The 144179-nt window shown below is 38.4% G+C and overlaps 5 protein-coding genes across 14 annotated transcripts; 4 read left to right on the forward strand and 1 right to left on the reverse strand.

Annotated features, from left to right (window-relative positions):
* The first annotated feature begins 12416 nt into the window (after positions 1-12416).
* Positions 12417-30438, forward strand: zdhhc1 (zDHHC palmitoyltransferase 1). Of its 4 annotated transcripts, none has more exons than XM_079867324.1 (11): positions 12417-13047; positions 13617-13861; positions 14045-14220; positions 15226-15327; positions 17366-17493; positions 17647-17802; positions 19002-19123; positions 21882-21973; positions 24518-24632; positions 24797-24899; positions 27911-30438. In XM_079867324.1, the coding sequence occupies exons 2-11, from the start codon at positions 13643-13645 to the stop codon at positions 28456-28458; spliced, it is 1761 nt and encodes a 586-aa protein (XP_079723450.1). In that variant the 5' UTR covers positions 12417-13047; positions 13617-13642; the 3' UTR covers positions 28459-30438. The 4 variants fall into 4 exon arrangements, with proteins under 4 accessions (XP_079723450.1, XP_079723451.1, XP_079723452.1 ...); XM_079867325.1 differs by having other exon boundaries at positions 21885-21973; XM_079867326.1 differs by having other exon boundaries at positions 12455-13064.
* Positions 30439-37526: 7088 nt separating this feature from the next.
* Positions 37527-46102, forward strand: tppp3 (tubulin polymerization-promoting protein family member 3). 5 transcript variants are annotated; one of them, XM_079865365.1, is made up of 4 exons: positions 37527-37784; positions 41392-41592; positions 41804-41957; positions 43254-46101. In XM_079865365.1, the coding sequence occupies exons 2-4, from the start codon at positions 41405-41407 to the stop codon at positions 43443-43445; spliced, it is 534 nt and encodes a 177-aa protein (XP_079721491.1). In that variant the 5' UTR covers positions 37527-37784; positions 41392-41404; the 3' UTR covers positions 43446-46101. The 5 variants fall into 5 exon arrangements, with proteins under 5 accessions (XP_079721491.1, XP_079721492.1, XP_079721488.1 ...); XM_079865366.1 differs by having other exon boundaries at positions 37673-37784; positions 41395-41592; XM_079865362.1 differs by lacking the exon at positions 37527-37784 and adding an exon at positions 38425-38819 and having other exon boundaries at positions 43254-46102.
* A 4894-nt stretch (positions 46103-50996) lies between these two features.
* On the forward strand, positions 50997-68642 carry amfrb (autocrine motility factor receptor b). Of its 2 annotated transcripts, XM_079866478.1 has the most exons (12): positions 50997-51376; positions 61548-61640; positions 61811-61975; positions 62360-62512; positions 62642-62682; positions 66511-66643; positions 66774-66907; positions 67328-67438; positions 67638-67828; positions 68137-68225; positions 68317-68346; positions 68443-68642. In XM_079866478.1, the coding sequence occupies exons 1-12, from the start codon at positions 51137-51139 to the stop codon at positions 68446-68448; spliced, it is 1386 nt and encodes a 461-aa protein (XP_079722604.1). In that variant the 5' UTR covers positions 50997-51136; the 3' UTR covers positions 68449-68642. The 2 variants fall into 2 exon arrangements, with proteins under 2 accessions (XP_079722604.1, XP_079722603.1); XM_079866477.1 differs by having other exon boundaries at positions 68317-68510.
* Positions 68643-68987: 345 nt separating this feature from the next.
* dpep2 (dipeptidase 2) lies at positions 68988-90791 on the forward strand. Its single transcript, XM_079866579.1, has 11 exons — positions 68988-69517; positions 70449-70597; positions 80688-80814; positions 81834-81963; positions 84039-84180; positions 84389-84458; positions 85209-85385; positions 86832-86916; positions 87004-87079; positions 87458-87593; positions 88984-90791. The coding sequence occupies exons 2-11, from the start codon at positions 70458-70460 to the stop codon at positions 89170-89172; spliced, it is 1272 nt and encodes a 423-aa protein (XP_079722705.1). The 5' UTR covers positions 68988-69517; positions 70449-70457; the 3' UTR covers positions 89173-90791.
* A 52-nt stretch (positions 90792-90843) lies between these two features.
* On the reverse strand, positions 90844-113429 carry slc12a4 (solute carrier family 12 member 4). 2 transcript variants are annotated; one of them, XM_079866577.1, is made up of 24 exons: positions 113149-113429; positions 106377-106474; positions 106062-106193; positions 105819-105965; positions 104153-104207; positions 103929-104059; positions 103586-103827; positions 103259-103473; positions 102903-103067; positions 101983-102081; positions 101763-101820; positions 101499-101673; positions 100997-101115; positions 100033-100131; positions 99654-99773; positions 99436-99540; positions 98731-98899; positions 98142-98337; positions 97868-98037; positions 97055-97186; positions 96852-96959; positions 94828-95015; positions 94387-94520; positions 90844-91292 (listed from the first exon to the last, which is right to left on the reverse strand). In XM_079866577.1, exons 1-24 carry the CDS (start codon positions 113285-113287, stop codon positions 91201-91203), a joined length of 3288 nt encoding a protein of 1095 aa, XP_079722703.1. In that variant the 5' UTR covers positions 113288-113429; the 3' UTR covers positions 90844-91200. The 2 variants fall into 2 exon arrangements, with proteins under 2 accessions (XP_079722703.1, XP_079722704.1); XM_079866578.1 differs by lacking the exons at positions 103929-104059; positions 104153-104207 and having other exon boundaries at positions 113149-113416.
* Between the last annotated feature and the right edge of the window lie 30750 nt (positions 113430-144179).

A 144179-nucleotide genomic window follows, 5' to 3' on the forward strand; every position in this document is an offset into this window, starting at 1 on the left:
AAGGAGTAAAACAACTGGCAATGGGATGAGTCCGGAGAGGCAAACAGATCTATGTGTGCGGCCCCGAAGTGGTCCCAAATCAGCTGGATCCCCTGGGGATGGAGTCTCCACTCTCCCTGGGCTACAGGCTGTCGTGAGAGCTCGTCGGCGGCACGATTGAGCAGGCCAGGGATATAAGTGGCACGAAGTGATCAAAGTGCAGTGAACGCCCATGTACCTGGACGGGTGCCGGGGCTGAATCGTATAGCCGAGTCTGATAGTACGGAGGAGCCAGCTGGACAGACTGGGAAGCGCTTTCCAGGCTTCCAGAAACTGAGCCAGGGGGACCACAGGCACCACAGATGTACCCAGGGTGGGGCACCGAGGTGGAAGACAGGGACCCAACTCAGAAAGCCCAGGGGCAGCCCGAAGTAGGGTCTGAGTGTGCGGTGCAGCACTTACCTGTCTCCACAGGTCAGCAGGGGGTGGTGTGTGAGAAGGTGTAGTCGGGTCCTCGAACCACACCTGGCTGCTGGCTGGCAATACTAGAGGGGGCTGAGGGTGGCAAGGCTTTGCAGGGTTGCACACCGCCAGTCTGGCCCTCTTGGGACCCAGAGATAGAGAAGCTGCTCTTACTGAGAATTTGGGTACCAGCGGCGGAACAGAATAGATGCAACAAAGGTTTTGAGGCTCAACATCACAGTAGAGCTGGCTGTGGCAGAGTTTTTTGTTTTTTTATTTATTTTTTTTTGCAGGGGACTGACACCCTTGGCGACGAATAGACTGAGGGGCAGCCCCCAAGTGACTCAGGTAGCACATCTGGGAAAGCTCTTGGTTACCTCAGCCTGCTTCTGAACTGCAGAGAAGCGCTGGGCACAGTCTCCAACAGTGTCGCCGAAAAAGGCCACCTTGTGAGATGGGAGCATCGAGATAGCAAACTTTGGCGATGTCTCACACCTCTGCAAGATTTATCCAGGAGGTGCTCCTGGACCACCAGGGTGGACATCGTCTGGCCGAGGGCCAGCGCTGTGACTTTGAACATGGTTAGTCACCATGCGCAGCTCAACCCAAACTCAGAACTACCCTTGTGCATTATGAGTGTTTTAGCCTTCCACTGTACTAGCAGGGTGGCCATCACATGCAGGGAAGAGGCGGTCTGCACCCGCCCCATCATTGAGGGTAGTGAGAGAGGAAAAACTTTTTCTGCAGATTTAGGCATGTTTGGCTTGCCATATTGGCACCAATATGCTTCCATAAAGCCAAAGTTTTTCACACACATCCGGGAAGCCCTCATGCTCTTTTGAGAAAGGCAAGACGAACTACGTGTCGATGTGGTCATACTCTCGTGAGAGAACATGAACCACCCACGAACACAGTCTCAGCATGTTTGCGATGCGATAGAGGAGTGAGGGGCCCACAGGGATTGGTTACCGGGTGGGGAAGCCCTCACTGTAATCCTCAGGTCACCCTGTCTATTTGGCGAAATAGCCCTTTTCTGGTGCACCAGAAGAGGAACTAGATCGGGGTATAGATGAGGGGACTCCACCTCATTTGAGGCACTTGAGTCTAGACCGTGCATCTGTAGCGGTTTAATAGACACACCACAGGATCAACCCCAAATAAAGAATAACACTAGTAGTGCCTTTCCTTGGGTGTTTATGGGACAGTGTTACAGCATTTCACAATGTGTTCTTGTTTTACAATCTCTCTTCAGAATGCTTCCCGCAGACTGAACAGTGAAACACTTATGGAATATACCATTAATCAAAGAGAGAGAGGGGTATACCAATTCGTTAAAACGAAAGAACATAAAAAATCCCTCTAAACAAACATGCAGTACAGGGCTGTGGTGCAGTTTTAATGTTCTATAAGCACCCAGAATAAATGCTGTGTAAAATACTCACAATATTGTGTCAATTTTATATATACTCCCAAACTCAATGAAATCATTGATCATCCCTTGCTCCGTCTCTCTGCATCTGGTTAAGAACCAACTGATCAATTGATTAAAGTTTGATGAATTATAACGCTTTTACACTATTACACATCTAGAGCGCCGAACGACAAGCGCTGGGTTGCCGTGACAACCCGCGCTGTCAGCCGGCACACGGCACGCTGAGTGGCTCAAGCCTTTATGAGAAAGGTGAGACGAACAACGTGCCGACGTGGTCATGCTCTCATGAGAGAACATGAACCACCCACGAACACAGTCTCAGCATGATTTAAGCCCAGGCATGTGAAACAGTGATCGTGGCACACGGTTTGAATGATATCTTGAAAAAGACGCAGTGTCAAACCATGCTCTCTCTCTTGCTCTCTTCCTCAAACCATGCTCAAGCTCTTTCAGGAAACTGCTCTCTCTGGTGCCGGGCGTACAGGGTTTTGGTCGCGGCTACACAAACAGGACGATAGTGCAAGCCTGATGTGACCACTCAAATTCTCATTGAAGGCACAACGTTCGAGCTGTGAAAATAGCTGTTTTGCTCTCTGTAAGATCGTGGCCAGCGCTGTCTTTTGCTGTTTAATCCAACACCAGCTTTTAAGAGACGTTCTCCCGAAGAAGCAGACTCGTTTTCTTCTTTTAGAAGTTAAAACACTCTCAGATAAGATTGCAGAGCAGGAACAGTACAACCGCTCGGCTCCGAAGCGAAAAGCAAAGATGTGACGCACCTGCTTTATGTTTTATGTTGCTGATGTGAAGTTAACTATCTTCAAGTCTTTGATTAGCATATTCTGTCATGATAAACTATAAAAGTGACATGCTATTGCATTTGTGTTACGTACTGTATTGCTTGTGAAAAGACGGATGCAACAGCTTGAGCAGACTCAGACAAATGTGCTCTACTACAACAACTCTTCCTCTTCTCAACATGAACTGCATGTAAATTTTAGGGTTAGTGATGTCACTAACCCGGGAGGAATGTCGTGTAGTCCCTACCAGCCGTTTGTTGTAGTCCTTAAAAAACGATTTCTTTAAAAGCAAATATCTTCTTTTGCTTTGAATTTGAGTGTTGTTACTTTGCAGATATTGTTTATGTTCAAACAGTAAAATTACACACTAACCAAAGTTAGAAAAGTGAAATCATAATCAACCACCCCTTTAAAAGCATTTTCACATAAAGGGCCCTATTTTAACGATCTAAGCGCATAGTCTAAAGCGCACGGCGCACGGCGCAAGTTCACTTAGGTTGTGTCCAAATCCACTTTTGCTAGTTTAACAACAGGAAAAATGGTCGGTGCGCCAGGCGCATGGTCTAAAAGGTTTGTCCCTATTCTCATAATGAGTAATGGGTGTGTTTTGGGATTTACGTGCGTTAAACCAATCAGAGTCTCATCTACCATTCCCTTTAAATGCCAGTTGCACTCGTGCCATGGCAGATTCGCTATTTACATGACGGAATTTGATAGTGGAAAGGCCGAAGCCGTCTCCAGAGCGCAAACGGAGCTGCTCGTGTGTGAGGTAAAAGTGCGCAAGCAGACCATCTACGGGACAAGCCGGATTCCACCATATATTTATGGACACAATAATAATCTTTTACATTGTTATCCTTTTATTTTAAATATTTGGCATGTTTGTGTGCTGCTGTGTGTCCCTGTGTGTTTAATAAGCAGAGTGTATGCGCGTTGTGGACCCGCCTATAGGCGCACATTACTAACGTGCTCATTAAATAAAAAAAATATTGCGCCATTTACTTTAGACCAGGTTTCAGTTGGTCAATGGCACAGTCTATTTCTGTTGCCTCAAAATTGCAACTCGCCAACAATGCGCCAGAACACACCTCATTTTCAGACCAGAACGCCCATGGGCGCACAAATGGGCGCAAATGCATTTGCTATTTAAACAACGTAGCGCAGGATGTGAAAATGATAACTGCGTCAGACTGAAACTAGCAAAAAACCATTGCGTCGCGCTTGGCTCTGCATTGCGCCGGGTGTAAGATAGGGCCCAAAGAGTGACATTTGATTTCATGCAAAGTTGAGAACACAAAGGGAACAGATTTATACAGAGATTAGAAATCAAATTGGGAGTTAGTACATAATGAAATTGAGGTGTAACAGGCATCTCTTTAATCTACTGTAAGATTGGGATTAGGCGCCTTCCTTGTCTTTATGTGCTCCTTATGGGATAATTAAAGGAGAACTCCGGTCAATTTTAACATTGAGCTCATTTTATTGTACATTTGGAGTGCTGTCAATACAGAGAACAACGACAAAAATCGGTGTTGCCTACACCGAGTTATTCTATTTTTAAAATTTGCACCCTGTTGACTTCAATGGGGCAAGTACTAAACCTGCTTTTAGCCTCTTAACATCCTTGATGTGTCATTACAAGTGCACAGAAAATGTGAGTGATTCCTTCTGAGTGAACACGAGTGGATCTGACTGCAGTAGATGTAAAAGATATGTATAAAAATGATGTTATTTAAGCCAGCGCAAATACCTGTTTACATCCTGTTTTTCGGTTGAAGTCCAAAGTAGTCGATTGCCGAGTTCACGCGCGTGATAAACCTATGCGCGTGAACTCGGCAATCGATTACTTTGGACTTCAACCGAAAAACAGGATGTAAACAGGTATTTGCGCTGGCTTAAATAACATCATTTTTATACATATCTTTTACATCTACTGCAGTCAGATCCACTCGTGTTCACTCAGAAGGAATCACTCACATTTTCTGTGCACTTGTAATGACACATCAAGGATGTTAAGAGGCTAAAAGCAGGTTTAGTACTTGCCCCATTGAAGTCAACAGGGTGCAAATTTTAAAAATAGAATAACTCGGTGTAGGCAACACCGATTTTTGTCGTTGTTCTCTGTATTGACAGCACTCCAAATGTACAATAAAATGAGCTCAATGTTAAAATTGACCGGAGTTCTCCTTTAATTGATTGACAGCTAATACTCCATGCGCATTTTTTTTCTCTTCTCTTTATTAATTGAAAACATAAAGTGGGAGTTGTTGGTTTTTCTTGTTATGGTATGTCCCCATTAAGCAGGATTTAAGGGGGGTGTATGTAACAAGATAAATATTATAGTTTGAGGGTTCTTTAAATAAATCCTGCAATAATGGGATTGCGCTTCTTATTGGCTGCGCTGGCGGCGCTATTAGCCCACTGTGTTCGAACGATCTGCAGCAGAGCTAGAGAGAACGGCTGTGGGTGAGTAGCTTCTGTAGTACCTCCAAGCTAAAAGCTAAAAATATATCTTTTCATATCAAAGTTATACACTGTATGAAAAGGATTGCTCACAGACACTGGTTGATTTATAGAAGAGTGTTTTCTGTTGATATATATGGGTATTTTGATAGCTTTATGTCCGTTTGGATGCACTCTACGATCTTTCAATGTCCTTTCTAAAGAAGTGAAATGTATTTTGAATAGGTGGAGCAGTAACGTCATTACTATGACTTACTATCTTCTCTTTCACTGCTCTGTGTGCAGGTAAATGTTTTTATCATATAGTGTTTAAGAATTTACTCTTTTCACGCAGTTGTATTTTCTGTATTGTTAATACATGTTTGGTACGAACTGTGTTTTATAAAGCACTTAATTCATGGTTTTACTAAAAATACCAGATGTTATTTCTGTGTAATCTGTTTTATACGATCACAAACCAAGAAGTTTAAGAAGGAAAAGACAACATTGAATTGTTTAAAAAATCTGTAATTTTCCTGGAGATATTATTACATTTAAGATTTGTTTTATTTTTGTTTACTGTTTTAAGTACAATATAATGTGAATGAGTAATGTTACATTGAGAGCAGCAGAGCTAGAGAGAACTGCTGTGGGTGGAGCTGTAACATCATTACTACAACTTACTATCTTCTATTTCACTGCCCTGTGTGCAGGCAAAATACATTCTGATATCATCCCCGTTCCTAGTGTGTGTGCTGAAGAAGGGTGGGACAAACCAGGTCAGATAAAAGCAAAGGTCACATTAGTGCCGTGACCCGGGTGGGAGTGAGGTTTAGGGGGGTGAGTGTAATGGAGGCCAGCTAGTAGTTGCTGTGCGAGTGAACCTCACTCCTCTGATCTCAATAGGTGCTCTAGAGATAGATGCTAGAGGCTGCAGTCTTTAGCCTCCATGTTAGAGTGCCTGACTCACACGCCGGAGTCCCGGGTTCGAGGTCCGTGCAGAGCGGGGCGAGTAGGATCTGGGTGAGGGGTTACACTTGTACTTCTCCAAGTTGATTATTAAATATTGTTCCAATTTATTCTTCCTCGTCGTGCACTCTCTTGAAGGACGAAACAACCAAAATGAACTGGGCTGAAGACAAACTCCTCACAATCCAGCAGAACGGACTGCCTTTGGAGCGGTATGTGGAGGAGTTCCTGTATGTTTCCCATCTAGTGAGCTGGTGATACTATGATTAATGCCTGCTTCCGGATGGGACTGGATGGTAATCATTTATTTAGATTCCTTTCTCCCGGCGATTGTTATTGGTCCGTAACGGATTTTATTAACAATGTCCTCGATTTAAATGGTTCGTATTTCTTTGTTGATATAGCTAATGAGGACAATCAAAATCATCATTCAGTCCCTATCCGGAAGCATGTAGGCGCCCCAGTTTACCCCAAGCCAGCACCCTCCACATGCCTCTCCAAGGGTTCCATACCTGCCTGTCTACCCATGTTTCCCAGAGCCCGGAAGAAGATATCCAACAGTGCTGACCTGGCATCCAAAGTAGTGGATCCTCCTATCATGTCCGTCAGAGGGGCTCTGAAGAAATCTTTCCCTTGACAGCCCCCACATCACAAGCCCGTTCCAGTGTTTGTAATCGCCAAGTCCATTCCTGAGTCTCATCCCAAGTTGGCCGCCATTCCAGAGTCTCAACCCGTCATGGTCCCAAAATGGCAGCCACCACGCCTGAGTCTTCAATCCCCATCCTCGTCCAGAGGTGACTCCCGTCCCCGTCCAGAGTCCCAAGATGGCTCCAGCCCCCGACCAGCGTCCAGTCAATCAACGCCTAGCTCCCCCCAAGAAGGGGGGGGGGGCACATACCCATAACCATGGTGGAAGATGTCATCATCAAGGCCACGTAGGCCGATCCGCCATGGTCTCCCGAGTTGCCGGCTCCACCCTGGTCTCCCGAACTGCCGGCTTTGCGCTGGTCTCCCGAGTTGCCAGCTCCGCCCTGGCCGCCCGAACTGCCGGATCCGTCAAGGTCCCCTGAACTGAATCCCATATTCAAAACAATAACAAGGCGTAGATTGATGACACTGTGAAGGAGCGTGGAATGATGGGAGTTGGCGTCTTCACATCCACAGCCAATGGAAATCAATTTGATGGGGTAATGAAATACATTTTTATAATCGTTAATCGTTCAATCACATGATTTTATTTCATTCTAATGAATTAGCTGCAAGTAATGTAATGTTTAATGCTAAATTATTACTCATACATGTCACTTTATCTGCCGAATTAAATGGTGGAGTACCACAGCACAGTTGTACGTGTTAAAAAAAAACAAAAAAAAAACAATCATACTTATAGTACATTTGAACATTTTTATTTCTCTGCTTTTCCAAAACTCTTCTTAGGTAATTTGATTCACCGGTACATTTACATTTCTTGGAGTTATCTTTGGCAACAGAACCTGCTGCAAACAATAACGAATAACTGTGTTCCATGATGACTGTACGAAACAGTGGTGTGCTACAACTACTACTTCCGCATTTTTTCATGAGACTCCTCTGCTGAAAAATCCAGCATGGATTCCATGTTGATCCAGGTTGGGTTATGCTGGTTAGAGCTAGTATAGAGCTGGTCAAGCTGGTGGACTAGCATACAGTAGTCATGCTGTTCTCATGCAAAACTGAGCTGGTTTGCTGGTCCACCAGCTCTCCCGCTTCCCATGCTGGTCCCAGCATGCAAAACATACCTTATGCTGGTGACCAGGAATGCTGGATTCTGGAGGGTCACTCTGTTGCCATGGTTTTTATGGTAGTAAAAGCAGAAACTAAGGATAATGTGGACATGATGCCATTGACAAGTGATGCAATGAAGAGGGATATTACACTGGTTAAAATTGTTTAAACACAATTGAAACATTGTTGGAAACATTTAGGATAATGTAAGTAAACAAGTGAACAAAATATATAACACTGTGCTAGTGGGTTTTGGATATTTTAATGCAAAAATTGTAAATATTATATTTTTAAATCCAGCAATATTCAATAAAAATAAATAAATAAGTAAATAAACACTTTTCTTTGTAGGTAAGTATTAGACACTGGCTTCATAACAAAAAATGCTGCCGCTTCTGATATGTTGTTCTATACTCCCAGTATGTCAACAAATGTCATAGTTCTGGGTGGGCAGGCACACACAATTCTGAAAATTCTTGAGGGCTGGGGGGTTGCAAGGAGCTTTCTGCAAACATTAAACATTAGGCTGTGACTGTTCTTTTTTGTGATGCTATTGTTTCTTTGCTCTAGATTCCTTTTTCTGGTGCACCACCTCCCTCTGAGTCCACTTCCCTAAACACAGCAAGGGCTAAATATCCCTTTGTGGAGAAGAGGAAGAGCGTGCTACACCAACAGCAATCCCAGGAGATTCATGTTGAGGGCCTGGCAACAGAATTAAGGATCCCCCTGACTGTCCCCATGTACCCCAAAAAAAAAAAAAAATCCACTACGCTCAACCCCTGCTGCCATAATCATTGTTTCTGGCATGCGAGGTACAGAGGGAGCCAGGAAGTGGCAAGAGGTGGAATGAAGAGGCACAATCACCCTTTATGTATGGAAACTGTTGTTACAGAGAGGATGAGGGGGGGAGGGGGGAGGGGGGGGACACCAATTATCAAGATAAACTGATAATTGCTTGTCAAAGCACAGACAGAGAAGATTTCAAGGTCAGATTCCAAGAGAGCATGCCTCTGAGCTTTTTAGTAAGTCCAAGCGCAGACGTTGCCAAGATATCCCAATTTCTCTCTATATATATGGCCACCATTGGAGAAATTAGAGCAAATGCTCCAACAAAGAGACCGGAAAAAGTGGGAGTCAAACTTTGGGAAAATAATGAAGGTGTGACTCATTCTGTGTGATAATAAGGACCAAACGAACACAGCAAATGATTGCAGAATAGGTTTCAGCTTCATTCATAACAGCAGTTAGGTCTATATTCTGAGGTATCTGACATCTGTAGCATTATACACATTTGATTTTAATAAACAACATTTACACATTTTTACAGAATGTGTGATTCATGGGAACCAAACCCATGAGCTTGGTGTTCAGCACCATGCTTTCCTAGCTGAGCTACAGGCGCCAATGATGGGAATTATGCTACTAAACTGGCATACACAAGCATTAACCTCTCACTCAAAGGAAGATTAGCACAAATGCTACACATTGGCTCAATTCAAGATGAGCAGCCAAAGTCAGGCCGGTCTTCACATTAACCCCTGAAAACCAATCTCCAGGTGAGGCTCAAACTAACATACTCGGCACTGCCCTGCTGTGTACTGCCTTGTAAGCACCATATACAAACCACTGGAGCTGCTTAATGAAAATAATATTAGCATAATGGAGCATCACACTTCTACGACTGCATCAAGTCTTCTAAATAAATGTAAAATGTTGATTCAAAGTGTTAGGGGTATCTTTTCTACACATTATTAAAAAATAAAACGCTTCAATATGAGTTAGAAAAATAGACCAAAAAATCATGTGTAATTAAATTCATGATTCAAAAGAAAATCTCTGTTCCTTTAATTGATTCTGTTGTCTCTATAGATGAAATAATTTACTCTCCCTAAAAACAGCTTTATACAGAGAAGAATATGCAATTACATAAACCATCATGTGAACTGAAAGAGACCATGTGTCATGAGCAGTGAGGCAGACTAAATGCTTAAAAAGGTGGCCCTCAAGCTACTCTATCAAAGAGCTCAGTAAATTCACATGGTGTGCGATTACAGGCCAAACACAGTCAGTCAAAGTTCAGGGGTCCCCTTTTCTTTTGATTAACAAGACCATAAACCTGTCTGTCACATTCAATTTCTGAGAAACTTAATATGTTCTTGTGTAGAGCACTTAACTTTTATTCTGCTTTCGGATTCTAATTTTATCAGGCAAGGGGTGCAGTGTGCCAAGGCCAGAGCATGATGGGGGAGGGGGCTTCACACACACACACACACACAGAGAGAGATGGCGATGCAAATTACTTATTAATTGTCATTTAAGTGTAATACCCCCCCCCCCCCCCCATTTATTTATGATTCATTTATCATAAATAAATTTAATTTGTGATTTTATTTTTGAAAGCATTCTCATTTCACAGCATTTATATATATATAAACATATATATTTCTCTGACTCTGCATCCTACTACATTTCCCACATGAGCACCTGTACAACAATTTATAGATGATCATGACACAACATGCTAATTCAAAATCTGAATAAAGTTAACTCCATAAAAACTACATAAATTCAGCAACTAAACATTCAGAAACGTCCTGTTGTATTCTAAAAGTTACTTCTTCTTGAGTCTCTCCATCAGTGTCCGCCTCTGGTTCGATCATATAAGGCTGAACACTGCTACTAACAATTTCTGACATTTTGGCTATGTGAGATTCTCCAGTTTTTTTGTTGCTGGAGTATCTGAAGCAGGAGCTGTAAAGGCCCCTCCCTCTTCTAAGAAAGGGGGCAGTGAGCAGCAGCTCATTTGCATTTAAAGGTACACACACACACACACACACACACACACACACACACACACACACACACACACAAAAACAGTGTGTTTTAGCTCACACCCAAATATTGGGCAAATTGGACATGCCATAATAAATTATCTGAGGGGTATTTTGAGCTGAAACTTCACAGACACATTCTGGGGACAGCCAGACATTGTGCATGAACAGTATGTGGTCTGTGTTAAAGCGAAAGCGAATCTTTCTCACCTGCCGACATTTTGATCGCAAAAATGAAAATCACAAAAAAATATTGCAGAATCCTGGAGAGACTGACATACATCTTGTAAAAAGGGGCGTTTATATTTAAGTTTTTTATTTGGGAAAGTGTGTGACAGGGTCATCCCCACCCCAACTAAACTCACTGGCCCCTACGGACACACACTGCCAAGAGAGAGAGACCACCCACACTTTCTCTTCAAAAGCATTTTAGCTTTTACAGCCTGGGCCACATCAGCTCCATGCTCAGCCAAAACTATAGCTAAACCTTGTGATGTGCACCATGTCCCCTTGAATGGTGGACTGGGACAGAAATAGAGCTCATTGTTCAACATATCGCACAAGGGAAGTTCAAATTATCATGGAGCGTGCTCCTTGCAGCATTCCAATGTTAGAATATTATGGCTATTAGACGTGCTTAGAATGCCGTCACCCTTCCAGTCTCATCTTGTTTGACCCCCTCTGGGGGACCATGGGGGTTGGAACAGGTGCATCACTAAAATGCAGTAGACCCATTGCATTGAATGCAGACACACCAAAAAATGTTCCTTGAGGAATTGAATTGCTTAGCCAGAATTTTCCAGAGCTCCAGATGTGCTCATTCCCTTACAGGAGCCATCCCACCACAGGTCAAGCTGGGGGTGTTTATTGGTTAGTCTTTGCACACACCACACAGTATGGTATTTCACTGTAAGGAGAAGTAATACTTTTGGACTCTTGCACAGTAAAATCAACTATTAAGGCAATTTTAAGCAAACCATGTAATTCAAATAAAAGTCTATGTTGGAAAGCCAGCTGGCATGCATCAGTTAAAACATGTTATGATTTGTGCCGGCTAAGACATTTTATCTGGAATATCTTTAGAAATTTGTCATGAATATTACTGTTATGAAATGGCAGAATTTATTTTCTTTTTTTTCATACAACAATTTTTTGTAAAATTTTTTATGTCCAGTAGAGTTGTTTGAACTGTGTAAGTAGCACTAACCAAAACTTCTCCAGGAAATAATAATATTTAAATGAATAATTCTGTCATCATTTACCCTGATACTATTCTAAAACTGTATGCCTTTCTTTCTTCTGTGGAACACAAAAGAAGATTTTGGAAGAAAATAAGTTATATATAATATTAGACAGAAGAAAGAATACATGTTTTGAATGACACGAATGACAAAATCATTTTTTGCATGAACTAGTTTTGAGATATAATGGTAATAAAAAAAAAATACTTGTGAAAATAAAAAATAAAAGATTTCATTTTGTTTTAAAGCATGGTATTGCTGCCATCTAGTGTAAAACTGCCTACAGTGCAGCACTGAAAAGCTTGTGACGCTATAAAAACAGACAAATTAATTATAATATATATCAGCACAAAGTAAACTGCATCTAACGAAATAACTATAAAAAAGAGCTTAGTATTTTCCTCTCTCTATTTAATTTTATGAATAAAAAATCAATGTATAATCATAATAGTACTTTACAATACAAGTAAATAATATTTACATTTACCTTAGTGGTAAGGACTTTTAATTTGAAATAAAACGTGTAACGGTTTTCCCGGATGTAGGTGCGTCGGGCCAGCTATTAAACACACAAAACTGTCATTATATGTCGACTGTATTGGATTCAGTGCTTCTTCTCTATTTTAAAACCTTTAGCTGCTACTTGTTGGTATTTGTGCAGTCTTTTAAGCAGCCTGGATTGATTCGATGGATAAAATTCTCTGGATATTTATCGAGATGTGTGCGTTTCTGTAAAATGTGATTTGTTTGCAGAATGATTAGTTAACGGTACAGTTAACGTTAGTCGTGCTCTCCACTCACAACAAGCGGTTAACATTAGGTCAGTTTAAGTCTCTTATTGGTTTGGTGCACTATTGCAAGTTAATTACTACATCTAGACGAGATTAGTTTACCCACAGCACGAGAGCGTGATGAGAGATTTGGTTACTGAGACTCCGCTCAGGCTACAGATACAGTAAATGAGTAAAGATAGAGCTAGCCGTCACTCAAAGCTGTTGTGTTGCTGTGGATGAGTAACGTTAAGGCTCAAAGATGTGTCAGGTTAGTGGTAGTTTCCGTGTAAAGAAAAAACAGTGCAGGTAATGCTGGCTGATTCAGATGTGGTGGAGCAGCTCAGAGTCCTGTCACCAGTAAGTTAACTGAGCAAGTGAGTTTTATGGTTTACTTGAGCTATAAAAGGTCAATGACCAGTACAGATATCCAAGTTAATAAAAAAAGGACTCGCGTTTCTTTAAATATATTTTTGCATTCATGCATGTGGTCAAACATTTTTGAAAAGTGTTATTGCAATTTTCTACAAAAACTTTGTTTGGATGTCTCTAAAAATGACAAGTCTTGTAGTCATAAAATCATTAGTCGTCATTAAAAATTAGTTTTAAATTAGATAAGATAATTAGATATTAAGACAGATCATTTTCAATAAATTCTGGGTGAATTTGATAAATTAGCATAAATTGTGATCACTGTTTTAAACGTCATTTTGATATTCTTTTAAAGGGATAGTTCACCCAAAAATGAAAATTCTGTCTTCATCTACTCATCCTCATGTCGTTTCAAGCCTGTATGACTGACTTTCTTCTGTGAAGCATAAAAGAAGATAAAAATGCTCCAATATTCCATAAATAATAAGAATTGTGTCAATCAATTTTGATTTCATTTTGACTTTAAAGTAAAACCTACTGCAATATTTTAATGACAGGAGTGAAAGAAGCAGGCTCCCCTCTCATGGATGTCTGCAGCAAGAACTCCAATCGCACTGCCCCAGTGAGTGAGGGGGGACCCAGGAGAGCTGATGTGCCCCTATGCTCTCGGACCAATGGTTGGAGTTGGCCCCCACACCCTTTCCAGCTCCTGGCTTGGCTGCTTTATCTCTACTTTGCTGTCACTGGCTTTGGCGTATTTGTGCCTCTGCTCCCCACACACTGGATCCCAGCCGGATATATTGTATCCTTGTTTTAGCCTAGTGTTTATTATGTGGTCTGCAAAGAAGCTCTTCCTGTTCACATCTGTGTGTTGTTGTTATTACACAGGTCTGTAAACCTGTACCCTCCCTTATAAGTTGGAACCTTGTACAGCTCTATGTACATTACAGTCTTATCAAGTTATCAGTCTTAACGTAGAGCTCAGTGTACAGGGATTACATTTGTCTGTCACCTCTTCATGCACCTGATGGCTGTCTCCATCGACCCAGCAGATTATAATGTCCGAGCTAAGAGTTATAAAGGACCCATGCCGGTGTTTGACCACACCAAACATGCACACGTCATTGAGAACTGTCACTGCTACCTCTGTGAAGTAGATGTGTAAGTACAGACAAGCTGCTGTCTATTTCTCTGTTGTTATGCGGGTATGTATGTGTACAGACAATGAGAAAAAAGCTTCCTAGATCAGATTCAGTGCATTTTTGTATTCCTTTCATGCATATTTCACTGCATCAACAAGCTACAATGGGCTGTATTGCTTACCACAGGATGTCGTTTGGCATAATAAAGCCCTCTTAACCGTAGTAAAATGATTGTAGTGTACACCCTCTGTTTTATTCAACCTTATTTCTTTAATACCGGTAATATGGCTGCAATAGGAATATGATAAGAACAAGACTGAAAATAATAATCCTTGACGTCTTGTAAGTTTTAAATTGGAAATGACTAAACTACTGATTGTAGCACTTTCTAATGCTGACTAATATACAAAAAGTGGTTAATTTGACAACTGCGGTTTCTTTAAGTTTCAAGTGCATCTTGATGATAACTGACAGATGGCCTAACTACTTTGGAACTGACAGACTGTCTGAGTAATGGTTCTTTTTAGGGATGTAGATATACTGGCCACCATATCGTTATCGGCCGATATATAATCATTTATAATGTTATCGTTATCGGCCCGATAAGAAAATTTGGCTGATATATTAAAAATAAAATAATGGATTATTTCCTTCAGCTGAGACACTTCAGATGCGTACTGTTTGCCATTATGCTTTTGAATTGCTTGAAATATGATTGGAATCACTTCCAAAAAGGAAAATACAGTTAAGTGCAACGTGCAGCGCAAGTCTGTCATATAGGCTACATAAAATTATAATGAGAACACATTATAATTGTGTGCTTGGGACATGGATTTTAATGATGAGACTTTTGTTTTTGAAATCAGGCTCTCAAAAAATGTATTAAAGTTGGATTTAGATTTATCGGTCAATATATCGGTTATCTGTATCTGCCAAAATGCAACAATGAATTTTGTTCAAGTGTGCAACTTTTTCAAGTAAGTCTTCTATTCTGTCCCACAACCTGTAAATTTGTACTTTCCAGGGGCCCTAAATCAAAACACTGTAGTGCGTGTAATAAGTGTGTGGCAAGCTTTGACCACCACTGTCGATGGTTGAATAATTGTGTGGGCAGCAGAAACTACTGGTGAGTCCTTTTCACTTCCTCTTCTTGTGGATTGTTTTCCACATTCTGCCGTTTCCATGGATAGATATTTTAACTGTGTGAGTCTTCAAGGCAGATCCTGTGTCAAACTATTCAGAAAAATGTAACATTCAGATATAGCATTTTATAGTGTATGTCACTATATCCAATATGCTGACACTAAAAGTTTCATGATTTTGTGACATACAGTGCTGGTCAGAATTATTTGCCCCCTTGGTAAATATGATCAAAGATGGCTGTAAAAATAAATCTGCGTTGTTTATCCTTTTGATATATATATTTTTTTTTAAAAAAAAGCAAAAATCTAACCTTTTATTGAAGTAAAATAATTGAAAGTGGGGGGAAAATCACATTATGAAATAAATGTTTTTCTCCAAAACACATTGGGAACAATTATTTGCCCCCTTTTATTAAATACTTTTTGCAACCTCCTTTTTCCAAGATAACAGCTCTGAGTCTTCAATGGTCAATGGTTTCATGGTCAGATGAAACAAAGAAATTAGCTTTTTTTTGGCAGTAAACACTTAAGATGGGTTTGGTGCACACAGGGATAAAAAAATTACCCCATGTGTAAAATGAAATACTCTGCTGTATCTTTAATGCTGTGGGCCTAATTTTCTGCCTGAGGTCCTGGACATCTTGTTCAGATACATGGCATCACGGATTCGATTAAATACCAACAGATAAAAAATCTAAACCTGACAACCTCTGCTAGAAATCTTATAATGGGCCATGCTTGGATCTTCCAACAGGACAGTGATCCAAAAACAAACATCAAAATCAAAACAAAAATGGGTCACTGAGCACAAAACCAAGCAACTGCAATGGCCATCCCAGTCCCTGACCTGAACCCTATAGAAAATGAGTGGGCTGAACTGAAGAGAAGAAGCTGGGAATCTGAAGGATCTAGAGAGATTCTGTATGGAGGAATGGTCTCTGATCTCTTGTCAGATGTTCTCCAAACTCATCAGGCATTATAGGAGAAGACTCAGAGCTGTTATCTTGGAAAAAGGAGGTTGCAAAAAGTATTTCATAAAAGGGGGCAAATAATTGTTCCCAACTTGTTTTGGAGAAAAACATTTGTTTCATAATGTGATTTCCCCCCCACTTTCAATTATTTTACTTCAATGAAAGGTTATATTTTTGCTAATTTTTTAAATAAAATATCAAAAGGATTAACAATGCAGATTTATTTTTTACAGCCATCTTTGATCATATTTACCAAGGGGGTAAATAATTCTGACCAGCACTGTATGTAATGTTTTCTCAAATGGAAGTCATAAGGTACCGTATTTTCCGGACTATAAGTCGCTCCGGGAGTATAAGTCGCATCAGTCAAAAAATGCGTCATGAAGAGGAAAAAAACATATATAAGTCGCACTGGACTATAAGTCGCATTTATTTAGAAATTTATTTCACAAAATCCAAGACCAAGAACAGACATTTAATCTGGAAAGGCAAGTTATTCAACTACACAGAACAACAGGCTGAATAACGTTAGGTGTCCGGTATGTTAACGCAACACATTAACAGTTATTCAGCTACACGATAACATTAAGAACATATACCTGGGAGGCTGAATAGGCTAAATTAACATAAGCCAGCGAGCCCAACAAGCAAGTTACCAATAAACAAGTTCACCAAGCTCCCGCAATCTCATTACACATCATTTTCTTCATCCTTGGTGTCGCTTTTGAACAACTCCGCCAACTAGAGCGCCCTCTCACGGCTGTAGACGGTAATGTTTTCTCTTGGTTCATCTCAGTCTGAATTAATTTTGATATATAAGTCGCACCTGAATATAAGTCGCAGGACCAGCCAAACTATGAAAAAAAGTGCGACTTATAGTCCGGAAAATACGGTAATCATGAGATCAAGTGCTGTTGCTTAGCATCACATACAAACATTCTTTTCGTTTGTGAGTTTTATTTGCAGTGGCAGACCTTTGGGATGCTTACGGCCCTGAAGATTAATGTATTTGTTAATTATTTCTCTTTCTTTCTTTTTCTATTCGCGACAGGCTTTTTCTCAATAGTGTGATTTCTGCTCTCCTGGGAATTGTTTTAGTTGTAGTTATTGCTAGTTATGTATTTATAGAGTTCTTTTTGGACCCATCAAAACTTCGATCTGACAAGCACTTTCAACAGGGTAAGAAGTGTTTTGTGTGTTTGAATGTACTAAAGTTGGTCCCATTACACACCACAACACATAATACACTACGTTTTCTCAGATAATGTGATATTTCTGTCCATGCGTCAATGTTGTCATCCTCTTTATTTCTCTTTGTCTTTTTGTCTGTAGTAAGGAATGAATCTGTGGTGTGGTTTGTGTTTCTGCCGGTGGCTCCAGTCACTACAGCAGGTCCAGCCATTCCCGCTCTTGCAGGAGTCACCATTGCTCTGGGCCTACTGTCTGCACTTTTACTGGGCCACTTACTCTGCTTCCACATATACCTCAGTGAGTACACTCATCTATCTAACCTACCATTCAAAAGTTTGAGGTTTTTATGTTTTTTGAAAGAAGGCCTTTTAAAACGATAATATTGTGAAATATTAATGACCGAAAACGAAAATACAGTTAATCGCCAAAGTGGCGTTTCCATTCTAATTGTGCTTTTACACGAATGTTTGACTCGGGTAGATTAACAAAAATAGCCTAGGTTGCAATTTGGTGAGAGTTACCCTTTAAATTGAAATAGATTTTTTTTGTAACAATGTAAAAGTCATTACTGTCACTTTTGATCAACAATCAATTCATCCTTGCTAAATAAAAGCATTCATTTCTCTAAAAACAAATCTTACTGACCCCAAACTTTTGAAGAGTAGTGTGAGAGATCACTCCCAGCAGTGCACACTTCTTTCCTCAATATTAACCAAAGATTAAACTGCTACTAGACTTAGTGCACTTACATTCTTAATAAGCAACTGAATGCATTAAAAGTCAATGCAGCACACTTTAAAAGAAATATGCATATAATTGCATATGTCATTACAAATATATCTTTAAAGTGTTGTTTACTGCAACCAAATAATAACTACCTGCAGCCTTTGAAATGCGCCAAGAGGTGCAGGTGTATTCCCCTGATGTCTGGAATAAGCAGGTTGATATCTGCCCCATGCCAACGGTTTGGTTTGGGCTCAGGCTTTGGTGTCTCAAGTCTTAATCCACAAAACAGTTTGGGCTACTCACTGCCTTATGTTGCCTACCTTCATCGCAGACCTATGTAGCTTAGTGCCAGCCTTGGTAACCATAAAATCAAAACACCACAGGCAAGATCAGTTATTTTTCTGAAGCCTCACCGACAAAGACAGTCACCCTGTAGTCAGTCTTTGGTTTTGAGGTTATTTGATGTCTTGTTGCTGTGATTGTTATTCTAATTAAACATTTTCCTCTGTGGGTTTGCCACAAGGGGGCATTCCTAGGAAATCCAGTGGCAGTAGAACTTGGTTCATATCTTTCTATCCAACTTATTTGTGAGATCAAATCAGAAATAAACATCCACATCTGCACTTAGTAAATTTCAGTTTTTGCCTAACTATATGATAAAAATGTAGATATAGTTCCTATCCTGAATGATAATATGAATGATGTGATATGACAGTAGACATTTTGTGTCACATTCTGTCTCTTTCTCTCCATCTCATTCTCTTCTTCAGTGTGGAACAGACTTAGCACATATGAGTATATTGTGCGACAGCGGCATCGGCAAGAGGCCAAAGATTCTAGAAAGCCTCCTCCAGAAAATGAATCTGGGATTCCCAAGATTAATCTGATCAAGGTACAACACAGACAAAGATAAGCATATTTTTTAGCACAGCTAACGGTGGTTATTTACATTTTGATGTACTAGCCTACATCATGTTTTATTTTTGTGTAAAATAAATAAATGTGATCAATTAATATTTGTTTCCACCCACATAAAACCAAGTGTATCAATTTCCTTCTCTATTTAGCTGATTAATTAATAATCAGATGTCACCATTTTGTTGCTAGGCCACTGAAAACAATGCTGGCTCTAAACAAATCTGTATTATAATTGTGATTCTAGGGAACAGAATTATTATTCTAAAGCATTTTCTGGGTACACCTGTTAGTTTTATTGTTTTATTTTTTAACATAAATTATACATTCAAAAGTTTAAGGTCAGTTAGTACGTTTATTCAGGAAGGATGCATTAAATTGTCATTTTAATAGACATGTAATTTGTTACAAAAAGAAATCCTTTTGTTAGAAAAATTGTTTTTGAAACAGCACAACTGCTTTAAACATTGATAATAATAAGAAATGTTTCTTGAGCACCAAATCAGCATACTAATATAACAGTAGTTCACTATTGCATTTAAAAATATATTAAACTAGAAAACAGTGCAATAATAATTATTTTTTACTTGTATTTTTGATCAAATAAAGCATTCTTGGTGAGTATAAGAGACTTCTTTCTAAAACATTAAAAATCTTACTGACCCCAAACTTTTGAACAGTAGTTTATGTATTAAGTTATTGCCTCGACTCCACACTTCCTAAACAACATTCCATAGTGGTTCAGTTTTTTTGAGCCTTTGAATTAACAAATATCTGTTCTCAAATCTGTCAGAATCCCTATGTAGGCTTGTGTACTGTATTTGAATTCTGAAAACAGAGCTGCGTTGTCCACATATGTAATCATCAGGGTGGATAGCTCATGGCAACCTAATTGTTGTAACAACCAGGTTGTTAAAACAACCTAGTGTGGGGACGAAATCATCTGCACAGTTGCTTCTCAGAGCAATTAACACATTCCCAGGAAAACTACTCCACCATGCTACTGCCAAATCCTCACAGGGGCGGCACATTGAGCTCACACTGAACTATAGGAAATGAGCGCACACCATGAGTTCACTTCCTGCCACAGATTGCATGATGTGTGTTCTGAGGACAGTTTGACTCTGCCTTGATAGACATTAGCACTGTAGCACTTTGAATATAACGCTGTAAGCAGGCATGACAGGAACATGGTGCTATTATGGAATTTATGTATTGCTCCAGGGGCTTGATTAATTGTGATTATTTTTTACAATACTTTATAAATAATTTGGTAACACTTTACAATAGGTTTAACTAACATTAACTGACCATGAGCAATACATTTGTTACTGTATTTGTTAATCTTGTTAACATTAATAAATAAAAACAGCGGTTCATTGTTTGTTCATGTTACTTCAGTGCAATAACTAGTGTTAACAAATACGACTTGATTTTAATAATGCATTATTACATGTTAAAATTACACATTAACAAAGATGAATAAATGCTTTAGAAGTATTGTTAATTAGTTCATGTTAACTAATGCAGTTAACTAATATTAACTAATGAAACCTTATTGTAAAGTTTTACCAATAATTTTATTTTATGCATGTACATTACCATTCAAAAGTTAGATTTTTTTTTTAATTAAGACTTTTATTCAATAAGGATGCATTAAACGTATTAAAAGTGACAGTAAATATGTCACTTTTGATAAATGTTTACAAAAAAAATCTATTTTAAATAAATGTTCTTTTGAACTTTTTATTCTTATTTATAATAATTTATAATGAGAAGAAATGTTACTTGAACACTGAATGAGCAAATTAGAATGATTTCTGAAGGATGATGTGACACTGAAGACTGGAGTAATGATACTGAAAATACGGCTTTGCATTACAGGAATAAATTACATTTTTAAATATATTCAAATAGAAACAGTTATTTGTAATTGTGATAATATTTCACTGTATTACTGTTTTTACTGTAATTCTGATTAAAAAAATGAAACTTGCCAACCCCAAACTTTTGATTAGTACTCAGTATATTAAAATTAAGTAGACTATGTAACAAACACTATTAGCTTTTTACAATTCTGTATGCCATTTTGCAAAAATCTCGTACCTACAGTAAACAGGCTGGGTTTGTCGTATGTGTGCTTTTCCAGAAGGGTTATGTAAGTTGACCCCAGCCTAAACTGAGAAGTGTGCATGTGACTTCACTGTTCCTTAAGAACTGTTTGCTTTGGCTCCTTATGTAAATTGTTGTGTTGGGCAGGGCCGCCAGTTCTGTAATCATATACATGTTGCCACATACACTAGCACACATGTGCTATCGGTATCCCATACCCATAAGGCACACAAACTTGCACACACATATTCTTAGATTCTACACTCCTGTTCTCAAAATAAAAAAAAAAAAAAAAAAAAATCATCCGAATGCATACTTCTGCAAATGTACCTATTGTTGTGGATTTTTATTGGACGAGAGGTTGTGTTGCTTTAATAAAATAGGTGGCATTAGATTCAGCTAGTTTGAGCAAATATGGGTAAATGGGGTTCTTTTTTCCCCCTCAAGGTTGTGCATCACATTCATTATAATGTGGATCTTAATCATATGATGCTTTTTCAGTTGACCAACTAATGTTGTATGTGTGACAACTGCTCATTTTCAAAGCAATAGTAATATATCTCTGTCTCTATGCCTGTTTTCTCTCTCATCATGATTTTATTTCCATCATTGTTTTGCTGCAGCAGCAGGTCAGTTATAGTGGGATGCTCGGCTACACCAACCCTGAGATGGAGGTACAGGATCCAACCGCCATGGGCTCTCAAGAAGGAACAGCGTAAGTTTTACCAGCTAGATTAATAAAATGTGATAACCTACTTAAAAATATCACCTAAAAGTTTAACCTAAAAATCTAGCTTTGTGAAATACTCTTGACTTCAGATTAACATTAATTGCATTTAATAGTACACCAAAATAAAATTAATGACATGGCCAGTGGCAGTGACTAAGAGCTAATGTTTTGTACACTATCATTCGAAAGTTTAGGATCATTTTTAGTTTATGTAGTTTTTAAAGTGCTTCCATATGGTGTTTAATTAAAGTATTTATTTGCTTAAATTAATACTTTTATTCAGAAAGGACACATTCAGTTGATCAAAAGTGACAGTAAAGACTTTAACAACAGTAAAGTTTACATTTACAAAAAAAATGATCTTCCAAATAAATGCTGTTCTTTTGAACTTTCTAATCAGCAGAGAATCATGAAAAAATGTATCACGGTTTCGACAAAAATTAAACCGCACAATCACAACTATGATAATAAGATTAAATGTTACTTGATCACTGAATCAGTATATTAGAATGAGTAAGTTACATTTTAAAATCTATTAAAATTGAAAACAGTTATTGTATTGTAATTATTGTAATACTATTTCACAACATTACTGTTTTTTACTGTATTTTTGATCAAATAAATACAGCATTGGTGAGCATAAGAGACGTCTTTCAAAAAAGAACTTCCAAACTTTTGAACAGATGTGTATACTGTATTATGAGACGGGTGTTAAAATGTGGCCAAACAGCTCTTTGTTAAAGCAAGTGAGTAAATGTCACTGACTTAGCTAAACACAGTGAAGAAATAATTGAATAGAAAAACAGTCTCCCGTTCACACAAGACTTGGCTTTCTACCCCTCTAGTTTTGCCCGCATTAATGTCTACAGTCCAGCCAAATCGACGTTACTCGGCACATTTTATTCTAATAGGCTTAAAGGGATGATTGATTCCTTTAACAGTGAAAAATAGAAATAATCTAATTTATTTTATTGGCCAATTATGGTGTCATGTCAGTCTTCTGAGAACTCTGGAAGGGAATGAAGGATATTAATGCTTTTGTGGAGCAGTTTAAATGTGAGGTAGAGCATCAGTTGCAGATTAAATAAGTTTTACTTATTTGTTCTTTATATCTGGATGGAATAATCCATTAGCTCCTTATACATCAGTATGCTTTTTACAATAATCCTTATTTTGCTAAGCTTTTTGTTTAATTGAGAAAGCCCTGTGAACTGAGTGTTTGTTAGATATTAAACTCCAGGCTACTAACTGGACCAGTTCTGCAGAAGCAGTTATTCAGGGTCTGTTTTACTCATGTGTCATATTGCGTAATAAGAAACAGTCACCAATAACAGTATTTCATAATGCTAATAACATTGTTGTCATAGTGGCAAAATTTCTTCCCATGACATTGTAAATTCCAGGTTGTTATGCATTTAAAGGCTTCACAGATAAATTGTAATTTCTATTCAGTATAACAGTCTGTTTAAAAAAAGTCACAAAAATTGCTAAAATAGCTCAGAGCTGTAACTGTAAATATTATAAAATATTACTGTCGGACATTTAATGGTGCTCCTGAGCCATGAAGTTATTGATATATCTATTTTGATGCTAAAACCTTCTTGTTAGCTGGAGTGTCTGGAACAGGTAGCAGGAACAATGACATAGAGCTGCATGGGCGTAAATTTCATCTAACAGTGGGGGGGGGGGGGGGGGTACACAGAGGAAAGCCTTACTGTTAGTATCTTGCGTCCTCCACATAGCATTTTAGGTTTTGTCTGGAATAGAGGACGTCTCTTACTTAGATATTCAACTGCAGCAAGCCCACTGATCTGCCACTTAACATCATGAGCAAAACCCAACACAAATAACTGCAATATTAGTACTACAATATTCACACGTCTTATCGCCGATATAAGTGCTAACATAGCGGACTCATGAAAAAAAACATTGGTAAAGATTATGTTCATGTATATTATATCCTCCATAATTGCGTTCATAAAGAATTATATTTTTGTGTTAGGTTGGTTACCTGTGTCATAAGTGTGCAGTAGACACACCCATATTAACGATTTCAATATGACTTATCCTCTCTGAAAAGAGCATAAACATTACAGATATCATCTGAAGTAACAATTAATTTACATGCATATATTGTAAAACTAATCCTGTGAGACTGAGACGCTGAAAAAGCGGGTGATTTTAGGTCAGTGTTTTGGCTGTAAATCAATGATGCCCTCTGTCAGTAGGTAATAGTAAGATGGCCGCTCGAACACTTCCGGTGATAGTTCACCGGAAGTGCCTGCTGACAGTTTAGAATGCAATGAGCAATCCAGTCATTTATATAGATCAGTGATTACATTCCGAACAGAGGCTGTTATCAGCCCCAAAGTGGAAAATTAAACAATATTGGCACGGAATGGAACAGTTAAGCAAAGAGACCAGTTCGGCCCGACAGTAGAAAAGTGGCTAACATTTGAAGTAATAAAAGTCTTTGTAAAAATTTTTGTTTGTGTACATTAGATTTGAGTAATGCGTGTCTCTCTGCAGGCGTTACGGCAACGGCCGGGTCAGAGGCTCATCTGAGCATATGGGTGAAGAAGAGCTCCTCCCTGCTGTCTTAACCGAGCACAAAGCATCATCTCACCCGCACAAACACACACAGGTAGGACACGCCACAACCACCAGACACATAAAATCGATTTTATATTAATTTCAGGGTCTAATTACACAACCAATGGCCTGTACACTCTACTGATGTGTTGTAACCTCTTTATGTTGTAACCTCTGCCTCAATATGTAGTAAAACAGTTTAATTTTTTTTCTTAGAAAAAAAAGAGGAAAGTGCGTGAACTTACAGCTGAGGTAAACAGTGACAGATCCATTGACACCAGCACCAACAGAGGCATGCCAAAAACTCCTGCTGAGCAGGGTAAGACAAACATACACAATCAGCTGGCGAATATAATATCTCATTGTTTTGAATGACCATCCTTGCTGAATAAAAGTATTAATTTCTTTCAAATTTTCTTTAATCTTTTAAATATTACTCACCCTAAACTTTTGAACAATAGTGTACTTTTATTCATTTAGCAAACATTTCTCTCCAAATAAGGAAAATAGCAAAGTGATTCATTCTAGGACATGAGAAGTGCTGCAATATGCGATGCCAAGATCAGAGGAGTACAGGCCAGAATAGAGATGAGAGTAAAAATAGTGAAAGTAAATAAAGAAAAATATATATTAACATTTTTATAGTCACATGCTTATTTATATTCACAAATACAGGTAAAATGTACAGGGCTGCAACATTAGCAGCATTGACTAATCCTAACAGTGTGTCACTGGTTTAGGAGATTAGTATGTTATGGCAAACGTTGCTATGTTATAATATTAAATAGCGTGGTAGATCGTCATCATTGAACTACACCCTGTTTGCTTTAGACTGGAGTATTGTACTAAGAAGATAAAACTATAAAATGAAAGTTGAAGCCTGCTAATAGAGCAGTTGTCTTTACCTGGTGTATAACTTTATTTTAGCTTCCAGTGCATTGTTCAGTTGTATTTAGTGTTTGAATTGTTATGTGGTCTTAAATGGCCTGTGTACCTTTTGCTCTAGTGTTTATTGAAGCCTAGTTCTGCCACTTAAGAAAAAAATAAATCATATTTATGACTTAAGTCAATGCTATGACATACTCCCCTGGTTTCACAGACCAGGCTTAAGCCTAGTCCCAGACTAAAATGCATGTTTGAGCTGTTTTAACTAGGGTTGCAAAGGGGCGGAAAATTTCCGGTAAATTTCCATGGGAAGTTAAGCTGGGGAATTTTGGAAATATTGTAAGAATACTAATGCAATGGCATGAACAGATATATAAATAGTAAGGCTAGCTAAACAACTGGAATGATCTTCAAAACATATTGCAGGAGGCAGAGAAAAACAGCCACATGAGGTAGCTAGCATCTGCCTTATGTGGTAAATAAAGTTATGCTAGCTTATTTAGCATCTAACTTATCAGCTTGCTATCTACTAGATTAATACATTTGTATGTGATATTTGCAATTTAAACATTTAATAAATATATTTCCCCATAATATCATCAAAACTTACTTCACTTTGTTTAGTCCACAGGCTCAAATGTGTGCCTTCAATAGTCTTGTGCTTTGGGCTTCTGTACATGTGATGGAGGGGGTGTGGTCTCAATAGCCATGCAGTAAGCAGTGTGCTATGTGCATGTGATTAAGGAATGGCATGGATTTTCAAGTGTATTTGAATGGCATCTGTTTGTTTTAGTCAAGATTATGCTAAAATATACTTTCCTCAACTATATCTAAGTTCCCTATGAAGAGCCAACCTTCAACTTTGAAAATTCCCAGTTTATTCCAGTTTATTCCCATAAATTCCTGTTAATTCCCTTAAATTCCCATTAATTCCCATGGAAAGTTTCCATCTTTGAAAATTCCAAGAATTTTGCAACCCTAGTTTTAACTGAAAGCAACTTAAAACTGTAATATCTTAAAATATGTCAGTTCCATTGTTTTGTCTCAAAATGCACACCAGTAATGTTTTTTTTTCTAAGGCAGGTTTATAAAAGCTACTTAAATGTCCTAATTGAACTAAGGTCTAGGCTAATCCTGGTTTAATCTAAACTCTGTCTGTGAAACCGAGCCAATAAGTAAAAAACAAAACAAAAAAGCAAACATAATTGGCATAAAATTACATAAAACAACGACAAAGTAAAAATTATGACAGCCAAGATGGTCATTATTTGATAATGTCACCATTATGACAAGTAGTTATAATTATCACATGAAAAGTTCACAAATAGTCAAATTATGATCATTCATATCATTGATTTCAACTTATGTCATTGTATATAATTTAATCATCATGGTTAATGTCATAATAATGACTTTTTATCTCATAAGTTATTTTTATTTCATAATTATGATTTACCATAGCCTTTTTTTTTATTTATTATGTGGTGGAATTGGGCTTCCATAAATAAGATGTTTATATTCACACAAATTTAGCCACTTGGGGTGGGGTGCTGCACCAATAAGGATTAATTTTAAATCTAGATTAAATGAAGGTTCCATAAGTAAATAAGCAGGTTTATATTTATAAATGTTATAAACAATTATAAATATAATATTTAATCCTGTTGCTCCATAACTTTAAACTCAGTTTTAAATCTCAATTAGGAATTAACTTTAAATTTGCAGGGGAGGAGGTTTAAAAAAAGTGCACCTGAATTAAAGTATGTGGCTGAAGAAGAGAGGAATATGTTTAGCATTTAACAGCAGTGGTGATGAGGTGAGCGCCATCTGATCACTGCCGCACCTCTAGTTTCTCATGCCTTCTCCACGAGTGGCTGCTGGGCGGTGCTCAACTGGACAATCATGCCAGTTTTTTTTTCTTATCTCGGTTGTTTTGCCAAATTACTCCATTAATTGATACTGTAAATATGTTTCTAGGCTTATGCATTCTGCTCGCGCTGCCACATGTTTTCATTGCTTGCTTGATCATTAACGGTCTCTCTATGTAGCAGTTTATAAAGTTGATTTCCTTTATCGGCAAGAGCTGCTTATGTCAGAGAGAGAGTTTCTGGTGGTCAGTAAAGAAAGAAATAGAATTTTAACATTGTTTCTGTTTAATTACAACGGTGAAACTATCATGGTGGAGAAAATGAATCGTAAATGAAGGTTTTAATCACTGGTTACAATTCTAATCCCTGATTGGTTAATCTGTGTTTAAAATGAAGTGGTGCAACTCGATTTAAAATAAAACCCAGATCAACAAATCCTTGATTAGCTGTAAACGTCGCTTAATTTTAATCCTTATTGGTGCAACCCACCCTTAGTGTAGCAAAGTGGTCTTAATATTGGCGAAACAGTGTGTGAGTAGTTACCTTTGTGATCTGTGTCTGTGCTTTACACAAATAGAGTCCTCTGTAGCTGCCGCCACCGTGTCCTCTTCTCTTGGTCAACGCTTACCCTTCCCAGCATTTCCCCTGCGGGCCTCCCTCCCCCCTCTTGCACCCGTACAAGCCGCTGGCCCCCCTGCTGAGTATCATTCTGACTCCGCAGAATCTCTGGAGGAGATCCCTGTAGCAATGGCACGGCTTGGCAGCGCAGCCCTGGCCGGAGCTCCGAACCCCACCTGCGCTACTACTGCTGCTGTTTCTGCCACTAGCTATTCCTCTTCTCTCCAGTGTGCTTTGCCTTCCTCAGCAGCAGGACAAGCTTTACCCTCCCCTCAGCCCAGGACCAAGAGGAAAGCGGCCGTTCGTAAAACTGCAGAGCAGAGGTTTGAGATGGTGTCCTATAATCCTTCTGTGTTCACGAGTCGAGAAAGCGGGGAGCCTGCCATGTCCCAAGAGGGCATTATCACAGCAGAAAGTCCCCGTGTGGCGAAACGCAAACAGACAGGTAAAAAGAGAAATACGGAGGACACAAAGCCCAGCTCCAGATTAGGAACCCCGATGGTGTAGAGATTACTACATTACAGAGACGCATCACTACTAGTCAGGACTCATCAGCACTTGGTCTGTCTTGTTTTTCTATTAAAAGAACTGGCTTATTTGGTACGATCACATGAAAACTGATGTAGCTCTCAGAACCTGATGCAACCTATGCAAACACCACTGAATGTCAGCAATGTGGATTTTGCTGTCTGACCTTTTGCTGGACTAAACATCTAATGCTGGTTGTCATTGGTCAGTGTCATTTGATCATTCTAAACACCTCATATTGAATAATATTGCAATATGATCAAAATCACTTATATAAATATTTATTCACGAAATTGTGGTAAAAGTTGATCATGGATTGAAGCCTTGGACTTGGGCCCTTCACATATTAATGAATCTTGTGAGGAAACCAATACACTATATACATTTATTTAGCCTTTTATTTTATTTCACTATGACTTTGCTGCAGCATTGCACAAATATGTTTTTTTTTTTTAACACTTCATGCAGTGCTGCCATTTTTAACTATTTATTTATATATGTTAAATGCCAAAGTTTTAGTTTTCTATGATGAAACACATGTGACCACTGATTTTCAGGGTTTTTTAGTCCATGTGTAGATTGTTGCACATTAAGTTACCTTATTTTTAAATTATTGTTGTTGTTATTATTAATTGTTGCATTTTATTTTTGTTGTTTTTATAAGCTTTTTATATGTCTGGTTGTTTGAATCCGATCCAGTTGTGTTTGAGTGAACTTGAGTTATGTACTATAGAGTGTGCTTCTAGTGGGATTTGAATTTAATGTTTTCTGTTATCACACCATTAGTACTTACTCAAGTGCTTTAGTAACTTTCTAAATGAACATCTTATATAAAACAGTGCCACATGATGTCAGCCCTTATGAGTGTAATCCACTCCCATCTCAAATGCTGCTCAAACAACCCACTTACACATTAATGTTCAAACTGAATGGAAACATTCTTGGTACATAATGTTTTGGGTAGAGGGAGTGGATGAATGATGGCATGATGGGGAAGCAATATCATTTTTTAGATAAAAAATAAAATAAAATTCGTTTCTCTGTTTTCCTATACACTTTTTGTTTAATTATCAATGGTTATTTATCAATGGTTTTAATATCATCTGTTATTTTCATTTATTTACACATTTTACATTATATCAAATTTAAAGAATAAGTGATGAATTTTCATAAATTTTAATCACGTTTTTTACCTTTTTTTCGATCAGATAGTATAGAATAGTGGGGGGTGGGGGAGAGAAAGGGGGGACTGGGATCGGGAAAGGTCCATGAGATGGAACCTGAACTCGGGACACCCGAAGCCTCCTGATGATATATCCTAAAGACTCCTGCAATATTAGGATTAATAAAAGGGTTGAAATGTAGTCACACTCATTTAATGAAGACAATAAAAAAACAAAACAGGTAATGAATCTCAAACTCAAGTTTGTTTGGAAAATAATTCTACTTTACTACATTCAATTTAAATATGTGAAATAGAAGTATGATCAAAGAGTGTTAAAAATTACAGCTGGTACTGTTATCTGGAAGGTCAAGAAGTCAAGTGGGTAGCTGTATCCCACAGTGCATTCCACACACTTTGCCCTGTTTTGCACATTTAGCAGATCATCTGGATATTCCAGGCATGTGGAACATTTGCAAATTATGTGCAGTATATATACTGCAGAAGTAGTATGATGGTATGCTATTCTGAACGTTATCATTGTTATTCCTGTACCTTTTACCTTTTTGACCTCAATTTCTACTCCTCAATAAAAACTGCACATGTAGCCTTGCATTCTTGTTGTCCTGTTTTTATGTGTCCTGAATCGGTTATAGACAATTCAGTGTAGATGTCCATACATACAGAATAAACCCATAGCCACAACGTTAGTCACATGATCTTTTTTCCTACTCCCATTGTAGTATAAGAGTGTCTCTCTTTAGGTTCAGGTTCTTGGCTTGATTTTAAAGAACCCTTTATGCAAAAAAAAAAAAAAATTATTGCATAATACTTTCATACAGGTTATTTACATTTTCTAGGGATAAAGTATGTTTATGAGCTGTTTAGTTGATAAAATGTAATTAAAATTAAGAATTAAAAATTTGTTAAACAAAATGAATAAATTCAAACTAAATCCATAAAAAGATGCCAAAAGTTTCTGTATGAAGCGCCTGATTAATCCCTTTAAAGTTTGATATAGAATATTTTTTTCTAGTGACATAGCAATATCAGGTAACACAAATACATGAAGACTTTGTTGAGTAAGGATCCAAAAAGATAAATATCCAGAATTAACAGCAAACTACACTGCTTTAAAACTGAGAATTATTTCTGACATTGTAATTGTGTAAAACTGTAGTGAGAAAGAGCATTCTGTATATGTAACATAGACCTCAACAAGACCTGTACACGATCATGTCCAAACACCTGCTGTAGCTCCTGGTATATTTTAATACTACATTTTCATAGGCTTATCTGTTGAGAACACTATACTGTTCTCTGCCAGGTCAGAAAGTTGTCAGACAGCCTGTTGTCAAGGCCATAATATAGGTAAATAGATAAGCTAATGGACACACATGGAGTTGGAGAAAAATCTTTTTATACTTCAAATTGAGCTTAGAGACATGTAATTTAAATTGTCAGAGTCATGACATCCACTGAATAAGAGTGTGGTTAACCAACAGCTGAAGTATGATATCATAGGCAGCTACGCTTGTGATTTCCTTGCCTTGAGAATGGGACTATTGTTATTTTGGTTTTGAAAATAGCACCGGCAAGAAGATGGATCCTGTTCCCAGACCAGCTGTATAAAATCATGTAGACTCTCCTTCCTCTCCTGCTTGAAGCTCAGTATCATGTTCTGCTCCAACATCCATTTAATGTCAAACTACTATAAAAAAGGGGCTGCTCATTCTGCTTTTAAATATTAGGTATATTATATATTTTTTATAAGCCTTTAAATTATGTTTTAAAATTTCTCTCTAAAAAAGCCAATTGCACATTTTTGTTCTCAGACAGTGTCCTTCTAAAAGCCAGGTGGCTGTTTTTGCAGTAGTGTGTGCCCAGTGTAACCATGGCATCAGGATCCTATAACACTGTAACACTGACAGTCAGAGTTCCTCTGGTGAAGAGAGGCATGCAGCAGAACTTGTGACAGGACTCAGTGACAGCAGCAGCATTACTGGCAGAAACCTTTTGGCTGGAGCCAGCAGTACACTGCACGCAATTATTCACCAGAGATAAAGAGCTCAGTTTTCACAATTCACCTTGGTTGATTTATTATGTGGTCAAATAATTGTCACTGGAACAGATTTACAGACTCTGCTGATCATCATAGTCAAACAAAGGCCTTATTATGACTTGCATTATGACTTCTCATGAATTATAGTGTGCACTGAAGGGAATTTAGCATTGTCATGTATGTGATAGTGAGATTAAGGGATTTTATGTCCAAAGCTCCACCCATTTTAGTTTTTTCACCACCCTTTCTTTTTAAAGTCTAAATTCTGTTCAGTGTAGAGATCTAAATAAAATTTTGTATTACTATTTTTTTGTAAGATGACTTATTGTCTGGACAATTAAGTAATAATGTGTCGTGTTTTTTTTTTTCTCTTTCTTTTGGAAAACAACATTGTGATTGTATGTGATTCAATACAATTTGTGTTCATTAAAATGTTTTTATTGAACACAAATTTTATTGAACAAAATAATCTCATAATCTTCAATATCACCACATAAATGAATAACTCCAACCTACAACTTTACCCACCCATATACAGTACACTCTTGTAATACTGTATATAGCATTATCGCCTAGCTATATCAAGTAGGATTTGGAGTAAATCCAACTGTATACTCATGTAAAGTGATAAAAATCTGTAGATGTATACCATATATTGCTGCAAAAATCAGTTTCACCCCTACCTTTGTTCTGAACAGGTTTACTTCAATTCAGTCAATATAGCAGATAAATAATAAGCAATATCCTCCACATGCAGTTGAGGTAGGGTTGACAGGGATAGAGTGGTTAAACAGAACAGTGTGTCCTTTCACTTATCAATGTCTCTCAATCTGTTTCATTCATTTCCAACAGTGACCTCATCATCTGTAGTCCTTAACCAGAAAAAAAGGAAAGAAAATAAGCCATTCTAGCAGCAATCGTCTCTATGACAACGGTTAAAACAAAAGCTGAAATATGAAGTGAGTGCTGTTTGATGCCATTAGTTTGACCCTCCAGGGCTCCCCACATCTCTCCGATTTTCCCACCAGTGGTCAATGTAAAAGAGGCTACTTTATTTAGTGGTCACACATACATGCAGGTTTCGAAAACACAGGACACATATTCTGTAATGTAAAAAAAAAAAAAAAAAAGCTACCTTAATGAATGGTGGTTGGTGGAATAAGAGTTGATTCTTTTCATCATACATCAAACACGCAAAGACACACATGCCGAAACCCACAGCCACAGACCTTTTGTTCTGAGGTGCACATCTGTTTCCTGTTGGCTGTGGGTTTCTCTGCTTTCACAGCACTAAATGAGCTGAAAATGAAGAAACATTAGTTTACATAGAAAAGCAGCTAAGTAAATAAAGCAAATGAGAATAGGAAGAGAAGGAAGAGTAGGTTACATGATATTTTTGGACTGCAGCAGCCCAGCAATCCTCCATCTGCTGACCATTTCCTTGCATGCACATTGATTCATGCAACAAGAGTAAAGATGATCAAATATTCCAAATGGATGATGCATACTTAAAACCAACAGTGACGAGACAGACTTGAGAAAAGTTGTAAAACAAAAACATTCCTGTTTTCAATTTGTATGTGTGGATAAAATGTATTTGTTGCGTGCATAAATAATAACTGCTCTTTTTATGGGTGATAAAGAGGTGCTGAAAATGAGAGTAAAACAGTAAAACAACAATGTGGTAAACGCATGTCACGTCCCATCTGATGCGTTGAAATGCTGTAGTGCAAGTGTTCAGTTTGTTTGGCATGTTGTGCACAGTAAATGTCACACTATGAAAGCTACTGCCGTTCACTTTCTGCACACCATTTTGCTATGTGAAGTTTGATATCACAACAAAGTGTTTCCATGACAACTCGCATACACCCACTAAATGTGTCAATCATCAAAAGGTCATACAGATTTTGAGATTTACAGTGTGTGCCTTAGCCGCTCAATGTGTAACAGACATCACTCAACACTTTATTGAAACATAAAAGTTCAGTTAATAGGGCTATAAGTGCATGTTACACATCTGTAGGTTCGAAATCATTGTTTTTACAGAAAGAAATAATACAATCCAGCATGTTTCCATATTAAATGATAATGTCTATAACAGAGTGTGCGTCTGAGATTTTTTATTTATATATTTCAGGATGTGAACGGTTTTCGAGGCCAGAAAAACGTAGGATGGTCAGGTGTTTATTGACTAGGCATTTTAAGCTCATGCTGTGGATGAGCTATATTGTTCTCAAAGCCAAAATACAAGCATAATGTGTGCTACTCTCTGTGGCGTGAATGCAGTGGCTTTCCACTTTCAAAGGGGGGCACCACCAAAAAAGCATTTTCTAAATCAGTGTTTCTCAGCTTTACTTGACTTGATAAGAGTGCTTTGTTTGCGCAAAAAAAACCCAAACAAACACAATTTACCACTTTATTTACAAAATATTAATCTCCAACACATTCACGAAAGCACCACAACGCAGGTGTGTTGTGTAGACTTGAGAGCAGACGTTGTTGCGTGTACATGCGTTGGAAATTAATATTTTGTAAATAAACTGGTAAATTATGTTTTTTTGCACAAACAGCTTCACTTTATAAAACTGAGGTTTAACCACTGGAGTCACATGGATTACAGTCTTTTATAATGTCTTTACTGCCTTTATGGGGCTTAAAAGTGGTAGTTGCGTAGGCTGTCAATGGAGGAACAGGAAGCTCTCAGATTTCATTAAAAATATCTTCATTGTGTTCCGAAGATGAACAAAAGTCTTACGGCTTTAGAACATGAGGGTGAGTAATTCATGACAGATTTTTAATTTTTTGAAAAAATTAACCCTTTAAAATAATTACCTGTCTTTTTGTGATTACAGAAAATTCAGGATTCTGAATCTGTTTGTTTTCCTTCATAAAAGAGACTATAAAATGAAAATAAAGACGACTGGGGACTCCTGAAATTTCGATATTTTAACGCTGACAAAGATATTCTTAGTTTTTAATGGCTTTAATCCCAGTTATATGGACATATCTAAATCCCTTTCTCTTAAATACACACCACACATATGTATTGCTATGGTATGCAGTTTTCCGTTCTCATATGCCTCAATGCTGTTTCTGGTGGAGGCAACTGTAATGTAATCTGGCCGAGTGAGTGATGAAAGATCATCAGATCACTATTTGGATTGGCAATGCTCCAAAGTTCCTTTAGAAATTTTCTTGGTATACACACACATAAACTTTCAAAATATTTGCATTATCACACATTATACTCACAATGTATTTGATGAACCTAGGACATTTTAAGAAAGAAATCTTTTACCTGTTGAAAGTATGTTGACAGTCTGTGTAGTAACTAGTTAGCTGAGCTCCAGAAAATCATGAGGAGGCTTTGAAAGTTACAGATTTGAAAAACAAAAAAAAAACGGGAATAAAGAACCCTAAACTCTAACACAAAGAACCATTTCAGCATAAAGGGTTCTTCAGGACGATACGGTAAATAGTACTGTTACTGCATGTAAAGAACCTTTAAATCTTTTTTAGAAGTGTAGCTTTAGATGCTAATCGAATTGTCATGATGAAAAATAAAACACCCGAAATAAAAAAATTACAATAACAAAATGATAAATATTTAAATTACTCATTTATAGTAAATATTTTTTAAATATACATGTTTTTTTTTCTCATATTTTTCTTTTTTTTATATTTCTTTTTTTTAAATTAGTAAACCTAGCATATTTATTGAGATGATTGTATTACACGATAAAAAAAAATAAAAAAAAGCAGCTGTATGCAGCCATGAGAATGCCAGGGCTTTAAAAACACAGTGGCACAGCTGTGGAAAGATGAATGCAAAGCAGTTTAAAGAAACTTCTCTGTCCAAAAATCTGAATGTAAAGCTAATCATAGAGCGTAACTGTAAATCTTTCCACACCATGATTCAGCAAATGAACAAAAGTGCTCTTTGTATGTATAAGGAGTTAAAGTCAGCGTTTGGCAAACAGTTTGGTTTACTATAGTAGAACTGGAAAGGCACATTATCCATCACACTCCTATATATATGAGCCTGAATTATTCAGTTAATTTAAACTGATGTTGTATGTTATTGCCATGAAATTTTACATACTCCAAATATTTGTCATGTATTTATGTTGATCAATGGTTCAACCATAATATACTGGTACAAACTGTTTTAAAGGCTCAAATATATTCTGGTCATGCATTATGTATCACTCATAAAAAGTGATTCCAAATGGCAAACATCGTTTAAATCATACAAATAAATAAATAAATAAATAAATAAATAAATAAATAAATAAATAAATAAATCAGTGAAATGTGACTCCACTGTAACACCTTTGGCTCCAGGCTGTTGCTGAATTGTGATTCTGGTTTTGTATGTCCTGTTCTTCGGACAAAAAGAGGAAAGAGACCTTGGAACCATGGAAAATATTAACTCAGAGGATGAAGGAGAGGAGCCAAACGAGAAAGAAAGACAGAAAGAGAAGAGCAGGGAGAGAGAGAGAGACAGACAAAATTTGTAAATACCTGTCTGGCCATCTTCAGAATGGCCTTCTGTGAGATTCAGCTTCACCTGAGACTACATGGAAGAGATAATGTAGAGTCAGTTATTGTAAATTAATCCCAACAGGCCGATCAGGGTCTCAAATCACCCTGACGGGTTTATTATGAAATAATGGCCTTCTGATTGTACATTATTATACTTATTACGGCTACCTAAATAAATAAATACTTGGACATAAAACTTTGATTTGAGCTGAAATTATTTTTATGATTTTAATTAAAATGGTAATTATTTAAAAATGTTTGAATGATGAATGCTCCTATTGACCAGTCAGAATAAATTATTCCAGAGTATTGTGTTAAAGTAGGCTTGAAATGAAAATTCACCTATTTTCTAAATGCATGTTATTGATCTTACTGTAAAAAAAAAAAAAAAAAAAAAAAAAAAAAAAAAATATATATATATATATATATATATATATATATATATATATATATATATATATATATATATATATATATATATATATATATATATTCTGTGCATCCCTGGTGAAATGACAGACTTCCCTCTGGTGAAAAATGCCAGATTTCTCCAATCATCAAGTCCTCTTACATTAAGTCCATCTTACAATCGACTTCAAGCATTGCAAATATGCCTCCATCCAATAAACAGCTGATGGATAAAACCAGGTCCCCACCCGATATTTGTTTTTCTTTTTCACTAATATTGTAGACTGAGATATGTCACAATACAAAAGAAAAGACAAAAAAAAAAAAAGATAAAATATATGCCAATACACCTATTCCATTGCAACTTTTAAAAGGTTTACTTCTTTTAAATATTTTTTTTACAAATGAAGATTTTCCTGAATGTCCCCAAATAGAGGTTTTGTCAGAGTTGGCTTGAGCACTTCTGGGGACGAATCTCGTTCCAAAGTGTAGCTATATGGACACACTCACACACACACACACACACACACACACACACACACACAGGCAGTATTGGATGAACATTCTCACATACGGACACTAACGCATGTCGTGCTGGATGAATCGCATTCCTCGCTCTCTTCTTTCACTTTTACATACAAGCACAACACGGCAAAACAGAGGATAAACACAAACCACAAATACTTAAGTCTTTTCCTGGTTTCTCTATGTTGCAATGCTCAAGCTTCCAGTTCACACCGACTGATAAATGACACTGGTCACTACAACTTGAGTAGGCTCTCTTTCTCTCCCTCTCGCCCTCTCTCTCTATATATCCCCCCCCCCCCCCCCCCCCCCCACCCCCACCCCCACCCCCACACACACACACACACACACACACAACTGCGCTCTCTCTCTCTCTCTCTCTCTCTCTCTCTCTCTCTCTCTTTTATAGCCATCCCTTGATGTTAAACAGGACGTCTCCATGGATACAGGAATAAACAGATGATAACAAGCCCTCAGCCTTTTAAAGCCCATTTCAGAAGGGAGTAACATGACAGACAGAGAAAGAGAGGACAGAAGTTGTGCAGACCAGGGAGTGTGTGTGCATGTGTGTGGATTGCCAGCAGCTGGAAGTCAGTAGCACAGGTAAGAGTGATTTCACTGCTACTAATGTGATAGAATGCTCTTCATAAGCAAATGCACTCCACACCTGTGAACATGCATACAGTACATGCACTCATCTTATTGGCTATATGCTTGCACTCATTACATCATACAGACCCATAATATTCCATGCATTGGTACGCAGCATCTGTGGTTTACATACTGAAACTGTTAATGGCATGCTGCATATGGGTATTGCTGCACTGTGGAGTGTGACTTCAGTGAGTAAATTGACATCAATTCAAAGTGGTGGTATTTCAAGAATTTTGTATTTATTTTGAACCCCTGAACAAACATACATAGCCTACATTTGAAGTTGCAACACTTGCATTCGTTGCTATAATGAATTTTTTAAATTTTGCTATTTTTTCTCCTTCTACTGGTCATAAATATATAACACACAAGTGAAATGGACAGAAAAGAACATGTTTTAATTGCAATAAACTGTTTTAAATGAACAGTAAGTAATATGTTCTAACTGCAACATCTGCAGTGTGACTAAGGGCCATCAAGTGCCAGAAGATGAAATCATGTTTGGATAATTACAATTGTCACTGACTAAAATGATTTAGATTGCAATTATATATAGGCTGTATTTACTGCATGAAGTTTTCCCGGTGGCAAATTGGCACAAACTGATGCTATTCATATAATTGTTGAACAAAACACTGCTGACATCATCCAGTTAATTATAGGGTTGCTGTCTGTCTGATCAAAAAGTAAACACTCATTAAGTTGTCTATATCAGTTATATTTCATATATATCAGCTGGTTTATGAAGTGCGTATCACATATAATGTCTATTATATGCCAGTATGAAATACAGAATAAGTGTGAAAAAACATGTAGTGTGGGGAATACAGGTATCGTGCGGGCAGGACCAGAAAGAAGGATTAGCTATAAAACCCCAGGGCTGAAGCAGAGAAAGATTGAGATCTGTTCAGAAAGTCTTCAGGAAATGCCTTTGTTATTTTGATGAGTCTACTGTATGTTTGTGTGTTTTGTCTGGATGGGTGGGTAAGTGTCTCTGTTTCCCTCTTTAATACAATGGTAATTTTCCATAGACACTTCCACAAAGTCGTGTCCTGTGTGAGGGGATCTCTTGGGAGGAGGGCAATGTGTGTTTATGTGGACCGCTGCCTTTGCATGTGTGTTACAAGGGTGAGGCTCATACAATGATGTCTTTATTCAGCCGCCTGTGTGGGAATAACCTCAGCAGCAGCTTGCACATGATCCCTCACACACTGTCTTAGGGAAAAACACAGCACACATGTGCAACATGTTAAGCATGAAGACATAAAATGCGATGACTTCGATGGTTCAATGACTGAAGAACTGTTTGCCAAACCAGTGATGATTACAACATTATGCAACAATTTTGGGTTAATTATCCTTAACAAATACTGAAATAACAAATTGACTCTTAAATGAACACCACCATTCAAAAGTCAGTAAGATTTTTTTGTGATAGAAATTTATATTTTTATTCAGCAAGGACACATTGAATTGATCGAAATTGACAGTAAAGACATTTGTAATATTACCAAAGATTTCTAATTAAACTTTCTATCCATCAAAGAATCCTGAACATTTTTATCCCACCAAAAATATTAAGCATCATAACTGTTTTCAACATTAAGAACAATAAGAAATATTTCTTACCAAATCAGCATATTTGGGGTATGCTGGATCATGTGATGAGACTGGAGTAATGGCTGCTGAAAATTCAGCTTTGTCATCACAGGAATAAATCACATTTTTAAATCTATTAAAAGGTTAGTTTACCCAAAAATGAAAATTCTGTCATTAATTACTCACGCTTTTGTCGTTCCAAACCCGTAAGACTTTTGTTTGTCTTCGGATCACAAATGAAGATCTTTTTTATTAAATTTGAGTGATTTCTGTCCCTCCATTGACAGTCTACACAACTACCACTTTGACGCAGCAAAAGGTTAATAAAGAGATGGTAAAACGAATCCATATGAATTGAGCGGTTTAGTCCAAATGTTCTGAAGAGACGCAATATACAGTATGATGAACAAATTTAATTTAGGCTTGTATTTACATATAAACATTCATCAACTCACACATCAGTTATAATGATAAACGGAAGCTCAAGCCAGTTTGCTTGACGTGCGAGAACCAATGAGGTTCATTATTATCATGTTAGCACGTTTGAGCTTCAGCAAGAGGTTTGTTCTTATGCCTCCAGCAGGTTCGGTTGAGCTTCTGTTTATGTTCGCTGATCAATCTTTAAACGTGAATAAAAGCCTAAATTAAATGTGTTCATCATATAAAGCGATCGTGTCTCTTCAAAAAATTTGGTCTAAACCGCTCAATTCATATGGATTAGTTTTACGATCTCTTTATGAACCTTTTGAAGCTTCAAAGTGGTAGTTGTGTACCTGTCAATGGAGAGCTCTCAGATTTCATCAAAAAGATCTTTGTGTGTGCCGAAGATGAACAACACGAGGGTGAGTAATTAATGACATAATTTTAATTTTTGGGAGAACTAACCCTTTAATATATAAAAAAAAACTCTTATTTTTAATTATAGTATTTCACAATATTACTGTTTTTACTGTATTTTTGGCCAAATAAATCTAGCCTTGGTGAGCATAAGAGACTATTTTATGTAACACTTAAGTCATTGTGTGTGAGCTGAGAGGAGACTACAGAAGGCTGAAGGAGTTGGAGTTGAAGCCAGGGCAAGCCCACCCACCGCTGCTGTACACTCATCACCTCTCCATGAGGCCATCAGTTGCCAAACTTCTGACATCCATCTGAAACATTCCACAATAACTCCAAGACACATCAGACCATCCACATACCAACTCTCGCCTCCATTGACAATGGCTGGGCTGTGCAGACACACCAAGAAATTCTGGAATTGGCCTCACTCATGCACTCGAAAGAAAGAAAATAGAAAAATACAGAATTATGAAGGACGGAAAGCAGGAAGCAAAGAGGCTGTCTGAAAATGTCTAGGAAATTGTAACATCCATGTTATTTGTGTTGAATGAATAATTAGCAGTCTGCCGAGTGCTGATAATCACCTCATTAGCTCAATCCTTATGGCCCTTAAATTTTACATCATGCTCTGTCGTTCCACATACACCTAATGTGTTACTTTTGGCTGGTGCTTTAGTTGGTATTTTATTCATTCAGGCCATTCAAAACGCAATGGAAAAGAGGGTGACCTGCTGAAGAAGTTTGCCAAAACTCTGCAACAAGAAGACAGTTAGTAAAATATCTCAAAGCTATAATGACAGGACAGTTTAGATAATGCAGATAACTTGGATCATTTAGACAGGCTAAATCTGAGTTTAAGGTATTTAATTGTCTGGGCTCAACCTCATCTGTACAGACTGAGACTAGACGTTATCAGTACTGTCTAATACACATCTGAGATTCTGAAGATTATAATACCGTGCAATAATTATTTTTAGTGTACCACATTAATCTGCCTTCTCTTTCATCTTTTTTGCCTGTTTATCATGTCTATTGCAGATGACTTATATGGTCAGTTAAAACACCTCTTTTTCTAGAGAAATTGTTCCATTAGGTCATAGTCTTACTATTTGTTTAGCAGAATACCCAATATGGCAGAAAGCACAGACATGGACCAGCTTCTGAGCTCCTTTAAGAAGTTTGCTGTTCATGGTGACACCAAAGCCACTGGGAAGGAGCTGAATGGGAAAAACTGGGCTAAGCTGTGCAAAGACTGCAAAGTCACTGATGGCAAGAATGTCACCAGCACCGATGTAGATATTGTCTTCACTAAAGTCAAGTGAGTTTTTCACATTTTTTTTTGTTCTGGAGACTATTTAAATTTTAACAAATTGTAATATAGCCTATATTTTTGTTATTGTGCACACAATATAACCACATAATATATATATATAAATATATATATATATTGTAAATATTAAAAATATCTTCAGAGATGAAGTGAAGCAATGTAAATATAGACAATGCTATATGTTTACCATATGATTCAGAGCAAAGACATCTCGGGTTATTACATATGAGGAGTTCCAGAAAGCTCTAGAAGAACTGGCCCCAAAGAGGTTCAAAGGTCAGAGCAAAGAGGAGGCATTGCAGTCTATATATAAGCTAATTGAAGGCAAAGATCCTACCAACGTTGGTGTAACGGTAAGGCAACCATTTAAAAACAATAATTTAAGGTAGGCTATTTTTGTATGAAAACTTGGAAATTAATTTTGACATAAATTAGCGTCACTAAACTGCACACAAGGCGGCATCAAAATCAATGTTATCAATTCAATACATTACTGTTATACACAATCATTCTTTTTTAAAGAATTTCATACTTTTATTCAACAGATTTCTAATTCAAATAAATGTTCTTTTTTTATACATCAAAGCATCCTGGAAAAATGTATCAGGGTTTCCAAAAAATGTTAAGCAGCACAACTGTTTTCAACATTGCTAATAATAAGAAATGTTTCTTGAGGAGCAAATCAGCATATTTCAATGATTTCTGAAGGATCATGTGACACTGAAGACTTGAATATGCTGAATATTTAGCGTTGGCATCACAGGAATAAATTACATTTTAACATTATATTCAAATAAAAACCATTTAATTTAAAATGTAAAAATATTTCATAATATTATTGTTTTTATCAAATAAATGCAGCCAATTTTTTTCCCAAAAAATCTTACAGACCCCAAACTTTTGAATGGTAGTGTACATAAAACAAGAAAAAAAGCAAGAAAGAAAGAAAGAACAGTTATTGGTTTGCCATTTCATCACACTGCAAATCGATTCTAATTCAACTAGTTATTAGGCTACCTCAACTTTGTTGTGACAGAAATGTGTGAGTGTATTACCTGAAATTTAAAAATGTTAGATAAATCAAGAAATGCCAAGCCGTTGTTGCTCAAGAAGGTCCCTCAACACTGCACATTTTGAATGTCTCCTGCATCTAACACATAATTCAACTCATCATCTCATTTGTAGAGCGCCCCATGAACTCGACTGGGCGTCAAATTAGTGAGACACCTAAAATTAGTAGGCTAGTGTTGGTGGGTGGGCCTCCAAGAGCAAGATTGAGAAACACAAAAAAGGTACTACCACATCATTCCTCAGTCGGTTCAACACTAGAGGGCAGTAACAAATCAAACAGCAATACATCAATTCTGACAACAAGTTAAAAGTTCAAAAGGAGTTGCAGGAATATGTGATGCATATGCTATTGACGGAAAAGGTTCTGCTGGGGCAGGCTGAAACAGATTGGTATCAGATCATCTGATGAAACAACAATGCTAGCTTGATGAAGCACATTTTATGGGTAATTTCTAGTTTCCATTTTTAAAATTGATTTTCTATTTATGATATTACTTTCTAACGAATTATGATATTCTCTCTCTCTCTCTCTCTCTCTCTCTTATTCATTTGTATGTTTCTTTTTTTAACCATTCTAGAAAGTGGCAAAAACTGCTGCAGTGGATAGGTTAACCGACACATCTAAATATACGGGCTCACACAAGGAGCGCTTTGATGAGAGTGGGAAAGGCAGAGGAAAAGGTGGGCGGGAGGAGATTGTGGAGCACACAGGCTACGTAGGGGCCTACAAGAACGCCGGGACTTACGAGGAGAAGACAAAGGCCAAGTAAGGCCCCACTGTCTCCATGTCAACATGTTCTAAGCTCTGAGCTCCATCTTCATCAGCACTTATCTGGACCAAAGCCAAACTTGAACTTTGACCTGTAAAATCACACAGCCACTGCAGTGTAACACAGGAAGTGTTGTAAATGTTCGTCTTTAAGGATGAAGAACATAGTATTACAGTCAGTTTTCGTTAGAAAGTTGACAGAAGGGTAAGAAGGGAATAGGATTTCAGGTGAAAATCTCAAAGAACAAGTATAAAGACTCTATAAAGAAGTAGGCTCTGTTGAAGGGACACAGATAAGTAGTGCACTTGTTTGAATTATGTTGCTGTTTAATAGCTATGAGAAATGTGCATCTGAACGTCACTATTCTTTAGAGAGAGATAAGTGAACAAGAACCTTTTTAAGAGATTTATTTCTTCTAACATACTATGTATAGACCTTACTTAGGGTAGTGCCACATTTAATTTTTGACTGGAATGAAAACAAGGCTGTGAGGGATAGAAAAGTTCAATGTTGTCTAACAACATACCGTTTGTTCAGCTGATGAAACATCTTTCTAAAAAACAAAAAAAACCAAAAAAACTTGCAGTAGACAAAAACAGTTTCAAAAGTTGTGAGTTGTGAAACAATTATGAGCTCCAGAACATTTACAGTGCATGCCAAAGTACGTCTATCCCTTACAGCCTCGTTTTCATCCGCATTAAATTGAGTATGTCTACTGACTAAGGTCTGCTGATATTCTTACTTAACTGCAGTCATCTAAATTCTAAATTTATTCATTGCTAAAAGTTAAATGTCAATCTTCAAATGAAATGGTGAACCAGCTTTATGTGTATATTACCCTTCTGTTGTTTGCTAAAATTATTTCCAAAAATTCAATGTCATATCTTTGTTTTAGTTAGCTTACTGTGTTACTGAAACTGGAAACTGCCTTTGTATAAACCATTACTAAATATCTTTTGGTGTGTTTTATTTTAAGTTGTATTTGTATACTTTGGTCTAAAAAACAAATAAAATACACAAACTTTATTGCAGCAAAACCTTACTGCCGATGTACACGACTGAAACAGACAACACACAAAATATTGTGTCGATATAATTACTATTATGCATCATTACTAGTACAGAAAGAGATAAATTATTGTTTCACATTCATGCTTAAACACATCCATCATGTTATCGTGTAAACATGAATCCCATGAAGTTGTTAATGAAATTATGTTTGATTAAAATGAAGCTATTGTAGGCTACAACATTGGTCAAATAAATCCATCATACTGGAGCCTGCTGGCACTCAGCATTCGGGGGAAAAATTAAGTTCTCAGTACCTGCAGGTATATATAAAAAAAAGTTTTAGGATATATTTAACGTTTCAGTTCACATTACTTAATGTTATTATAAGAGTTATATTTATATCATAAAACGATATTACTATACCTTTCATAATCAGGCTGCAGCTGATGTCCAACTGCTGGGTTATAAACTAAAAATAACTCAACGACGTAAAAAAAAAAAAACAACGACCCATCAAATTTTAAGATAACCCAATCTAGTGACCCATATGTTTAACCCAGTGTTTTTTTTTTTTTTCGGTGTTATTTCGCTTCCAAAAAAGTGCCACTGTAACCATGGTAACGTCCAAAAATAACATAGACCGTAGTATAAAACAAGAAAAATAACCGTAGTTACTGCACAAAATAAAATAAAACCAAATACTTAATAACAGGGACAAAACACGACCTTTTGCTGAACGCTGTTTACTGTCATATTCCGCATTAGATCAGCGTGTGTACAGAACAGCGGTCCATTTGTCCGAAGTCACCCCTAGGGGACAGGCAGCAGGACGCAGACGCCGGTCCCTCTGTTGCCGTGGCAACCGTCCCATACACAAACACAACAGCCCGGCCCGGCACCTGGCTCCGGCAGCCTTCCCCTGCCCTCTGTGTGTTTGTAACCAAACACACTCGTTCATGGCAACGTTTGTTTGGTTCATCTCCTTGGAAGCGTTTAATCAAAAACATCTCGCTTCATTCCAGCTCGAGCCTTTGTTGCTGCTGTCACTCGTTGATGAATGGCATTGCACAGCAGCGTCGCAATCGCCTTTAGTCAACTTCTGTGCTCGCCGCGCGCTGTAATCAACCGGCTGATTAATTGCCTGTTAACATGAATTGCAGACACCGACAGGCTTGACTGGCGCTGTCGATATAATATGCCGCACATGCAGGCAGATGACTGCCGCGCACAATGAATAAACTCGAGTCCCATCAGCGCGCACGGACTGACTAGGGAGAGCTACGAGACACAGTTCTGTAGCCTTATGTGAAAATACTAAAATATTATACTATATAAACGGTCATTTTAATGGCATCATGTTTTCTCATGTCTCATTCGTTTCTCATGGTTTGGTTGCACTTCGAATACAGCTTTGTGTGTCTAATAACGCGTGCAGCCGACGTTCATACGTCGCTTGATGTACTTTAGAAGGCTACGTTACTTGCTCTGAATCGTTTGAGAACCACTGGACATTGCTCTGGAAATCGCTAATGCACCGAGTGGAACGATAGAAGACATAATTTAATAATAATTAGTCCACTAGCCTATCTATCTGATTAGTCTAAAGTGACTTTTTTAAAGTTAACTTCTTGCAATTCGTTCAATCCACCTGTTAAATATTTTGTAGGTTCAGGCTGCATATGTCACATTTTTACAATATGTAAATATGTCTTGTCACATAGGCTATATTATTTTTAAATTAGCTTAGCATACAACAATTAGCAAGTAACAACATCCTGCAATGATAATCACGTGTCATTACGCTTGCTGTAGCCTATACTTGAGTGAAATATTAAAAGATGTGAAAATAAAAGCAAATATACACATGATTTAAAGTGAGGATATTACAAACATACATTTTTCAATGCATCCAGGAAACCTCTCTACATAAGTCTCTGAATGTGACTAATTGTTGGCTCGATTGTACCACCTTGTGGCGCTTTGCAGAACATTCTCTAATAAATGTAAACAGTAAACACTTTATTTCACATGGTTTATAGAATATACACTGCTCAAAAAAATAAAGGGAACACTTTTTAATCAGAGAATAGCATCAAGTCAGTTAAACTCCTGGGATATTGATCTGGTCAGTTAAGTAACAGAGGGGGTTGGTAATCAGTTTCAGCTGCTTTAGTGTTAATGACATTAACAGCAGGTGCACTAGATGGGCAACAGTGAGACAACCCCCAAAACAGGAATGGTTTTACAGGTAGAGGCCACTGACTTTTTTTCCCTACTCATCTTTTTGGACTGTTTTTCACCAGTTTTGCATTTGGCTATATAGGGTCAGTGTCACTACTGGTAGCATGAGGCGATACCTGGACCCTACAGAGGTTGCGCAGGCAGTCCAGCTCCTTCAGGATGGCTCATCAATACGTGCCATTGCCAGAAGGTTTGCTGTGTCTCCCAGCACAGTCTCAAGAGCATGGAGGAGATTCCAGGAAGACAGACAGCTACTCTAGGAGAGCTGGACAGGGCCGTAGAAGGTCCTTAACCCATCAGCAGGACCGGTATCTGCTCCTTTGTGCGAGGAGGAACATGATGAGCACTGCAGAGCCCTACAAAATGACCTCCAGCAGGCCACTGGTGTGAATGTCTCTGACCAAACAATCAGAAACAGACTTCATGAGGGTGGCCTGAGGGCCCGACGTCCTCTAGTGGGCCCTGTGCTCACTGCCCAGCACCAGGGAGCTCGATTGGCATTTCCCATTGAACACCAGAATTGGCAGGTCCGCCACTGGTGCCCTGTGGTTTTCACAAATGAGAGCAGGTTCACCCTGAGCACGTGACATACAGGAAAGGGTCTGGAGAAGCCGTGGAGGATGTTATGCTGCCTGTAACATCATTCAGCATGACCGGTTTGGTGGTGGGTCAGTGATGGTCTGGGGAGGCATATCCATGGAGGGACGCACAGACCTCTGCAGGCTAGACAATGGCACCCTGACTGCCATTAGGTATCGGGATGAAATCCTTGGATCCATTGTCAGACCCTATGCTGGTGCAGTGGGTCCTGGGTTCCTCCTGGTGCACAACAATGCCCGGCCTCATGTGGCGAGAGCATGCAGGCAGTTCCTGGAGGATGAAGGAATGATACCATTGAAGGGCCACCACGCTCACCTGACCTACATCCAATAGAACACCTCTGGGACATTGTGTTTCGGTCCATCTGACATCACCTGGTTGCACCTCAGACTGTCCAGGAGCTCAGTGATGCGCTGGTCCAGATCTGGGAGGAAATACCCCAGGACACCATCCGTCGTCTCATTAGGAGCATGCCCCGACGTTGTCAGGCATGCATACAAGCTCGTGGGGGCCATACAAACTACTGAGTACCATTTTGAGTTGCTGCAATGAAATTTCAGCAAAATTGACAAGCCTGCTGCATCATTTTTTCACTTAGATTTCCGGGGTGTCTTTGAATTCAATCCTCTGTAGGTTGATCATTTTCATTTCAATCAAACGATGTGGCATCCTTTCGTTCATAACACATTACCCAGTCCATATTAGTATAGATATCCAGCATGATATTTTTCCCCATTGAGATCTGATGTGTTTTCAAAGTGTTCCTTTAATTTTTTTGAGCAGTGTATTTCACGAAGAGTTATGCTACACTGTTCAAAGTGTCACTAAGAATGTCATTTTTAAAGAAGTCAATACATTAAATTGATCAAAGTTTACAGTAAAACTTTTACATTGTTACAAATTCTGTTTCAAATGTTGTTCTTTTTTAACTTTCTGTTCATCAAAGAATCCTGAAAAGAAAATTCCACAAAAATATTAAGCAGCACAACTGTTTCAACAATGACAATAAAAACAAATGTTTCTTGAGCAGCAAATCAGCATATTAGAATGATTTCTTAATGATCATGTGACACTGGAGACTGGAGTAATGAAGCTGAAAATTCAGCTTTATCATCGCAGGAATAAATTACAATTTAAAATATATTAAAATAGAAAACCATTATTTCACATTGTAATACTATTTACATTATTACTGTTTTGCTATAATTTGTTTCAGTAAATAAATGCAGCATTGGTGAGCATAAGAGACAAACTTTTGTATATAATACTCAGACAGTGCAGGTGCATGGGAAAAAAAACAAGGAAAAAATACTCACTTTAAAAAATATCCTGTTAAATTTACAGTAAAAAAATGGCAGCTGTAGCCAGTAGCATCGCACTGCAGTACATGAGATCCAGGGGGCGGAGTTGGATCCAGATCTAAGGGGTGGAGATTGGTAGGTTTAGGGCTGGGTTTAGGGATCAGGGGGTGGAGATTGGTAGGTTTAGGGGTGGGTTTAGCAATCAGGAGGTGGAGATGGGTAGGTTTAGGGGTGGGTTTAGGGATCAGGGGGTGGAGATTGGTAGGTTTAGGGGTGGGTTTAGCAATCAGGAGGTGGAGATGGGTAGGTTTAGGTATATGTAAGGTGGGAGGAGTTGGATCTGGATCCAACTCCTCCTCCTGGATTTCATGTTCTGCAGTGAAGACCATCTTGCTGTAGCAGCAAAAAAATTCACTGTAAAAAAAAAAAAAACACTGTAGCAGGATGTCTGTATATTTGACAATTTATTACTGTTTATTTCATTAAGCAGGGCTTGACTTGGCTTGTCCAGGGCAAGTGTATTTCTTGAAGGGGAAAGTGAAAGAGAATCTTACATGCCCGACTGGACAAGTGGCTTGATTAAAACTTCAGTGACAAAAAAAAAAAAAAAAAAAAACAACAAAAAAAAAAAACTATAGGGAAGCAATCTATATGCGATACTCAATATTGACTTTGTTCTATTTCAACAACTACAATTTTGCTTCCGAATAAATTAGGTTTACACCACCAAAAATACTTTCCCCCCAGGGCAAGTAACATTTTGACTTGGACAAGTGAATGATCAATATACTTATACAGATGGTAAAACAGTTCAGAATTCCAGTTCAGATGAATCAGAATTCCTTTTTTACATGGAAATTTGAAATGTGAAGTAAACACAAAATAAGTGAATAAAAAAAACGAGTTCTGAAAAAGTAAAAGATGAGCAGGAAACTGGTCTCCAGAGAAAAAGACTGTGATTTGTTCATCTTCTGTAAGTTCTTTAACAGTGAACGTATACATCACCATATCTATGTTATTGTGTGTGATCATGTATTCATTTTAGCAGCAAGCACTTCATGGACTTCACAGATCAAGTATACAACTATGTTGTAAGAAAACGCTGTCCTGCAAAACAGTCAAATATATAGCTACTAAATTAGTAAAGCATTTAATAGTACAAAATATTTACCCTGTATGTATTTATTCTTCATGAAGATCCAAAATTTGGCGTATTTCAAAGTCCAAATATTCTCCCTCTCCGATCAGCTTTGCAAAGTCCTCAAAGGAAAAACTAAGAGTGACCATTGTATGGTTACCCTGAAAGCAAAAGCTTCTCTATTCACACTCTATTCTCTACTCAATGCAAATGCCCTACCTGAACAGGAACCTCAACATTTTTTCTTATCCAGTCAATTTTTTCTTATCACTTGCCCTCATACACACCAAACATGTGTTCAGAGTGTAAACACCTGCCACAAAGGGGTTTGAATATGGAATATGACTTCAACCGCCTGCTCCAGCTCATTTTACGTACTGAAACATAATGCAAAAATACACTGATCTTGAAGCCAGCTCTGTAAATATCCACAGCATCCAGCTGCACCTTTATCATAACCTAAATTCTTAGAATTAAAAAGCAAAATGCATTGTTTTGAGGGAAAAGGGGGCTAGAATATGTTTATTTCTCTCTAGACCTATACTGTATGTACCCATATCTGATGCTCCTGTACTTGAGGACACATCTTTTTAGATGTGTGTACATGAGTAATCACAATGTTGTAATTTCTCCGTACAGTATTTCAAATATCATGTTATCTTTTTTCATAAATACTGGTTTGATCCTCTGTCATAACTATCATATTTCTACTATTTTGGTGGCTCTGCTGGACCTTGCAGACCAGCACAGGAATAGACACTATATTCACTCCACCTAAACTATAGGTTTATTTATTGGTATTACTTGGATTCTGTTGTTTGGATTCAAGTGAACTGTAAAAAGTACATTAGTAGAAAGAGCAGAAAAACATAAAATGCACAATACAAATTTTTATAGTATACAAATTAATGCTTTAATAAAAGCAGTTGACAATGTTAATTATTTCCTGCTCATGTTAACAGCCTGATGTTTCTCTTTACTCACAGAAAATGCCATCAAACTTTTGTCATGGCTGTCGATTCCCAGTCCTTTCTCAAAGTAAAATCATGACTTGAGAGTCAAGATATTGGAAAACAAAACGAATTACTAACTCCTCAAAACTTAATTAGCCTACTTAATTACAATATTTGTTGGGAAAAACAATAATTTGATATTTTTTGCAAATATATCCTTAAATGTTTATAAACTGATGAAAGCAGTTACGACCATCTGTCCCCTACTCCCTCATGTACGCCCTCTTCAGTGCAAGTGTGCAACATGAAATAAAGTGACACACCATTGAAGGCTTGCCTCAGATTCGTTTATCCTGTTTATGACTGCCGAAAGTAAATATCTTTGTCTTTAAGTATCCGACTACTGTCAGCGACTTATTTTGTGTATTGTTGTGTATCGGTGATCGAATGGCGCTCGGTGTTGTGAATGTTTTGTCCTGGCCTTGGACTAAAGTGTACACAGCATCCAGTGTGTGTTTACTGACAAGATGCATCTACAAAATGTATGAAGAGGCGAAAGATCCACTCATACAGACCGCTCTAGTGAACAAACTCTCTCGGAACTCACCCGATGGCAGGACAGGCGATGACAATGAAGAATTAAATTCTGTTTTGTGGTATCAGGACACGGATAGCTTCTGTTTATGGGTAAGTGGTCCAAATCCTAACAAGACATTATAGCCTATGGGTCAGTGAGTGACTGTTACACTTTTCCCCCCCCGGGTTCATATTAAAACATGCAATTCATGTAGGCTAAAACTGTCTACTACTATGAAGAATGTTTTCCATTTCTGAATTTAAAATAATTTTGTTTTTTATAATATAGGCCTATAATATAATGTATAAGTAAAAATGGCTGTGCAAACTGATTCGTTTGGCATAATATTTTATTATTAGGCTATTTCTTTAAAATTATTTTATATTCACAAATATCTTTCCCTTAATAGGCTATATTTTGAAAACGTTTTCGAATATAATGAAAATTGTGTGTATTCATGTATTTTTTTCAAGGTTAAACGGCATTTTTAGTGCTTTTTTTAACATGTTAATTTTTAACTCTTTCCCCGCCAGCGTTTATTTTTTCTTTTTTCTTTTTTTTTAATGAAGTTGCCAGCCACCGTCAATATCTGAACATGCAATAGGCCTATATCAAAAGAAAGAAAGACCCTCTGCTTTAAAAACCCCGTCAAAAAAAAAACAAAAAAAAAAAACACGTTTTATTCTAGCGTCATGCATTATTTTTTATCAACACATGAATATGGGTAAGTTTCATTACCAAAAAAAAAAAAAAAACAATCTGAGAAAAAAGCTGAGAAAATCACGCTTTTGTCTGGGTGGGATGATGATCTAAACATAGATGTAGTAAATCAAGTCCATCAACACCTCTAATGCTTGCACAAGTCCTGTAACTCATCCTGGGTCGACATTTAATTCAGCAACATTAGTCAGTTTTGATTTATGCTGTTTAATGTTGATGATCACGTAATTTGTTTCTGTTTTGATGATCAGGAGATTCAGTCAGAGATGGTGGTCTTATATTAGGGAGATGAGATGGTGCATCTCTTACCATTGGAGAAAGTGTAACAGCTAACTTGGGTCACGTCACGTGACGTGAGGCACCTCAGCCTGGCGTCAGTGCACGCAGTTAAAAAAAAATATGACAGTCACTTACAGTCTTTACATTAATCAGTTTCTTGTGGATTATTAGCGTGTTGGGCTTGTGAATAAATGTTCTATATTTGGTGTTATGTCGCTAGTAAACTACGACGTAACTCGCTGCTTAACTACCATAGTACGATGCATCGTTGAAGAAATCAACTAGTTAGGCCCTATCCCAATTCTATTTTATACCCCTTCGCCTAACCATTCGCCTACCCCTTACCCTTGCCCCTTGAAACAGAGTGGCAAGGCGTAGGGGTGAAAATATTCCTCTAAGAAATGGGACACCACTACTACACGTCATTATACTGTACGTCGTTGCTAGCGCCTACGTCACAGGAGATGCGCCAATGTTTATTACATACTTCCAAAATGCCGTCGTCAGCTAGCCTGACTACGTCAAACTTCGTACTTCCGCTCAATTTCATTTCGCTTCTGTACTCAGTCTGAGATAGCGACCGTTTTCCCCGTTTTCCTCCGGCCTGAAAACAGCCGGCCAATCAAAGAACAGAGGACGGGCTGAGAGCCATGACGTACAGTAGACGCTGATTATACCGTGGATGCGTAGATTTACTTCACATAATCTGCAAAAGTCGTTCACAGCCATGTTTACTCCGGTATTTTGCTCGATGGTTTTGTTTTCGCATCATACATGTGTTTACAGTGGAAGTTAGATGCGGCTGAGCATGCGCATAACACACGCCATAACCAAACGTTATGTGATTGGCTTACGGGTATCCAATGATTTTAAACTTCAGACAAGAGCCCCTCCGCGAGAAAGAAAACGCTTTTCAATTATGCCATGCCAGACTCTGTCTACGAAGCAAAGCGAAGTAGCAGAGTTTGGTATTACCAGGCTAGTCGTCAGCTGTAGTCATCTCAATTGCGTGAGTTACAGCTATTTTTTGCATTTTTCTTCTGAAGTTCACAGAAAACAACGGAGATGACGGAATTTTTGGACTTCAGGAAACGTTGCTCGTTGTCAGCGCGGAAACGAATGAGCCTCCGGGTTTCCTCAGGTCCTGTTTGATAAAGAACATACAAGACTGGTTGATCATGTTGCAAAAAGCACGAAACTGTGTAAGCACTGTTTGTTTATATCGTGTTCACATATAACCACAAGAAAACAATGCGTTCATAGCAGACGTACGGTAAAAGATAAGCCAATTCCCTGCCGCAATTACATTCACCAGTTATCAGACATGAAAATATGTTGCGGGACTATCGTTAACGAACTTCAGCGATTTTTTTTTTTGCAAACATTTCTTTGAAGAACATGACCGTAAATATGAACACAAGATTGAATGTGACATAAAGAAAATGATTATTGGCAGCCATGTTGCCTCTGTAGTCAGTACATTTCTCATAATCCTTCGTTTGAAGTGTGGTCCCGAAAAATCTTCGTTTGAAGGGCTATCTGGCCCTTCCCCCTACCCCTACCCCTCCAACCAAAAGAGAATCGAGACAACCCTACCCCTTCACGGGAACGCACAAAACGGAGGGGTAAGGCCAAGGGGTAGGCGCAAAGGGGTGAATTGGGATTGAGCCTTAGTCACGACTGTTTCCCGAAACCGTATTATTGCAAAGTGGTCGTTCAACCACTTTGGTTTATGACGTCACGCACGTGGTAGAGTAATAACTTCTTTTAATGAATCTGTTTGAGATCGAATTAACGCTAGATGTTTTGCTATAAATTACAGACATGGCATCTGAGGACTATTTCTTTATTTCCAGATTATCATAGGCTCGTTCTTACATTGTAGGCTGCACGTTCGCACATGCGCACTCTTCAAAAACGGTGCTTGAAATCTCTTGACAAACTAAAAGACGTAAATGACATTTGTATGTATTCTAAATAAAAGACTCAGGTTGTAGCCTACTGAATGTCAGCTTGCTTATTTTGCTCAAGATAAGGATTTATTAAGTCCACATGTCATGCAAACTAGAAACTATGCTTCTAATCACAGGTCGAGAGTTGTCGAGAGCTGTTGATCCAACTACACAACTTTGTGATGCTGTTTGTGAATGTTCGTTAGAAAGATGATTTCGGGAAACACAGACTCGTTGAACTATGCTGGTAACGATGGAACTTGCGAACATACTGTAGTTGGCTAACAATGCTTTTGGGAAACGCACCCCAGTATGACTGCATTGTTTGTGGAATGTGCTTTACTGTGGAAAAAAGCGCGAAAATGTCTATTAGCTGCAAAGTACTATAGTCACTGCAGAAAAAAAAAAAAAAAAACTACATTTAAGATTACACTAAAACCGTACTTGTAATTTAATGCATATTTAATTCATTAAAATTATATGTATTTTTTGTTTACTATCATTCATTATAAAATGTTATATCATCATCACTAGGCACACAGTAGTTGACACAACACTTCATGTTTTATTTTAATTAAACAACATACAATATAACACAATATTTATAATTAAATTAATCATTTTGTCTGTCTTTATTCATTAAAGTCCACAATATCCGCGTCATATGCGGCTACATGCAGTTATAATAGTCATTACAATTCAAGTCATAACTGGTAAAACCTGAAAGCCAAAGAAAACATCTGTATTTTTTACTTTCTTTAGACAATATACAATATCACTCAATATTACTATTAAATACTATGGTAATGCCATTAATGAGTCCTGCCTTTTGCAACATTACCTTCCCTGCCTTCCCTTATAAAATAACCTTTTTATCATAGTAAAATCTACATATCGTTCCCAACAAAATTATTATTTAGCGCAAAACATGTTGAAGATTAGCGTACAGGCTGTCGATTACTTAAATGATAAGCTGTTTCCTCACAAAAGCTGTTTATTCGGTGTAGTGAAGCCTCCTCTCCATTGACATCCATTCATAAAAAACAGCCTCTGCTCTCCTTTCCTGCGTACCAGCGTTAGCCGTTACGCTTTTTGGCTAAAGGTTGCAGGCTTGTCATCTAGTGGCTTTGATTCAGTTCTCTTTTAGAAGATGCGTCATAGTGCTCCCTAGCGTATAACAGTTAAAACACGGAAACGTCTCGGTTACGACTGTAACCTTAGTTCCCCGAGAAGGGAACGAGACGATGCGTCGATGACGCTTTGGGGAACGCCTCCTGCGTGATTGCGTCTGAAGCATCTATGTCAACTAGTCCCACAGGCGGGTGACGTCATGACCAGGAAAGGATAAAAGCACATCCGGTGCAACCGGCACTAGCTTCATCATCTCGTTCCCTTCTCGGGGAACTAAGGTTACAGTCGTAACCGAGACGTTCCCCTTCAAGGAACTCGTGATGCGTCGATGACGCTTTGGGAACAAGAATACCCAAATCGCCATAATTTCAAGAACCTGAGTGTCAGCCTGTACAGAACTAGTACATCAAGCATTAAGAACCTGAGACCCTGGAGTAGCGTGGAGTTCCTCCTTCCTCCAGGAGGAAGTCCGATGAACATAAGTGTCCAATCCTCGCACTGGACACAAAAAGTTAAACTTTTCCTGGTCCGAAGATGTAAATGGAGGAGGACAGAATGTCTGTAGCACAATAGGCCTCGGAATATTGGTCGGTACCTTAGGGACGTATCCCTGTTTAGGGAAGAGAAAAGCTTTGACCATCCCAGGTGCAAATTCAAGGCAGGTGGGAGAAACCAAGAGGGCCTGAAGGTCTCCGACTCTTTTAAGGGACGAAATAGCAATAAGAAATATGGTCTGAGAAACTTCTCTGAAACCGAATCTAGGGGTTCAAATGGAGCCCTAGAAAGGCCTTCTAATACTATTGCTAGGTCCCAGGCCGGCACCCTAGTGCGTGTTGCAGGTCTCAACCTCAATGTGCCACGAAGGAAACGAGTAATAAGTGGGTCTCGACCCAGAGATGTACCCCCCACCGGGGCGTGGAAAGCCGCAATGGCCGCCACATAAACCTTTAAGGTGGATGGACATAGACCTGATGAGAAGCGGTCTTGTCAAAACTCAAGTACTGACCCAACAGAACAGTGGACGGGGTCGCACTGCTGCTGGTGACACCAAGTAGAAAAGACATTCCATTTGAGTAAATAAAGCTTCCTTGTGGCTGGAGCTCTGGAGCTAAGAATGGTCTCCACAACCTCGGTTGAGAGACCGCTCTCTATGAGTTGTGCCCCCTCAGGGGCCACACCCACAACTTCCAAATCTCTGGCCGGGGGTGAAATATAGTGCCCTCGGCCTGAGACAGAGGGTCTCTCCTGATTGGGATCTCCAAGGGAAACCAAAATCGACTCGGCCAGCGTGGTGCTACTAGCAGTAGGCTTACTCCATCCTGGCGGACTCTCTCCAGAACTCCTGGGAGCAGAGCAACGGGGAAAAGCGTACAAATGTAGCCTCGGCCACGTCTGCACCATAGCGTCCAGCCCCAGGGGTGCTGGGTGTGTAAGGGAGAACCAAAGTGGACAGTGCGTCGTATGCTGAGACGCAAACAGATCCACCTCTGCCTGGCCGTAAAATTCCCAAATGATCTCCACCGCCTCGGGTTGGAGTCTCCATTCCCCTGGCCTCAGCCCCTGCCTCGACAGGGTGTCTGCTCCTATATTCTGAATCCCTGGTATATACACTGCCCTCAGAGAGCGTAATTTCCCCAGAGACCATAGGAGGATCTGGTGCACCAGTTTGTATAGTGGACGCGAACGCAGACCCCCCTGACGGTTGATGTAAGAGACCACCGATGTATTGTCTGTGCGGACAAGCACATGATGGCCCCTTAGGTCTGGGAGGAAGTGCCTCAACGCATTGAAGACAGCCATCATCTCCAGGCAATTTATATGCCAAGAGAGATGATGACTTTCCCACAGACCCTGAGCTGAGTGGCCTTCCATTACTGCTCCCCAGCCGGTAAGGGAAGCATCTGTCGATATCACAACTCGATGGCAAAGAGCTCCCAGTACCGGACCCTGGGACAGGAACCCGTGCTCCCTCCATATAGCCAAGGCGCGGAGACACTGCCGCATGATCTTGAATGTATGAAGTGGGTTTCCCCTCTGGGAGAACCCTCTGGTCCTGAGCCACCACTGCAAATGTCTCATGTACAGCAGGCCAAAGGGTATCACATTGGACGCCGCTGACATGAGGCCCAACAGTCTCTCGAACTGTCTCACAGTGCGTGACTGGCCTAGCTTTAGCTCTTTCGTGGCTGTGAGGATAGCGACTACACGAGCGGGCGATAGAGCGGCTCGCATCGTGACCGAATCCCAGACCACTCCAAGAAAAGGGGTCCTCTGTAGTGGAGATAGCACATTCGTCTTGGCATTGAGCCTCAACCCCAATTTCTGCATATGAGTGAGGATGACATCTCGATGCCGAACCGCCAACTGTTCTGATTTCGCTAAAATCAGCCAGTCGTCTATGTAATTCAGAATGCGTGCCCTGCAGCCTGAGTGGGGCCAGAGCTGCATCTATGCACTTCGTGAATGTGCGAGGTGATAGAGCTAGACCGAAAAGAAGCACCCGATACTGGTATTCTTTGCCCCCGAAAGACAACCTTAGGAACTTCCTGTGCTGAGGGAGGATGGAGACATGGAAGTAAGCGTCTTTCAGATCTATCCTGACAAACCAGTCCTCGGACCTGATTTGAGTCACGATCTGTTTGAGTGTCAGCATTTTGAACTTGAGTTTCTGAACTGTACGATTCAAACGACGAAGATCTAAGATGGGACGCAACCCTCATTTTTTGGAACAATGAAATAACAGCTGTAAAAACCCGATTCTCTGTCAGGTGGATACACCTGCTCTATCGCTTCCTTTGCTAATAGAGCCTCCACTTCTTGCTCCATTACCAGATCCTGCTCGGGCTGTACTAATGTGAGTAACACCCCGTTGTAGCGTGGTGGACGAGAACCAAATTGGATTCTGTAACCCTTCTCTACTAACTGTAGGACCCATAGAGATATATTCGGCAGATTCTTCCATTCTGTCAGAAATTCTACTAAGGGAACCAGCCTCTCGAGGCTGGCCTCTGGTGTAATTGGAACCCCCCTCAGAGGGTGCGAGCCTGACGCAGCGTCGAGGTGACACTGTGCCAGAGACCCGCTGGAGACCGCTGCGCCCCTAAACACCAAGGGTGGCGGGGTTGGCAGAATGACCTCGTGAGAGTACCGAGATGGAACGGGCACCGTGTATTGAGGTGTACACCATTCCATCACGATTGGGGCTGCCCTCACAGGTCCCACCTTGATGGCGTCAGGACCTCTTTTGAGCCGAAGCTTTCTTAGTGAGAAGAACGGTCCTCAGATCGACCTTCTGCTTCGATTGCTTCGGCTGAGACTGTTGGCCCGGTCCCCATGATTTCTGTGGGGGAGCGCGGGACGCGACACTCTCTTTTTGTTGTGCACGATATGAGGAGCATGCTGGCTGGGGCTCCTCACGCCCAGCAGCCCCAGGGGGTTTAGATAGGCGAGGGAGAAATTTTTTAAATGCCTCTGAATGTGGAAATGCCTTTTTAGTCTCCTGAAATCTTTCGACTACTTCATTCACTGCTTCACCGAACAGACCATCGAGAGATAATGGAACATCAAGAAGAAAAGATCTATCTTTGTCTTTGATCTCAGATAAATTTAACCAAAGATGTCTTTCAGTAGCTACCAGCGCTGCCATAGACCGCCCAATTGCTCTGGCGGTCTCTTTTGTAGCTCTGAGTGATAAATCAGTAGCGTGATGAAGTTCACGAATTTCGTCACTATTAACTCCCTCACTTTTATCTAAATCCCCCAGCAGGTCAGCCTGATATGCCTGAAGCAGCGCCATAGTGTGAAGGCACACTCCAGCCTGACCTGCTGCCGTATAAGCTTTACCCAATAACGTGGAAGTTGTTTTTAATGGTTTAGTGGGCAAAACTGGAGCTTTCATGGATGATGCTGAACCGGGCGACAGATAGCTTGTGAGCGTCTGTTCTGCCTAGGGCATTGATCCATAACCACACTCGTTCAAACCCTTTATATTTGAATAAACATGAACTTGAGGGCTGAACAAACGTGAAGAGTATGGTTTGTTCCACGATCTAGACAGCTCACTGTGTAGATCGGGAAAGAAAGGCAAGCTCCTTGATGGTGGTGAAATATTAGAAGGCAGGAAACGCTCGTCTAATTTACTTTTGGGATGAGCGCCCTGTTTCTCTGCTGGCCATGATATGTGTAACTTTTCAACAGCTCTAGATATAACATCCACCAACTCCTCATGTGCTGGGGAAAGAGATGGCGATTCCTCTTCCCCCCTGATTGTGTCACCTTCAATACTGAGCACATTGGGCTGCACTGCAGCATTGGGCATTGGGCTCTCTCCCCGGGGGAAAGAATCCGCAGGGTGGGCGACACTGGGGATTGAGCGATGGATCTCCCAGGTAAGGAAGGAGAAGGGGTCCTCGGACCCGTCTCCAACCCCGCTGAGAGATCCATTTGCGATCCCCAAGAATGCCTTCTCCATTCTGCCTCAGCAGAAGCGGGTCCAGCACCCCGAGGATCGCGAGCCTTGCCACTTTCAGTGTCGAAAAGTGACAGGCGGGGGCGGAGCGTGCGAAGCGGCAGCTTCTCGCAATGCTGGCAATCGGCCCCCTCGAAGGCTGATACCGCATGCTCCACTCCCAAACAAATCACACAAAGCTTGTGTGTATCCCCACCCGTTAAATAACGCGGGAAGGGAGGAATACAGGGTTTGTAAATTTGTTTTGCCATAATATAAACTTTGTACGACACACAACAGTAAATATGACAGACAGGTTTGACACAGATCGCTTGCTGAGGCAACAGAAGCTAGTGCCGGTTGCACCGGATGTGCTTTTATCCTTTCCTGGTCATGACGTCACCCGCCTGTGACGCTCACTCCCGCTATTGGACTAGTTGACATAGATGCTTCAGACGCAATCACGCAGGAGGCGTTCCCCAAAGCGTCATCGACGCATCGTGAGTTCCTCGAAGGGGAACCCGGAAAATTCGAGAAGGGTCTTTCTGCGTCCCTCCCGCAGTACTACAAACCACGCCTCTCCAAGTTACACCTACTACACCTAGTTGCGCCTCCCATGAAGAAACAAGCATGGATGTCATTGACTAAAACAATCTTTTGAAGTAAATTATCTTATGTTTTATGTATGAAATCCTTGTAAGGCTAACTTATTTTGGTTTTGAATCTTATGAAGTATGAAATAACAGCTTAGTAAAACATAAAATAAATTATATAGTCAGATTAATATACTCATGGTAATTATAGCTAAAAACCTACCCCCAACCCAAAACCTTACCCTAAACCTACCCTTACATAAAATTAAAATTTACTGTTGAGTTTCATACTTAAAAACTGAGGAAAACAAACATGACGACTTAAGGCGTCTGGTGATAAGTTATACAATCTGAATGCCTTATCATTAGGTGGCGATAGTGAAGCTTTAAACTGAAGAAAGTGAAGCAGAGGAAGCGCAGTACTAGTGACGCAATCAGCGAATCCAGAGGGAGGGGTTCTGATGACATTGCGAATGGCTGTTTTATTACGTTCATTACATTATTCGTAACTTGAGGTAGGGGGTGTGATTTTAATGTGCGTGGTTTCTAGTACTACAGGACGCAGTCGGACACACTTGGAGAATTCCGTGTGTTTGGCGGGGTAGTGTTTGCCTAATTTCCCCCCAAACCAGTTCAGCAGAAATCCCACCCTGCAGCCAATTCTAAAGATTTCATTGGTGACTGTACTGATTGCCTACACCAAACACTCATACCTAAACTCAAAAAAATCACGCAAAGCGTTTTCTCACAAATAACGGAAATTTCCGTGTTTGGCGGTGAAAGAGTTAAATGGTTACACCACTTGACATTTTTAGCATGATTAATTGCTATTGCTGAAAATTTTCTTTTTTTGATGTATGAAACCAGCATGAATACAAAATCTATATTTCTAAGAATTTGCCACTTTAAACTTGATTTTTCTAAATTATTATTATTATTATTATTATGTTCATTCAAACAATTAACATGGTCATGCCCATTCTTCAGACCTGATGTTTTAATATTTTATGTAGACTACTGTATTAGGTTTTAGGGTTTTGGGAATTAGTGTCATTAGAGGAGATGTACAATAGTGCAACTCGTAGGTCTGTCCCTGTATCTTGACCAAAAGATACACGGACTCTAGTAGTATCCTATATTACATTATTCATTTCCTCAGGTCCTTGTGAACACACTGTGCTGTTTTCTCCTGCTGATGGCAAAATGTATCCAGTTTATTGTGTTCGGTGATCTCAGAATGAATGAAAAACAGGTAATTCACGTGGCACGTGTCCAGCCAGAGATTATGCATAACAGTGAAATACAAATAACTATGTTTGTTTAATTAGTTGTTTCTCCATATCCATACATTGTACTGTATGACTAATGAACCCTTCTGCTTGTTCTGTTACATTTTTGTGTCCTTGACATTCCTGCTATAAGAACCTCAAGGGCAAAATCTGGAACTTTCTACTCTACAAGTTCATCTTCCTCTTTGGTGTGCTGAATGTGCAGACAGAGAGGGAGCTGGCCATGTGGTGTCTTTGGTGCGCTGCACTTCTCTTTCTCCAGCTCTTGGCCCAGCTCTGCAAAGTTCGTTTTGAGTATGTAAGTAAATATATTTTCAGTTGATATCCAGAAACCCGATACTCAGAGAGAGAAATCCAGTGCCTGGAAACTGTGGAAAACAAAGATGACCGACCATGTGATGACCCAAGTCCATATCAATTTCAGGTTGAACATTATAAATAGCATTAGAGTCCTTGAATCCTAGTTTGTTTACTAAGATAATTTTTAGTTTAGTCTTAGCATTAGAGAAGATTATGCTTTTAAATCAGTATCAATCCCCCATGTAAGTGCTCTCACCAAGTAACACAAGATTCTGTTGAGCATCTATATTATTTTGTCATAACTATCTCCATGCTATGTATTCAATGTAACTTTGTATTCAATGTGACTTGAGAATGATATTGTGTGTTTTGTATTTCATAGCTCTCTTCATCCTCCATCACGACTCTGGGCAGCCATATGCGCGTGTTGTCAGTGTTGATGTGTTTGTTTGTGTTCTCTGGGGGGCTCACTGTCATATGTGGCCTGGTGGGGTTTTCACATGAAATGCACACTCTCTCCTTTATGGCAGTTGAAGTAAGGTTCTATTTGTGTGCATGTGAACCTGTTTGTATGTGTATCTGAGTCTGTGTGCATGTGGAAGCCAGTACTGTATACATTTGTTTTTAAGTGTACAGATTCTTAAAAATCATTGTTTTTCTACAGTGCCTTATGGTAACTATATATATGAGCCATGCAATTCTACGGTAAGTATTTGTAAAAGTGAGCTTCACCATCCACATTCAAACAAACAAACATGTATCAGCATGAACTAATTACTAGGGCTGTCAAAAGATTAATCGCGATTAATCGCATCCAAAATAAAAGTTTGTGTTTACATAATATATGTGTGTGTACTGTGTATAATTATTTTGTATATATCAATACACACACATGCTTGTATATATTTAAGAAAAATGTGTAATTTATATATAAAAAAATATATATTTATATATAATATAAATTATATATAAATATATACAGTATATGTATGCAAATATTTCTTAAATATATACATGCATGTGTGTGTATTTATATATACAAAATAATTATACACAGTACACACACATATATTATGTAAACACAAACTTTTATTTTGGATGCGATTAATCGCGATTAATCTTTTGACTGCCCTACTAATTACACCACAGGAAGTCCTGCTAAAAGCTATCAGGTCCATGGGGCTATATATATTAGTAATATAATATATATATATATATATTAGTGCTGTCAAAATTAAAATATACGCACACAATAATTTTTTTCAGTTTAACGCTTTAAAAATATTTAATGCAATTAACGCAGTATTATTTTTTTTTCGTCGTCCTTTGGCTAGCATTACAATATATGATTACGCTCTTATTCAAGAAAATGCTTTTAAACCATTCACACGCGATAAGACAAAAAAGAGAAGGCAGTGCGTTACTACTGCCGCACGTGTCTGTGAATCTCCTGTCTGTGTGACACACACACCCGTGCGCACAGAAAGCTGCTACAGGCAGCGCTTGCATGGACAAAATCACACGAAATTATGCCAAAAATACCGCTTTGTTGAGTATCCTCACAAGCACAGTTAAATAAAGTCTTAAATGAACACAAAGAGTTATGAGAGAATAGTATGTGTGTCAGATCGACGTGTGCGTCAGGTCTTAAAGTGACAGCAGCCTATGAAACCTGCTGCTGTGAAGTTGGTTATTAATGTTAATCAAAGAACAAATGACAGAAAAAATCACTCACTGCTCTTGACTGAAGGATTAATTTATATTTAATTTATAATGTATGCAGTGAAGACTGTGATGCTTGATAACTTTATTGAATTTCTGTATATATCCTTACCTGTTAGACTTACCTACAATTTTTAAAGCACTGTTTACATGGGTCAGAAACAATGAAAACAACAACTTTTTGTGCATTTTGACAGGGCAAGTAAAAATCGGAACTTTTCTGACTGGGCCAATAGAAAAAATTGAGCCCTGATATATTAAAGGGCAGGCAAATGTGGCATTTATTATAATGGGTTTATGTGAAGATTGTTTTAAGTTCACTTAAATTAAAAGTTGTTATATTGTTTAAGGCCTAATACATGTTACAAAATGATAGCTTTCAATTATACTGTAATGCTGAATGCCTATAATTAATGGCTAAAATTGAGAAAAAAAGTCAATTTCATCGAGACATCAGTAGCAGTATTGGTATTGGTGATACCTTCTTTCATAAAAACAAATATTAAAACAAATATTTAAAATATAGACTACTGTCTTTATGATGTTTCTACGTTAAGTTGGAGATTAAATGTGAAATTATTACTATATCAAAATATATTAATTCTTTAATATTAGGTTTATTAATCGTGATTAATCGAGATTAATTACAGAAAAAATGTGCGATTAATTACAGAAAAAAATGTGATTAAAGGTGTTTGAAAAACACTTTTGAAAACTGTGTCAGACAGAGTTCCAAAACACACTTGTAACCAATCAGCAGTATGGCAACATTCTGACCTCAGCCTCTACCTCTACCTCCTCATGTGCCGGGTGCTGAGCGTCGTCTTCCACGTGAAACGGAGCTGAACCATTGATGCGTTAAAACACACATTACTACCAAAACACATTCGACATGGATTACCATAGTAACACATTGTTTTATTGATGACATCATACCCTCTGCCGGCAGGTACAGCAGATTCCGCCATAGGCGTTGCCTGGGTTACGGTCGTGTACATAAGTGTGGGGCGGAGCTATCAAAATAGGGGTGAGATCTTTTTGGGGTAGTTTGTTTTGGATATTTCAAATATCAGCATTGGCCAAAAGTGTTTTTCAAAAACTACTGATCCCACCTTTAATTGGTTTATTACAGTCATCTGTCACTTTATTAGGTACACCTATTGAACTGCTTGTGAACGCAATTATCTAATCATTCAATCACAATCAATGAATTTAGGCATGTAGACATGGTCAAGATGATCTGCTGAAGTTCAAACTGAGCATCAAAATGGGGAAGAAATGTGATTTAAGTGACTTTGAGCTTGGCATGTTTGTTGGTGCCATACGGGCTGTTCTGAGTATTTAAGAAACCACTGATCTACTGGAATTTTCATGCACAACCATCTCTAGGGTTTACAGAGAATGGTCCGAAAATTTCCAGTGAGCTGCAGTTCTGTAGGCGACTATGCCTTGTTGATGCCAGTGGTCAGAGGAGAATGGCCAGACTGGTTCACGCTGAGAAAGGCAACAGTTACTTGAATAGCCACTTGTTAAAACCAAGGTCTGCTGAAGAGCATCTCTGAACGCACAACACGTCAAACATTGAAGCAAATGGGCTACAGCAGCAGAAGACACAATGTGGCACTCCTGTTAGCTAAGAACAGGAAACAGCCTACAATTCACACAGGCTCACCAAAATTGGGCAATAGAAGATTGGAAAAACGTTGCCTCGTCTGATGAGTCTCAATTTCTGCTGCAACATTCAGATAGGGTCAGAATTTGGAGTAAACAACATGAAAGCATGGGTCCATTATGTCTTGTATCAACGGTTCAGGCTGGTGGTGGTAGTGTAATGGTGTGGAGGGTATTTTCTTGGCACACTTTAGGCTCCTTAGTACCAATTGAGCAGAATTTAAACACCACAGTCTTCCTTAGTATTGCTGCTGACCATGTCCATCCCTTTTTGACCACAATGACATATTCTGATGGCTATTTTCAGCAGGATAACATGCCATGTCACAAAGCTCAATTCATCTCAAACTGGCTTAGTGAACATGACAATGAGTTCACTATACTCACATGGCCTCCACAGTCACCAGATCTCAATCCAATACAGCACGTTTTGGATGTGGTGGAACAAGAACAGGATATTCGCATCATGGATGTGCAGCCAACAAATCTACAGCATCTACGTAATGCTATCATGTCAATATGGACCAAAATCTCTGAGGAATGTTTTCACTACCTTGTTGAATCTATGGCACAAAGAAGTTCAGAAGGCAAAAAAAAAACAAAAAAAACAAATGGTATTCAGAAGGCAAAAGTTAGTCCAACCGGTACTAGCAAGGTGTACCTAATAAAGTGGCCAGTGCTTGTATTATATATTACACACATACACATCTGTGAACTTCATTTACATGGTGGTCGGGAAAAGCATGAACCTTCTTCAGAACTTTTCCTATTGCGATCAACTGTCAGGTTTTTATATAATGATGGTGGGAAAATTATGACTTTTTTTGGGGGTGCACTATTCTTCTGAAAATAAAAATGCTGTTTAAATTAAAGGAATGTTAAACTTGTATGATTGTTTGGCTTATTAGTCACATTAGGATAAAGAATAGGTGAAAAAAAAAAAGTATTTGGTTTATCAGACCTCAAGTAAAGTACAAATTCCCCAAAATAATACTTAAGTATAATAGTGGAGAATTACTCGAGTACTTTACACCTCTGGTAGACGTGATTTTGAATTCTCTTGTCATATGCATTTATAGGAGATAAATCATTATATGTCCTAGGCTGTGTGCCTGCTAATTGAAATCTAATTTTGTTCAGGTACACAATTCACCTGTATGACCTGATCTGTGAAGATTCCTGGGAAGATAAAGAGGTCTGTATTTATTACACAGACTTTGTCATGGAGATGGGTATTCTTTTCCTAGATATGATGCATCATATCCACATGCTGGTGAGACAATCATCTTTTTTTCACTTTTATGTTAAAAACAATTAATTTAACGAACCATTTAAACAGTTTTTTTTTATTATATTAAATAATAGAATCATTTGCATATTTTCTTGTCTTTTGCCTTTTCCAGCTCTATGGGAATATTTGGTTCTCTGTGGCTGATTTGATTATATTGACAGACTTACGGTTCTTGTCTCAGGAAATGCAACACAAGTTGCTTCAACACAAAAACTACCTGCATATTTATGATGTTATGGACATGAGGTAGGTGTTATGGGACCTTTAAGCCTTGCAGCATAGTTAGTTAAATGTCTATAGTGGTGAACTATAGTAGTGAAAAAAAGGATTTCTGTGTTCCCATTTGCTCCAACAGCAAGATAATTTTTATAGCATTTTCAGAACTTTCCAAAAGATGAAAAAAGTATTTTATTTTATCTTTTACTTTTTTTTTTTTTTTTTTGTAATTTGTCACAGTCTGTGAAAAGGTTTGAATAATAGTTAATATTTCTACTAGTTTTTCAAACTCTGTTTTTCCCTATAATGTATTAATATGCTGCATGCTGGTTTAATTTATGTACATACAGTACGTAAGGTAACAGCTGTTGTATGTGCACTCTGTTTTGGTAATTTGCTGTAATGAAGTGAGAAAAGACAGTCCTCCTAAATCATAATATCTCTTGGAAGGTTTTCTATGGCTACAATGGAAGAGCTGGCATCTCATGATGACAGATGTGCTGTTTGCTGGGAAAAGATGTACACAGCATACAAACTGCCCTGCGGGCACCTTTTCCACAAGTATGAAAATTACCACAATTCAGATAGAGAATGGTTTATTATTCATCGACCCTGGGTACTGAATGTGAATGTAATCTCCCATGCAGCACTAAGTTGAATGGGCGACTATAAAGTATTGAGTATTTGGAAATAAATAGACAATTGCTAGGAAACCTTTTTACATGGTCTCTAAGATACTGGTGTCTGTGTGTGTTCTCAGGTCGTGCTTGCGTTCCTGGCTAGAGCAGGATATGTCATGTCCCACATGTAGGATGTCTGTAAATATGAGTGGCAGTGATACCAGAAATGAACAGGAGGGGGCATCATTGTCAGTCAGTTTGGGCCCAGCTGCTGTGGCAAATCCAAACAGAGCTCCAATCAATTACCAAAGTCACTTCTTCCATTTTGATGGTACAGCTAATAATTGTTTTACACATTGAAAAAAATATACACTTCTCAAAGTAATTGCTCATATTGCCCTATCTGAAGACTCAAAAGTCAACCCTCCAAAATGCATTAAGTCAACTTTAAACTCCTAACTGCTGACTCAATGGGTTGTTAATGTAAACAGTATAGGCACATTTGCTTTTTATTATGCTTTTTAACAGAGTTTGATCATTGCTTCAAAGAATCTTAGACTTTTCCTCTGCAGTCACTCTTAAATAATATTTTAGGATTGTTTTGGGTATTTATTGAAATATCCCTTTTTCTTCTTACAGGTTCCCAAATTGGTAATTGGCTGCCTGGCATTTCAGTTGAATTTGTGCACTCTCCTAATATGATTGTTCTATTGCAGACAGACTCACAGGTGTGAGAATCTACATTGTCCTTGTAAGTTGTTTTCTGTTTAAATAGTTGCATTTTTATCCCATAACCGTTGTTCATTTACTGCTTTGCAGGCACACCAGGAGGAATCAATGTTTCCTCAGGTAGACCTACCTGAGTGACCATTTATAGAGGTTTTGAAACCAAGAAATTAAGAAGAATGTGCCACTGACTGCATTTCTCTGTGCCTCTCTTGACAGATGTAAAAAGAATGAAACATTGAGTTGATTGATGACACCTATATTAGGCATTAGGCAAGTTTTTTTTGTATAGCACATTTCATACACAATAGTAATTCAGAGTGCTTTACATAAAAATGATTTTAAAAGATAATCATAAAATAATCACAACAAATGTGTAAGAAATAAAAGCAAAGAATAAAAAAAATATTAAAAATGTATATATTAGAAGGAAGTCGGTGTAACTGTGGAAATGTGCATATAGATATAGAAATAAGTGTGTTTGTTCAACACTAATGGGCATATTCTGCCTATCCCTTCAAATTTCTTGATGATACTGTCAAAAACAAGTGCAAGGTTAACAGTTCCATGTGCTAAGAAGAGGATGCTACTCTGAAAGTAAAATAAAACACATGGTTTATTATATTTCTTTATATAAATAAGGTGTGTGTTTATATATATATATATATATATATATATATATATATATATATATATATATATATATATATATATATATGTATATATATATATGTGTGTGTGTGTGTGTGTGTGTGTGTGTGTGTTTGTATTATTTATTTTTATTTTTACATTTTAGATATAAATCAGAAGATTTCCTCTCAAACGTTTTAGTATCCTATTATGACATTACATTTGACGATATATTCTTTGTTTTCTGAGATCAGTAATGACATCTTTTCAGTTTTTGGATATACTTTTTACATTGCCTGTATATAACTAATTAATTTGTTTTGCCAAATAAGGCTAGTGTTTGTCAGTGTTTGTGTGCCAACCCTGGTGCCAACCCGTGCCAACTAAGAAATACGCGGAAGGGGCGACATTGCACAATGACCAAAGCACGATTTTTACTAATTTTTTGCCGGGGTACCCCCGGAACGCGATTGGGCTAGTTTGGGTCGTGATTGGGAGGGTTTTGAATTAAATTGGGCTGGTTTTGTTACGCAAACCTGGCAACCCTGCATATATAGGGAAACACGTGCAAGTTCCGCACAAAAAAAAAACAGATTACACCACTCAGCATTTAACATCTCTTCACGTCCATGAGTAGCTACATTTAAGCAAGCCTCCTGACTCGGTGAGTAGCAAGTGGTATTTATAATAAACTGTGTATTATACGAATGGTCATTTCAGGCGTGTTTAATTCAGTTTGACATAACGGAGTGGGGGAGATCTGAGCCGTTTCACCTTTTAGCGTTCACTGCTTTTTACTTAAAGATTACAGACCTGTTGAACATCTTCACCGCAGGTAAAACTATAGTTCATTAGCCTACTCGTAGCGAGGCGTGTTATCACACTACATTAGGCTATATGGGGCTAATGTTTTGACATAAAGTAGCCTACTATCTAGTTTTTGTAAGCTGTATGCTTCATGTTTCAATGCTAGTGAAACAAGAAAAGCACATATCGTTGTTCGGGCCAACATTGTTATCAGTGAATTATTCAAAATGACAATTCCTAATTGAATTTTACATTAGGCCTATATTTTACCCTGTCTCTCACATTTTTAATCATTGTTTTTATTATTACTGTGATTTCGTTTTTTTTTAATGGATTTATATGTAAATGGTTATTGTGTATTTGGCCTGCGGGTTTGCTGGGGAAAGTTGAGTCATGTTTGATTGTAATTATATGATCCGGGGAGGAGTCTAATGCTAACGTTTATAGATTTCTGGAGTCTGAAAGTTACAGTATGTTTACATAACGATAAAACTATTTTAAAAATAAAATTAATAAATAAAATGGAAATAAATAAAGGACACTTTTGAAATTAGCACGAGCAACCAGAAAAAAAAGCTTTAAAAATGGATTTTATTATCGAGCTGACTTGTGACAAACTCCCTATGTGACAACTAGCCCAGGTCTCCCCTTTATCTATTTCTTTTTTGCATTTTTCTAAATGCATGCTCTTTTGAACAGTTTTGACACTTGTTACTGTGCATGTCAGTTTGTTGCAAATTCTGAATTATTTTTAATGTAGCAAATCCTTTATGACTTTTTATTATCAGCACCATAGGATGTTAATATATAAAGAAGCAGGCATCAGAGGCGCATGGAAACAGTGGTTTATATGCAGCCTTCTCTCACTTCTTCATGGAGTAATATCTGAAACCACTAGAGCACTGGATATAATGACAAAATATCCACTAATTGATGGGTAGGACTCACTTTTCACTTTTTCACTCACTTGTATTTTTAATCTGCACTTTAAACATAGCTGGTTTATGATACATAGCCTATAACTGAGAATTCTGAATGGCATTGGCGATTCAATATTAAGGGGGCTCAGCCTACATTGAGGTTATGACTTAAAAAATCATATATGTGTGTGTTTGTTTGTAGGGTAGACATGAACAATACTGTAACAAATACATCATGATTTCATTAACTTTTTTTTAATAACCAGTTAGTAGCCTATTAATTTATATTTATTAAGAATATAGACAAACCTTATTTAATGTAATAGTCTAGATTGGCCATATTAAATCATTTCTGTTTTGTTTTCTATTTATAAAAAAAAAAAAAACAGCACATGAATCTATAATTCAAAGTTTCATCAGAAACCACAAATGCGTTTACTCTAATGCTAATAAATGTATGTCACAATCAGCTGCTGGGTCATTATTTAGTAGAACGAAATAACTCCACATGATGTTTCTCTGTCTCTGTCATTCACTCAATCAGTTAAAATGCAGAGATGCAAAAGCATCAGGTGAAAAAGGTAAAATCTTGTAAAAACACTTGTAGTTTTAAACACTATTTTAACTACATTTGTGCAGTAGGCTATAATTAACTTAAAAGAAGATCTACATTTCTCATTTTCATTCATGTAGATAACATGGAAAATGTGCCATACTTTATTAGCCTACACAACACTGTTTTCGACTAAAAACGGAAGACTTTTGAAAACGACACGCTTATCTCATTGTAAACTAAAAAAACGAGTCTGTGAAAACGGTGATGTCATGCACATGTGTAAGCTATTATGTGTTTAGTCTATAGGTTGTTGTTTTTTTTTGTTGTTTTTTTTGTTTTTTTTGGGCAAATGAAAGGATACCATGGAGCCTGGGAAGTCACCCGGAAAGAACAAAACAATCCCTGGCAACAGTTTTGCAATCCGTCCCCTCAGTTTATAAACCGTAGCCTACTCACAAATTCTTAAACTGTTCCCTTGATTTAACAAATCGTGCCCACGAGCTCCTAATCCGCGCCCTTAGATTTGTAAACCGTGCCTTCAGTTTTGGCAATCTGTAGCCTACCCACGAATTCATAAACTGTGCACACGCTTTCGCAGTCCTTTCCCACAGGTTTGTAAACTGTACTCAAGGATTTGTCCCTCCCCCAGTCTGTGTCGGCTGATTCAACCAGGCCACCTGTTTAGGTGCGGGATGCATTGCATTGTGTTTAAACTTTATTTTTCAAAATGGATAATTTCCTGAATTTTTTACATACGGACATCATCACAAGTGGTTATAAAAATGAATCAACACAATATAACATTTTGTCATCATGAAAAATTAAAGGTTCCTACAACAGACTCAAGATGATATGTTTTTGAAGCCTTTGTGTTAAAAGGTTTTGACATTTTCTTAAAGGAAGTAAAAAGGGACTTTATATCAGAGGAGAACATTCTAAAATTGGGATTACAGTGTGTTGTGTATTTATGAAATGCAAATTGACCTTTCTGTGTTTCCTTATACCCTCCTATGTTACTTTCGATGTAAACACCGTAGAGTTTGAGTGTATCATTCGTTGAAATAAAACGGCAAGCACTGGTTTATGCTTACTCCTGCCTCTCGTGTATTTATCTACAAAATATAAGAAATGTATTTTGTACTTTTCGTCGCCAACTGGACCCTTCAGACCACGTTAAGTTTTGTTGTTTTTGAACGTTAGTCGAAGTTTCAAGGCTAAAGATGTTCAGGGCGTGGATTCCACACCCCGACCACGCCATTTTCCATGAGGGAGAGTGAGTGTAGATGCACGCTGAATCCGAAAACAGCCGTGACTGTCGGAACAGAACGAGTTGTCTTTAGACTGACAGACAGAAAAAGAAGTTGACGGAACGCGGATCAAGAAAAAGGGGGAGGAATCACAACAGCTGACAAACTGAAACAAAGAGGTAAAATTTGGCTGGATTAATTGGTTATATTGGACCGTTTGATTAATCAGTAAAGCAGTGGAGTGCTTGCACAGAACATATTGACTACTTTGTATTGGCAAACGAAATAAAAGATGAAACAAATGTGCCAACATTTCTAAGTGTCATGGGTGTGAAAACGTTTAATCTGATGCGCAGTTTAACACAGTCACAAAAACCAGGTGACAAATCATATGAGGAAATAGTGGGCTTACTCAAGGACCACTATTCACACTAACTATTGTTTATCGCAGAGAGATTTCGTTTCCATAAAAGAAATCAGCAAGATGTACCGACCACTGTACATTTATTGAAGGCAATCACCCAGCTTTGCCAGGACTTGGCTGGAGAAGATTAAGTTGGATTGGCAAGTGGTCCATCTGGTCAGTGAAAACTCCAAGGGATTCTGAATAAGTATTTGGATGTGTTCAGTGACGAACTAGGAAGTATGAAGGACATTGCAGTAAAACTGACGGTAAAACCAGACAGTCAACCAAAGTGTTTAAAAGCCAGACTGTTGGCCTATGCAATTAAACCCAAGGTTGAAGCTGAATTAGAGAGACTAGTAAAGGCTGGAGTTCTGCGACCAGTACACACGAGTGAGTGGGCCACGCCAATTGTGCCGGTCATAAAAAAAAAGACGGGTCCCTTCGACTATGTGGAGATTTTAAGGTGACCGTGAATCCAGTTCTGACCCCAGAGCAGTATCCCCTGCCTCGCATTGAGGATCTTTTTGTCTGGTCTCGCTGGGGGCCAACGGTTCAGTAAAATTGACTTGTGCCAGGCATACTTGCAGATGCACATGGACCCGAACTCACAAGAACTTCTTACCATTGTGACCCATAAGGGGATGTACCAATATCAGCGGCTTCCCTTTGGGATTACCTCGGCGCCGGCAATGTTTCAAAGAGCAATGGACCAGATTATCAGTGGGCTGACCTGGGTGCAGTGTTACCTTGATGATTTGCTTATCACCGGAAAGGATGAGGCAGAGCATATAAGCAGAGTAATCTATAAGCCACCTTGCAGAGACTGCAAAGTTTTGGACTGAAAGTCAGGAAGGACAAGTGTGTTTTTCTGCCCTTCTGTTGAGTATTTGGGCCACGTGATTGATAGTTTGGGACTTCATAAGGCACCCTCGAAAGTGAAGGCAATAGTGGAGGCGCCAGCTCTACAAAACGTCAGTCAGCTTCTGTCTTTTTTTGGGGTTGTTGACTTTATGCGGAATTTGTGCCAAATCTAGCTAACAGGCTGAAACCGTTGCACAAGCTACTGAACAAATCCAAAAAGTGGGAATGGACTAAACATTGTGAAGAATCTTTTAATGAGGTGAACACAGCCTTAGCCCAATCTGAAGCTCTCACTCTCCCTATGGCGTCGGGCTGTGGAGTCACACATCATGCCATCGGGTGAGGGAAAAACCCATCGCTTTTGCATCACAAACTTTGAGCAAGGCAGAATGTAACGATGCCCAAATTGAATGTGAGGCACTTACTATTGTCTTTTGGGTAAAGAAATTTCATCAATTCTTGTTTGGTAGAAGATTTACACTCCTAACTGATCACAGACCTCTCACCTCCATCTTTGGCCCACATTCAGGTATTCCTTCACTTGCTGAGCTTACAGTTGAATTTGGATGTCTACTGTGGGGCTCAATGGTCATTATTCCACCACCATTGAGATAATGATTACTGGAGGAACTTCATTATGGACACTGTGGAGTTGTTCGTAATGAAGGAGATTCCCCGTAGCTACCTTTGGAAAAGAAAAAGGAAAAAATGTGCAGTGCATGTCAAAAGCTGAGAAATACCCCTCAACCAGCCCCGTTACACCCCTGGCAATGGCCCGAGGAACCGTGGATGAGAGTCCATATTGATTTTGCAGGGCCATTGGATTACCATATGTTTTTAGTTATTCTTGATGCCCACAGCAAATGGCCAGAAGTTGAGGTAATGAAATGCACGTCATCAATGAAAACTGTGGAAGCCCTTCGTTCAATTTTTGGTCGGTTTGGCTTTCACAGCAACTTGTCAGTGACAATGGGCCTCAGCTGGTCTCGGAGGAGTTCGAGGCTTTTATGATCAGCACCTTATCACCCGTCCACTAACGGTCTTGCTGATCGGTTTGTCCAGACGATGAAGCAAGCTCTTAAGTCGACACAGGGTAAAGGATCACTGAATCAACACTTCTCTACTTTCTTACAGAAACACCCCCCATGTCACCACCAAAGTGTCTCCTGCCGCCGCTATGTTCAAAAGACAACTTTGCACACGTCTGGATTTGTTGAAACCCCTGAAAACAAAACAGACTGTTCAAGCGCAACAACACCTTCAGATGGAACGACGTCTAAAAGCAAAACATTGTTGTTTCAGACCTAGAGACAAAGTGCTAGCTCGTAACTATGGGAAAGGTATCAAATGGCTACCAGCAGTAGTGATTGCACAAACAGGGCCAGTGTCTTACACATACAGTGAGGAAAATAAGTATTTGAACACCCTGCTATTTTGCAAGTTCTCCCACTTAGAAATCATGGAGGGGTCTGAAATTGTCATCGTAGGTGCATGTCCACTGTGAGAGACATAATCTAAAAAAAAAAAAAATCCAGAAATCACAATGTATGATTTTTTAACTATTTATTTGTATGATACAGCTGCAAATAAGTATTTGAACACCTGAGAAAATCAATGTTAATATTTGGTACAGTAGCCTTTGTTTGCAATTACAGAGGTCAAACGTTTCCTGTAGTTTTTCACCAGGTTTGCACACACTGCAGGAGGGATTTTGGCCCACTCCTCCACACAGATCTTCTCTAGATCAGTCAGGTTTCTGGGCTGTCGCTAAGAAACACGGAGTTTGAGCTCCCTCCAAAGATTCTCTATTGGGTTTAGGTCTGGAGACTGGCTAGGCCACGCCAGAACCTTGATATGCTTCTTACAGAGCCACTCCTTGGTTATCCTGGCTGTGTGCTTCGGGTCATTGTCATGTTGGAAGTCCCAGCCTCGACCCATCTTCAATGCTCTAACTGAGGAAAGGAGGTTGTTCCCCAAAATCTCGCAATACATGGCCCCGGTCATCCTCTCCTTAATACAGTGCAGTCGCCCTGTCCCATGTGCAGAAAAACACCCCCAAAGCATGATGCTACCACCACCATGCTTCACAGTAGGGATGGTGTTCTTGGGATGGTGTTCTTGGGATGGTACTCATCATTCTTCTTCCTCCAAACACGTTTAGTGGAATTATGACCAAAAAGTTCTATTTTGGTCTCATCTGACCACATGACTTTCTCCCATGACTCCTCTGGATCATCCAAATGGTCATTGGCAAACTTAAGACGGGCCTTGACATGTGCTGGTTTAAGCAGGGGAACCTTCCGTGCCATGCATGATTTCAAACCATGACGTCTTAGTGTATTACCAACAGTAACCTTGGAAACGGTGGTCCCAGCTCTTTTCAGGTCATTGACCAGCTCCTCCCGTGTAGTTCTGGGCTGATTTCTCACCTTTCTTAGGATCATTGAGACCCCACAAGGTGAGATCTTGCATGGAGCCCCAGTCCGAGGGAGATTGACAGTCATGTTTAGCTTCTTCCATTTTCTAATGATTGCTCCAACAGTGGACCCTTTTCACCAAGCTGCTTGGCAATTTCACCGTAGCCCTTTCCAGCCTTGTGGAGGTGTACAATTTTGTCTCTAGTGTCTTTGGACAGCTCTTTGGTCTTGGCCATGTTAGTAGTTGGATTCTTACTGATTGTATGGGGTGGACAGGTGTCTTTATGCAGCTAACAACCTCAAACAGGTGCATCTAATTTAGGATAATAAATGGAGTGGAGGTGGACATTTTAAAGGCAGACTAACAGGTCTTTGAGGGTCAGAATTCTAGCTGATAGACAGGTGTTCAAATACTTATTTGCAGCTGTATCATACAAATAAATAGTTAAAAAAATATATATAGGCTATTGTGATTTCTGGATTTTTTTTTTTAGATTATGTCTCTCACAGTGGACATGCACCTACTAGTGGTGTCAACAATAATCGATTCGGCGATGCATCGCAATGCGGGGCATGCACGATTCAGCATAGATGCGGCAAAGTGCCATAATCGATTATGTCACTGTTTTAGGGGTGTAACGGTACGCGTATTCGTATTAAACCGTTCGGTACAAGGCACGCATTTTCAAACCGAACGGTTATTTCAAATGTAAGCGCGTCGCGAGCGCGCTCATAATGTAGACGCTGGCGCGACCACAACATCAAATGGCAAACGCAATGTAAGCGGAACGAAACTGAGCTACTCGTGACGGACTGTTTATCAGTTTGGACCAACGCAGCGCGAGCCGATCTTATACTACACAGCGCTAAGAGATCCAGTAAAGAAAGCATTTGAACTCGCCACTAAAGTAATAACATCGCTGCGAGATCTAGTGAGAAACATTCACATTTCTCCGTTATTAACGGATCAAACAGCGCTGACGTGGAAACCAGGAAGAAACATTGTGCCATGAATGAACTATCCAGTGTCCACAGATCTGCAATATTCACCATGGATTTACTGTAGTAACACTAACTGCAACTTTGGAAGTTTGGCAGGAATAGTAGGCTATAATGCTTTCAAGTAACGTTATGTCAGATTTATTTCGACATTATGAATAACATTGCTGCCCTCAAATGTTAATCTGAACTAAAATAAACATTTGTTTATAAGCACAAAATATTACATTTAATTTTTTCCAAGGAGCTGTTTTCTTTTATATGCTCCTAAGAAGAGTCAATTATAGCTCCATCATTGCTCAAAGAAAAAAATGTCATACTTTATGATGTTAGTTCTAATAAAAAAGAATAAAAAAAAAAATCAAGGAAATTTCTCTGGCATTTCTTTCTTTTTGCTGTATCGAAAACGTACCGAACCGTGACACAAGTGTATCGTATTGAACCGAACCATGAATTTTGTGAACCGTTACACCTACACTGTTTATTTTCTGGCCTTGAGTTGGACAATAAAGTTGAAATTTAATTTCAAATGGTTCTCAAGCAGAGAGAAGAGAAACATTTCTCATTCAAAGCACTGAAAGCAGTGATTTATGCTTTCTTTTTCAGGTTTGAAAATGCCATATCCAATACCCTGTACCATTCAATTTTATTTTATTTAATGACATTTATGTCAAAGATACAGGAGAGTGATAATACACACATAGCAGCCAATAAAATCTGTTGTTCAATATCTGACTGCTTGTATTGCCTCATGACTGATGAAAATTTTGCCTTGTTGTGTGCAGTAGAATTTTGATGCATCGCAATGCATCGTAGAATCGAATTGAATTGAATCGTTACCTGGTGAATCGTAATCGAATCGAATCGTGAGGGCAGTGCCAATGCACACCCCTAGCACCTACGATGACAATTTCAGACCCCTCCATGATTTCCAAGTGGGAGAACTTGCAAAATAGCAGGGTGTTCAAATACTTATTTTCCTCACTGTATATAACACGATGAATGTTTCTGGCTTTGTGAAAATGAAATTTACCTAGAAGACAAAGTAATAATACAGTATTATCAAGATTAACATCCTTAGAATGAAAATCGAACAAAAAATGTGCGCAGGTGCTTAGTCTTAGTGCTTAGTCTTTCTTAAAAAATAAAAAGAGCAATCTGGATAAGACTATATTAAGCAACTATAGACCGATCTCAAATCTTCCTTTCACAGGCAAAATCATTGAAAAAGTTGTCTTCAACCAGCTGAACAAATTCTTAAACTCAAATGGATACTTTGATAATTTTCAATCTGGCTTCCGATCGCATCACAGCACAGAGACGGCGCTCATTAAGATAATAAACGATATTTGCTTAAATACTGATTCAGGCAAATTATCAGTGCTGGTTCTACTCGACCTCAGTGCTGCATTTGACACTGTCGATCACAAAATACTTCTAGACAGGCTGGAAAACTGGGTGGGGTTTTCTGGGACAGTTCTAAAATGGTTCAGGTCATACTTAGATGGGAGAGGTTATTATGTGAGTATAGGTGACCATAAGTCTGAGTGGACGCCCATGACATGCGGAGTCCCTCAAGGCTCAATTCTTGCGCCACTCCTGTTCAACCTGTACATGCTCCCAATGAGCCAAATAATAAGAAAGAACCAAATCTCTTACCACAGCTATGCAGACGACACACAGATCTACTTAGCCCTATCGCCTAATGATTACAGCCCTATTGAGTCTCTGCTTCAATGCATTGATGAAGTCAACAGCTGGATGTGCCAAAACTTTCTACAGTTAAACAAAGACAAAACTGAAATCATTGTGTTTGGAAACAAAGATGAAGTTCTCAAGGTGAACGCATACCTTCACTCTAAAGGTCAAACAACTAAAAATCAGGTCAAGAATCTTGGTGTGTCTTTAGAGTCAGACCTTAGTTTCAATAGTCATGTCAAAGCAATAACTAAATCAGCATACTATCATCTGAAAAATATTGCAAGAATTAGATGCTTTGTTTCCAGTCAAGACTTAGAAAAACTAGTGCATGCTTTCATCACCAGCAGGGTGGATTATTGTAATGGACTCCTCACTGGCCTTCCCAAAAAGACCATAAGACATTTGCAGCTCATACAGAACGCTGCAGCCAGGATTCTTAGCAGAACCAGAAAATATGATCATATCACACCAGTACTCAGGTCATTACACTGGCTGCCAGTTACTTATAGGATTGATTTTAAAGTATTATTACTAGTATATAAATCATTCAATGGCCTTGGACCTCAATACATTGCAGATATGCTCACGGAATACAAACCCAACAGATTACTCAGATCATTAGGATCACATCAGCTAGAAGTTCCAAGAGTTCACTCTAAGCAAGGAGAGTCTGCTTTTAGCTATTATGCCAGCCGCAGCTGGAACCAGCTTCCAGAGGAGATCAGATGTGCTCCTACATTAGTCACATTCAAATCCAGACTCAAAACACATCTGTTTAACTTTGCATTTAATGAATGAGCACTGTGTCACTGTTTGTCCGACTGTATACTGTCTTATTTTAGTCTTTATTCTAAACTGTTTTAATTATTTTTAGTTCTTTCTCGTTTCTTTATTTTAAACTGTTCTTTATTCTAAACAGTTTTAATTATTTTTAGTTCTTTCTCGTTTCTTTATTTTAAACTGTTTTGTATATTCTTATTTCTTCTGATTATTTTTAATAGCATGTAAAGCACTTTGAATTACCATTGTGTATGAAATGTGCTATATAAATAAACTTGCCTTGCCTTGCCTTGCCTTCTTTACAAAGTGACATCGCCCACAACAACTTCTCTGGCATGACTAATACAGCGTTATTAGTTGTTTTCGTGGATATGTGTGAATGGGGATCGTTTTGATAACGTTGCCATCTGTACAAAGAAGAAACGCTACAGGTTTTAGCACATCGTTGACGTGTAAACGTACCCTTTGTGGAGGATTTCTGTAACCTGGTGGAAAACAAACACTTTTTAACATGAAAATGACATGAAATTAATTACCAATATGACCAGTTGATGGCTGCAGAGGACCACTCATCCATTTCCACTCCCTTTTATAGTTCTTTGTATTTTGCTTTTGAATTTATTATCAAATGAATAGTATGACAAATTTTAGCTATTTCATGGTACTGAAGTATGAAGTATAGCAAGAGAAGGAAAAGTCCCAAAGTCTTGTAGGACCCCTAGAAAGGCATATTTTTTTATTTTATTTTTAAATTGCCAATTAAAAAACGTGAACTTAATTTTCAAATGAATATAGTATCATGATACATTTTTAAAGTATGCCTTCATGGGTGTGAACTTGAAGTGCTCCATTTTTGCTGGAGGAAAACAGGAGTGTGATGTGGGGTTAATGCAGTGGATAGGAAATCATCTTTTTTCATATTAGTTTTAAGGGGGCTGAGGCGATCACAAATTAATGTACAGATTACGGAGTTAATAGCAATTTTTTATTGCTAAAGCCCTCCCAAAAAGGGCCTGGTGACGCCCTTAGGGTTATCACAGTTAGGGTTGTAGTTATCAAACAAATAAGTACACCCCCTGCTATTAAAATGGTGTTGTGGTGTATTTTGATTTCACACTGCTTCTCTTTCTTTTTACTCAGACACAATGACCTTGCACTACGTCTAAGAATAAATTATAACAACAAACTGAGCAGGATCAATATGCACAACATTCCTCATGTGGCTACAGATATCAGTCGCCTCACTGCTGGTCATGTTGGAGGGCAGGTAATTTCTGTTCCCGACTTTAATTTATATCTTTAAATATCCTTTACTTAGATTTGCTATACTTGCAATTTGTAAATTTAAAGTCACAAACCTATATTTGTGTGTACTGCCTTGTTATAGACACAGATCAAGTGCTGGGCCTGATGCTCAAAGTTGTTCTACCACAAACTCCCCAAATTCACACACATCTTCTAAATTTTACAGTTTCGTAAGAAATATATAATTATTAGGCTTGTAGGATTTCACACTAACTGTATACTAAATAATTTGTTATCGAACAACTCCTTATACCTAGAGTTTAGTTCTCACACTAATAAACATTATATTGTCTTAAAACTCCACTCTCCTCTGAAACGCGTCTAAATCAACAAAATGGCTTCAGCAAAGAATTATTAATGTTTTGGAATGGCCCAGCCAGAGCCCAGACCTGAGTCCTATAGAATCTCTGTTTGAGGACCTGAAGAGGGCTGTGCACAGGAGATGCCCTCACAATTTAACAGATCTGGAACATTTTTGCAAAGTAGAGTATGAAAATAGTTCAAAGTCAAGATGAGCCAAGCTGATAGACACCTATCCTAACAGAATAAGTGCTGTAATAGTCAAAGGTTGCTTCAACTAAGTATTTGTTCAGGGGTGTGCACACTTATGCAGTTAGTTATTCCAAGTGTGTTTTTTTTGTTTGTTTTTTGTTTTTTTATTCTGAAATGTGCCACTTTGGTTATCATTGGCATTCCAGATGTTGTAATTTTTATATTAAAGGAACAAAAGTTCTAATATGATTTCTGTGTTTGTTTTTGTTTTTTTACAGCACAAAAATCAGTTGTTTTTAATAGGGGTGTGTAGATGTACACTGTATAATGTCTTTATGTTGTTATTTTCACTGAACCACCAATTGTTCAAAAAAGTGTTGTTATACTCTTCCTTAAAATGAATGATTCCTTGAACAGTTTGGGCCAGGGTTTTTTTTTTTTTTTTTTTTTTACTTTGTTCAAGAGAAATAAGCCCTTGATATTTGTCAGGTTTTTGCAGCGTACGTGTTGTGTACGGCTCAGGATAAGGATGCTGTCAGGCTGACCTTGGAACAGATTGATGTAATTCGTCGTGTATGTACTGAAAACCCAGAGCTGGAACTGGTCACTACAGCTGAAGGTACTACCACCCTCAACTTGACAAAAAAATATTTTCACTTTGCTGTGACTGAACATTCTGAAGTTTTCAACTTTATACTAGACAGTTTAGATAATTTAAATAATATTCTATTAGAAATGCTTACTGTAATATTAACGTTTATAGATTGTCATCTAAAAAAACAACACTTTTTGAGATTTTGAGGGAGATCTACAGCTGGTAGAAAACTATTTGACACAATCTTGTCTTCCCATGACTGATATTGCTTCTAGTTTAAACATGTCTTCTCCATTCATTGCAGAATAATCAATAAAAAAGTAAAAAGTATCTGTGGCCATTGAACACAGGCTTCACCATATCATTATGTCATGTATCTTCTTGTAGTTTGTTGCTTAAAGGGATAGTTCACCCAGAAAAAAAAAGGTCTGTCATTTACTCACCCTCATGTCACCCTTTTTTATGTGGAATAACAAGTTAATTTGAGAAATGTCTTTTTCCCATGCAGTGGTTTGCCATTGAAGCTTGTTTCTGACACTTAATAAAAAAAAAGTAAAAAGTAATTGCAGACTTTTTAGCTCACAATTCTGACTTTTGTTCTCGCAATTCTGACTTTTTTCTCAGTATTGTGATATAAACGCACAGTTGCGAGTTATAAAATCAGAATTGCAAGTTTATATCTCACAATTCTGACTATAACACGCATTTGCGAGTTATAAAGTCAGAATTGTGAGATATAAAGTATTTTTCCCCCTCAGAAAGTCTTAGTTCACCCCCTTGGGTGAACTATGCCTTTTAAGTTTCTTTGGTTTGCACATAGATAGTATCTTCAGGGTAACTCTAAGAATAGAAATCTTAATGAGATAAAAGTCCTTTAATTTTTACAAAAGACAACGGAAGTCCGGAGAGGATGTTGCAAATTATCTCCAGCACATTCCAATTAACAATAATCTTTCCTATACTTGCAGTGTAAGTGAAATGAGAAGAGACTCTATGCAATCATACAGTTTAAAGGTTTGTGGTCAGTAAAATATTAAAACAATTTTTTTGAAATTATGCTCACAAATGCTGCATTTATTTGATCAAATGCAGTAAAAACAGTAATATTAGGATGTATTATTACAGTTTTAAACAACTGTTTTCTATTTAAATATTTTTTCAAATGTAATTTATTAATTTGATGGCAATACTGAATTTTCAGCAGGAATTACTCAATTAAAAAAAAATTTTTACAAAAGATTGACTGTCACTTTTGATCAATTCAATGCATAATTTCTGAATAAAAGTATTAATTTCTACTGACTCTAAACTTTTGAACGGTAGTATATAGAAGTGTCTGCAAGAGTTTTGTGTGAAATATGTGTAGTACTTGGAGTGTCAGATAGTTTCAGAAAATGTATATTCTTAATGTTTATACACGATAAGGTTAAATTGAGGAGTAAGAAGTAACTCATTCTTAATGTCTGATTATAGTCAAAATATACTGTAACAAAATGGACTCTGAGGTTCACCTTTCAAACAACCATCAATTCAAGACACACACGCGTTTTGTTTTTATGAAAACTTGTTTTATCCATAGACATGATTTTTATACTCTACAAACTTTACATTCTATCCCCTAACCCTTACAGAAAATTTCAGAAAAAAACAAACAATTTAGTATGGTGTGTGTCAATAATTCCAGGTTTTACTATCCTTGTGAGGACTTTTGTTCTCCACAATGTAGGGAATACTTGGGCCACACACACCAAAACTAATACTGTATTAACAAGCCATATGGATTAATAGATGTCGTTTAATATAATGAAGTAAGACCTAAGACCATGACAACATGATAATGGACATATTTTTTTGCAGACTGAACAGCATCAGATGAGTTGAGCTTAATGGCAAGTGCTTGGTTTAGCAACAGCTATAGCTGTACTCAGCCATGATCTCAGCACATAATCTGTTCACCTCATTTTACAATGGACACTCCTGTTCATTGAGCTCAGATTTATTATTGATGTGGAGAGAAGATCAAAATAGAAGGATTACACATGGTTTAAAATATTTGTCTTTCAATTGTTCAGTATTTTTGTGTGTGTGTATGTTTTAAGGAATGAGGAAAAGTACAAAGATCACATGTCTCATCAGTGTGGAGGGAGGCCACTGCATCGACAGCAGTTTACCAGCACTACGCATGTTCTACCAGCTTGGAGTAAGATCCATGGCCCTCACACACACCTGCAACACGCCATGGTAAATACTCACCATACATGTACAACACATGCTAATAATAATAATGACCTGTACAGTCATAAAAACAAGTTTATTTATAGTGAATTGAGAGAGGAACACAAATGTAACACATTCTGCATACTGTCCCAGACATACTGTCCCAGAATTTTAATTTATTTATTTTTGGTCTGTTTAATAATTCAACTTTCTTTTATAATGTCACTTGTAGGGCTGAGAGCTCATCTAGTTTTCACTCATTTTACCGGCGGAAGAGCAACAGCTTGACCGAATTTGGCAAGGTAAGGTTTTCTTATTGATGGATATGAGTCAATGAATCAATATAAAATGAAATGGATGTGGATCAAGGTAAAATTAGAAGATGATGTTTAATTTGAGATAGTTACAGTTGAAAGTTAGATAGAAAATAGAAAGTTACAGTTGTATTTAGTGGGGAATATGAAACTGTATTAAAGGCCTCTTTTGACTTCTGTATTTGGAAATCCCTTTCTTGTGTCCTCTTTTTGAACCCAAAGACTAGAGACAGTTCAAAGACTTTTTTCTTTTCTTTTTTTGCTAAAAAAATGCCTTAGATCTTGGAGAAAATGTTCATGATCATGATTTGTATATCCTGTTTGTACAGTAGTTCATTGTTCTTAAAAAAAAAATATTGTGAGCATTTGTGTACTTCTTTTTTTTTTTTTTTTTTTTTTTTTTTTAAACCTAGGAGAAATGAAAGACTAAACATCATTATGTTGTTGTGGACAATTAACCTATTATGTGATATGAATTAAGTACATTAGAAAAACTTCAGCATGCTCTTCAAAATCTGAATCTACTGTTTTCATAATTATGATGCATATACTTGTTCTTGAAGTGTAACAACAATTATCAGCACATATTTTGCAGTGGAATTCACTGATTATGTTTGATGTACATCATACAAATTTACCCTAACTAACCTGACTTGAATTGATCTTAATGGATGCTTTGCTTTAGTAATTAATGAATTTAACCATTTCCTAATGTCTATCTTTACCTGCTCACCCCAGGCAGTGGTGAATGAGATGAACAGGTTGGGAATGCTGGTTGATCTGTCCCATAGCTCCTGGGAGACAGCCAGAGCAGTGTTAAACCATTCTACCGCTCCAGTTATTTTTAGCCACTCATCAGCCTATGCTATCTGTAACAATGCTCGCAATGTACCTGACGACCTGCTACTGCGTCTGGTGAGACTGTTGTTTGGTTTGCTACATTAAAGGAGTAGTTCACTTTAAAATGAAAATTACCCCATGATTTACTTACCCTCAAGCCATCCTAAGTGTATATGACTTTCTTCTTCCAGACGAATACAGTCAGAGTTATATTAAAAAATATCCTGGCTCTTCCAAGCTTGATAATGGCAATAAAGCCCTTCTGAAGCAAATCAATGAGCTTGTGTAAGAAAAATATTAATATTTAACATGTTACAAAGTAAAATTCTTGCTTCTGGCCATACACAGTCTACTTCCGTCCAAAGCGCAACTTACACAACGTGTGACGTCGGAAGTAGCGTAGTGCGTCATGGCGTAGCGTAAATATCAGCAGTACGTCGCATTACTCGCATAAGTTGTGCTTTACACTTAAGTCGAATCCGTATGTTTGTTTGGCCGGAGGATATTTATTTTACTTTATACAGTTTTAAATATTTTTCTTACACAAACTCATCGCTTTGCTTCAGAAGGGCTTTATTAACCCACCAGAGCCGTGTGGAGTTCGTTTATGATGCATGGAGTCACTTTTTTGAGCTTCAAGCAATTCACTGCCATTATGAAGCTTGGAAGAGCCAGGATATTTTTTTAAATAATTCCGATTGTATTCGTCTGAAAGAAGAAAGTCATATACTCCTAGGATGGCTTGAAGGTGAGTAAATCATGGGGTAATTTTCATTTTAAAGTGAACTAATGTAATGTACTAATGAACTAACTAATTAAGCCCAATGTGGACAGGACTAGATTTCCTGGAGGACGTTTTGTGTTTTACAGGCATACTTTGTAAACAGCAATGTCTGCGTTCCTGTCCGAATGCGAATGTCTGTGATTGCTGATTTTGTTCTATCCCAGCGATTCTCCTTATGTTTTTTGCTTTTTTTACCTACCTGAGAAACTGTTTACGCACCAGTCTTCTGCATGCTTTCATTTCAATATATTCCAACAACAAAAAAAATTACAAAATTGATAAATCGAGATCTCCCTGCTTACTTACAGGTATGTGTGTTTATTATAAACAGACACTTCTATATTCATGTAGGGTTTTTATAATAAATTAAAATTATATCAATAAATAATTAATTAAAAGACAAATATGTCATACATGATACATCCAATCACAGCAGATGAACTTATGTAATGCCCACATCTAGAAATAAACAGAGATGTTAGTTCCGCCGAATCGGTACATGAATTCCGACATCGGGTGATAAGAATTGTAACTCAAATGCCATTTAGAAAACTAGTCCTGTCCGAATAGGGCTTTAGACATAGTTTTCAAAAAAAAAAACTGCCAGTTTCCAAATCTCTAAAATGCAGATTTTACTCACTAAAAAAGACAATAGTGTAAATTGTACACTCTTTTCTACTTTTACCTACATAACATGTACGATATTATGAAAAGGACAAACTTTGCTTTCTTTCTAGAAAGAGAATGGTGGGCTTATCATGGTGAATTTCTACAAAAGTTTTGTAGCATGTTCAGATACCACAAACGTGTCTGTTGTGGCTGGTAAGACAACAGACACAATTTTATTTAATTTTCTAAATTTTTAATTCTGTTTTCATTAGAAACTTTTTTTTTTTTTTTTTTTTTTAGATCATTTTGATCATATAAAACATGTGATTGGCACTGAAAGCATTGGGATTGGAGCAGACTTTGATGGAGCACAAGGGCAAGTAAACTTTTTATCTATGTTTACGTTACAGAAATCTCATGCGTTAAATGCACACTTCTTGGCTAACGTGCCTCTACGGAGTCCATGCTTGCAGTATTCTGCAGAAAATTTAATTTGAACAAAACTGTTTTACATATGCTACACCCCTTGCGTGCCCATTTATAGATATTTGACTGATTCGATAATGTTTTCATCTACCAATAAGACTGTAGTACTCTCAGCACCATTAAACACATTTTACAATATTTAAATTCATTCCAAAGATTTCCACACATATCCCTAAGAATCACAAAGAAAAGCATACAGATTCTGCATGGCTTGTGCCCCTTAACTAAATGTTTGTTTGTGTTAAAGTGTGCCTGTGTTTTTTCACAGATTCCCTCAAGGGCTTGAGGATGTCTCCAAATATCCAGCACTAATTGAGGAGCTGATATCAAGGAACTGGAGTGAGGAAGAGCTGGCAGGAGTGCTTAGACTGAACTTCCTTAGAGTGTTCCAAAAGGTTGAGAAGGTCAGGAAATAAATTCTTGTGTTCAGTTCCCATTTCAATTAGGTCAGTAAAAGTAGCAATCAATCATGGCATCTTTAGGGTTAGTACAAATATATACTGTAGCGCACACATAGTAAACGATTCACCCTTGCAATACACATTAGTGAACATAACATACACTCTTAAAAATAAAGGTTCCACTTCCAAAAGGAAATTATATATATATATATATATATATATATATATATATATATATATATATATATATATATATATATATATATATATAAAATATAAATATAAATATATATATTTTTTTTTATATATATATATATATATATATAAAATATAAATATAAATATAAATATATATATATATTTTTTTTTTTGTGATTCCATAGAATAACCTTTTTTTTTTTTTGTCCCCTTAAGAACCTTTTAGTGAACAGTTCTTAAAAAATATTTTTTTTTTTTCCCCTTAGTGTGAAGAACATTTTAATTATCTGAAGAACCCTTTTCCACTATAAAGAACCTTTTGTGAAATGGAAAGTTTTCTGTGAATGTAGCAAAGTTTAACTCTATGGGTCTTCTATTCTTGAACTCTTTCTTTTTGGCACTGAGCAACTTCAAAAGACAGTCCTGCCAAATCACTGCCAAAGCTTTTTTTTGTACACATTCTTAGATCATCTTATTCCTCTGCCTCTTCCTTTCTTCTACTACAATGGTGATCTTTACACTCCTAGTGTAACTCCTTGTACCTCTCTGTCCTGCACACAATGATCCCCATTAATTTATCTAAACACTTTAAACTTAAGACCTACACTCATTACAAAAAAAAAAAAAACATATATATTTTCTCATCGTCCACCGTCAGCTGACCCCTTCTGTGAAATTACAGTTGTTATTACAACTCCCTCTTCAAAAGAGCATTACATCTCAAATCTGTCTCTCCGATTACCCCTTATCCCTGGTTATCAGTGAACCGCTCTAAAACCAAACAGACCATATACCATGATGGAAATAATATGCATATACATATCAGGCCTTACCATGCTCTTCTAGATAAGGTGTGATAAGCTTCCACCAAATGTCTCTGCACTTCGTTCTGCACATTCAGTCTGAAGAGATGTAATCTAGCTGCACTTAGTTTGGACCGCAACCAATGAAAACAGTTTTCTCCATTAGCCTTGCGTATCACTTCCACAAGCTGCAGAAAACCCTGTGTTCAAAACACCTTTTAAAAAAATAAAAATAAATCAACATTATTTTAATCCACTTTAAGGATGTGTGTACCGAAATAAAAGACACATTCTTATAGTTTCAAGTATATTAAAACTATGTCATTCAGTGTGGTCATAGCACATCTCTCCCTCTCTCTCTCTCTCTCTCTCTCTCTCTCTCTCTATGTTCAGGTACGTGATGATATGCAATACACTTTACCCAGCGAAGTTGAAATCCCATTTTTGGAAGCAAACAACAGCTGTCGTGTGATACTGGCTAATCCAGTCAAGGCCGACAGTAGCTATCGAAATGGAAAAGCTTCATTGATGCCTGTAAGAGCTATCGCCTGGTTTATCATACTTTTGGTCCAGTTACTGTAATATACATTAAGACAGTGAATCTTCCAGAGACAGTATACAAATCAAATGTTCTACGACACACTGCCTTGAGATTGCCTTGCCAACACCTGATTGAAATCTTAAGAAATCTTAAATTTTCTGACTGAAACTTTGGAATTTTGGAAACTTATGTTTGGTAACAGTTTCTGAAGAAGACCGTACTTTAGCTTTGCATATTAATAAACCATTATAGTGTACAGATGACATTTCTGTAAATGAATGAAAAATTGAGTTTTGTGTTCAGCTCATGAGATAACAAAATTAAGTAACAAACAAACTGCATTGCTGCATTATCTCGTACTGCCATAGCATATCAGTAAGAGGCATCTGTTTCTTTCGTTCTGTTTCTTTTTTTGTGGCAGTAGTAGCGTTAAATATAAGAAATTATTGGTTTTTATTTATTTATTATTATTATTATTATTATTATTATTATTATTATTATTAATTATTGTTATTATTTGTTTCCGAATACATTTCTCAAACACTCCTTTTACCCCTTACCTTGGACCAATAAGTAAACACACACCACTGAGCAAGTAGACATGTTGAACTGCTCAAACTTAGAAATTAATCTTTTGAAAGCACCAGAGAGCCCATAGTGTATGCTTATATTTATCTGCATATGATAAATAATACTTAATATGATACGATAATACTATATTAAATGTAAATACAATTATTAAATGAGGAAAAAAATACTCATCACCTTTACGATGCAATACCACCTGTTTTTAGCTACCTTCTTTTAGTTAAACCATGAGGTTTGCAGTTAAAGGTTCTTTTTTTCCCAGGCAAAAATAAGATTATACAATACAAATATCATATTCTGCAATTCATTGTGCACTTTATTGTAACTTTCTTATTTTTATAGTTTTTAAAATATATTTATCTTAATACTATACATAAGTCAACTGCATGTTTCACTGAAGTGTTTAATCTTTCTCTTCAACATGGAACACTATACAGATGTAACACTATACAACCAGTAAAAGATCATTGCCTTTATATTTCAGATATAAATGTTGTTAGACAAGTCTTTCATATATTCTATTTGTATAACAAATGTATATTGTCTGTACAGTTATCATGCCCTAAAAAAAGAATAAAGACTTTGTATCAGTATCCAAAATGTCTCCTCCTCAATTACTAAAATTCATTACATTTGAAAATAACAAAACTGTTAATTTACATTCTCTTAAAAATAAGTGATAAAATGCAGTTATAAATTACAAAATCTACAGAGCTATTCATATCCAATATTTATCCCATTCCAGCTCCTTTGGTTATTTTCTAAAGCTAATACATCCAATACAATGGGGAGTTTCTACAAATAAATAATAAAGACAAAATAAATAAAAAATAGAAGCACTCAAATGGAAATTTAAGTTCAGCACTTGCTATATTTTAAGTTCAGCAATAGAATGGCAGTCTTGAATGTACTAGGAAGCACTAGATCTGTTACATGGCCAGTGAAAGTCACGATAATAATTGCGTGTATTTCGTCCTATTAAAAAAATGTTATGCGTGTAATTTTATATATTAAAAGGATATGTAAAGTTTTATTTTTATTTTTAAATTAGTCACTGTTAACGGTTGTGAAATATTTTTCTTGGTTCTTGCCCAAACCACAATTTTCTCTAATTGATTGTTAGCATGCTTGAAAGTGCATGTTGCTACACCAGAGATATGTAGTGTAGTGGTGGAAAAAGCTCAAATGTTTTAAAGGGATTGTCTATTTAATGTTTTATGCCTACATTCCAATGTGATTTCAAAAGTTATGTCATGATTGTGGAATGAGTTCAGTTGAAAAGGAACACATCTAAAAAACGTTCTAACATGCTATTGAAATGAATGTGAAAGTGAAATGAATGTATTGAATAGTTCCATTCAGTTTATCATTGATTATACATTTAGGCTGGCATAAGATGTTCAGTATGCATATACCACTTTTTTGACTTGCACTAAATATAGTTTACAGTAACAGTGGTCTATGAATCGATCTTTGGCCTTTCACGAATAGATGGTGATGACCTCACGACCTCCTCCTCTCACAAGCAACACTCTTTCTAGACCCTCAGTCAACACCTCAAGAAATTCCATATCTGAAACCTACGAGTTAAAGAACCAGCCTGAGAAATATTGATAAATGAATACAATAGATAATAGGGCAGTTTTGCCCAAATGAGCAATTATTTTATGGCCGGTTTATCCATATTCTGCTAAAACTAAGCACACAAGCAATTGAAAGCTTTACAGTTTTTTTTAACCATCACTAGGACACATTTCTCAATATGTAGGTCACTTTTTCATAACTCTTCACACAGTTGTGTGTGTGGGCTAAACTCTGGATCATTTATCATTGCTTTGGCACACGTTTAACATACACAGGATAAGATGTTGCTATCCTTTATGCTAGCATGTACCTGATATCTGCTGTTGGTGGTTGAAGCAGCTCCACAAAGACCAGTTAGTGAGGAAAGGATGACAGAGGAGTTCTCCTCCTTTCATTGATAAGCCCACAACACCTTCAGAGGGCTCAATGGTGAGTTCTGGCATCTCAGAATCACCCCCCTCTGTCTCCTTCCTTGCCACTAAATTATTTTGGGGCCCAGCTAGGATCTTGCTTTTTCATCCATAGCCATTGGCTACTTCTTTCTGCTACCTCTGACAAGGCTTTGATGACAAGGCTTTGATGACAAGGCGTAAACTCCGGCCTCTAATCCCCATGTCCATGAGGAGTCTTGTAGCATAAGCATCAAGGGACCCCCCATAAGGCCCAAAAAAATTACCTCGGGGGGTCCCCTGGTTTTTCATTAAAACTAATAGAAACATATATATATATATATATATATATATATATATTAGATTTGCGTCTGAAAAGACGCTCAAGTGCGCCATACGCTGTTTTCTGAAGGAATTTACAGACTGTTGAATTTATAAATAGATACATTTTATTTATCGTGCCATTTATACACCAAAAATAGTTTTTTGGTTTTTTTTTTTTTTGCGTGTAAATGATACGCACTGCAAACCCCTTGGGTAGGATTAGGGGTGTGGAGTATGTGAGTATTACACGCCATAAAGTGCGTATCATATGCACGCAAAAACTATTTTTGGCGAATAAATGGTACGAGAAATAAATTTCGTGCACTTCGATAAGCACTTTCACGAGAGTCTGGCAGAGTTGATCCTCATTTTCACCTCACGATGACGGTAAGATAATATTTCTTTATTTTATGATTGTTAGGTAATTTACAGATCTGAACAGAATTTCGACATTAACGCTTGTCCGGGACAGTTTGAGGACCCCATCCCCATTCAGACCAATGCTGGTGAGACACTGTTGGACTCCAATCCACTTCTTAATATAATGTGTAACCCTTCTTTCCATGTTCTCCACCGCTGAGCTTGGAACCTCATAGATTGAAAGGGGCCATAGCACTCTGGGTAGCAGCCCAAACTGTAAACACCAGCTCTTTCGTTTTCCGGGCAATTGAGTGTTATCAATTGCTTGTAAACCACTGCTGATCTCCTCCTGCAGTTGTTAAACCTCGACTTTGTCCTCCAGGCTTGTGTCATGCTACCTTCCAAGACTTTTAACTGGTTGCTCAGAAACTGTTGGGTCACCCCTGATGAAGAACCTAAGGTCCGTAAGCACCCCCTTGACAATAGAGATGCTACGTGATTTGTATGGTTTTATCCTCATACAAGCCCACTTGATGGTCTCTTGCAATTTTCCAAGTAATCTCCTAGTACATGGAACAGTGGTAGTCAAGAGTTGAGATGACATCCATGAAAGCTCTGAGAAGAGGAAGGCGCTGCCTTATCATCTACTCTCTGGCCTCCCACAACCCATTTTCAGGCTCGAATTATGAACTCCATGACTATGGTGAATGCCAGAGGTGAGATCATACATCCTGCCATTATACATACTTCCAGGTGCAGCCAAGTGGTAGTAAAATCTTTTAGTGGTAAAACAGAACTGCACATCTTGGAAAGTATGCTTTTACCAGGCCTGTGATGGTATCTGGAATGTGGAAAAAGCTGAAGGCAGCCCAGAGAAGATTGTGAGGTGCTGAACCAAAGGCATTGGTGAGATCCAAAAAACCTACATGGAGATCCCTCTTCCCTGCTTTCGCCATTTGGATCTGGTGCCAAATCATGCTTGTGTGTTCTAGGCATCCTGGGAAGCCTGACATATCTGCCTTCTGTACAGATGTATTAATGTACCAAATCCTCTGCATCTACTCAGACACCCTTCTTGCAATAACGCCAAAGAAGATTTTACCAGAGAGATTGGTATGAACTGACTGATGTTTACAGCATCATTTCCCTTTGGTATTAGGACCCCACCTGCCCTGTGCCATGCTTTGGGTACTATTCTCTTCTGCCATGCTGTTCTCATGAGTCTTCATAAAAGCCTTAAGACATCTGCTGCTCTACCTAAGAAAAACCACAAAGTGCTTTCTGGAAGTACTAAAAATGGAGCGTCTAAAGCATCTTCCACATCATCCTGCTCTCAATCAACGACCATCAGACTGTGCGTGCGTGCGTGCGTGCACTAACTTGGATGGGTTAAATGCAGAGGACATATTCCAAGTGTGGGTTACTGTACTTGACCTTTACATGGCACTTTCACATTCCCAGAAAGAGGTACTTTTATGGCGATAAAAAACATTCCTTTCTCCAATTGCTCTATTACTGAAAGACTTGCTAATGGTTCCAGCAAGGAGACGTTGGATTACCGCTGGCCAAAGTATTGGCAGAGAAGAGAGTTGGTCACAATGGCGACGATGTCCACATTCTACCACTATGTCCACACTATCAGCCCCGTTCCGGCATGGTCAGAATCTTTTAAAAGATTGGCCTGGTAGACCTGCAGCACCACCATGGTATCACAGTGAGCATAGCCCCTCCACTTCTAAACAGATGACACACAAATCATGTGTATCATCTGGTGTGATAAACCACACACAGCGTTACACATCTCATAAATCTACCAATTATGGTTTATTTTATTCTGACAACAGACATATTCACAAGCACACACAAACTGCAACCTGAAGTCAAAGAAACTTTGTGTGTTTAAAAAAAGTGACCCAAGTATTAAGAAATGTGTCCAAGCTATTATAAAAAAAAAAAACAACAACAACTGTAAAATAGTACTTAGAGCATATAATTCTCTGTGAAGGATACAGTTTTCATCTCCCTCTGTGTTGCGTGGAGGTCCTGGCATGTTCAGCAGCACGAGTCTAGCATCATGGGATTTATTAACAATAACCTCATTCAGCTTCACAGCTGTGTGCATCCGCCGAACATTTGATTGGTCACTGTAACACACAGACACACACACACAGACACACAATTGTAAAATTAAATAGAAGTACTATGGCTCTAATTTGCTTTTGGGAAAATTAGGCAGTGCTACATTGAAAGTAAGAAAGCATGCACACCTGCATAGTTTATTTATGTAAAAAAGGAAGAACAACAAGGAACACGTTTCAGTGATCCTCTTTATGCTTACTAATAAAAAACAAATAGGTCTACAGCTCAAAGATACAAAGTAAAATTTATAAACTTGATTTCAGATACTGTGCAGTGGTGCATTCCAGTTCTTGTTCCTGCTTGCCTACTCACGGTTTAATGCTGATTAGTTCTCTGAAGTTTTCTGGTGCATTGCTTCGGTTTCGTCTTTCTGCTTCTATTTTTTCACTAGTCCAGGTCATCTGGTTTTTCTCTGGTAATACTTCAATGGTTTCCTCTTCTTCGTCTGAGTATAAGCTGCCCATTCTGATCAGCGAGTGTCTATCCTTCACTAGTTGGGCCTACATTGAAGAGTAATGAGACCACATTTTAAAGAGCTGCTACTGCATATATTTGGCTTTTACAGTAAACAAGACATTAAATGTGTCAGTACTAGTATGGGTCACCAAGTATGACCTGCCCTATTTTGTGACATGAAATGCTGCATTTCATGAAATTTGGTTACACTTCAATGCATTATATACACAAAAACAAAAGTCAATTGTTGTTGTTTTTTCAGCCGAAATGTAGTCATCACATTTGGTGAACAATGGCAATTGATTTCCATGGACATAATTGAGAATGCACTTTGAATTTTGTGGATAACAGAAAACAAAATACACCCAACATGTCACAAAATGCCTTTTGTCCACAAATTAGTAATTTTATACTGTATTAAATATGCATTGTGTCCACAAAACAATATGGAAAAAACATTAGGACAGAGGCATGTTTACCACTGTGTCACATCACCTTTCCTTTTAATTACACTTTTTAAATGTTTTTTTGAATTGAGGATACTAATGGTTGAAGTTTTGCTAGAGGAATTTTTGCCCAATCTCGCCTAATAAAAGACAGCTGATAAACAGTCTGTGGTCATTGTTGTCCGATTCTCCTTTTTGTGATGGGCCACACATTTTCAATAAGAGACCGATCTGGACTGCTGGCAGTCAAGCACATCCCTACTACGGTGTAGAGTGTCTAGAAACCACTCTGTTTTAGCATGTGCAGATTCTGCAGAATGAGGCCTGACATTGTCTCTGTACAATCCTAATATATGCCTCCACGTCAGTGGTACCTTCACACACATGCAAGTCACCCGTTTGTACTGATGCACACCCATGCCATGGCAGATGTTTGCTTTTTGTTCCTGTCGCTGATAAAGGTCTGTATGGTTCCTTTAGTCTTTGGGACTGAGAACTCGATGTCTGTTTTTCTCAAAAACAAGCTGAAATGTGGACTCATCTGACCACAATACCATCTGTCATCTGAGATGAGTTCGTGCCCAGAGAACTCAGCGCCATCTCTGCATAGAACAGATGTATAGCTTTCTCCTTGCATAATAGAGATGTAGAGATTCAAGTGGCATTTCTTGATGCAGCAGCAGACTGTGTTAAGTGAAATCCGTTTTCCAAAGAACTCCCGAGCCCATGTGGCTGTATTTAACACAGTAGCATGACAGTTTCTCATGCAATGCCATCTTAGGGCTCAAAGGTCATACACATTCAAAAGAGGTATCCTGCCTTGCCCTACACAGAATGCGATTTCTCTGGATTCCATGAATCTTTTCACAATACTATGTATGGTAGAAGGTGAAAGACCTAAATTCATTGCAACCTTGCATTTAGAAATGTGATTTTTGAATTGTTTGTCAATTCTCTCATGATATTTGGCACAAAGTGATGAGCCATGACCCATCTTTGCTGGCAAAGACTGAGAAGCTCTTTTACACCCAAACATGATACCCTCACCTATTACCAATTCACCTTCTTATTGTGGATGGTTTCAAAAGAGTTTAAATTGGAAATTCTAGAAGCTTTTTTTGTTCACAATTATTATTATAATTTTTTTGCCTCTCACAAATTTTTTGGAGTGTGTTGCAGCCATCAAAATTTGTTTATATTTACAAAATACACTTAAGCTGGTCAGTGAAAACTTTGAAAATCTTTTCTTTGTATACTCTCTTCAGTTAAATAAATATTAAAGAGAATTACAGATTCTTGATTTTATTGCATTTTACAAAATGTCCCAAATTTTCTGGATTTGGGATCATATCGTTTGTCAGTTCATAATACTTTAATGACTTGTTAAAGAATGTTAGTGCAGAGCAGACATAATGAATGTGAGGGTTGCAGTACCTCTCTGTCTCTCTCAGCACAGGAGAGCCTCATTTGTTTTAGCATCTGTGACCTCTGTTCCATCATCAGTGTCCGTTCATATGTATATGCTGAGATGTCGCTGTCGTGCTGCAAATAAGAACATTTGACAGCATGAAATTATAATTGCATAAATGTTTTTGATGTGTGGGATGTATTAATAGCGAAGAAAGTGTTATGTATACCATCTCAACCACTTCCACCTCTGCTTCTAATCTCAGCTGGTACAGGAAGGTTGCCAGGTCCTTCTTCATCTGAATACTGTTATCGTCCATTTGAGCCACAGTGAAGATTCGCATCTTACATTTACGCCAGACCTGAAGTACAAGAAGAAAACCAAATATATATAAACATAGCAAAACCACAAAGTACTTGTAAACACTCCCACAATAATTGTCCAACAATAATACAATGAGGGGATAGCTGCATAATTGCATAATTACAATTATACAGTTATGCACTTTCAAGAGCTTGAACATGCAAGGTTGAATATGTAAACTTCACATTCCAAAATCTATCTATCATTACAGAAGGCATAATACATTGCAGGTTCATTAGGGGGGTAGAATTAAGTATTTTTGTATATCAAAAATGGTTGGTGGATCCTGTTATAGAACAAGAAAACCCTAATGAAGGCCTGTTTGGGCTGATACTGTACACGTTAGTGTTTTTTAAGATGTAGCCCTATCTTACAATAAAGGCTTTTTACCTTTTTAACTATGTGAGTGCCTGGACGTGGATTTCCTTGTTCTACAACAGGATCCACCTACCATTTTTTATATTTTGTTCCCCTTCTGGAACACCCTTTTGTTTGTGAGTACCAGATGCGCCCCTGGTTGAAATATTCTCTTTTTGTATTTTTAATGTTGGTACAGATATAATGCTTAAAACAATCTAACTATTACTCTTATCAACAGTATGTTTTTAAATACAAACTGTGAGCAATTTTATGTTACATTTGAATGTTAATGGCTTATTTTCAATGGCTAATTGTTCACCTTATGTTGTTTGAGAAGGAAAGGCAGGAGCATGAGCATTCCACCATCATGGACAATCCACCAGACGTCAATATATCCATCAGTAAAGCGCTCATGGTTGCTGGGATAGAATGACACATTTTTTGGGACCATCAGAGCCAGGTGGGCTGCTGTAGTACAGCGGACTGTATCTACAGGTGAGAGAATATGAAAGGGGAGTAGATTAACATAAACCTGTTGTGTTTCAGTGCAGACAATTATAAGTGCACATCATTCATATAAATCTTGTTCTTACTAATAAAGGTTTTCCAAGCCCGTGGATCTTCACTTTGTCTCCAGCCATATGGCCAACCCATAACAACTGTGTTGTGCTTCATGCCTCCCAGACCGCAGGACTGGATCAAATGTGCGATCCCCTCTCTCACTTTGGAGGCTACCACCACCTGACAGAAGCCCTTCACCCGCTCAATCTCCATCATGTTCTTTATTGCCTGGTGAAGGGTACAAACACAACACAACCATGGAAACCTACTATAAAATCAATATCCATTGCTTCTACTTTAATAAATAAATGTTGCCTCTTATTTGCTGCAAAGTTATTAAGTACATACTGTATCGACTACAGTTCATTTATCTGGATGAAGATCATTGTGCAGTAGTGGCCAAAAGTGATGCCTGAAGGGATAATTGTTTGTAATGACTCTACAAGTTTGATTAAACCATCAAAATATGAGGAAAATATTTTAAATATTAGGGAAGAACAAAATGACAATTTTCCTAAGCTGGACATCACTTTTGGCCACTATTGTATTTGCATCTGTAATTTAAGAGCACAGTGCACAAGGTGATGATAAAAGTGCATGTAAATCTGGAAACTTCCTCACCTGTTCTGACGCTTGTGTTTCCCCATAGCATTCCAGGAAGTTTCCCTGTATCACAGAACCTACAATGGTTAGGCCTTTTCCTGCCTTCAGCTGTGAGGCAAAGGTAAGCATTCTGGGATACTTTACATGTAGATCCTCATCCAACTTCAGCAGAACCAGCAGCTGTGGCCTATTAAAAAATTGTAGTGTAATTAGTTATATAAAAGAACAATACATTAAAAAAGTGACTCTGATGATGTTTATATTGTTATATGCTGAAAAATATAATGCTGAAAAAGTGCATCATGGTTTCCACAAAAATATTAAGCAGCACAACCTTTTTCAAAATAAATAAGAAAAAAAAGGTTTCTTGAACACCAAATCAGCGTATTAGACTGAAGACTGGAGTGATGGCTGCTGACAATTCAGCTTTGCAATCACAGGAATAATTTACATTTTTGGTAATAGCCAATTGTTGAACACAAGAAACTTCTTTCAAAAACATTAAAAAATCTGACCAACCCCAAACTTTTGAACTGCAGTGTTACTGTCAGTACAAACACTGTTTGAAGTATGCAGGAGTATATTATTCAAACAATCAAACAATCTTCCTGCTTCTTAAACATTATTTATATATATTATTTGAAAGTGTTCCCAGGTCATTTCCAAATATGTTTTTTTTTTTGGAAAATATCAGCTGATAATACTTTAAATTAACTTCACAACCTCCAGTTTTTGGTGTGGGGAGGTCCGGCTTCCAGGCGAAGAAGTGAGTAACGGGCGGCACTAAGAGACAACCCACGGATCCCATCCCCCCATTCCTTCTCTGCTCTAAAAGAGACAAACATATACAAGACTGAGATTTGTAAAGTAAAGATGGATAATTGATGATTTCTGTTTAATTTCAGATGTCAGGTTAATGGATGTAATTAGGAATCACTTACCCCTGATACTCAATGTACTTGTAGATCATACCAGCAATGCCCATTGCTACAATGGCATAGTACCAAGAGGAGATAAACATAAGGGCTAAACACATACTCATGCCCAGAAAAGACAGAGCCCTGAAAGAAAGAGATAACAGAGAGCACATCATAAAAATACCTATTATTTTACTCTATACTTCAAAAGCGTGACCTGTTTTATTAAAGGTCATTTTTAAATAATTGCAGGAAGTGAATAACAGATACCAAGGGCTGAGTTCCAGTTTTGTGATCACAGTTTGAGCTGAATTTAAATGTCACTACAAATGAAGTTCTCAGAACATGCACAAATATGATCATCACATAAATGAATGCACACACAATGGAAATGCAAACTTACCAGTGGTAGTATCTAAACCGTGGTCTCCAGTTTGGCGTTCTTAAAAGTGTTTGTACTGCACATGCCAAGTTTACAAAAAGATAACACATCAGGAAAAACCTGTCAAGTGAACAAGCATTTATACATATTAGAATTAGTAACGTTAGAATTAGTAATGTAATACATGTAATGGCAATCCAGGTAAAAAACATTATGGTATGAAATGAAACGGGGGGGAAAAAAAAGGTTTTATTTCTGAGAGAAACATGCGTTACTTTAAAAGACACTTAATATTCATTAAAATGATCGATTTGACTGCACTGACACTATTGGATAAGAACAAAACTTTAACTGAATTGAGCTGGATGATGACACAACTCTCCTGATTCAACTTTGTTTTAAATTTACATATTTGCAACATCAACACCGTTATTGAACAGAATTGAATAAACACAACTGACTCGAGCTGAATAACTACACAATTGACTTTCATAGACCTGCTTATAGCTGAATTGAACTCATTTCATTATTAATGAACTTTACACAGCTATTGAACTGAACTGACACAAGCAGAATAATTACACCATTGTCTTCTGTAGAGCACTGTTACAGCATCATTTGAATTAGTCTCATATTTGAAGTTTGCATCAGTAATCGTTAGTTTTCTGTTTATTACTGTGAAGTTGCTTTGAAACAATCTGTATTATATAAAGTGCTATATAAATAAAAAGGTGACGACTTGATAAGAATCATCTATAAACTGATATCTAGCCTTTATTTTACCAATAAGATCTATTTGCAGAATTCAATTCAATATACATTTCAAAATATGCTTTAAATGTATCAAAAAAGACAACAATAATAAATAAATAAAAACCTATTAAAATCTGATGTTCAATATAAAAAGGACATCTTAAAATGTAGCTTAATTCATTTATTTTGTGTGAATTGAATCTGTATGTGTATATTTGTGGTGTGTCCTCACATGGAGAGAATAGGAGCGACCATATCCAGTGATGCAATGAGGATGCCGAGCTCTGCTATGAGTCCCGTCAGCAGCAGAGCCCACGTGGGCTCTCCGTTAGCTTTTCCGTGTCCAAAGACCTGTGCATGTGCAAACACATGAACACACAGGGATGGAAAGTAACAGTCAGCTGTTAGCATCACATATTTACATTTTAGGAACAACATTTTACATATGACATGCAAATGTTTGCTTTTATGGCATTTGTGGTTTGGCACAAAAAAGGAAGTAACTATAATCCAGAAACTCACAATACGCACATTTACATTTCACTGGAATTCATGTCAACTTTATTAGTCTTGTTATAAGTTTTAAGACACAGTATATCTACAATATGTTTTGAACCTCATAAAAAATGCTGCTATTTTATTCGGTGTACTTGTTATTGTTATGAATAACATCAACATTATGAAAAAGTGTGTTATTTAGATATTTTGTGATCATAAATCAGAAGATCTCTCACTCTAAGGAAAGGGATGATGTTATCTTTAGCAATGGCTTGCAGGAGGCGAGGAGCTCCAGTCAGGGACTGAAGTCCTGCACCCACTGTGGAGAAGAATGAGCCAATCACAATGACCCAAGGAGAGGGCCAAGACAGTGTGCCAACCACCAAGTTTTTTCTGACTGCATCTCCAAATCTAAAAGACATACGCAAGAATGCATAAGACACAACATGCTTGTTTCCATCTAAACGTTTGTATTTGTACCCTCTAGATAGATAACTTACTTATCTCTCAGCACCGCACCTTCAATACAGGCCCCAAACAGAACCACAGAGCTGAAATCTGTCAAATGAGTCATGGAATTCTACGTAACTTTGAATGCAAAATAGGACTGCTCACACTTTGTATAACAGTTTGAAAAAAAACCAACATACAGTTGATAAGAGTATTAGTTAGATGGGTTATTTTAAACATAATATCAGTACCAACAGCAATAAAGGATACAGACAAGAGAGGTAGTTGTAATGGCCAGAATCGTCCCTATTGGTATAGACTTCTGTGCGTCCCTTAGATCTCCAGATCTGTTCGATCCTGCCATAATGCCTGTCGCAGAGACAGAGAGGGACAAAAATAGTGAAATTAAAGTCATTTTCCATCAAGTCATAATACTTAGATACTTAAAGGATAGTGCAGTCAGCTGACTATATATTATCCAGCGTATTACACAGGTACTTGCCAAATAAATAAATTAGTGGACATTAAATAATGATTGGACTTAGTTTCGGCTAAGCTTTTAAAACTTTCACTTAGAAAAAATTGTGCATTATAACATGTAACAGAGGGGACTGACAGGTTACAGCGTTGTCACTGACACTATGAAATAGCTGTTTACATCAACTGCACCTTTACAGATTGGAAAAGTGTTGCGGCTTGCAGTCCAGCTAGAAAGGCCGTGACTGTGTCTTAAAACTTATAACTATTTTTTCTTTAATTGCCAATTTAAAAATGAAAAAAAATTACATTTTCAAATGAAAATAGCATCATAATTGTTAATCGCAAATTTTTGGCTGGGTGGAAATTTAGGGGGGTAAAGCCTTTCTAAAATGGGTCTAGTGAAGTCCCTGATATGGGTGCCAACCAAAACAAGACAAATACGCAATTGTATTCTGGAAATAAGCCCAAAAAAGGAAACACAGCCCGCCACTGACCAAATCTATAAACAAGTTATACTATATCTGGATTGGCAACTCTGCCTCCTTCCCATGGCCCTCACATTCAGAATTTAAAAGTATTTTACATGTAGCAAACACTAATAATATTACACAGCTTGATCCCTTGATTGACCAATCAGAATTAAGTATTTGTGGGTGTAATAAATAATAAATACATATGTTTCTTAACCAAAGAGGACATATAAGTTTTACCTGTGGCAGAAGGAAAAAAGATTCCCACCAAGAGGGTGAAGGAAGTGGCAATGTCAGCCGACACATAGAAGCCAAAGGTCTCCATGGAGCCATGGACATCGACAGAGGACAGACTTGCCTTTTCGAGAATCTGCCCTTTCTCCATGTAATCCCCCCACATGTTTTCTGCACATACATGCATAAAAATAAAATAAATAATACATATACAAAGCCACATATACAGTAATACATGTCAAAGAGCAAGTGCCTGGAAAAGAAGAGCCTTTTTTCATCATCTGTTATAATTTTCAAATCTGTGTTTTCTTTTTCTTTTTTACCAGGATGACATGCTGTGAACCAGACAAGTGTGTCCTTACCTTTAATGATCCCACTGGCCAGCCCAGGAATGCCTGGAATCTCTGTAACATTGTTCTGAAAGAAGTACTCGTCACAATGAGCACTGCTGGAATTCTCAGAGCTGCAGAAGTTCTTCCAAAGCTTGCTGGTAACTGTCTCATTACCGACAACTACTGTCTTTCCACAAACATCAAACAAATCACGAACCAATGTCCGGTTTCCTAACATACAGATCCTACACATGGTAAAAAAATAAATAAATTAAGAATCAATTAATTGATCTAATTATATTTTCATTTAAATATTACATTTTGTGTTTTGTTTTGTCTAGCAACATAAAGACTTACGGAAACTCAGGAGGGTGGAAGATGGATTTGACAGCTCCAGCGTAGATAGAAACAATGGAGATTATGACACAGGCCAGGAACAGGGAGGCAAATTTGTTGACATACTTGACCCCCACAAAGACAACTACAGCCATAAGGCTCAAACATATTGTGCCATACACTCGCATGTTATTTAGCATTGCACCACTCCCTGCATGAATATCTGCGGGATGGAATATGGCAGCCTGGGGAATCAGATATTTCTGTAGACAAAAAGAGTTGATGAATGATTATTTTCAGAGCTGGATCATTTTAGGTTTTGGATCTGTGTGTGTGTGTGTTGTCATAATATAAGGAAACTGACCAGAAATATTTCAATTGCTCCCAGTATGTACATGGCAGCAGCGAAGGTTGTGCCTAAATAAAAACAGAGACCAACTGCACCACCGAACTCAGGGCCCAGAGACCGAGATATCATGAAATAGGCCCCACCAGCTGCCAATTAAAAATAAATAGATAAATACATTTGTGTGTGTTTGTACTGTGAAATATTATATAATACAAAGGAGTATAAACACTTCAAATTACCTGGAACTACACCATTGGTGGCTATGGCACTCATCGAGATTGCTGTTAACATTGTCTGGTAAAAATAAGATTAAATCATACATTTAAGCATATAACCCTAAAGGGCTATCTTCTGCTTTCTGTATATGATTTTCTGTGCAATGATTGCAGAGTTACAGAGCTCACATACTATACTGCCTGTCTGACTCATCAATAACAGCTGCATTTGAGGGATAGATATTTTTCTGCAGTGAAAGTAGCAACTTAATCTAATAATGTAATCCGGTTGATTCATGAAACCTCAAATTAATTTGAACTCAAATGAACTTACCCAGCTAACAGGGAACGTTCTCAGAATTTAGGATTATTCTCATATCTAATTATCTTATCTAAGTTATGAACAAATTTTCTTCCAGTAACATTAACAGAACGTTCTTTTAAAGTTAACTGGTATTTCATAATTTTCTCAAAAACTTTTTTGAGACATTTTAGTTGGATCTTTATATGTTTTTTTAATGAAAATGTTATACTTAAAACTTTTTAATGTTTTCTAAACATTCTGATATGTTCCCATAGTGTTTGCAAAATGATCAAATGGAATGTTCCCTTAATGTCTGCATAACCAAGAAAAAACATTTAAAAAACTGGACGTTTTAAACGTTCAGAGAACATTCAAAAATAATGTTTTTATAACTTAATGAGAACGTTCTCTCATTTTTAGAACCTTCTTAGAACATATTTTTGTTAGCTGAGTAACATCTGATATACATTTTGTTCCAGGTGTCAAAATGTAGCATTTAAACGTACTATTCTGAAACTTGAATGCTTTAAAATGCTACTTATCAGACACGCTGTCATAGAAAAGCATACAGATAAAGGACTGCACTCAACCTGTGATGTGACCTGTAAGTTACCAAAGTATTCAGTCATGCACAACCAGACTCGTCTATGCGAAATCTTGCATATGTGAATTTATTCAAATATAATTTTTTTATGAATGTTCTTTTTGTTCAATATATCTTTTGATATCATATACTTAATTTATCCTATTCAGACATAGTTAACCTTTGTTCTGAGGATGTAAGCCAACATGTCTAAATTTTGTTGTCACATCTCCAAAAGTTGAGACATAGTATCTTATATCTTTCTTATCTCCGTCTCAAATCAAATGTGTTCGCATAAACTCATTATCTTACTTGGAATCAAAGTGCAAAGAGTAATATTATAAGGTCTTTAGACATGAATAAAGTGTTAAAACCACTCTTGCAGGATGTAGAACCAAGCGGTGAAAGCTAAGAGTGGTACATTTTACCATTTCTTTATCTGATCTGAATATATGTATTTGATAGTGTTTGCAAAGTTGTCTTTCTTAGAAATCAAGGTGCGAAGAGAAATACCAAGAATTGTATTAAGTTATTTCCCTAGTCCCTTCCTGTTATGTAAGCACAGCATATCATTTTTTTTTTTTTTTGTTTCAGAAGACATATTATTTGACATACTGATATACTTTTATATTATTTACTGTCTGTTTCTTGTTTTGCATAATTGTCCATTGCCAGTGACGAACTGCTTAAATGCAATGCAAGCTGTTTTTTTACAGGACAGATACACAGGCAAAAGTGTGGCAGAAAAGCCATGATAAACACAGCCTGAGTGTACTTATGAGGGTGTGTCTGCAGTAACTCACGCATGAACAACACATGAGAACGATGAGAAAGGACTGGACGACACCTGCTGTTCCCACAATCCAGGTGAGACGCAGAAAAAGAATCACACCAAATATGTTCTGCAGACATGGCAGGTACACTCCCATCAGCGTGCCCATATTCGGAGACTACAGAGAAAAAAGCAGGAAAGAGAAAAGTCTCTGAGAATTTTTTATTTTTTATTTTGGTTAGAGTGAAAATATCATTTTCACTTTTTAAATAACCTTGGGCATTTGTCTTCTGGATGCATCAGCACTTTCTGCCTCTTCATGTTCTTTGGCTCCCTGAGTAACATTTGTGTAATTGACCAGCCGGCTGAGGAGAGACGAGACCTTCGGCCGGATGTCCAGCTCTTCCTAAGGAAACATACCCCTCAGTACCACATATACTAAGATGTATAGCAGAATTCTACACAAAGCATTTTTCCACTATTCATGTGTTGTTATTGATATTAATGTTAAAGTTATTGAGATTTTAGATTATACATTTAGTGGGAACTAAGAACTGCAAAGAGAAGGAAAGGAAAATGAAAAATGAACCTCAAACAGAGCCAGGTTTCTGTCGTAGTAATCATTCCTCTTAGATGCTGAATCTGAACTGCTGAGAAAGGGACTGTCTTCTTTATGATTGCCATGACCTGGAAGGGGAGGGCATTTACAATGCATTTACTGGATTTAACAGACATACAATCCTTGATATGAAGTTTGAGTTATTGAAAATAATCTTCTTTGTGTATTTGTGAATGGTGTCCATTAGCGTTTACATTTCTTTTTTCCCCCTCCATCCTTAATTTGCTTTACTGTTTTTATTATCCTTTTCCATTGTATATTGCATAATATTTTTTAAATGTAACACTTTTTTCACTTTTCTATATCCAGACACTTTTAGGGTGGAGTTTATTTTCTCAGAATAACTTTTTTCGCCCACAATTATGTAATTTCCTGTCCCGCCTACTGAGTTAATGTCACTATGTCCCATTCTTTACCCTCTTACATTGTGCCACTGTGTAACAATTGAGTCAAATGAAATCATGTGTGTGGAGATCTTGATTTTGTTTAGATTTATTAGGCTGATATTCCCAACCTTCAAAGACATTCAATGAGAAAATGGCATTTTGAATCATACGGTAAAGATGCAGAGAAAACCACATAAAAACTCTGTTTAACCTTTTTTTTGCACCAAATCTTTTACACGGCCTGATTTCTAACAGTAGTCAAATAATGAAGCTAAATTCATAGTCTTTTTTAATGATTAGTTTAATAAGAACTGAATGAATCTAAATAAATAATGCCTTGCAGCTCCTCAAGAACTCTTTTCTAAGATTAGCATCAAGCATTAAACGCATTTTGTATTTCTGCTTCCCTGAATCTTTCTCCCTCTCCATTTCTTTCGTTATGTCCTTTAATCAGGTCACTGAATCAGAACACTTAATCAGTTTGATTGTTTTGTGTCCTCACACTCTCTGCTTTCACAACAAATGTCAATACAAACACAAGCGAGGCACCCAAATACAGTGCCAGTCTTAATACGCTTTCTGTGATAGATATCACTGCTAAATTTGTCAGGTTCATAACAATTAACAGTTTGGTCTGTATCGCCCTACTTAGACTTTTTTTTTGTTTTTTGTTTGCACGACAACCACATTAAATACATTAGCCTGTCCATCTAACTGTTTTAAGTGGTTTGGATAGACATGAGCCTCATTTAAGAGAGGGGAAAGAAGAATTTATATATTTTAACGTGCATAAGCTCAGAAAAGATTGTCACCAAATATACTTTCTCAAAAATATCTAAACTCAAGACAAATTATAAGAAAAAATAGTATGGTCTAAGGACAAGATTGTGTCTCTGTTTGTTTCCTATAAGTCTCACTCACCTGTGTCCAGGGTTAATGTGCCATTATAGGTAGAGTTTGCATTAGCATTGTTGTGGTGGATCAGCATGTTTGTCTATGTACAACAAGGCAGGCAGCACTGAGCAGTGGTCATAGTCTATATCCAGGTCAATGTGATCTATTAACTGTTACTGAGAGAGCGAGAGGGATCAGTATTCACACACACACACCACTCAGATTCAGAGAACATCGACTGATCACAAACTATATGCTACAGTCTTACACACCAGATTCAGTATGCAAGCAGAATCACACACTAAGTGTTTAGGGTCAAGAACACAAAAAATATCACTATCTACCTTCCATAAAACTTCTAATCCAGAATGTTAACACATTTTAAACAGTCGTTTAATTAAAAAAATGCCTGAAAATTCGGAAAATGGAACAGCCATTCTGCAGTGGTGAAATCTTATATTGGAATATGTTCTTTATTATATTGTAACATGTTCTTTATTATATTGTAACATGTTCTTTATTAAATTAGAAAATGAGAATAGTAAAATGCTGCCATCTAGGGTTATACACTGTCAACTGTTCTTTCCTTAGTCTGTATTACAGTAATGATAAAATGTGGACCGATTTTAGACACTACAAAGATGTTTACAATTTGTATCCTGAGCGTTCTACCAAATTATTTATAAGAAAAGCCCAACAGAAATGACTTGACAGCCCCACACCCAGAATGTCTCTTGCTGTGTCTGCAGGAGGGGGAAGCAAGAGCTTTATGGTGGCGGGTCTGAACACGTTAACAGGAATATGCCAAAAGCTGTTGTTCAAAGCCAAAGCTATAACCACACAAATGTAGAGTTTAGTGTGAGCTGAAGTCTGAGAGACTTCACATGCTTACTATAACAACATTTATCCAATCTAGAGAACAAGAACTTTACTTGTTCACATTGAAGATTGTATAGTTACTTTTTACATGCTACACTGTCAGTTGTTTTCAACAGTTTTTAAACATCACACAAACAAGCTGTTGTTCCACATGTACGTGGGAAGACTCAGGCACATTTGGTAACCAGCTGTAGATTTAGTTCAAACATCTGCAAATTGTTGCTCAGACAATAGCCTAAAGGTAGACCAGCTTCAGTGCAAACAGCCTCCAAAGTGGAACATATTGAAGAGACAAAATGCATTTATTTATTTATTTATTTATTTTATGCTGGAAAATGCAAAAGCTGATTAACCTCAGGAAGAAATTAACCAGCTGGTAAGGAGCTTATGTATGAAATTGGCAAAACATCCCATTTATTAAACATTTAAAGCCTTCATTATGAGTCAAAGTCATGCTGTTTAGTCCGATTTAGCCCTGTCTTTGTGTTATGGTGGCATACTTGGTTGCTTGACATGATTGTAATAATAATGTCCGGTGTGTGACTACATTATTAACAATGTTAATACATTATTGTGTGCCTCTGTCTGTGATTTTTGTATGTTTTACATTTTGAGACTAATATGCTCATAAACTACATAATTGTATAACCCACTCTATTCACCCTGCACAGACACCACTTTCCTGATCCTTCATTACAAGTCAACCAGCTCCAGTGAGTATCTTGAGAACAGTCATATTAAAGGGATAGTTCACCCAAAAATTAACATTTTCCTGTGATTTACTCACCCTCAAGCCTCAAGGGGGGGCTTAATAATAATAATAATAATAATAATAATTCAATCCTGTTAATAAAAATTTAACGGTTTACAGATTATGTCAATTACACAGCCAAACTTTTACAATAGTGTTTCTTTTAACCTTAACAAACAATAGGGATGGATTGCCTGAGAAGAGAAGTTTGTTACACAATTAGCCCATCACTGGTAGACTGAATTAGATGAGTACAGTTGAATAAGCCAGTGGAATTGGACCCTGCTGGGAGAGCAGAACGTACGAAGGCTTTGATGTGCGTTAATGAGGGAGAAGAAGCTGTACTGTATGAAGCTCCAGTAATTAAAAACATTAGCAAAAGGCAAAAAATATATACTATACTTACTCAAAAGTGCTATGAAAACAACACTGTAAAAAAACAACATATAAGTAAATAATGCCAATAAAACCCTGCAAATAATTATTTGATTATTATCAAATTTTAGCTTTTATATTACAATATACTTTATTGAAAAAAGTCCAATTTGTGTTTTCCCAGCATGCACTTAGACATGCATAATTAATAGTATTGCATTGTTTTTCCATTTGCCAGTTTTTATTTACATTGCTGAATTTGTTGTTGTGTTTAGTAACCTGTTACCTCTTGGGATGTCAGGATGAATTTGCTCCTCTACCTAAAATTATTATTTAGCTGATTGTTACCCTTGTCATGTTTCATGTTCCAACTACTGAGGGGTGTGTGTGGTGATTCAAATGATTCCCTTAGTGTTTTTCCCCCTTTTTTGTTGCTTGTGATTGTTAATGTGATGAGAGTTTATGTTATGCAGTCAATAGTTTCAGAGAAAACTGACACTTTGCTCTCCACAACATGTATATTTCTCTTTGTAAACATGAGATGATTGCATTCAAATATTGCACAATTTAAAACAAAATAAAGGGAACAATTTCGATATAACTCTTTTATGTACATACAGCTTACAGCATCTACAGTTGCTTGATATAAACAGGTACGCTACCATTTAAAAGGTTTGCGTTTGGTACGTTTTTTAAAAAATGTTTTTGACAGAAGTGTCTTGATAAAAAATACACTAAATACAGAAAATAAAATAACTGTTTTCTATTTTATTATATTTTAAAATGTAATTTATTTCTATGAGAGCATCAGCCATTACTCCAGTCTTCAGTGTCACATAATCCTTCAGAAATCATAATAATATGCTGCTTTGGTCCTTTCTTATTATTATCAATGTTGAAAACATTTGTGCTAATTAATATTGTTGTGGAAACCTGACACCTTTTTTCACGATTCTTTGATGAATAGAAAGTATAACCGAACAAAATTTGTTTCAAATAGAAATATTAACATTGTAAATGTCTTTACTCTCACTTTTGATCAATTTAATGCTTTCTTGCTAAAGAAAATATTAATTTTGAGAGCTTGATATATGCCCCTATTCAGCACAAGCTTTAGGTGACCCCTCAGTACGCTTCAAAGCAGATCAAAGTCTGTTTTTATACTTTTTTCCTGATCTTGATGAAGTCAACAAAACAATTTCATATATGAGATTAGCAAGAGAAGTCAGTTTAAGACATTCTGTGCTGCAGGTACAGCTGTCTCTCAACAAGAAGTAATACAGGCCCTCTTTGTGGAAGAGGATCTATTGTTACCTTGAGAAGTCAGAGACATTCTTTGGGGTTAAGGACTGCCAGGCAGCTCCCACTCGAAAATAACATGATGTTGCTTTTTCTGTGTCAAATAACTACACCTTCAGGTTATAAAGAAGTATTGGTTGTCAGGAGCCAGTTGAGGAACAGTAGAACACACCAGGTCTGTGCTATACCACTCATGAAAAAAAAAAAAAAAACTTTGCCAAAGACAACCAGCTAGAATAACATCTCTGTTAGATTATAGTTGTCTCTCTTTAGCTTACGCTATTGCTAATAAACTCCGAAAGCTTGTTGGACACACAAAACAGAACTGTGCACTATTTATGTCATATATTTAGGAAAAAATACTCTTTATCCGTCTTCTTCCCTCTCTTCATCGCTTTTCCTCTTAGTAACATGGAAGTAAGGCATGACTGGGTGTATGGGTTTGACTGAGAGCTGATGCTTTTCCATTACAGGCCTGTTTCAGCACAATGACCGCAGTGTGTATTGCTTTAAACATTGCTGAGCTGACGCACTAAAAAAAAACAAAGTTAGCAGTGTGAACACCCTCCTTCTGCTCTGCCCCTCCTAAATGTAAATGACCCACCAGTGCGACTGCCACACAAGACTCTTCTTCATCAATCTATGCTTATGCATTGAAAATCATATTGGTACTCATTTGGTAGAGATCTACAACCTCAATGACCACCCAAAATATATTTTCTCTATGTGGTGATAAAAAGGCTGAAGTGATGCTGAATGTTAAATTACTCCCCAAACTTGCAAAAAGGCATGCAGATACATCAAGTTTTTTTTTTTTAATTCAGACCTGCCCTGTCATGGACAAACACATTTTCTGCTAGGAAATTTGAATCTAAGGAATTGGATTATAATTGTACTTCTGCAAGTTTTCCAGCCTGTTATTTCCATACTTAGCGAGAAAGTGAGCGAGAGAGAATATAAAGAGCCAGTGATAACATTAGATTATCGAAAATACATGGAAAATATGTGACGTGAAAATCAGTTTTTGTATATTTGTTTTTTTCTATTTTTCTATAAAAAATATAGAGATAAAATGTTCTTTTGGGGTATGTATTTAATTTGGATTGCACACTATTAATTCTTTGCTGTCCATTTGATATCATGTATGATATTATTATATTTTTTACTGCTGTTGCAATGATTCATTTATAATAAGCTTTATAATTATTCCTTATGGTGTGCTGTAAGGGAAGAATCTGCATATACAATTTTCTTTTTTTCCCCTGCAGTGATTCATTCAATGATTCACTTTGTTCATTCATTTCAACATAAAAGTACAGCCTATAGGCAAAAACATGAAAAGACCAGCTTGAGCAATGCTATCATCCCTTCACCTTACTAACTATTAGAAATATTAGTATACAGTACATGGGCTAAATATTTGTATGTATGATGGTGTACATATCCCATTTACAAAAGCCTCACTCGACTGTCTATTATATATCCCAAATTTGAGCCCTTTTACCCACACAGAGACCTGGTGGTCTCTCAATATGGCATTACAGCTGCAGTAAACAGATGCTTATGTCTCTTAATCATGGGCTGCACGTCTTACAATTCGTTTCTCTCTTTTAAAATGCGCTAGAGAATGAAATGGAAAATATGGAGGAAATAAATGCCAGTTAAACCCTCAGCTGCTGTCTTGGAACAAAGAGGTCTACATCTTTTGTGTCCATGAATACTTGAGGCCTGTCCCATTATTGCAGACCCCCCGGTCCCGCCTCTGCTTTGGCTCTATATTGTTTTCCTTTGTCGCCACAGTGGTGTCTGGCATGTCAGCACTGTGCCAAGAGTCTCAGCTTGAGTTACTTTTATATCCCTCCCCTTACATCACATATACGTCATTTATAGAGATGCAACTTTTCCAACATGATAAAGATCCCTCAAAACTTTCCAACAACTGGGATGTAAGTAATCAGTGGGTTCTATGAAGTTAGTGACTAAATTGTCATGATAACTAAATAGCTGATGCTTTGAGGATGTCTGTCACGAATACTAGGGTTAAATCTAACTTTTAAACTGAATAAACTTTCAATCTTAGCTCCTGATGTAGTTAAACCAAAAGTTTTATGCTTAGAGGGATGTTTTTCACAAAGTGATACATGAAAAGAAAACTTACCATCTGAGCTAACTGTGTCTCCATGTCCAGGGTATCCTCCCTGTCCTGTGTCTCTGTAATCCACCCAGTTTATACCCTCCAGACTGTCATAGTTGGACGGTGAGTTATCCTGAACTGGTACCACAGTGAAATGGGGCATGTTTTCACCCGTTCAGTGTGAGTATCTGTCCCTCTCTTTCTCTTCTTTTGGCAGATATCACGTTCCCGGCCAGCTGAACTCTCCCTGAAATCTCCAACACATTCCTCTAGTCTTCCCTCACTTCCTCTCAATCTATTAGCATAGTCCCCACCTTCTTCTCCTAGTCCCTCCTCCTGTTCGGACAAATAGAGAGGCTCTGACACTTTGGCCCGTCTCACAGTTTCCCCATGCTCTTGCTCTCACTAACGTTTCCCGGTTTAATATGTGAATCACAATCTTGATGAGGAAAAGAACTGTTGTTAAAATCCAGACCCATTACAGTCTTTGCATAAAAACAGCTAAAAGTAAAACATTATACCATGTATATGCTAAAATCTCTGAGTTTTCAGTTTCACAGGGGAAAACCTTTCATGGATTTTGTCTGCATGTCAAAAGGAAATGGTAAATACCTTGGCAAGACATGAGTGTACAAACTGCAGCCTGTTCCATCAAGTTAATAGGTAACAGCTCAATCACTTTGACCTAGACCAAATATATACTGGAGGTGCACCAAAATGTACAAATCCCATTTTTGGCATTGTTAGCATGTGCAAACTAGAGTCTGGATGTATTTTCTTGCAAGATTCTCATCTTTAAGTGATATAACAGGGTGTTGGTGTCTGTCTGTCTGTCAGTTTAAACATTTCCTTTCAAGGAACTGCATGCAACAAGACCACGAAAGATGTGGGACCGTTGGAGTAGTCTGTAATTACTGTAAGCTTTCCATTTTTTTTTTTTTTTCCATTTTAAGGTCAGGTCATTTTGTATCCCTGCCTAAAGCAAAATTCTAAATGCAATTGGATTTTTTAATTTTACTCTTACAGTCTGCAAACACTTATAAGGGGTATTCTGAATAATAATGATACACTATAGTTCAAAAGGTTGTTTTTGAAAGAAGTCTCTTATGCTCACCAAGGCTGCATTTATTTGATCAAAAATACAGTAAAACTAACATTGTGAAATATTATAATTTAAAATAACTTATTTTTATATACTTATATTTTAATAATTTTAAAATGTCTATCTATTCCAGTGATGGCAAAGCTGAAGTTTCATTAGACATTTCTCTTCTCGTCAGTCCTTAGTCTTCTTCAGTGCCACATGATCCTTGAGAAATCATCATAATATGCTGAATTGGTGCTCAAAAATGTTTCTTATTATAACCAGTGCTGAAAACAGTGTGATGCATTTTTAATAGAAAGTAAAAAAAAAAAAAAAGCATTTGTTTGAAAGATATTTTTTTTTTTGTAACAATGTTAATGTCTTTACAGTCACTTTTGATTTTGCAAAAAAAAAAAAGTCACTGGTCCCAAACTTTTGAATAGTAGTTTCAATTATGGAAAACAATTATATTACAAATTATAATTTTATCATATAAAATGATAAAACTGTAACATATCAAATTTACCACAGCGTACAGTACATTGTTTTATCAAAACTATATTCAGTAGCCAAACACTTTATTTGTCCATTTAAAACATTACACATTAGTAGGAGTTTCCACTTAAATTAATGTTAAAGATAATAGCCACATGTTGGGTTTCCATATTTTATGGGGACATAATGATTTATACTGTACAAACTGAAGAACAAATGGATTTGCAACAGTCGTTTTGTTACGTCCAATGTTGACAGCCTCAAGCTGTTGCGGTGCGGCGTGGCACAATCTGACAACTGTCGTTCCCGGTGTAGACACGGTCAAACACTCAGTTTCATTCCTTTTAGGGAGAGGCACAGAAGGTCATAGACATGAACAGTGTTGGGGTAACATATTACAAGTAACGCAAGTTACGTAATCAGATTACATTTTTAAAACAACTAGTAAAGTAAAGCATTACTTTTAAATTTACAACAAAATAGCTGAGTTATTTTTTTTTATTTACTTTGTTTTCCAGTTTATTGACCGACACCTCTCCTGTCCCCATGTTGAGAGAAATCGTGAGTGAGGTGCACAGGCATTGTGTGCGCTGTGTAAACATGATGGTTACTGTAATTCTAGGGCACTATTTTAAAGATCTAAGCGCATGGACTTAGGGCGTGTCCGAATCCACTTTTGCTAGTTTAACGAGAGGAAAAATGGACGGCGCGCACGGTGCATGGTCTAAAAGGGTTGTCCCTATTCTCTTAATGAGTAAATGGAATGTTTGAACAGCACTCTGTGTTTTGAGCGTAACGTGAAATAAACCAACCAGAGCCTCATCTCCCATTCCCTTTAAAAGCCAGTTGCGCTCGCGCCAAGGTGGATTTGCTATTTACATGATGGAATATGCAAGCGGAAAGACTAAACGCATCTCCAGAGCGCAAACGGATCTGCTCGTGCGCAATGTTAAAGCGTGCAAGCAGACATCTACGAGACAAGACGGGTTCCACCATCTTTATGTACACAATATTAATCTTTTACATTGTAATCCTTTTATTTTTAATATTTGGCTATTTGTGTGCTGCTGCGCATCCCTGTGTGTGTAATAAGCAGAGTGTACATGTGTTGTAGACCCGCCTATAGGTGCACATTACTAACGTGCTCTTTAAATAACAAAAAAAATAATGTGCATATTTCAGTAACCTCAAAATAGCAATGCGCCAACAATATGCCTGAACACACCTCATTTTCAGACCAGCACATCCATGGGTCCACAAATAGGCACAAATGCATTTGCCATTTAAACAACGTGGCGCAGGACGTGAAAATGATAACTGCGTCGGGCTGAAACTAGCAAAAAACACTTGCATCACGCTTGGTGCTGCATTGCGCCGGGTGTATGATAGGGCCCCTAGACTTAATGTAAGCATGCATTTAATTAAAAGGTAAAACGTTAACCTGTCAGGTACTACATGGAGCCATGGAATAATTATTACCAGTTCCACTCCTAAGGACACACAGAGACAAGGCCTCATTGGACCACACAGAGCAGAGACACATTGGGCCATACATAGACAGGCCACATTGGACCACACAGACAGTGCCACATTGGGCCATACCAAGCGGCAACCTACCCGTCTCTCTCTTGAAACCAACACGGAAGTGAGTTAAACTACAATTCGTTGACTGGCCGCTTGAGGCTGGTGCCAAAAGTGAGTCAAATCTGTATCTCCCCCATGTTAAAATTACCAACTTTACAGCAGAAAAAAAACGTGTTTACAGCCTGGTGTCTGTATGTGGCTTTGGTCTATACAGCTAATTTTGCCCTTCATGACAACTGTGAGGGGGGTGAATTTTTTTATAACTCATCCGTTTAGTTGATTAATCCTTAAAGTTCTGCATAATTAAGGGTGTGGCCACTTGAGTGACAGGTGGATTGCCGCTGATGTCAATGCTAGCCGTTTGTCTGCTGTTATTAGCTGTCACTTCACCTCAAGTCAAGTCAAGTCAAGTTTATTTATATAGCGCTTTTCACAACGTAGGTTGTATCAAAGCAGCTTCACAGTATTAAATTAAAACAATACATCAATGTTTGTTTCTAGTGGAACGTCCACGTTTGGTAATGCTGATCAATAGTATCGTTGATTGATTAATTAAATTAAATATCCCCAAATATCCCCAACTGAGCAAGCCAAAGGCAACAGTGGCAAGGAACTGAAAAACTCCATCAGGTGACCTAATGGAGAAAAAAAAAAACCTTGGGAGAACCCAGGCTCAGTCGGGGGCCAGTTCTCCTCTGGCGTTTATGAACTAGAGGTCGGATTTAACTGTAAGATTAAAAGTATTATATGAATGCCTGGCTGAAGAGATGCGTCTTTAATCTAGTTTTAAACTGGGAGAGCGAGTCTGAGCAACGAACAGTATCAGGAAGACTATTCCAGAGTTGTGGAGCTAAATGTGAAAATGATCTCCCTCCTTTGGTGGATCTGGATATCCTAGGTATGACCAAAAGCCTAGAATTTAGTGATCTTAAAGAGCGCGATGGATTATAGGGCGATAGAAGATCGGTTAAATAGACTGGAGCTAAGCCGTTTAGGGCTTTATAAGTCAGTAGCAATACCTTGTAATTAATACGGAACTTTATAGGTAACCAATGTAGTGATGATAAAATTGGTGTTATATGATCATATTTTCTTGATCTAGTAAGAACTCTAGCGGCGGCATTTTGGACTAACTGTAGCTTGTTTATTGAGGTTGCAGGACAACCAGCTAATAAAGCATTACAGTAATCTAGTCTCGAGGTCATGAATGCATGAACTAACTTTTCTGCGTCAGAAACTGATAGCATGTTACGTAGCTTAGCAATGTTTCTAAGGTGGAAAAAGGCTGTTCTTGTAACATATGAAATATGATTTTCAAAAGACAGGTTGCAGTCTAATATAACACCCAGGGCCCAGTTTTTCAAAAGTAATCCAGTGGGATTTCGGATCACGGATCGGATCAAATCTTGGAAATGGGTTTTTCAAAAGCAAAAGAGGGATTCTGAACTAAGATCAGATCATGTAATCCGATCTTAAATTTGATCTGGATCAAACCTGCCCTTTGGGTTTTTCAGAACTTTGAACTCGGTTTGGGATCTATTTGATCCAAAAAAACAGGATTATCCTGATCCCATCAGAAGGGTGGATTCAGTTGTGATTTTTCGAACCAAATAAAACCAGAGAGTTTTTTTTTTTTAAGTGAATGATCATAAAATCAATGTTTACTGATGATATATACATTTCTTCATATTTGAAGCATATATGAAGCATGTCACATCTAATGAGATATGGTAAAACAACAAAATCTACAATTTAACATTATAACAAAATAAGGAAAGTAAAATGTTTCTGTTTATTACAGTGTTTCTGTTTCTTAAAATTAAAATAAACAATGGTTATTTGTGGCCACCGGTATTTTGCCAACTGTTGTTCTTTGCTAAGCCAGTAGGGTACACTGTTGGTTCCATTTAAGGCTCTAGTAAACAGGATTTGGTAATCCTGAAATTTGGTATTTGGATCACAGTGATCCAATCCAAGGTTCCTTTAAAAAACTGGCATAAAAGTAAAATGGATCAGGTGATCCTGGATAGCAAAACATGGGATTTCCAAATCCGGATCAATTTGATCCAGATTACATTTTTTGAAAAACTGGGCCCAGGTCTTTTACTGTAGAGGATAAAGTAACAGGACATCCTACTATGTTAAAGTTGTATTGTGAGAGGTTTTGTGGGTGGTTTTTTGAACCGATGATTAGTACCTCTGTCTTGTCTGGATTTAATAAAAGAAAATTGCGCGTCATCCAATCTTTTATATCTTTAACACACTCTGTCAATTTGGATAATTTAGCGTTTTCATCTGGCCGTGATGAAATATAGATTTGAGTGTCATCAGCATAACAATGGAAACTAATTCCATGTTTTCTTATAATATTTCCAAGTGGCAGCATATATATTGAAAATAACAGAGGGCCTAACACAGCAAATGTTAGCTGCTGAACTTGCCATTTCTGCAGTGTTTTGTGCTTTTTTTCGGGATTATTTCATACAATTTCATTCACCCATTACTTCGCCCACGGCTTAGGATTCCGTCGTTGTCGTCGAGTATCGTTCGAGAGAACAACCAGCGCTGTATTTCAGTTGTTTTCCTCTGTGAACATGCACTAATGGATGTCTGACAATTTCGTTGCTTTTTGGAGTTTTCAGATTTAAAAACGTCTATAAAGGCTCGATCGTTCTGCTCTCACGGAACAGATAGATTATAATATGCTTATGTACCGTCAGGTGAAATCCTGCAGGTGTCGGCGCTTTCTCCGTCATGCAATAAATGCACATCCTTGAATGAGCGCGGATTTTCTAGCGCATTTACTTGAACTTCATAGGCAATATGGTTTAACCCATTTGAGAGGCGGCCAAAATCAGAATTTAAAATGGACTGAATAAGATAAGCTCTCTACGAACTTGACGAGCGATGCCGCGCTGACGGACCATAGACTATAAAAAAGAGTGACTGACATGTAACGTTATGCACATAAACCACTGTCACACACACTCTCTCAGAGTAATATTAAGTTACTGCACAATACATTTTCAACTAGCAGAATAGTACAGAATCACGATACACAGTCTCACTTGTAGCCATGTCTTTTAACTAAATAATGTTTCGAAGGGCAAAAATAGGAACTTTTAATTGGCTTTACATCATCAACTGTCACTTTAGCGCGAGGCCCTGTGCAGTCGCAGACTTGGTACTGTCAGTAGCATAACGTTATAGCATTACCTCCCTTGCCTGAGCTAACTCCATCACGTCGAGCTAGGTGGGCGTGATTTCAGATAGCCAGGCTCCTCAGCTCCACTCACGCCCTGCCTCTTTGCCCATTTTCTGTTATCCGGGAGTGACGCAAGGCCAAGATGGCGACGGCTGGCTCCGCCCACTTTAGGCTTCAAAAATGCTCTTCAGAAACCTACGGGTGACGTCACGGACAATACGTCCATATTTTTTTACAGTCTATGGGCCATACATAGACAGGCCTCATTGGACCACACAGACAGTGCCACATTGGGCCATACATAGACAGGCCACATTGGACCACAGACAGTGTCACATTGGGCCATACAGACAGTGCCACATTGGGCCATACATAGACAGGCCACATTGGGCCATACATAGACAGGCCTCATTGGACCACACAGAGCAGGTCAGCTAGGGCCATACATAGACAGGCCTCATTGGACCACACAAATCTGGCCACATTGGACCACACGGCCATAATTGACCACAGAGACGAGGCCTCGAAGGGCCACAATGGCAGCTAATGCCACATAGAAGACAAGGTAGGACTAGACGAGCACATAAAACGAAGGCCAACCAGGCCATTTTATTTTTTTAATATATCAAGCAATGAATGCTACAAGACCTTGTTAGACCACACAGAACCTATGCCCCAAAAAGCCACTGGCCAACCATAGGCATCTTTTAAAAGGACAAGACCAAGCCGCTAAGGCCACACATAGACAAACCACGCAGAGACAACGGCTACTAAGCCACACTGAACCTATGCCCTGAAGGGCCACACGGCCAACCATAGGCATCTTTTCAAGGCAACAATATGCTACTAGGCCTAAAAGACCCACACAGAGACAAGGCCACACGGCCAACCATAGGCATCTTTTCAAGGCAACAATACGCTACTAGGCCTAAAATACCCACACAGAGACAAGGCCCGCTGGGACACAAGGCCGCTAATGCCACACAAAGACAAACCACTCATAGACAAGGCCGCTAGGCCACATAGAACCAATTCCATAACTGGCCACAAGACCACGGGACAAGGCTACATTAGGCTACATGGTCACAGTAGACCACACAGAACATACAATGAGGCCGCGAGGGCCACGATACCATAAGCCCACACTGAGACGAGGTCACACAGAGACAACGGCCACTAGGCCACACAGAACCCAGGCCGTTAAGGGCCACAGGCCACACACAGGACAAGGCAACATTGTACCACAAGGCCTAGAGACCCACACAGAGACAAGGCCCGCTGGGCCACAAGGCTGCTAAAGCCACACAGATACGAGGTCAACGAGACAGAGCCACTAAGCCACACAGAACCAATGCCATAACTGGCCACAAGACCACGGGACAAGGCCACATTAGGCTACACGGTCACAGTAGGCCACACTGAACATATATCACATGAAGCCTCTAGAGCTTTTTTTTTTTAAGACCATAAAGACCGCACGGGAAAATACCACAACGGCTACTATTGCCACATAGAGACGGGGCCACACTGAGACAAGGCCACTAGGCCACACATAGATGATGACTCAATAGCCATTTATAGAATGCAGGCTAGAGACTATTGACAGGATAATGAGAAAATAAGAGAGCATAACACCATCACCAGTAGTTACATAGGTATGATTTGTTAACGGAGAGCTTGTTGAGCTTCGAGAATGGTTTTTGAATCAGGTCTTGTATATGATTCAAATGCCGAGGAAGACCATCTGCCCATGATCTTAATAGCTGATGTAGAGATTCCTCGTTCAGCTGCTGTAGTGCTACCCCAATTCTGAAGGAATGGCCGTTAAAGAGAGAGGGGGATAGACTGTAGCTTTTGATTACAGTAGGTAAATGAGTCCTGAACCAGGCCTTAGAAAGAGGTGCTAAGTTAGGTAATATGAATAGAGGGGCGTGATTTGAAGTTCTAGTGCGGATTTTAAGAAATTTAATCATAGATGTGAAAGGACAAAAATTGTTATTGATTTTTTAAGTGTTAGGGTGACGCCGGAGCCTTGAGAGTCATTCTTGGAGTGCTTAAGAAAGAGAGTGAAGAAATTAAGTGAAAAGCATAGATTGGGAAATGAAATGCCACGGGCAATATCAAATTGATTAGCTTCTAGTAGAATGTTAATATAAGTGGAAAAGAGGCCGTTGCGGACGGAAATGATTCATCTTTGCAAAATAGGCAAGATAATAGGCAGGCGTTTATCTGGAGGTGCTAGAGGATTTAGCTATGCCTTTGAGTAATAAGCGAATGAAAGTTCCCACGCTCATGCGCTTGATCTCCTCACGCCTGCTGCTTTTGCTCGCTCGAACACTTATTTTTGGCAGTCGAGGGGCGGGACTTACTGTTTTAATAACCTTAATAACCATTAATTTAGTTGTTTTGTAAACTTTACTATATTTAACAGTATTGATGCTGTTCTTTAATGTTTAGAGATAGTTATATTTGCAGAAACGATTGTGACATTCATAAAATAATATGCCCCCTGTGTAAGGTTAAAGTCTGCAATCATTGCTAGATATAAGTCGAGATCTTCCCGGCGATCGGGAAGTGATTGGTAAATAACATATCTGTAAATGCCGAAGCAACGATTTCATAGAAGGGCATGTAACAAGTTGAATTAGTTACTGCTCCTTCAAGGTGGAACAGTGCATTCCAGTGGTCTCTTAAGGAGTAAGGACGTGGGCTGCTATAAACGTCAAACAAGTCAAGGAATTCTGAACGAGCCAAGGAGAGATTACTTTGGTCGTCAAGGATTGCATACATATGTGCGCAGACGTGTAGTCCTTTACAAATCAACCCTCAACAAACTACTTGTCTGGCCTTAAAAATTTATAATACAGAATTATTTATCGCATCCGCGTAGCCACTTGGTGACTCTGTACAGATAAAACGACAACGTTTAATCTGTACAGTTGTAAAGGGAAGGGAAGGAGGCCTTCACAGGGGAGAGCCTAGTCGACACTTCAGGACTGCGATGTCGTCGTGTCCAGGCGCAGGTCCTTCATCAGATCTGGATACAGCCTGGATCCGGCGGACTGCGGTAAACCTCGGGATAAACAGAGAGACTAATATTAGCGTAGATGCCATCCTTCTTATGATGTAACAATTAACAAGAACCGGGTTCGAGGCCCGCACAGAGCGGGGCGAGTAGGACCCGGGTGGAGGGGTTACACTGACAACAGATTTGTGTTACTTTGATGAACTTCTAGGGATGCTGTCTATGATAACCCATTTACTTTGATCCTTGACATACTCATTTATTCGTTCTTGGACAGTAAGTGTCATGTCTGAACTGCTTTTGAAATCGCTGTGACATTCACCCACCTCTGCTGCAGCCTCTAGAATTTCGGCCTCAGCTTGTGCAGCTACCACCTCCTTTTCTGCTTGTAATGCTTCCAGTGTAGCCTCCAATGTGGCTTTCTCCACTTATAATCTTGTTTTTTCTTTTTTCATGGCCAGCTCTCTCCACTTTAGCCACAGCTCCTGCTCTTGCCGCTGCATTACTGGCCAAAAATCTTGAAGAGGTGCTCTTAGAGCTTTCCCAGATTTACTGGATTTATCCTCCATATCTCTTGATGCTTGCTTTTCAGTAGCTTCCTAATAGCTTTTCAGTAAACTGTCCTCCCTTCATGTATAATCTTTGCGAACTTTGACAACAAGTTAAGCCTTACATTATAGTCAAGAAATGCAAGTTGAAGTTCCAGCATTTATTATATCTTGTTGACAACGCTACGATGGATCTGAGCAATGTTCCTTCTTAGCTGTGCAGAAAGAATAAAATAGGTTTAAGCAACAGCCTCTGGTGGAACGGCAATGGCATTCTGGAGTTCTATAGAGGGAATGCATGTGACGTCACCATCAGCTGGAGTGACTGCAGTCACGCCCACTGAGTGGCAGAAAGACTGGCAGAAAGACTGGCAGCATTGGTTTTCAGCGTGAATGCCACGAAAAAAACACAAAACACATCTAAAACGGGAAAGAGCTTTGAGATTGACTGTGCATGAAACTACATTTGACAAGAAATTACTATTAATAAATCAGGCCATGCCCTTGTGACGACAAAACAATAGTTTGCGTATCTGACACAGAGTATTTCATTTGTTATGTCGGTTGTGATGTTAAATAAAGTTTGCAACGTGTCAGTGGGAAACTTACGAGAAGGGTCTGGCTGCAGACCTGCACTTGCACTCTCAGACCTGCACGCTCAGACACCAGCGCTTCCTCTGCAAGTGACGTCACTTGCAATCGATGCATAGTGTGGTTCGTGTCGGATTTAGAACAGCTCCCAATGTCGTTCAAAAATCGTTTCTGTAAGTATATACATATAAATAAATATATATCGTCGCTATCGGGCGGAAACCTCGTATGTCCAAATTTTGTCAATTTCATATTTTTTCACAAATCGATGCTATTGGTCAGTCCCCACATGGTTCTATTATTTTTACAAATTATTAACCAATCTAAAGTGTTGAAAATAGCTTGAGAGCAAATCTCTTAACTCCATTGGACACTTCAACTGTCTGAGAATCCTCGTAACTCCACCTCTTCTTCACTCGCGGCATTTTGTCTCCTCAGGATTGAAAGTCGCAGCGATCAAGAAATCCTCGTCGAGCAACACGTAAAGCAAGCCTTAACTCTGATTTTATCTGTGTTAAACTATGATATCAGTTATTGATGTATTTTAAATGTCTACTTATTACTAGGCTTATTATTACTAAGCTTTTTATACGTGTGCATTGAAGTTTTAAAATGTATCTAATATAATACTTGAATTGAATTAAAGTAAATGTTTTGGATACCAGCATTAAATTACTGTTTTATTATTATTTTACTGACTCGAAGTTGGCACTGTGCATGTAAAATACCTCAAGGCAAGTAGCAAAATTTATGGGAGAAAAAAGGGCTGTCTAAGTTACTGGCGCCAAGTAAGCCTATCTTTGGATAACTCTGTATGTTTTTTAGACAATAACGATTGAAAATAGTTAGGTTAGATACATTTGAGTAGGCTTGTTTTGTTAAAAATAGATTGCTGTAATGCTTCGGTGCAGAAGGAAGCCTGTGAGCCACGAAGGTAAGTTTGCGTGCAGATTAGGCTAATTTCTGCCTATTAGACAGCCTAGACACCTCATCATTTTTTGTTCTGCTTCACTTATAGCTCTTAAACCTTTAAAATGGAGTTTAGGAAGTTGTATGTAACCACAGTCGTTAGCTTTGGTTAACTATTGAAGCCTTTTCTCGTCAAAAGGCTCAACGCGACCGCCGACTTTGTTTGCGTGCAGATTCATTTCCGCCTATTTTAGACAGCCTAGTATTTTGGTATTGCATCACTCAAATCTCTTAAACGTTTAAAATGGAGTTTAGGAAGGTGTACGTAACCACAATCATTAGATTTTCAGATCTTAAAGCCTTATCTCTTGTCAAAAGGCTCAACGTGACAGCAGATTTTGATGAACACTGCTAGCAGCTTGACGTCTGTGTCCGTTCCAGCGTAAACTCGTATCTCCCTGCTCCCAAGTCATAAATCGCGTATCTCCGATTAAACATGATTTTGGGGAAATGTTGTGTTAATATGCCGTTTTTTTAATTTCCTGAAAAAAATAAATAATACAACAATATTTACTGCTGGAAACATATTTCCGGTTAATTTGTGTCGATTGCAAGTGACATCACAGGCAGAGAAAGCGCTGGTGTCTTAGCGTGCAGGTCTGAGAGTGCAAGTCTGAGAGTGCAAGTGCAAGTCTGCAGCCAGACTCTATTGAACCTCACAGCTATTATCCTCTTGTGCAGTTACAGATGCATCGTTTTGACTGAATCACTTCTACTTCAGCTACACGAGATGCGAGCACATTTTTATCATTTTCTGGGTTATGAAAGGGTCTGCATTTGTGATATATTTCCTTCTTACTTTCCTGCAAAACGCTCACTCTGTCTGAATGTGTTTAAATCTGCACTAAGGATGCATTCCTGTCACATTTCACACATGAACAATTCAATTAGCCAACAGAAAGCAGGTTAATGCGTTTACATGGCGCACAAAATCTGAGTAAAAGGCAAAAAACGACCTGTGTCGACAGATTTATGCTTAAGCTGTTTAAGACCTTACTCTGAAAAAAGAAAATGGGTTTCCGCATTTCACAAGTTCATACTTACATACAATTTGAGGAGATAAAGTTTAATGCGTATTTGGCGTGCTGTCCAGGGGGAGTGCTCCGAGCTCGGAGTTCGGCCCGAACCCAGAGTACTCGCCCCGTATGTAAGTGTTTAGGACTAGAAGCGTGGAGAAGGGGTGGTGGGGGGATGCTGCAAAACTGTCAATGGATTAAGGTGAGACTGCTGAGTGTATATATACCTCTTACCATTGATTGCTGAGTGCTCTCCACTTGTGTTAATTATCTGAACGTGCTCTTCTCCCGAACTTTGTTAATAAAACATAATTTCACGAGTTCACACTTACATACAATTTGAGGGGGTAAAGTTTAAATGCGTATTTGGCATGCTGTCCGGGGGGAGGGCTCCGAGCTCGGAGTTCGGCCCGAACCCAGAGTACTCCCCCCAAAAGGCTAAAGAGCAAAGGACAGCCGCCGGACTAAAGAACCCCCCAAATGAGTGCCGAGTTTGGCGGGTTGGCATCTCGAGAAGGGGCCTGGATGAGGCCCCGTGATGGCGGCTCACAGTGCCGGACTGAATGGCCCTGCTGGCCTGCGAACGGGGAGCAGTTGTAATTTGGAACAACCAATCGGGAGAGTTTGCACCTTTCTTTCTCCACTGTGAGACCAATGCTCGCTGGACAGAAAGAGAAAACAGGGAAGAGGAAGATGAGTACTTGACCGGGAAATTTTCTCACTGCGTCTGCTGAGAGACCAAACGCTCACTGGACAGAAGAGAAAACGTAAGTGCTCTACCGGGAAAGTTCTCACTGCGTCCGCTGTGAGACCAAATGCTCGCTGGACAGAAAGAGGAAACAGGAAAGAGGAAAAAATGAGTGCTTGACCGGGAGATTGTCTCACTGCGTCTGCTGTGAGACCAAATGCTCACTGGACGGAAGAGAAAATGTAATTGCTCCACCGGGAAAGTTCTCACTGCGGCCGCTGTGAGACCAAATGCTCGCTGGACAAAATAGTAAACAGAAAAAAAGAGGAAAATGAGTACTTAACCGGGATATTTTCTCACTGCGTCGGCTGTGAGACCAAATGCTCGCTGGACGGAAGAGAAAACATAAGTGCTCTACCGGGAAAGTTCTCGCTGCGTCCGCTGTGAGACCAAATGCTCGCTGGACAGAAAAAGGAAACAGGAAAGAGGAAAATGAGTGCTTGACCGGGAGATTTTCTCACTGCGTCCGCTGTGAGACCAAATGCTCACTGGACGGAAGAGAAAACATTAGTGCTCTACCGGGAATGTTCTCGCTGCGTCCGCTGTGAGACCAAATGCTCGCTGGACAGCAAAAAAAAAAAAAAAAAAAGCAGGAAAGAGGAACATGTGTGCTCGACCGGGAGATTTATTTATTTATTTATTTTTCACAACCCAGGGGGTTTTAATCAATGAGGGTTTGGTGAGCTTTTTTAATGTGGAACCGGTTGGTCCTGATATAGCTTTGGAAAGCATCTGAGGACCATCTCCCAAGGGCTTGGATCTGCTGTTGGGAGAGGCTTTTTTGGGCTGCTGAAGTTGCTGCTCCGATACGGAATGAGTGACTTGAAAAATTCTTTGCTGGAATTTGACTGTGGGAGAATAGATTTGTTTCTGGAACCAAAAACGTGTCACAGGTTTTTTGGATTTGTCTATGAACAGGGGTTCCAGAGGAGATTTAGCCTGAGAGCTTCTCCACTGCAGATATGCCAGAATTGACTGGTATGGTTGGATTGGTGATGAGAGGTTAAAAATGTAGATGAAATCACCTTTTTTGGTTTGGTCGGTCTTACTTTGTTTAATCAAATATGAGATTGTTTCACCATCTAGTACTGAAAAGTCTGAGATGGTGGGGTGGATTTTTGTGTCGAATTTTGAAGTGATGGCGAGTTCCGAGCATCTAAGAAAACCAAAAAAGGCTAGGATAAACATGGCGTAGAGTGTGCGAGCGGTACTGAGGGGTTGGTAGCCTGTGCGGAGGGCGTGAATACATTTGGTGAGAATGTCTAGCGTTATGGGTTGTCTGGCGTCGGGACGGGTGGGCTGGGATCTTTGAATCCCTTTGATCAGGATGGAGGTTTGTGAATTGTTTATCTCGGGGGTAGGAGTGCCGTACATCAATTTATGAAAAAACTGGATGCCGCTCAAGTAACCTTTAATGGACCCGACTTGAAGGCCCTTAACGCAATTAAGGTAGGAAATAAAAGAGGTGATTGAAAGAAGAGAAAAATCAGGGAAAGGCATCTTATAGGAGACATGGAATGTTTTAAAACATCTCCAAGCAGTCACGTAGGATTGGAGGGTCCTGGGAGAAACTACTTGGAGGATAGTGTCGAGCAATGCATCAAGCAGGGGTTTTAACGGGTGGGTTACGGGAATATTAGTTCTGGCGAGGTACTGAAGTTGGGAATTGATCCACCTCTGGAGCCAGCATCCTGAATTTCTGAAACAGAAAACGAGACAGGGAGTCAGCGATTTGGTTTCTGACCCAGGGATGTGTTTAGCAATTATGATGAATTGGTCGCAAGCTGAAATCCAGGTGAGACGCCTTAAGAGTGGCGTCAGAGCAGGTGAATGGGAACTGCCTTTGTTAATGCAATGTACTATTGCGTCGTTGTCGCAATGCACTAAAATGCTACTAGCGGCCCATTCTTTCCCCCACAGAAAGGCTGCTACTACGAGAGGGTAAAGCTTGAATAGAGCTGAGGATTGAGATATGTCCTGGAGCTGCGGTGGCCACGGAGACGCGAACCAACGACCTTGAAAAAAAATCCCCCGAAACCGATTGAGGGGGCGGCGTCTGTGAACAGTTGGATATCGGTGGGGGACGAAACAAGGTTGTTATAGAAAAAGGATAGGCCGTTCCACTGGTTTAGAAATGTTAACCACAGCCTGAGTTCGTCGCGACATGCTTGAGTTACGGAAATGAGGCCCTCTAGCGAGTGGACGGAGGACGCGAGTGAGAGGAGATGCGATATGAAAGGGCGGCCCTGTGGAATGATGCGCATTGCGAAGTTTAAATGTCCGAGCAGGGATAGGAGTTCGAGTTTTGAACAATTTGATTTTTCAAGGAGAGTAGAAGAGACGAGAATTATTCGGTCGATTTTCTCTTTGGGCAGGGATGCTTGGAATTTGTCTGAATCCAAATTAATTCCTAGGAACTCGATGGATGTTGCAGGGCCCATGGCTTTTTCCTGTGCGATGGGAATTCCTGTGAGGAACTGTGAGGATGTGCGCGGCTGGGATAGCATTGGGAGGCGAGATTATTAAAAAATCGTCTAGCAGGTAAATGAGGTGGGGAATGGCGTAGTTGTTTGACAAAATCCAGCAAACGGCTTCTGATAGCATGTCGAATATTTTAGGGCTGCTTTTGCATCCGAAAGTTAAACGCACTGTGAAATAATATTTCCCGAGCCAGCGAACTCCGAATAGGTGCCATGAATCTGGATGGATAGGCATTACTTTGAAAGCAGATGTATTGTCAATTTTGATAAGCCAAGCGCCCCGACCTGCGATTTTGATCATGTCGATAGCCTGATCTATGTTGTGGTATTTAAGCGAAAATTTATCGAGAGGGCTCAAGCTGTTTATGCTTGGGAACGGGGAATTGTGTCGGGCTGACAGGTCGATTATTAGGCGTTTTTTACCCGAGAATTTTCTTGTAGCCACTCCAATGGGGCTAATACGAAACAGATTAAATGGAGGATTGTCAAACGGGCCGATCATGAAGCCTGACTCGACTTCTTTTTTGATCAGTTTGTCTACAACTTCAGGTTCTATGAGGGCGGATTGAAGATTATTACATAATGATGTTTTAGGAGAGTGGGCATTCTAGGCCGGGTTTAAAGCTGTTTTTTAGGCCTGACAGCAGATAATGAGTAAATTCAGGGTCCGGGTGATGAGCTGTGCAACAGCTTTCGTCAAAAGAGGAGTCCTGGTTTGCGCTGGTGGTTGCTGCACGAGGCATGTAGCTGGTGGATTTAGCGGTGCTTGTTCCCGGGTAGGGAAGAGAGGAAGGGTTAACCTGTGGGCACGATGCAGTTGAGTGCGCCACTGACCTGCAGACCACGCAAGTAATGTTTTTGCAACCTAAAAACACTCTGCTGTGGAGATCTGGGTCGAGTGTGCCCCAGTATGTGCACTGGTTCCACTGTGTGACTCGCACTGCACTTTTGGCTGAAGAAAAGTTTATGGTACGGGTAGAAGTGCCCACTCCCATAGGACAGCGCAACCTCGGCTATGATTGCTTGATAATCATTCAGTTCGCGCCGCCTGTGGGGGAAAGCTGAACAGATCTTTTCAGTGAAACGGGAAAAAGCAATTGAAAATTCAGAAAATGAAAGAACGCGAGATGAGTGAGTGTTTGTGTTTTTCAGGGTAATGGAGAAATCCCCGCAATCTATTTGGCGGTCTGGTTCGGCTGCGGGGAGTAGAGAGAGAAGAGAAGAAAGGTCTACATCCGCACCTGAGAGGATCTGTGCGCAGATGTTTTGGGATACTGGTGATGGTTCCATGGTGACGGCATTGGATGGAACGGGCATCGGTGTTGCTGTGAAGAGAGAATATGGTGATTTAGGTTGTATGAGAGAGCTGGGAAGGGTATAAGCCGGGGCTGCGAATGTCGGCAGCGGCCTCACGCTTGGATGACCCGCTGTGGCCTGAAAAGGAAAGTTAGTTGGAGGATACGAAGGAAAGGAAGGATGATAGGATGAAGTGTGGGCTTGAGCTGCAAGCAGAGGCGGGCCCACGCTTGTTTGAGCTACTGGAGCTGCAGGCCACTGGAAGTGGGCGGGGTTGCAACCTGTTGGGTAAAACTGTTGAAATGGTTGGGCCTGTGTTGCTAGTGGCTAGAGGTGGGAGTGGACCTGCCATGGCAGAATCTGGGGCGCGGCCCAGGCTCACTGAAGGCCTGTTGCTGCGGCTCGATGGGCGAAGCGAGCCAGATCCTGTGCGGGAAAACGACGATGGTGACCGGGCAGGCTACTTTTGGGCCCTGCGGGCTTTGCTCTGCCTATGGGTCATCTTGGGAGTTGACTGTAAGGAAACGTACAGATCATACAGCTCCGCTTTGTTCATTTTTCGCGAAGCCTGTATATCTGAATTACACAGCGTTTGCCTAAATCCAGCTACGGTCCATTTCCCAATAGGTGGGACGGCCGAGCGGTAGGAGGAGCCCGGGGAAGAAGAAGGAAGTCTTGCCGGGGGCGGCGAAGACTGGCTGACATCTTGGTGAGTGCAGGGCTGTTCGGGCCGGTGTGCGGCCGCGTGAAGAAGCCTGGGGCTCAGGTGAGACGTCCGCGTAGGAGGAATGGTCGTGGGATTGTCGGAATACAAAGGTGCATCCCTGGCGATGTTTGCTTCTTCGTCAGATGAAGAGCTTAGTCGTTGAGACATGGTAGCAGAGCGGCGAACCAAGAAGCTACTAAACTGCTGCAAAACTGTCAATGGATTGAGGTGAGACAGCTGAGTGTATATATACCTCTTACCATTGATTGCTGAGTGCTCTCCACTTGTGTTAATTATCTGAACGTGCTCCTCCCGAACTTTCTTAATAAAACATCATTTACATGACCACGTGCAAATTTAGTGCATGCCAACCGTCTACTACGGTAGAACAGTTGGTTTGCCATAGTCGTTACTAACGTGACAGATTTAGAAAGTTAATGTTATGTTTAATGGTATGTGGCATTGTAATTGTTTTTTGTATATCATTAAATATCCAAAGCAACCCTTCTCTTGCTTTTTAAAATCACTCTTTTTTTGTATTTTGTCAAATGATTAATACAAGACCAAATGAATAAAAACATGGAATTATACAATGAAGCTACTAGATGAAAAACAAACCCTACTTGTTTCTATTTATATGTATAAAATGCATATTGATATTGGTTTTGTACAGAAGCTACTGTAAGAAAAACTAAAATGCTCCTGGACCAGGACAAATTACAATGTTCTTATTGGCATTCTTAGCAGCTATGCATGTAATTGCATGAAAAAAGTCAGAAGGGTCAGGTTGACTTTCAGTACAAAATGATTTCACCGTTTACTTTTTTTTTTTTATTCTCAGCCATTCTCAGTTCCAGTAGTGGAGGTCTCAGCCCTCAGTGCGCTGATTCTATGTTTAGGTCTGTATGTTGGCTACATGACTTAAAAAATTCAAAAGATTTTTTTGAAGGCAATTAATTATTTTTTTTCTTCTTCCATCTATCTCAACACTACTGTTAGCATTTGCTGCTCCTCATTCCCTTAGAAAGAGCTGCTGAACATGATATGTTGCTTCAGGGCTTCTGTCCAAGAACATAACTGCTGAAAATTGTGCAGCTTAACTGTTATGAAATGTGTTATTGCCATTCTAACAGTACAAATGAAATCACACATACAGAGTGATAGAGAGAGAGAGAGAGAGAGAGAGAGAGAGAGAGAGAGAGAGAGAGAGAGAGAAATAATTGCTAACCCTTTATGGTACAGAGCTGCCATATGGCAACAATTAATTTTTAATAATTTCCTTGTTATTCAGAAAAAAACAAACAATATATTGCACTATGGGAATTAAAATGGCAGGTCTTAAGGTAGCAAATGATGTGCTGTTTTTAAGTCAAATGACATTTGAATGTCCCTCCAAAACTCTCTTTCCCACTGTCACTCTCACACGGAAGACACCTTTGAAGTGCTCCAGAAATTGCTCTATTAACCTAATTTCTAAACATCTCTTCTCAAGAGGGATTTTTTTCCCCCAGCATTTTGATAAATAAATTAGATATTTTTATTCACAAATCAACTTTGTCAAGTCAAGTCACCTTTATTTATAGCGCTTTTTACAATATAGATTGTTTCAAAGGCAGCGATGTCGAGCGAACATACACAGATAACCCAGTTACAAAACAAATTAACACTCGTTCAAACCCCTTATACACGTTACTGTGCACAATACAGTGTTTTGATAATATGAATGATCGATTAAACAACTTTTCGTTACCGCAATCTTGCAGCGTCTCTTTCCGATCAGCTGCACTTGACAATCTCTCCTCTGGTCTCCTCCAGAACAACCACTCACTTTACACAAAACCCCAGTGAGGGCCCGACTTAACTCTCATAAACCAATAAAATAAAGAAACACCTAACTTGTTTGTTAATACCACGTTCTTCACATGTGTAGGCCTATATCAATCAAACTTGATCGACATTCTTAAAGGAACACACACACCTTTAAACGTCAATATATTGATGTATATTTCATTCACATTTTAGCTCTGGATTAGAACCAAACAAAAACAGATAAATTGAAATAATCCCATTACCTGAAGAATTGTATTCTACTGGGTTACATTGTCTATTAATAATATTAAATCTAAATGTAATGCAGCATTGTCAAAGGTAGATCAATTCGTAATTTAAACTACTGCACTGTAGATGTCGCTAATGTCCTTCTATTAAAGTTAACACTTGACTATTGCTTACTTCTTCCAGCAACCCCAAGAGGGCGTTGTTTGCTCAGTGGTGTATACCGTACCGTAAACTTTGAAGCATTGACGCAAATGAAGTGTGACACTCTTATTATTACATAATAGATCAAATCATATGTCAATTGACATTTTTTATTGGAACATTTTGTTAGTCTCCTACTGGACCTAATTCATTTTTGAGGCTGATTTTATAAAGTGCATATTCCCAGGAAGTACAGATGGTTCTAGGCTGTTAATTGTCTGGCGTTTTCAGACTAGTAGATCGTTTGCTTTGTTCCGAAACAGGGACTTAATTTGTTACAATGTTGCATTTTCTTCTTGGTTCGGTTTGGTTTCACAAGGCACCATTTCAAAGCGTATTTTGGTATGCTTTGAAATGTTGCCTTGTGAAACGAAATTTAACTGTTTATGCAAGTGGCTTACTTACTGTGGATAGGCCTATATCTGGAGCTGTCGTGACAGACGCAAACACTCGATTCACGCTCTGACTAATTAATGATATATATTTAATTATATTTAAAATGATATATAATTTATAACGTAGTAATAGTCAAGTCAAGTCAAGTCACATTTATTTATATAGTGCTTTTACAGATTGTTTCAAAGCAGCTTTATAGAGATAACAGGAAAATAATGCAAAAAAGTTTGTTTCCAGAAGAAAATAGCGTCACAGTCCAGCTTAAGTAAGTTCAGTGGTTTCAATTTTGTTTAAAAAAATAAAAAGTTATTTAGTTCATTATATATATATATATATATATATATATATATATATATATATATATATATACATATATATATATAGATATATACATATATATATATACAGTATATATAATTTATACATATATATATATATATATATACATATATATATATATATATATATATATATACATATATATATATATATATATATATACATATATATATATATATATATACATATATATATATATATATATATACATATATATATATATATATATATATATATATATATATATATATATATATATATATATATATATATATATATAGCCACTCTGGAGTAAACCGTGATGTCATCGTCCAGCTCAGTTCAGTTCTTGTATAATAGTGTCAATGCAGGCAGATGAATATTATTGTTGAATGTTAAATATAATGTTAAATTGAATGTCCCCAACTAAGCAAGCCAAGCCAATGGCAACAAAGGTGGAAAAAGGCGACAATGGCAAGGAACCAAAACTCCATCAGGTGGCAGAATGGAGAAAAAAAAAAACTTGAGAGAACCCAGGCTCAGTCTGGGGCCAGTTTTCCTCTGGCCAATGAACAAACAGTTTATGATTATGATTCAGGCAGCATTATAGGTCAGAAGTCAGATTGGTTTGGAACAATCAGAATATTATCCAGTTCCATCTGGTTTAAGGGTAAAAATGTAATCGATGTTCAACAAATAAAAAATAGATATAATACAGATGAACAAATGATAAAGCTTGGGTTGCTGAATATTCGATCCCTTACTTCAAAAGCACTTATTGTTAATGATATGATTACAGATTAGACATGTTGTGTCTGACAGAAACCTGGCTAAAACCAGACAATTACATTACTTTAAATGAGTCCACCCGCAAAGATTGCTGTTATAAAAACGAGCTACGTCTGAAAGGAAAACGGGGTGGTGTTGCTGTAATCTATTGTAATATCTTCAGAATTACTGAGAAGTCTAGTTTCAAATAGAATTATTTTGAAGTGTTGGTGCTTAATGTAACACTATTTAGTGTAAATGATAAATCACACTTGACATTTGTGCTAGCTACTGTATACAGGCCACCAGGGCACCATACAGACTTTATCAAAGAATTTGCTGATTTTTTTTTCGGAGTTAGTACTGGCTGCAGATAAAGTCCTAATAGTTGGTGATTTTAATATACATATAGATAACGAAAAAGACACATTGGGATTTGCATTTAGAGACATTGGACCTCATTCACCAATGTCTTCCTAATAATTTTCTTAAATTTGTATTATTCCGAGGTTTACTGTAATCAGCTGGATCCAGGTCGTATCCAGACCAGATGGAGGACTTGCACCTGGACACGACCACAACTCATCCCTGAAGTGTCAGCAGAGATTGTGTCAAGTAGACTCTCATTGAAGGCCTCATCGACATGACAGCCATCAGCACTGATCCTCAACAAACCCGTCTCCATCCCGGTGTGATGACTCTGATCTTTGGGTTTGGGAGTTTTTATGTATTTCCTAATTCGGGGAACAGACACAGTCTCTATATGATGATCTCTTGGTGAAAGAGTCTCTATGTGATTGGATTTATCTGTCCTCAGTGATGTGAGACAGCTAGCAGACAGTCGGTTTAGCCAGTCTGTCTGCTTCCTGACCTGAGCCCCAATTCATGTTTGAGCTCTAAGACTATGTGCCATATTACTAGAGAGAAGAGCGGCACCATCCCAGGAGGGATGAATACCATCTCTTTTCAACAGGTCAGGTCTGCCCCAAAAACTTTTCCAATTGTCTATGAACCCTATATTATTCTGTGGACACCACTTAGACAGCCAGTCTTTGAGTGAGGACAGTCTACTATGTATCTCATCACTCTAGCGAACAGGAAGGGGGCCAAAGCATATTACAGTGCCTGACATCATACTTGCGAGTTCACACACCTCTTTAACGTTAATTTTAGTGATCTCCGACTGGCGAAATCGAACATCATTAGTGCCGCTGTGAATAATAATCTTAGAGAATTTACGATAGGCATTAGCCAGCACTTTTAAATTTGCTTTGATGTCAGGCGCTCTGGCTCCCGGAAAATATGTCACTATGGTGGCTGGTGTCTCTATTTTCACGTTCCGTGTAATAGAATCGCCTATAACTAGGGCAGATTCAGCAGGATTCACAGTGGGTGTTTCACTGAGTGGGGAGAATCTATTTGTTATGGTAATCGGAACATAAGAGCGGTGTTTTGTCCCGCGACTACAGCGAGTCACGGTCACCCAGTTGCCCTGCTGCACAGACTCTACAGCCGTAACCGAACAATGTAGTTCACTAAGCTAGTCGCATCCAAAGCAGTATCTAAAGCCCTTGCATTCTTACTATCCTCGATTAAAGTTTGGTGCGTGTCTCTAGTTCTGAAATCTTCTCCGTCAGCCTGACTATCTCCCTGCTTTTATCACATGTGTAGTCCTCACCGCTGACAGAGAAGGTTATACTATACATGTACATGTGACTCGAATTGCAAGTGACAATAACAGAAGACATTACTCACCATGTTTGTTGACTGATCCTACTCACCACAAAGACTCGTAAAACACGGATGACAGGTTAACAGGCTAGCGAGATACTAGCATGTTGTTCTAGCGATAACGATTTAGATAAAATCTAGCAATGTCAGATTAATGTGATAGGCAATATTAGACAATATCTAATATATGTTGATGAGTAAGTTATATTTAGCAATATAAACAACAAGGAATGATAGTAAATAGAGATTCAAAGCAGAAAGCTATACGGAGCATACAGACGCAAACCAGCAGCAAGGCAGACAGGAGCAGAGAAGAGCAATTACATGACATTTTAAGATGAAGATGAACTCTTTGGCTCTAAACCACAAAAACTAACAGAATCAGACACTGCTGTTTTTTTATATGGCATGTTGATACGGCCTGTTGATCTGACAATGAAGAACTGTCTGGCCAAAAGGACATGCTTGTTCATCAGTTACTCTTACAAAAGTGACAAACATTTCCCATATATCAGATTCTAATATCACTCTGTCACCTGATGCCCTTTTACATCCAGCCCTGCTGCACCTGCAGCTTTATGTCTCCTAAAGTAATTCAAAGTCAAGAAATACTTTTCAATGGCACCCTAAGGCCCTAGGAATTTCCAGCCCTATAATTGATTCCCATCTGAACGGCCACTTTCACTGACAGAGTGTTTTTGACTGAGAGCCAAATAAAACTAAAATAAATCTAGTAGCTGCAGAGTTCCCTTTCAAGCAGACTTCCAGACCACCGTAAGCGTGAGAGCAGAGTCTTGGAGTTTCTTAAATGACCGTCCAGCAGGAATAAACTTATAATGAAGGACTAAAGAGGACTAGGGTCTCTCAGATGCTGTATTAACTACTTGATGTGCTTGTGTGTATGTATGCCTAGACGGAGGTCTGTGTGTTTAAATTATAATGTCTGGGTAAATATAAGGTTGAAATGTTTCATTTTAATGGTTAATTTATTTAGAAATAATAATAATTAATTATTATTTACAAATAATTTCAAGGTATTGTCCTTGTGAACAGTCAGTCTGTGTATTTTCTCTGCACTAGGACCTACTTTAGTGTCAAGAGAGCTGTAAGCTCTCAAGAAATAAATACTTTTAGAAAAAGAGAGAGGAGTGACTGACACAAAGGCTATGTTTACATCTGGTATTAGGATTCGCCCCAGTTAATCTAATCACAAGTGGACACATAGCCGTTAAAGAAAGCATGAACATTTTTGAATATGTTCCTTGAGGTTAACTTATAATGCTAATAAAGGTTTTTGTTTTTTTGTTTTTTTCACAAAAAACAAATATACAGTGCTGGTCACAATTATTTATTGGTAAATATGATCAAAGATGGCTGTAAAAAATAAATCTGCATTGTTAATCCTTTTGTTATTTTATCCAAAAAATTAGCAAAAATCTAACCTTTCATTGAAGTAAAAGAATTGAAAGTGGGGGGAAAATCACATTATGAAATAAATGTTTTTCTCCAAAACACATTGGGAACAATTATTTGTCCCCTTTTATCAAATACTTTTTCCAAGATAACAGCTCTGAGTCTTCTCCTATAATGCCTGATGAGTTTGGAGAACACCTGACAAGAGATCAGAGACCATTCCTCCATACAGAATCTCTCCAGATCCTTCAGATTCCCAGCTTCTTCTCTTCAGTTCAGCCCACTCATTTTCTATAGGGTTCAGGTCAGGGACTGGGATGGCCATTGCAGATGCTTGGTTTTGTGCTTGTTTTTGTTTTGATTTTGATGTTTGTTTTTGGATCACTGTCCTGTTGGAAGATCCAAACATGGCCCATTATAAGATTGTGTCAGGTTTTGAAGTTGTCAGGTTTAAATTTTTTATCTGTTGGTATTTGATCGAATCCATGATGCCATGTAGCCTATCTGAAAAAGATGTCCAGGGCCTCTGGCAGAAAATTAGGCCCACAGCATTAAAGATACAGGAGAGTATTTCATTTTACACATGTGGTACTTTTTTATCCCTGTATGCACCAAACCCATCTTAAGTGTTTGCTTAACCCTTCATTCTGCCCCTCTGTCTGAAATTATCCATTTTTAAGGGACATTTATCAGTAAACTGCCACTGTTATGATTGGCTACCTTCAATGCATAGGAAACACCCACCCGCTATTGCACGTTAGAGCTTTGAAAACATTATATAGGCCAATGTAAAACCATCATTTACAGACAAACAATTATGAAATATGTCAGAGAGATCCAATACAGCTAAATGCTTAATCTGTCAACAAAAGTTTCTTTGCGAACTCTCCATTACACTGTGTCTCGTTTACAAACCAATCTGCAGTCAAATTCTATGAACAAACATATAATCCTCAAACGTGATCCAGGACACCATTAAAAATAAACCATCCACTTGTTTCTGATGCAGTATCCTTCCGAAGTCTGTTCAGAGACCAGCCATTTAAACAGGACGCGTCAAAGCGTACGTTCCTTTACACTTCTATTTACTCTTCCAGTTGTCCTCGTTTTGGCAGACTGAAGCACATGGAGTAAAGTGAACAGCATCTGTATCCACTCATCACTCATTCTTGTTAGTGCTCGGCTAACGATGCACCGTTATTGATACAGTTCCCGCATGTGCACTGCAATAAATTAGAAACATGGGTTTGTTGATGGACATAGTCTTGTTAATGCTGATGGTGAGGAATTACAGTTGCAATATCTCATAATGTACCTCAAACTGAGTAGCGTATCACTGAGAAACGTCCTGCTCAAGTCATCGTTGCGATGGAGGTTAGGATTGAATAATTAGTTCTTCCAATATTTCATCATCGGACTCGCGCTCAGATTGATATGGTAAAATCGACACCATTGTTACTGTCTTTACAGTGTGTACAATTGCTGAGCTTTAGGAAGCCTCCTGAGCTGACGTTCAGTTTCAGTTTTAGCTTCCGACAAGTGCTGTAAGCGGTTGACCAATTGACCAACTGACTGGGCCATCTGGCCAATCAGAGCAGAATAGGCTTGTGGAAAGGAGGGATTTAGAGAGACTGATTCATCCGACGAGTCGTTTGAGAATCATTGAAAAAATGTGGTGATGTGCAATGTACTGTATATTATGAGAAAATGAAAGTGCTTTTTGACCTTTGATGCATGTAAACCTGTTCCAAAACAATATTAGGAACCTTTAAAAATAGCATAATAGGGACACTTTAACAGAACACTCATTTCCCATTGCTTAATCTGGAAATCAGTGGATCTACAATTACCAGAGTTTACTCTGTGCTATAATTAGTTTACTTTGATATTCTCTTTGCTGTTTCTACTAAATGCATAACCAAGCTGGACAATCAGAGGAGATATGACATAACCTTTTAAATCAGGGGAGATTGGCATTTTAGTTTTCACAATTAATATGAATATTTACAGAAACATTTATAAAACATTGTTGATTCTAAGTGTATCAACAAGTTGATGCTTCCCCTTTAAATTGACTTGTCTTTTTTTGAAGGACAATCACACAGGTTTTGGAGGAGATCTCTGTTATTTGGGCAACACCCTCCACACTGTCAGTCTCTGTTTGTTTTGGCTCCTAGGAGCTTCCTGTGTCCAATGTGTCTCAGGTTTGGAACAAGATCAAAAGTCTGTAAGTTCTGCCTTGAAACTGTGTTTGTCTCTTCTTAAAGTATTATAATGGAAAAAGTATCTTTCAAATACAATGGATGTTATGTGTTTAGTTTAAATCACTTCCAGTGAGCTTGACTTATGCTGTGATCTTTTGACTTATACCGATACCACACTGCAAGGCTATAATAGTTTTTGTTAATGTTGGAAAGTGTGTTGTTAATAGATAAATTGATATTTCATAAACATTTCTGACCAAGTGGACTTTCACCCATCGTTTTTTCTTGATTGTGTGCACTTACGTGAGACACACGTGTCATGCCTGACACTTGGGAAAATGCTGTTTATTTCTCATTTCCTCTTGAGTTGCACCTCAGTAAATGTTCTAAAAGCCAATGTCATGCACTCCTTGATACCAAACACATTTGAAAGCCATTCTTTTTCCACTTGTTCGATTTGTAATACAACTTGGGATAGTAAAACACGCTAAAACTGCACAGGACTGTGCTTGACAGTAGAGTTAAAACAGTGATGACATGTCCTTGACACTTAAGACATGTCAACAAGCCCTCACTGCAGACAAAACATTAAACATCTGTGCCGGAAGCATGCGTGCTATGTAGTGTTAAACAAACCTATGCAGTTTTGTAGCTGCTGTCTTGTGCTGGCAAACAGCAAGTGTGCTTCCATGCCAAACACTGGTTTGGTCTAAGAATGACTAACTGTTGTACTCCCCCACTGCTGTGACCTGGCGGATTTCCTTCTGCATTTGTGAGGTAGTTTTATTGCATCAAAATAACCCCTACCAGAAAGACTGAGATAGAACATGTTATCAGACTAAACAGCTGATAAGAAGCTGTGATTGTTGCCTTTGGACAGTCTGAACTACCAGAACGTCTTCATGAAAAGTTTTACATAAGGTTTTCTGATGTAATGGACCGCTATTCAATTCATATCTTTTAGATCATACACATATCACATAATGTTCTGTCGTAAAACTCTAGATGGCGCAGACTAATAGGTCCTTAACTCAAGCTTCTTGCAATCACATCATTCTAGGGCACAGCTGATTGATTCTTGCTGTATCAGTAGCCAAAGAGCTTGTGTGCTCAACCTTCAAATACTTGGTTAGCATTTGTCTTAGCAGTGCAGCGCGCTTCAGAAACCCTCCTCTTTCCCCACCTCCACCTGTATAGATCTGCTATGGTTAATTCGTGAATGCCATATTGTACAGCAGCAGCTGTATTGTGCATATATTGGCAGTAGCAAGTCCTGTACTTGCTCTGCAGCAGCAGCAGCAGCATGACAGATCTATTCCAGCAAGACCAAATATATCAGCATGATCATATCCATGGCATGAGTTGTCATGGCAGAACTACAGCTATAAATTCTCAACTTAAAGGTGCTGTATGTAACTTTTTCACTCTACTAAAGCATAAAAATACCATAATATGTTTGCAGATATTTAGGAAACATGCTAAGTTCACATACTCGTTTCTCTGAAAAACACTTCTACAGCCAGTTATTTTACTCTGAAATGTGCATTTCCAGGCTGGAATGTTTGTTTTTGTTTTGGTCTGTGATACTGCACATTTCCAATTTGGCAATTTTCGTTGTCCATTGCTCTCGTTCCTGTTGTGTGTGCTCAAACTGGCAACCCGAGTGAGCGCCGTCGAGTCTGAGGAGCAGGTGGGCAGGAGAAACGACGATCTCCAATATTTTGAATTTGACTACAGTACCTATTTCGAACACTAGTTGTCATTCTTACATACTGCACCTTTAAGGGTGTACTCACACTAGGCACGGTTGCCATGAACCGGGCCCGAGTACGATTGTCCCCCCTCCCCACTCCCCCTCTGGCCTGCACTCACATAGGGTTTCAGCATTCGTGCCGGAGCACGCTTACGTCATTATGGTGCGACGGTTTCGGGATAAACAGGAAGAGCGGCGCTCTCACTGAACACAATGGAGTCCATCGCTCTGTTTACTTTGTGGATAATTTTGAGTCGTTTGGTCCACGGTGGTCCACAGCCCTCTCACAGCCTGTTGTTAAACAGATCTATCGCCTTTGTGGCATGGAAATTTTCACGTAATCGTGCTGCTCGTATGAGGAGGTTTGCAAGGTACCAGCTGAAGTGCAGCAAAACCGTGACGTCACGCGTCCTGTTCCGTGCTCCAGCACGGTTAGCGCTCACACTGCATGCGAACCGCGCCCGAGTCCAACTGAAACGTGCTCTGGCCCACCTCTTCCAAGCGGGCCAGGGCCGGCTAATCGAGCCGCGCCCGGGCACGGTTCGGAGCACTCACACTAGTCAAACGAACCGCGCTTTGGTGGTCAAACGCACTCGGGCACGGTTCAAACTGGCTAGTGTGAGTACACCCTAAATATTTCTCATTCTTTGTGTTTTTTTAGTTTGTGGTTAGCCCAATATCATAGCATAATGCTTAAGTCAGCCTGCTAGCCTATCCTGCCATGGCAGTGATGTTCAACCTGGGCGCCTTCCAAAGGGGCCACAGGATGACTTAAAATTATTTAATTTTAATTATATAATATATATGTAAATGATTAATTCAAATTACCACAACAAGCAGTGTTGTTGTCATGTTACAGCATAAATACCAGGGTGAATATCTTAACCAATATGGTCTACTGCAATTTAGCAACGGTCTAAAAAACACATTTTGATTAGATAGAACAACATATTGCCATTACACAACCGATTTTTGGTTAAGCTTTAGAAAAAGCTACTGATGGTGGTCCAAGGATCCAGGGAAGTGCAAGATTTTGTTAAAAGACATGCAAGTTATCTTCTCTTAGATTCCCTGATATGATTGTAAAGCACTTTGGGTGTACAGTAGTACATATGAAAGTGCTATATAAATGCCTCATTCATTCAAGTTGTGACAGATTTCTTTTCTTTTTTTTTCTTTTTTTTTTAATCGCACATGTCATAGTTGGCATCTTTCTTACAGTTTAATTTATATAAAGTATTAAGTTGCAGTTCGTAATGAAGTTATTGGCCAACTGGTGAGTTTATTTATTTGACAAAGCCCTTTTTTCTTGCATTTGGTTCTTGGTAGACCATTCTTTTAATAAAATATGCAAGGGAAGATTGGAAGGTCGTTGGGAAGATAATTCCCCATTCCTTTTATAGCATAACATTCTGCTTAAAAGCTAATTTAATCCACTGTAGTGTACTTCTGTATGATTAGGGAAGACTGAACAGACAGAAAGTTTGTTTTTTGTACAAGCTTGAGATATGTCACTAAAAAGGAGCACTTATGAGTGCCACTGTGTATCTCCTTTGACTGGAGACACCAAATTCTATTTGGAACCGGATGGATTGAATGTATTAAAGTGATTTATGTCCAGACATTCTCAGGCAGATGTTTGCAATCTCTCAAAAATTATAATAAAGACTAGAACCCAAGGCTTTACTATGTCAAAATCAGATATCCTGACGCACAGTGACAGTGCATTGTTTTCCACTGAATATTATGTCTGTCACGGTGTGGTGCAGGCAGAAGAAGAGTCAAAAGTTCCAATGCAAACTTTCTCACAATATAAATCAAACTGGTACATAGAAGACAGGCAGAGGGTTCACACACACACATAATACGACATAGATCGGACAAAGACTGACTGAACAGATGGAACTTAAATACAAACACAGATGAACACTAATTAACAGAACACAGGTGATACAAATGACGATGATGACTAAACAGGTGACAACTGAACTGATGATGACAGTAACCATGGATACAAAGGAGTGGTGGGAAAACAGAACAAAGGAAGACATGTGACTAATGAAAACAAGACTCAGACAGAAAGACAACTGTGACAGTGTAAAACTGTATGTTAAATGTATTTATTTATTATTTTATTTTATTTTATTTTATTTTATTTATTTATTTTGGCTACCTACTATAGGTCTTTGGTAACTAAAATATGAGAAATAGACTTATGATTAAGCCTCTTTTCTCCAAATAACTCTGAATGCTTCATTGCGTCTACAATGTTATTTATAGTCCAATGTTATGAGAGTCCAATTAGTTGTAGATGTTGGTTTAGTCCACAAAGTCTGTACTCAGTGCCAGTCTCTCTTCATGTCTCCTTTTTAAGCCTCAGTGGGAGTCTATTTGATGACAAGTGTGCTTCTGTGCTGTTGTGTGTTATTAGGATAGAAAAACAACTTTGATTGAGTGTGCTTCTCC

This window comes from Squalius cephalus (assembly GCF_949319135.1).
Source record: "Squalius cephalus genome assembly, chromosome: 3".
In the NCBI taxonomy this organism is placed as follows: domain Eukaryota; kingdom Metazoa; phylum Chordata; class Actinopteri; order Cypriniformes; family Leuciscidae; genus Squalius; species Squalius cephalus.

Coding starts and splice junctions, on each gene's coding strand:
- amfrb (XM_079866477.1), top strand. CDS start 51,137: ATGGCGCTCGGTGTTGTGAATGTTTTGTCCTGGCCTTGGACTAAAGTG. Junction 67,439..67,637: donor TGCGGGCACCTTTTCCACAA/GTATGAAAATTA, acceptor GTGTGTTCTCAG/GTCGTGCTTGCGTTCCTGGC. Junction 68,226..68,316: donor TATTGCAGACAGACTCACAG/GTGTGAGAATCT, acceptor ACTGCTTTGCAG/GCACACCAGGAGGAATCAAT.
- slc12a4 (XM_079866577.1), bottom strand. CDS start 113,287: ATGCCCCATTTCACTGTGGTACCAGTTCAGGATAACTCACCGTCCAAC. Junction 104,208..105,818: donor TTCTCATGTGTTGTTCATGC/GTGAGTTACTGC, acceptor TATTTTTACCAG/ACAATGTTAACAGCAATCTC. Junction 104,060..104,152: donor CACCAATGGTGTAGTTCCAG/GTAATTTGAAGT, acceptor TTTAATTGGCAG/CTGGTGGGGCCTATTTCATG.
- dpep2 (XM_079866579.1), top strand. CDS start 70,458: ATGTTAATATATAAAGAAGCAGGCATCAGAGGCGCATGGAAACAGTGG. Junction 85,386..86,831: donor ACGACCTGCTACTGCGTCTG/GTGAGACTGTTG, acceptor CTTTCTTTCTAG/AAAGAGAATGGTGGGCTTAT. Junction 87,080..87,457: donor GACTTTGATGGAGCACAAGG/GCAAGTAAACTT, acceptor GTTTTTTCACAG/ATTCCCTCAAGGGCTTGAGG.
- zdhhc1 (XM_079867324.1), top strand. CDS start 13,643: ATGGATGTCTGCAGCAAGAACTCCAATCGCACTGCCCCAGTGAGTGAG. Junction 13,862..14,044: donor GGATCCCAGCCGGATATATT/GTATCCTTGTTT, acceptor CGTAGAGCTCAG/TGTACAGGGATTACATTTGT. Junction 24,633..24,796: donor ACCCGCACAAACACACACAG/GTAGGACACGCC, acceptor TTTTTTTCTTAG/AAAAAAAAGAGGAAAGTGCG.
- tppp3 (XM_079865362.1), top strand. CDS start 38,791: ATGTTTGTGTGTTTTGTCTGGATGGGTGG. Junction 41,593..41,803: donor ATTGTCTTCACTAAAGTCAA/GTGAGTTTTTCA, acceptor CATATGATTCAG/AGCAAAGACATCTCGGGTTA. Junction 41,958..43,253: donor CTACCAACGTTGGTGTAACG/GTAAGGCAACCA, acceptor TAACCATTCTAG/AAAGTGGCAAAAACTGCTGC.